The sequence below is a fragment of the Mesocricetus auratus genome, unplaced genomic scaffold (genome assembly GCF_017639785.1).
Source record: "Mesocricetus auratus isolate SY011 unplaced genomic scaffold, BCM_Maur_2.0 Super-Scaffold_100014, whole genome shotgun sequence".
NCBI lineage: Eukaryota > Metazoa > Chordata > Mammalia > Rodentia > Cricetidae > Mesocricetus > Mesocricetus auratus.
In genome coordinates this window covers 25,946,240-26,090,418 of record NW_024429197.1, presented here as the reverse complement: position 1 = coordinate 26,090,418, position 144,179 = coordinate 25,946,240, and the positions used below count along the sequence as shown (strand labels likewise).

General features: G+C 42.1%; 4 protein-coding genes, 2 long non-coding RNA genes and 1 pseudogene across 6 annotated transcripts in view; 3 read left to right on the top strand and 4 right to left on the bottom strand.

Moving 5' to 3' along the window:
- LOC101822933 (cytochrome P450 4B1) overlaps positions 1 to 10,900 on the bottom strand; it is a 15,465-nt gene extending 4,565 nt beyond the window's left edge. Inside the window, 8 exon segments of the mRNA XM_005072087.4 lie at positions 164 to 220; positions 222 to 271; positions 409 to 560; positions 783 to 907; positions 4,087 to 4,214; positions 5,374 to 5,418; positions 5,603 to 5,744; positions 10,678 to 10,900. Coding sequence (XP_005072144.1) covers positions 164 to 220; positions 222 to 271; positions 409 to 560; positions 783 to 907; positions 4,087 to 4,214; positions 5,374 to 5,418; positions 5,603 to 5,744; positions 10,678 to 10,857 — 879 coding nt within the window. The 5' untranslated portion in view covers positions 10,858 to 10,900.
- Positions 10,901 to 41,029: 30,129 nt separating this feature from the next.
- On the top strand, positions 41,030 to 48,198 carry LOC121143988. The gene is made up of 4 exons (XR_005881310.1): positions 41,030 to 41,209; positions 44,015 to 44,125; positions 44,884 to 45,140; positions 47,335 to 48,198. It is a non-coding gene; the product is annotated as an uncharacterized LOC121143988 (long non-coding RNA).
- A 4,730-nt stretch (positions 48,199 to 52,928) lies between these two features.
- LOC101832190 lies at positions 52,929 to 55,121 on the bottom strand (annotated as a pseudogene).
- A 13,843-nt stretch (positions 55,122 to 68,964) lies between these two features.
- On the top strand, positions 68,965 to 111,678 carry Efcab14 (EF-hand calcium binding domain 14). Its single transcript, XM_013114961.3, has 11 exons — positions 68,965 to 69,273; positions 69,601 to 70,056; positions 71,548 to 71,696; positions 77,159 to 77,304; positions 84,443 to 84,541; positions 87,966 to 88,076; positions 90,032 to 90,118; positions 91,257 to 91,448; positions 95,541 to 95,652; positions 96,942 to 97,061; positions 108,261 to 111,678. The coding sequence occupies exons 2-11, from the start codon at positions 69,872 to 69,874 to the stop codon at positions 108,434 to 108,436; spliced, it is 1,377 nt and encodes a 458-aa protein (XP_012970415.1). The 5' UTR covers positions 68,965 to 69,273; positions 69,601 to 69,871; the 3' UTR covers positions 108,437 to 111,678.
- Positions 111,679 to 113,933: 2,255 nt separating this feature from the next.
- Tex38 (testis expressed 38) lies at positions 113,934 to 115,157 on the bottom strand. Its single transcript, XM_005072081.3, has 2 exons — positions 115,047 to 115,157; positions 113,934 to 114,673 (listed from the first exon to the last, which is right to left on the bottom strand). The coding sequence occupies exons 1-2, from the start codon at positions 115,081 to 115,083 to the stop codon at positions 114,075 to 114,077; spliced, it is 636 nt and encodes a 211-aa protein (XP_005072138.1). The 5' UTR covers positions 115,084 to 115,157; the 3' UTR covers positions 113,934 to 114,074.
- A 1,162-nt stretch (positions 115,158 to 116,319) lies between these two features.
- On the bottom strand, positions 116,320 to 118,402 carry LOC121143987. The gene is made up of 2 exons (XR_005881309.1): positions 116,978 to 118,402; positions 116,320 to 116,572 (listed from the first exon to the last, which is right to left on the bottom strand). It is a non-coding gene; the product is annotated as an uncharacterized LOC121143987 (long non-coding RNA).
- Positions 118,403 to 118,964: 562 nt separating this feature from the next.
- Positions 118,965 to 137,601, top strand: Atpaf1 (ATP synthase mitochondrial F1 complex assembly factor 1). Its single transcript, XM_040756934.1, has 9 exons — positions 118,965 to 119,290; positions 120,893 to 121,001; positions 123,491 to 123,541; positions 124,132 to 124,194; positions 128,358 to 128,408; positions 129,719 to 129,766; positions 131,601 to 131,696; positions 134,051 to 134,152; positions 136,746 to 137,601. The coding sequence occupies exons 1-9, from the start codon at positions 118,965 to 118,967 to the stop codon at positions 136,938 to 136,940; spliced, it is 1,041 nt and encodes a 346-aa protein (XP_040612868.1). The 3' UTR covers positions 136,941 to 137,601.
- Positions 137,602 to 144,179: the final 6,578 nt, after the last annotated feature.

Genomic DNA, 144,179 nt, shown 5'->3' with positions numbered 1-144,179 from the left:
GCCCAACCACACACAAGCTGCATATTTTTACCTTTGTTGATTTGTGCCATGGGCAAAAATCATGGGCAGTAGATTATGTTTGCTGAGCAAGGAGCCTGCTTTAGGAGACTCTAAAGACCTTCCTGAGACCAGCTGTCAGATAGGGTGGTCTGCATGCACTTACCCGAGCACCCAGGAGAATGTCCAGGAAGTCCAGATGCCTCCGCTGCTGGATCTTTTTTTTGCTCCTTCTCATCCTGCAGGGCTGCCTTCCGCTGCCTGATGACCTGATCTGGACCAAGAGTGTAGGTGTCACTGCCTACTTTGGCCCTGGATCAGGATGGGTGCAAAGGATCCCAGAGGAAAAACCAAAGTTTCCTAGTTGGCATGAGGTGGCAGGGGGAGAGGGGGTTTGAAGGAAAGGCCCACCTGTATGGTCATGGGCTGTCTGGCAGGCCCGTAGGAAGCGGCGGCCATGTGGAGTGCGCCAGTAAATGAAGTCATTATGGTACTGGAAGGATTCAATGCGCTGCTGTGTCAGCAATGTGAGCTCACTGACTGCCAGGTAATAGCTGCTGTCTCTATACAGAAGAAGGTAGAGGGAGGGGAAGAGGCCTGAGGCTTTCTTTTAAAAGTCCCACCCAAAATACTTCCTGTTGCTCTTCTTGTCTCCTTAAGCCTCCTCACTAACACCTCATGTATCTTCCACCACAAGTAGGGTCTGGGCAAATCAAGGCAGGACTTCTCCAGCCAGAGATCAGGCACCCTTCCAGCTCCCTTATCTGGGTAGAGGTGTCACTGACCTGTGGCCTAGGCCACTGTCTCCTTTGCCAAAGGTGCACTTCATGAGAGTGTCCAGCGCCATGTGGCCTACGTCACAGAAGATGTCGAAGCTTTTATTTTCACTAGCCTTTTTCTCCCACTTGTCCTGGAATTCAGAGAGAGAGAGAGAGAGAGAGAGGAGGTAATGTGAGAAAGAGCTGGGCTTCCTGGAAGCAGTTAGGCTAACTACAGATCTTCACTTTCCCTCCTCCTCTCTAAATCCATACCCCCAGACTCATCCCCAGCTCTGTAGCAAACAACCTGCTGTGGCCTCCCCTATTCCCCCCACCCCCCACACCACCCACCCCCACACCCCCACACCCAACCCGGCATTCTCCAGAGGATCACACAAATCTCTTCCAAACTTCTCTCACCCAACTCATGGCTTTATTCTAGTCCCCAGCTCTAGCAGGCACTCCCAGGGAACCTGCCAGTGAAGTATGTAGGCCAAAGAAGGTACATGAGCTTCAGGTCTTCACTCTCACACCTCTCCTCCAAATCCAATACACCAGTCTCATCCCCAGAATTGTAGCAGACTCCCTGTTGGTACCTCTCCTCACTCTTGGCCATATTCCCAGGGGACTAAAACACATCCTGGTGGAACACCCTGGTTTCCTCCCTCCTGTGGACCCCTCACTCCTCCCAGGTGTTCTCCATTCCTTAGCTCCCAATACCTAGAAACACATTTTATCCATGGCAACACCTATCAGGATCTGAGAAGAATTCCCTACCAGATAACACACAGGCATCACACCTTTCTGAGAACCAGAGAGGGCAACAGAAACCAAGGAACAAAGCATCCACCCAACAAAGACAAAACCAGATATCAGCACTTGGAATTACAATCTTCCCAAATGCAGATTTCTAGAAGCCAGAGTGAAAACACAATCAATAACATCCACGACAATATGTTTCCACTAGAGCCCAGCAACCCTATCACAGCAAGCCCTGAGAATTGCAACATAGCTGAAGCACAAGATAAAGACCATAAAATAGCATTTTTGAATATGATAGAAGTCCTTAAAGAGGAAATTAATAAATCCCTTAACAAAATCTATGAAAGCATAAGCAAACAGTGGGAAAAATGAACAAAACCATTCAAGACCTGAAAGTAGAAATAGAATGAATAAAGAAAATCCAAACTATGGGAAATCTGGAAATGAAAAATTTAGGAATTCCAACAGTAACCTTAGAGGCAAGAGTTACCAACAGAATACAAGAGATAGAAGAGAGAATCTCAGCCATTTGAGACAAGATAGAAGAAATAAATACCTCAGACAAATAAAATATTTTTAAAACTCCTAGCACAAAACATCCAAGAAATCTGGTACACTATGAAAAGTCTAAACTTAAGAATGATAGGAATAAAAGAAGGAGAAGAATCTCAACTCAAAGGCACAGAAAACATTCTCAAGTCATAGAAGAAAATTTCCCTAACCTTAAAAAGGAGATGCCTATGAAGATACAAGAAGCTTACAGAACACCAAATAGATTGGACCCGAAATGAAATTTCCCTCAGCGCATAATAATCAAAACACTAAACATACAGAAGAAAGAAAAATATTAGAAGCTGCAAGAGGAAAAGGTCAAGTAATATATAAAGGCAGACCTATGAGAATTACACCTGACTTCTCAGTGAAGACTCTAAAAGCCAGAACGATCTGGATAGATGTTTTAAGAACTCTAAAGACCATAGATATCGCCTCTGAATACTATATCCAGCAAAACTTTCAATCACACTAGGTAGAGAAAACAAGACATTGTGTGATAAACCAAATTTAAGCAATGTCTATTTACAAATCTAGGCCCACAGAAGGTACACAAGGAAAACTTCAGTCTCAAGAGGTGTATCACACCTGGAAAAACACAAGGAGTAAATAATCCCAATAATCAAATCTAAAGAGGGAGAACACACACACACACACACACACACACACACACCCCACAAGAAAATAACAGGAATCAACAAACACTGCTCATTGACAACTCCCAACATCCATGTTCTCAATTCTCCAACAAAAAGACACACACACTAGCAGAACAGATGCAAAAACAGAGCCCATCCTTCTGCCCCATACAAGAAACACACCACAACATCGAGGATAGACATTACCTCAGGGTAAAGGGTTGGAAAAATATATCCCAAACAAATGGACATAAGAAACAAACAGGTGAAGCCATTTTAATATTTGAAAAAAATAGACTTCAAAGCGAAACCAACCAGAAGAGACAGAGAAAGGCATTCTATACCCATCAGAGAAAAAATACACTAACAGGACCTTTCAATTCTTAGCATTATGCACCAAACATAAGGGCACTCACGTTTGTAAAAGAAACACTACTACAGCTTAAATCACATATTGACCCTCATATCCTGATAGTAGGAGGCTTCAATACCCCACTCTCACTAACATACAGGTGATCCAGACAAAAACAAAACAGAGAAATGCTGGAGCTAACTGTAGTTATAAAGCAAATGGACCTAACAGACATTTACAGAACATTTTACCCAAAACAAAAGAATGGACCTTTTTCTCAGCACCTCATAGACCATTCTCTAAAATAACACATACTCAGACACAAAGCAATTCTCAACAAATACAAAAAAAATTGAGTAACCCCCCCGCATCCTATCAGACCACCACAGACTAAAGCTGAATATCAACAAAAGAAAGTTTATAAACTCATAGAAACAGAACAACACACTACTGAAAGAACATACCAGAACTTTTGGGAGCAATGAAGGCAGTTTTAAGAGGCAAGTTCATAACACTAACTGCTTACATTAAAAAAATTGGAGAGATTCCATGCTAATAACTTAAAAGCACACATGAAAAGCTCTAGGACAAAATGAAGAAATCCACCAAAAAGTATAGAAGGCAAGAAATAATCAAACTCAGGAATGAAGTGAATAAAATACAAACAAAATATACAAGAAATCAATGAAGCAAAGAGTTGGTTCTTTGAAAAAAATCAAGGTTGACAAATCCTTATCCCAGTGGTTCTCAACTTATCCAAAATAACCAAAAGGCAGAGAGAGAATATCCAAATTAACAAAATTAGAGCTGAAGGGGGCATAACAATAGACACCAAGAAAATACAGAGGATCATGAGAATATACTTTAATTTTTGGCACATTGTAGCAGGCATAACGAGGACAGGGCTTCAGGGACCCTCTCCAAGGGAGAGCACCACTTGCCTTCATCTAAGGCAGATGGGGATGGGTACAGAAGGCTGATCCAACAGCCCACAGTTCCAGGAGCCTGCCACAGGGAGGGTACTTACCAGCATGATACGTGTGGATTCAGCAAATAAGGCCACATAAGGCTTCAGCACATCATAATGGAAGCCAGGTGTGAGCAGCTTGCGGTGCTGGAACCATTTGGGCCCATCGAGAACCAGTAAGCCTTTCCCTGAGAAGAGAAGGAAGATGGAGGCTGTGGAGTCTATGCAATCCCTGCTCTACCCATGATATCTGGGACCAATCTCAGCCTCTGCCACTTCCAAACCTGGAACACCCTGTGGGAAGGTACTACAAAATTAGTATAGACCTCTGGTCCCCACTTGTCAGGGCCTGCCAACATGGAGAAATATCAGATATTAACTAATTCAATAGTCTAGACTGTTACCTTCCTGCCAACCAGCCCTTTCTTAGCTCCCAGAAGGCTTCCAAGGGTAAATATATAAATGAACTTTGGATTAGCATATGGCCTTGGATCAAGAAGACTTAGTGGAAGCTGGAGAGATGGGTCATTGATCTTACAGAACACCTGGGGTCACTTCCCAGAACACGTATGACAGCTCACAACTACATATAATTCCAGTTCTAGGGGATCCAACATAGGTACAAGTGGCATATATCTACACAAACAAACATAGAGATAAATAAAGGTAAAACTAAGAATAAGGCAAGGTGTAGTAGTGTACACCATTAACTCCAGCACTCATTTGGAAGTAAGAGGCAGGCAGATCTGAGTTCAAAGCCAGCCTTGTCTACACAGAGAGCTCTAGGCCAACTAAGGCAACATAGTGAGACCCTGTCTCAAAATCAATTAATTAATCAACTAATTAATTAATTAAAAGAAGCATTTGACCCAGTGGCTCCCTTCAATTTGAACACCAGTCCATATACTGACAGCCAACATTGGCACATCTTCCCTTACTAGCCTCATCTACTAATGAAAATCTGCCTTTCAGCCATTCAGACATCTTACAGCTGCCACAGTCCTATGACTATTACACCTTTTCTCAGACCCTTCTTCCAGAAAACACATCATTATAATATCCTATAGGATCAACTTTAGGGTTGCTTCCTTTAAGAAGTTTATTCTTCAAGCACACATTGCTTTGCCTCTGCTTGGGAGGGAGGGAAGATGAATGTCCAGCAAGGGAAAGTTTCTAACTCCTGCAACAGGCTCCCCTGCTTCCCCACAGAGATGCTAAGCTTAGGGCAGGCACTCAGGAGCCAGGCAGTTCACTGGAGAGATAACCAGCTGAGTGTGATAGGGAAGATTCTGGTCACTTAGCACAAGGAAAGGAAGGGAACTTACAGAAAGATAGATGCTCACTTACCAAGCCACTGGAGGAGGAAGTCATACACATCTGGAGCCTTTGGGTCTGTAGAACAAATGGATGTCAATCAAGGTGAAACAGGCTATTCCAAGATGGGGTATAGCGATGAATGAGGTAAGGACTTGGTTATTCTCATCTCAGATTTTATACACAGGCCTTGATCTTCCCCAACTTGGTCCCTGAGCCCATTAGTCCCAGGAAATCCCACCCTCTCTCCAGAGAACCTCACCCCCACGACTGTATACAGCTTTGGCATAGTCAGGATCATAGATGTTCAAGAACCCAACGAATTGTCCAAGCCAGAGAGGATGGGCATAAGGGAACTGTTGGGACCAGGATACCACCGTGTCCAGGCTCCCTAACTTCTGGATCTGAAACAATAACAGAAGACAAGGACCACTCAGGAAACCAGTGTGGCCAGCAGATGCTGCCCAGACAGACCCTAGGACCCCCATCCCTCCTCCTGTATCTTGTCTCCTGCACACTTCTAATGCCCTCTCCAGTCCCAGAGCCGCTGTTCTAATTCCAGGAACATTTGTTACACGCAAGTCACTCCTTTCAGAGACCCTGGAGATTATCCTACTTCATTTCCAACCATGGCTACACTGTCTCTGCCGTTCTGGCTCCCAGCCACATGTCGTCTCTGGTATAATCTCCCTATAGAGCTATCTTTATGAATCCTGAATTCAACCCAAAATGTTGCCTTAAAAGTGCAAAGTTAGGGAGCAAAGATTATTTAAAAAATCATCTTTACCTATAATTACAGGGACATTTGTGGTGCCCCTCCTCCTTTCTAGCTGGAAATCCCTGGACTTCTCCCTTCTGTTGTGTCTCTCCTCTTTTCTGCCTGCCCTTGACGTCACTAAGGTAACAGCATCTTGTCCTGACTCCATTTTGTATCCACTTAGATAATTTTCAAGGCTCTATCCTCCCAATAGCTGTGTCTGTTTTGGCAAAACATTCAGGATTTCCATGATTTGGACCATGGTCCAGGTGTATTAATGAAAATAATTATTGTTTAAGGAAAATATAATTGTCATGTTATGTCTAAATAACTACTATGCTCAGATGAAACAAATGATGCAAGTTTACTCTGACCCTCATCTAGCACTGATGTCATTGGGCTTTTGTCTTTAAAAATGCTGTACCCCAGGCAGGCTTGGTGGTGCACGCCTTTAATCCCAGCACTGGGGAGACAGAGGCAGGCAGATCTCTGAGTTTAAGGCCAGCCTGGTCTACAAAGCGAGTTCCAGGCCAGGCTCCAAAGCAATACAGAGAAACCCTGTCTCAAAAGTAAAAATGCTTACCCTTGAGCTTCAGCACCAAGAGAGCTCTGCAGCATTAGCCCACTCATGGTTGATGGTCAGAATTAAAGAACTCTGATACTCTTAATTGTCTTAATCTGTGTGGTTGTCTGCATCGTTCTTGAGTGGATTATTTCCCCCAGATGTGGTTTCCTTACATTCTGCTCCCTATAGTTCACAACTCCAGGGAGTCGTGCCTGTGCCCTTCTGCAGCATCCCAACCACAGACACGAGACCTTGGCCTCAGTCACAGATTGTCATGTCCTTCCTGGAGACAGCCTTCTCTTATGCACCCTGAGAGTCCCCAGGAGCCCAGTGAGAGTGAGGGCAGCTCACAGCGTCTGGCCCCACTTTTGCAGCTTCAATCCTTCAAAATGGTTCCTGAGACATTGTGCTTCTAAGAGCCATGCGACCGCTGGCAAACTTCTCTGAGTTACACAACAGATGCCTCAGATTTATCCTCAGATGCCCTAAGCCTGGACACTTCCTATCAAATATAGGACAGCTTGTTTTGTTCCAAAGGAAGGAAGCAGGGGAAAAAAAACAGGATGTGGATACAAGTCACTGCACCCAGCTCTCCAACAACCTGCCTCATCCATTCTTTTGCACCAGTGTTGACCCCGGCATCAGTGAACAATAGGAAGTTCTTGCTCTCCAAGAGTCAGAGTAAGTTAGACTCCAAGAATCAAATGAGAAAGGGGCATTAATGAAGTGTAGTTGAACTGTGACCTCTTCGTAGGTGGGAGCAGTACATTCTAAGGCCAGCAGGACTGTCTCACATGACACAACAGACCAGGGATCATGACTGAGCTTGTCCTGTCCTTTGTGTCAACAAATCTGCCATTCGCTAAGGGACCTAAAGATCAGTTGGCTGGAGTCCAAGAACAAGCTCCCGGTTTCACCAGTCTGCTGCAGCCACAGCTCTCTTAGAGACTGCTTGAGGACAATATTAAGCTGTTTGGGGAGATGGCCCAGTAGGATAAGCACTTGCTTCCCATGCCTGAAGACCTGAATTTGAACCCTAGCCCCTTACTTAAAAGCCAGATACTGTGGCTGACATCTGTAACCTCAGAGTAAGAAAAAAATTATCATGGACTTGACAGTCTTTCCAAAATAGGGAGGACTCCAGGCTTAATAAGAGAACTTGTCTCCAAAAGTGAGATGGAAGGGCCTATAGATATGGCTCAGAAGATATGGTTCTTGAAAAAGACCCAAGTTCTGTTCCCAGCATCCATGTGGGACTGCCCAAAACCTCCTGTAAATCTAGCTCCTGGAAATTTGACACCATTTTCTGGATTGTGTCAGCATCTTCACTCACACGTACACATTCCCACACTATACACACACACACACACTATACACACACACACACACACACACACACACACACACACACACACGCAAGCATGCACTTATGTAAGTTTAATTCTTAAACATCTTTTCAAAGAGGCTGGAGATATGGCTCAGCAGTTAAGAATACTGGCTGTTCTTCCAGACAACCTGGGTTTAGTTCCTAGTACCCACATGGTGGCTCACAACCATCTGTAATTGCAGTTCCAGGGGTTCTGACACCCTCCTCTGGCCTCTATGAGCACCAGGCACACATGTGATACACAGACGTACATACAGACAAAATACCCAGATACATAGAATAAACTGAAGCAAGTTTTTCAAATCTCAAAAAAAATAAATAAGGTGGAGAGCCATAGGAGACATCCAGCATCAGCCTCTGATCTTCACATGCAAGGGGAACATACATCACACACACACACACACACACACACACACACCACTGCACACAGGTTAGATATGTCAGCTCCCCCTAGCTCCTCAAACTTAGACCCACAGGGAATATCTATTATATACAAAGCACCCCCTGTGTTCCTCAGGAAAAGGACGACCCCTGCCTCAAAGGGACACATTCTGAGATCTGAATAGGATGAAAGATAGACGCTACCAATGCCTCCAGACTATAACTGGAAACCAAGAATGGAGAAAGTAACCCTGGTAGAAACTTCTACACCCGAGGCCCTTCACCCACCTACTGCCTTCCTTTCCTTCCCACGCCTGTCCAAACTGCTTCGGAATCGATTTTCAGTTGCTTGGCTTTTTTGTTTGTTGGTTTGTTTGGCTAGATTTTTGTTTGCTTTTTTGATTCACTGTGTTCAGCCTTGATTTGAATCATGAGCCATTATATAATATGTCCTTAAGTGAACACCTTGTCCCCTTTGAATCTCAGCTTCCTCATCTTGGCTCACACTAGGGAAACAAATCCACACCCTGCCCTTCACGTGTCTCAGCTTTAGGTATGAATCCAACCCACAGCAGAGGTGCCAAGCCCTAGAGGAATGCAATGATGCTGAGCCTGTGATGGTTTCTCGGGGGAACATATATAGCGCTCACGAACAGCCACCACTTCAATCCCGGCATGCCCTTCCTGGTGTCAATCCAAAGCCCTCCAGATAGTGGTATTGAAATCAAGAAGCTGAAGCTAGGCTGTGTTCCAGGATCTCTGTACACTTTCAAGTTTGGGTGGAGAATCTGGAAAGAAGTGGACAGCCAGCTCTGGCATGGAGTTGTAAGAGGTATATACTATGGAAGTCCACTGATTGGAGGCCCTCCCCAACTCTGAAGAAGGCAGTAAGGACAAAGTGGGGGGAGCACAGAGGAAAGGGGCCAAAAGCCTTCCCAAGTGCCTCTCATGCCCTGAAGGCACTCCCAGAGTTAGCAGAGACCCACCCAAGTCTTCCTGATCCCTCCTCTCCTTCCCCACCATTCTGTCCTCTGCAGACTCCTCTCACTACAATCTTGCCTTTTATGTTCATTCATTCAGCCATGCCTAGTCTGTGTCAACTTTTTGCTGTACCTTGAGGGCACAGGAATAAATCAGACCAGATCTCCATTCTCCAGAAATCTCAGACTAGTAGGAAAGATGAAAGGTGCTAAAATGAAAAGAATGGAACAGAAGTGAACCCTGGGAAGGTCCACCCTCCTGGGAGCAGGGAAGGCTCTAGTGTCTGTTTTCTCTCACCCAAACCATCCTTTAAAAAAAATGCTGGCCGGGCATTGGTGGCACAGGCCTTTAATCCCAACACACGGGAGACAGAGGCTGGTGGATCTCTGTGAGTTCGAGGTCAGCCTGGTCTACAGAGTGAGTTTCAGGACAACCTCCAAAACAATACAGAGAAACCCTGTCTCGAAAAAAAAATGCTGGATGCTCAGTGGTACGGGGAAGTTCATAGGCTACCCCCAACAGGTTATCTGTAGAGAGCAAGAATAGGATTAGAGATCAAGTTCATTTCCAGTGTCAACTCCAAAAGAGAGGTAATTCCCCCAGATGGAGGAATAAGGAACTAGAAAGCCCTTTCTGCTGCTTTATCCCTGGCATCCATGCCTAGACTCCCAAACATATCTGCCTGTGCTCAAAATACTCGGGAAGACTTTTAATCTCAGGTTCCTAGTTCCAACCTGACATATTAGGATCTCTCACTTGATTCCAAACCCCCTGAAGGTCCAGATCCCCATGACAGGAGGAGTTCCTGAGACTGGTGCTGAGGTAGATCCCTACTGTGCTGCCTTCACAGGAGAACCAACCAGCATCTGAGCCTGAGAAAACGCCATAATTCCTCAGCCACATGAAGCAGACACAGAAGGTACCTCCTGGCTCTGCGGATACCAACCTTTCAGACATGCTGGGAGGTCTCAAGAGGCAGCTCTTATCTCTGCCTTTAATTTCCTCATTGGTACTAGAAATCTTTACACTGCGCAGAGCAGTAAGCTTAAGTAATCTAAATAGGACTGTCTAGTTGTTGGATGGCATTTTGAGGATTTAGTCTCTCCCCTGTGTGATCCATCAACAAGACTCCCAACTTGCACTTTGGGCCTCGAAATAGTGGGAAAGCATCCGGGCCTTCTTAAGCTCCCCCTGCTCACACTGATGGCCTCCCTTACCAGCCTCTAGGGGATTAGCCCTGATTCTCCCATCCCCATCCCCACATACCTCCAGGGCATGACCAAAAAGCCAGTGGGTGGGGGGTCCTGGGAAGCTGTCCATAGCCCTGGCCAGCTTCTGCCTCCGCAACAGCAGGGTGAAGAGCTTGAGGGCGCTTACGATCAGGATCACTACAGATGCCCACAGCCCCAGGCGGGACAGGTTTGGGGAGAGGAGGCTGAGCACCATGGCTAAACTTGCAAGGCCCAGGCTTCCAACTACCTCCAGCTGCCCGTGGCTTGCCTTATAGTCTAGACACAGGCACCCTGCCAAGTCCCAGCCTCTTGACACACCCGACAGCCAACAGCAGCCCAAACTAGGCTGAGTGCCATAGGGTGGAGATAGACGCCTCAAAGCTCATAGGTACCAGAGAGAGCCTGACTGACTTCTATGAAAACACAGCTTAACAGAGACCAGCCCATGAGTACCCCACCTTGGCTTCTTGGAGAAGAGAACAGAGGGCAGTTCTTGGTGTGATTGTTGCAGCTGCCTTTCTATGTACAAGTACTTTGTATGCTTAAGAGACTTCACACACACTATCTCACTTATCTCACTTAGTGCACACAAAGAGGTCATAGGTACTCGTTCTTTGTGTTTGTTTCCCAGATAAGATCATCTGTGCTTCACTGTCCCCTTCATGTGGATTCACACTTTCGCCTGTTTCATAATGCTAAGTTCCTTTTTGTGAGATGACTCTAGGGACTATGTCACAGCTGCAGAAGGATGAACTACTACCCAAAAAAACCATAGTACAAACTGGATGGGAATACAGAATATGCTTTCAAGATGATGAAGATGAATCATCAAATCTTTCTTGAATAGATGGAGACGCTCAGACCCAGTGATCAGTAGAGAAATGCCCAGTTTCCCAGAAAGATCGTGGCTTCTCTGAGTGCCACAGTCAAGACTTCTGCTGAAGGACAGTATTAGCTGAAGCACCTGCCTTGGCAGGGAGTACCTGCTGTTTTCCTTCTAATGTAGAATTGTATCATTCTGAGAAAACACAGAACACAGAATTCACTACCAGTATTAATGTGAGGGTCCTTTCTGGAGGGTAGATAAGATTTTAAAGCATCAGAAAAGATCTGGCATGCATCCATAAATTAGCAACAGGAACACCACCAGCACTCTTGCATGAAGGAACAAGAATGGTGTTCCCACAAATCGGGTGGATCTGCCTTTGTTAGACACAATGCTGGCACAAGGAACTGTGTCCCAACCCCTCCTTTTCCACTTTTCAACCTCCTACTGATGTTCCCCATCCGTCAACCAAATCAGGAGATAGCAAGGGCATAAAGGAAGGTCAATCTGTGGAAGCCAGATTTTCAGTAGGAATAGAAAAAAACAAATACTGAGTGGGGTGCAGAGGTGACAGGGCAAAACCAGGGCACAGGTGAACTTGGAACTCCAACAGAATGTCCTGACTCATGTAATGATGAGTCATCAACATGGATTTCTTGTCCTTTCTGGCAGAGGAGACCAAGTCTCCTCCCTTGGAGAGATAACATAGGCAGACCTACCCACAGGTGGAGAAGCAAGAAATAATGTGATGAAAGGAACTCCAAAAGTTTCTTCTCTATTGGTCTATCCCACTTCTGAAAATTCATATCCAAGTTTCACTTTATCCCAATGAAAATGCAGTTCACCCAGGTCAGAGTAGTAGCAGACATGCTGAGCCATTTGCTGACTTTCCCATTTTATAGTGAATTTGTATGTCAGCATGTCCCACCAGGCAGTATGATAAAGGATGTGTTTGAGGAAGGACCTAAGGGAGCGCCAAGATGCTGAAGAAGCCATAGTCCTTGCCAAGGACCATATGAAGTTCACCTAGAAGTGAAAAGGGCTAGCCTAGAAAGTTTCTAGTGGTTAAAGTATATTTTGGCTGAATTAATCCCCAGTATCATTTTCCTGAACCCCTTTTCTACCCAGTGCCATTAATTTAATATCTTGGGGGTATATTGAGATTGATTCTGTGTTATATAACAGAATTTATAATCTGTTTGTCATGCCTTGCCATCTACTTCCTGCTACAATGTAGCAACAAGCTACCCTTCTAGGGCAAAAGGCAGGTCATCCTGTGATGACCAAAGTCATGCCTAGGCAACAACCAACTCCAAGGTCCCAAACCTACCTATGCCTGGCCATTTGGTAGTATAAGTAAAGACATTTGTGTTTACTCACTTTATCCATAGTGATTCATTATTTCCAGAATAAATGCGGAACCAATGTCATCCAACCAAAACTAATAAAACTTGCCTACTAGTCCTAAATTAAGGAGTCTGGAGTGTGTGTGTGTGTGTGTGTGTGTGTGTGTGTGTTTCATTGGATTTGATCTGGAAGAATATAATCTCATGTGCTATTAATAGGGAAAGAGCTGAACAAGAATGTACTCAACCTAAGAGAATTGAGAAATGCACTGAAACAAATCCATCTATTTTTCCATTACTATAAAAAATATATATACCTAAGGCTATAATTTGTGGAAAGATTGCTTCACTAACAGTTTGGGAGGTTCAAAGGCATAGCACTGCCATCAGCTTGGTTCTGAGAAGGACCTCCTCATGTCAGATGGCATTATGGCAAATGCATTCAATAGATGGGAATAATATTGCAAGAAAGTAAGCCCCAAAGTGATTCAGAAGCCTGGCATTGTCTTATAACAAGCATCTTTCAAGAACTAACCAGGAATCACACAAGACTACATCAATTCTTTGTGGAGTATCACACTTAATTACCTATAACTTCTTACTAGAGCCCACTTTTAAAGGCCCCACTACCTCTTACGAGAACCACCTTGGTAGCTTCTAACACTTAAACCCATAGTAAACTCATTCAGATCATAGCCACCAATTACATTGTTTGAACTCCTAGATCAAACTTCAACAATAGTTCCAAATAACTTTACCCCCATTTACTTATATGAGCCAATAAATTCCTTTATTGCTTAAACTCAGGTTAAGTTTTCCATTGCTTGGAACCTTGGGAATCACATATGATATACCAGAGAAAACTCAGGAAATTGGCAAAGGTCTTGTTAAATGGTGTTAAAACTCATTTAGAGCATTAGCCTAAGACACACTGAATGAAATTAACCTAAGAAGAAACACGATTAGCCTAGTGCCTTCTGAGCAGCACTGAAGGGGAGTCATAAATGAGTTGTGAGACTGACCCAGGAAAGCCTCCCATAAAAGGAGCACAAAATCAAGGGTGGTCAGAAGGTGGTTTCAGGAAGATCACCTGTGTGTGTGTGTGTGTGTGTGTGTGTGTGTGTGTGTGTGTGTGTGTGTGTGTGTGTGTGTTTACTCTGGAAGGTAGGAGGTAGTGCCTGCTAAACACTTAGAGGGGAGACAAAGCAACCAATGCACTGTTCCTTTTAGGAGATGGCAAGCCTGGGTAGGGAAGTAAAAGGAAGCATGATTCTGACCTGGTATTCTGGGAGGGGCCTGAGGTTCAGCCATGGTTGGCAAACTAGGAGACAAAGTTAGAAAGAGAACATCACTGGTAGTCTCAGAGATTCTGCCTATCTTCTCATTCTAGAAACAAGGTCCAGTAATCAAGATGAATCTATCACACTGACTCCCCACTGTAGGGTAAAAATGATCAGTGAAAGAAAACCCTGGCCCTGAGAACAGAGGCAAAGAAACACACCCTGCCCCTAACCAATTCAGGAATTGAAATCCAGCCAATCCCTGAGCATGAAAACCAACCAATCTCAGAGCTTCCGAGATCAGGAATTAAGATCCTACCAATCCCCACCTGAAAACCTCCACCTTGGAAAGCTCTGTCCCTAAGAAATCCTGTGTAAGCCCTGCACCTGTTCAGTTTGGGACTGCCCTTCTTCTACCCTGGCAGAGGCAGCCATTTTCTTGGATTCTTCCCTCCCAATAAATCTCTTAAGTGAGGGTTATGGTAACAAGTTTCTCTCACCAAAGTGGAGGGGGCTGAGGAAACTACTCCTTGATGGAGCAAAGTGTTACACTCCATGGAAGCTGAGAAGAGCTGAAACATTTCTCCTGAACAGAGCAGAGCTGTGACACCTCTCTGGGGAAATCCTTCCCTTTTGGAGCAGAGTTGTTATACTTGCATTAGGGAAACCTTTCCCAGAGCAAGTACTGTAACAATTTGCTGAGTAAACTGTCCCCCACCAGAACAGAGCTGTAACACTTCTGTTGGGATACCTTTGCCTTCTGATCTGTAAGGTAATCCTTGACTTTCGGCTGCCAGGATTCCTTTGCCTTCTGAGCTGTAACACTTACAGGGTTTCCCTGGCTTCTGACCGCCAGAATATCTTCCCCTTCCAAGCTATAACACTTACACTCACTCCCTAGCTAAATCTTGCAACCACCCATACTTCTAAGGCAAAAGACAAGTAACCACATGACCAGAGTCAAAGGCTGAATAACAGCTAATTCCTGGTTCTGCCCTAAAAGGTACCTACACTTTACCACATGAATAGTGATCCTTGAAAGCCATATAAACACTTCTCTAAAGTGACCAACCACTGCTCTTGGCCTAGCTTTCAAGAGCACCATAGAAAACAGTTGCTGTGAAAAGAGACTTGGAGATAAGTCACAGTCCAGGAGTGTGATGTAACAGGCTGAAGCTAGGACTCAGAAGCAGATTTGCATCACTTCTCAACTTTAGGTTCAACGACATCACACAAGCAGCTTGAAATTGATCACTGCAGGGACATTAAACACTGCAGAGATCATGAAACTTACCAAGGCTTTCTCTTCCAGGAAGCCAGCTGTTAAACATTTCCCAACATGCCATTGGCCCAACCCCAAAGCTTAAATCCTTTATCCTATGGCACTTGGCTAAGAATCCACATGATGCAAGACTGTGGGAAGACCGGGAGGCTGCTTTTTAACGCCTCAAAAAGGACATTTGCAAATCTAGAATTACTACTTGTCAGAGGAAGACTTGGCTATAGATGCAGGGAAGGGAAGACACTAGAGAGAAGGGTGCTGCCTTTACCCAGAAGCTTTTCTCCTCCAGGAAGACCCCCACCAATGCCTTTCTCTCCAAAAGAAAAAGAAAAAAAAAACACCAACTCAAACCTTTATCTACACTCCTCATAAATGTGTGTGCCTTCTCCCTGGCAGCCATTTAAGTGTGTGTCTTATTCTTCAAATCCTTCCAACTGGCTGCACTCCAGAGACCAAATCAGCCTTTCCCTTGATGTGCATGGAACATAAAGGCACTCAGTTGAACCAGAACCGTATTTGTAAAACAACCTCAAAAGTTGTAATGTGATGCGGAAGTGGAGAAAGCAAGGCCAGCATCCACTCACAGGCACCGCTCTTACCCACAGCTCTCTAAAATTCGATTGACACTCAAGGTTCTCTGTGGAGGCGGGTAAACTGAGGGAGGGAGTCATGAGCATAGGTTTTTAGATTCATTCGTTTTTGTTTGTGTGAATGTTTTGCCTGCATGTACATGTGTGTGCCACATGTGTGCCTAGTGCCACTGAGGTCAAAAGAGGGCATCAGATCCCCTGGAACTGAAGTTGCAGATGGTTGTAAACCACCATGTGGATGCTGGAAATCAAACCTGGGTCCTCTGCTAGAACAAAAAGTGCTCTTAACCACTGAGTCATCTCCCCAGCCCTGAGTATAGATTTTTAATGGAGGCAGCAGGGATACCAGCAATATTCATAGAAAAAGATGTGCTGGAGCAGCATTCTCCACTGTGAAACTGAAACACTCAGGGAGTTTTTAAATACCAGACACCATTCACGAATACCTGTACTCTGTACTGATCCATCACATTCTGGTCATCCAACCCTCTTCACTGCTTCTTACAAGGAACTTGTGATCCTGGCAACACCCTACACACACTGGAAAGCGACTGTGATACATGAGATGTGATCATTAGTGTAATGAGTGGGTGAAATGATGGGGAGATCTCTTTCTCATCCCGGAATCTGTAATTTTCTAGTCTTTGGGTTCTACCAAGGTCTTTCCCTTCCACCCAGATGATATTTGCACAGGGACAGTCTCAGCCAGCTTTGGATAAGTACCTTGGTCATGAAAGTGTAAAGGGAGAAGGGGGATAGTGGAGCTGGTGAGGGCAAGAGAGCAGTCAAGAATGTGAGGCAGCTGGACTGGACCTAGTCAATTATTCTACAGGCTCAGTCCAGAGTTGAGGCTCCAAAGAATACAAGACTTCTTCCAAAATGTTCCAGTGCACCCTCCCCCAGTCTCACACACACACACACACACACACACACACACACACACACACACACACACACGCCACAAGGGTGCCTTTGCCATGTCCTCAGAAGACTACAGCATGACAGAGAAAACACATACTCCGAAACCCTGCTTCACAAGAACTCTCTGCCCTTCTGTGTAGGATGGTGTGATCATGTTTTCTGTATGGTGTCTGTGTGTGTATACAGGTTTGTAGAGGTACATAGAGGACAGGGGTTAATGTTCCTTGTCTTCTTCCATTGCTTCCCATCTTTTTTTTTCAGACAAGTTCTCTCCCTGAACCTGGAGCTCACCTGCTCTGATAGATTTCCTATTCAGCAAACCCAGGGATTATCCTGTCTCTGCTCCCCAGAACTGGGATTACAATCATGCACCATCAATCCTGGATTATTTTACATGGGTACTGGGAATATAAAAAGTTTTAAGAAAAAAACATTTTATGGATACACATTTTTAGGTTGCAAATCAAATCTACAATTTTCCAAGATTGCTGCTTTTCATAAAATTGCCATAAGCCTGAATTTTAGTATTGAGAATTATTGCCCATTGTAACATAACTACTTTAAATTCCACCTGAATTCATATTTCCAATAGCGATATTGACTTAAAGTATGGGCCCAAATAAGAAAAAAAACGATGACAGAACAGAGTGGGCACGAATTAGCACAGAGAACTGGAACTAGAGATTCAGTAGGCTGCTGCTGTTGCTGCCAGTTTACGCTGCTTGCCCTGCTGGAGGGAGATGAGCATGGGCTGAGATGTAGCCCTTTGGCTACAAACACGATAGTCATGCCTGGAGTACTGGCAGGGCAGCCAGTGCCAAGGGCTCGATGCCCAACCACACAATCACCCTTGATGCTGATCAACAAGATACCAGAGATGAAGAATGGTTTGTTTTCTGGGCTAAGCCTCCTTGAAAGACTTTGGTAATCCCTGCTGCCTCTGGAAACCATGTTGATGTCCAAGATCCATGCTGTTGCTGGAAACCATGTTGATGTCCATTGATGGGAGATGTCATTCTGTAAACGTGTCTGTTTTGTTGGTTGACGAATAAAGCATTGTTTGCCAATAAGGAAGCAAGATAGGAGGATTCTGGGAAATGTAGGCAAGAGTAGGAGTCACCATGTGATCCCAGGGAAGAGGGGACACGTCAGGATGCTGTCCCCGGAAAGATAAGTCTGTATAGAAATATGTATTAATAGTCATGGGTTACTACTTAAGACAGAACTAGCCAATAAGAAGCCCTGGACATTGGCTGACAGCATTGTAACTAATAGAGTCTCTGTGTGTTATTTGCAGTTGATGTGGCTCTGGGACCAGGCTGGCAGGAAGAATACTTGTTACATATGGCGCCCAACATTGGTTGCAAGAATTTCCATGTAGAATGACAAAAGCTTAAAAGGGATTGTAGGAACAGAAGAACAGAGAGACGCATGGCTTCTTGGTAGCAGCATTTTCTCAGGTGGGCTCTGTTTTGCTAGAGACAAGCAGAGACTTGCCTGGCCAGTGCTGGAGGTAAATTTAGGCATGCCATCTTGGAAAGACAGCAGTTAAAGCAGCCACTTTGATTTTAGCAATGTTGTTTAGCAGATAACAGACATGTGGCCAGAAAAACATAAAGATTTACAGTAAAGTCAGATTTAGATGATGTAAAACCTCTAAAAGGTTTATAGTGTGTTTAAAAAATATACATAGGCTTGGAAGAGAAAAAGAAACAGGAAAATGGCTGGGTGTGGTGGCACAAGCCTTTAATCCCAGCACTCCAGAGGCAGAGGCTGGCAAATTTTCACAGAGAAACCCTGTCTCAGAGAAAAAAATGAATAAATAAAAGTAAAAGAAATAGAGTAATAAAAAAAACCATGTAAAGATGGAAAGTACAAAGAGAGTCTGGATACTGTATGCTATTGTGTTGTCTTTGAATTGTTTGCCTGTTAAGGAAACAGCAACTGCTAAAAGAAATGCTACTGAATTAATCCAACTTCTATATTTTAAAAATGCTTTGACTTCTAAATTTAAATATAAGGGCAGGTTACTTGGGAAAAGAGTTTTTACTTGTGTTTCCACAGAAAATGAGAAACTATGGATTCCTTCCAGACTTCTATGGTTTGATGAAGCAAGACCCCCTGAAGGAATGTCCCAGGCAGTCCAGCATCTGAAACAGTTGGGACGATGCAGACTACAAAAACAAGAACCTAGCTAGGTTTCTGTGTTCTGTCATGATCCCCATGGTATGGACAGCAGCCCCAACAAGCAGGAAGCAATTTGGAATTAACAACTCCCAAATTCCCAAATATTGTTTATAAATTTTTGTTTTCATTAAATGGGGTTGCTTATAAATGGTGAATGATCACAACCAATTTCTTTTTAAAGGTAAAAGAGGATTATGATATAGAAATTAATACTTTGTCTTGGAATGGACTTTCATTTATTGAAACAAATTTAAGGTCAGTTTTGTGATATGTATATTTCTCATCTTGTTTAAGTATTCTGTTTATACTGATCTTTTAAAATGTAATACATAATTACAGATCATAGATAGTTACCTATAATAGTCAAAACTTATAGTTATGTTAGTTAGGTTTTATAGATATACAGAGATGTATTTGGGATGGACAGATACTCTTCAAAGCTTTCAAAGACCTTCATAAAATGGCATTTAAAATGACTTAGGGTTTTTCTTGATAATGAGAAATGTCTGCTCCTGACAGCACCAATCTATGCCAGAGAAGATGATGGGCATCAAAGAAACTCATTATAGAGTTTACCTTCAACATGGCGAAACTAGCCTTTTGGACAAGAAACTGCTCTTGCCTGGACTGTTTGTTGCTGTATAATATGGACATGCAGGACCCACAGGAAAGTGACTGTTAAATTTGCAAAACAAGATGAATAGTTACAAAGGGTTCCCACTTCATGGAAGAGTCTGCTGGACTTTCTGCAGGACACAGAAAAATGACTGACAAACTGCCAATGTAGGTGGACAGTTTAAATTTTCCTGCTTTGCTGAGAAGTCTGCCAGACACACTGTGACCTATGTGCTGAAGATGGATGCCCCAACGTTACAGAGGAACTTTGGATAACTGTCCAGGTATCGAGATGTCTCTGTCAATTCTAATGTTTATATATTATCCTTCTGTGGTCTTCGATGGAGTTGAAGACAGGTAGTTATAATTATAGTTTTCCTTAGTTAAAACAAAAGAAAAGCTATATATTTAGACTCACATGGATAGGATATATGATAAAATGCTTCTTTAAATGTTACTAAATGTTGATGGACTAAATATTGCAACTATGGTTCTTATTTGATAAATGTTCTATTATATTTAATTTGATTGTGTTAAAGTTAAAATCTTTCTTTTTATTTAGACAGAAAAGAGGAGATGATGGGAGATGTCATTCTGTAAATATATCTGTCTTATTGGTTGATGAATAAAGCACTGTTGGCCAATAGGGAAGCAAGATAGGTGGGACTAGGAGTTGAGGAGGATTCTGGGAAATGTAGTCAAGAGTAGGAGTCTCCATGTGATCTCAAGAGGAGAGGACACATCAGGATGGCATCCTCAGAAAGATAAGTCCTTATAAAGGTATATATTAGTAATTATGGGTTAATAATTAAGTCAGAATTAGCCAATGAGAAACCATAGCAAATGGCCCACAGTTTCATAATTAATATAGTGTCTCGTGTGTTATTTGGGGGTCTAAAGTGGCGATGGGCTAAAGTCCATGATTCATGCTGTTGCTGGAAACCATGTTGATGTCCATGATCCATGCTGCCTCTGGAAACCATGTTGATATTCATGATCCATGCTGCCTCTGGAAACCATGTTGATATCCATGATCCATGCTTCCTCTGGAAACCATGTTGATGTCCATGATCTGTGCTGCCATTGGAAATGATATTGATGTCCATGATCTGTGCTGCCATTGGAAATGATATTGATGTCCATGATCTGTGCTGCCATTGGAAATGATATTGATGTCCATGATCTGTGCTGTCATTGGAAACCATATTGATGTCCATGATCTGTGCTGCCATTAGAAACAATATTGATGTCCATGATCTGTGCTGCTACTGGCTGCTGTGGGCAAGGAAGCTCTTTTACAGTGATATCAATGACTGTAGACTCATAACTGAGAATGACAGACACTGAAGGCTTCTGGGCAAATCTTTCTGTCACAATCTTTATCCAAAAAAAATAGTACAGATATGAAGCTATTGAAGAGAGTCTTTTAAAATTGTGATCATGATGAAATGCTGACGGGTAACTCTTCACAGCTGATGGCTTCTGTAGGGTACAGAGGACTCAATTATCTTTAAGGAGTTGGCCACTGGGAGTTTCACCATGCTTCAATGAATATATGGACAACACAAATTGAACTTAGTGGTATGGGGGGGCTGTTTGGGGAGGGCACAAGGATGGGAGGGTGGGCCTGGAAGGAATGAGAAGCAAGTGTGATCAGGGTACATTGTATGAAATTCACAAGTAATAAAAATACTATGTTGGGGAATAAAAAATATGTCCAGTAAAATCAGTATACTTTATTGCTTCATCAGATAGTTCTTTTTTGGTAAAACAATAAGATTAATTTGCTATTCACATTAGTTTGTAAAACTACATTATAAAACTAAGAAAATGCAAGCTCAGGTCTGAAAAGATGACAGTAGTTAAGAGTACTTGTTGCTCTTCCAGAGGACCTGGGTTTGATTCTCAGCACTCACATGTTGGCTCACAACCATCTGTAACTCAATTTTCAGGGATTTGACACCTTATCTGATCTCCACAGGAACCCGCACACACATATGTGCAGTCAAACATTCAAACCACAAAAATAAAATAAATATAAAATAAACAAAAGAAAATCGATTCTTATGGTGAAGCCTACTATTCCCTAAGGTAGGTGTGTGTGTGTGTGTGTGTGTGTGTGTGTGTGTGTGCATGTGCCACCTGAACATGTGAGCTTCAGCTGTATAAGAAAGGTAGTTGAAAGGTCCCATTACTGAAGACAGTACTGTACAACTCATCAAAAAATGGAGATGTAGAGCTGGTGCCTACATAAGAGTTTTCACCCCTGTGTTCCAGCATCGTTGGTACAGGAAGGTATTCTGAACTCTATCAGAGGAGAAACATAAACACCAAGCCAACCACAAACCCTTTATCTACAGTTACATACTACCTGCAAGATATTCTAGGGCTATGGTGGCACAAAGCTTGTTAGAGTAACCAACCAATAACTGATTTGACTTAAGGCCCACTCCATGAGATGGGCCTTCCCTCAGATTGTTTGAGTGACCAAGAACCTGAGACTGGATAGCTCAAGAACCTAGGGTAAAACCAAATAATACTGATAGAAAAAAAGAAAAAATACAGTAATGAAATGATTTCAAATGATATTCTGTTTTACTCAGTGCCATGTTCAGCCTTCATCAGAAAAGCTTCCTCCTGCAGCTGATGGGACCAAGGACAGAGGCCACAGCCAGACACTGTGCAGAGAGTGAGAGACCTTGGAACACTCAGCCCTAAATGGATTGTTTCCATCAAATCCCTCCCCTCAAAGCTCAGGGAAACCTGTGGAAAAGGAGGCAGAAAGAATGTTAGAGCCAGAGGGGACAGAGTACAGCAAGAAAACAAGCCCCATGAAAACAACATGAGCAAAGCTCATAGGAGCTCATGGAGACTGAAGCACACACAGGGCCTACATGGATCTGCACCAGGTCCTCTGGATATATATTATGACTTCCAGTTGAGTGTTTTTATAGGATTCCTAAGTGGGTTTCTGATTTTTGTGCCTTCTCTTGGGTCCCTTTTCTTCTGTTGGTTTGTCTCATCTGACTTCCTTGTGATAATTTTTGTTTTATTTTATTTTTGTTACATTTTTGAATGAATGAATGAAAACCTAACCACTAGGGTCAAGGCTAACAATTGAACTGTCATTTATTCCTGCTGGGAGAGGAAAAATAAGTTTTCTCCAAAGCAGTGACACTAGGTTCATCAATCACTCCAGGTCAGGTCTCACGTTCAGAAGTAGTTGATTAACATATAATGTACTCCACAGTTTTTGTGTACTTTTATTGGGTAATAGTTTGGTGTTTGAGGGGTTTTTTTGCTGGGTGTTGTTTTATTTTATTTTGTTGGTTTTGGTGGGGGCTTGTAGCTGTATTGAGTTTTTGTTTGTTCTTTGAGAAAGAATTTAAAGTTGGTTGGGTAGGGAGGAGGAGAAAGGCTCTGAAAGGAGTTGTTAGAGAGGAATAATATGGTCAAAATAAATTTTAAAATTGTTTTAAATAATGAAAACTATAATAAATAACAAAGAAAATGTAAAAAGAATTTTTTTTGGTTTTACGAGACAGGGTTTCTCTGTATTGTTTTGGAGGCTGTCGGTCCAGCCCGGCCTCGAACTCACAGAGATCTGCCTGCCTCTGCCTCCCGAGTGCTGGGATTAAAGGCGTGCGCCACCAATGCCTGACAAAAAATTTTTTGCTGTAATGAAGAACTGAAACCTCTGAAATTTTTCCTATACAGTTCTATTTTTAATTAGTACTCTGATGCTATGAATTTTCAATTTTTGAGCATCATGAATTAAAATAATTTCTTTTTAATTTTAAATAGCTTGTTTTACATGTCAATCCCAGTTCCCTATCCCTCCTCTCCTCCCGCACCCCCATCCCCCCAGCCTCCCACCCTATTGCCAATTCCTTCCACATAGGGGATATCTAGAGTCTGTCATTTCACTCAGGTTAGGGTCCAGGCACTCCCCTAAGAGTCCAGGCTGAGAGAGCATCCCTCTTTGTGCTATGGGCACATCATGTCTGTTTGTATTCCAGGGATAAACACTGATCCACTGCTCAGGGCCCCATAGGTTGCCCAGGCCTCCTCACTGACACTCACATTCGGGGGTCCGGATCAGTCCCATGCTGGCCTCCCAGCTGTCGGCCTGGGGTCCAAGAGCTCTCCCCTATTCAGATCAGCTGTCTCTGCTGGTTTTGCCAGCCCATTCTTTGCCAATTTGCTCATCGCTCCTCTCTCTCTGTCACTGGGTTCCTTGGGTTCAGTTCAGTGCTTAACTGTGGGTGTTTGCCTCTGCTTCCATCAGTCACTGGATGAAGGCTCCCGGATGGTTATAGACATCAAGTTCATTATCAGGAATGGGCATTCGAGGTGGTCTCTCCACTATTGCTTAGCTTGCCAATTGGTGTCATCCCTTTAGATCACTAGAGGTCACAATGGTGCCTGATCTGTCTTCTAACCTATGATTCCCTCTTCCCCTTATTCTACCCCCCCACTCAACCTTCCTGTTCCCCCATGACCTACTCTCTCTTCCTCTTCTCCCCCTCTCTTCTTCCCAGCTCCCACTCCCCCCACCCCTCGCCGTGTTCCCCATCTGTTCAAAGGATCTTGCCTCATTCCTCTTCTCTTGGGTACTATGCATATCTTTTAGGTTCTTTCCTGTTTCCCAGACTCTTTATCAGTGGAAGTGCAGACTGGCACTATCCTGATCCATGTCTAAAATCCATATATGAGTGAGTACATACCATGTTTGTCTTTTTGCGACTGGGATACCTCACTCAGGATGGCTTCCTCCAGTGCCATCCATTTACCTGCGAATTTCAAGATTTCATTGTTTTTTTCTGCTGAGTAATACTCCATTGTGTAAATGTACCACATTTTCTCTATCCACTCTTCAGTTGATGGGCATCTAGGTTGCTTCCAGGTTCTGGCTATTATACACAAATCCTCTTCAGAATATTACAGGGGCTATGCAAGCATCTATACTCTCTGTTTTCTTTTTTCACTGCAGAAAATCAAGGTATCTTTTCTGCCAATCAATGTGAAATGTGCCTTTTATACCAAGACTGAGCTAAAAATTACCAGCTCCTCTTTATTTTTGTCACGTTCCCTGAAGCAAAACCCAGCACCAGGTAGATGAAACATCACTGGACAAAGATGTGTGTTACTCTCCAGCCTGGCAGGCGGGTGTCCCCACAGGAAGGGGCTGGAGGAATGCTTAGAGCCTTGAAAACTTAATAGTTTGGACCTTTGATCCCCGTGGTGTATTCCTTCTCATAACAGGGATAAGACTGAGTGTGTCACGCTCCACATTCTTATCTCCATATGAAACAGCATTTTAGGATATTCTGAACAAGTCTCTCAAGATACCTTAATGTTCCCAGAAAGGTGTTTACACGAGATGGCACAGTACAGAGGAAAGGCACATAAAAGGTTGGGGAGCTTGCTCAGCCCTTTACCAGCAGGTGACACATGGTATCAGGACACAAAGGCTCAGGGAGTCACAGCTGTTCTCACTCCTTCCTTCTGGGCAACTAACCTATTAGCCTTCTTAGACACACCACAGTCTTCTGGAAGTATTTTCTCAGAGTCGGCACATAGAAGCTGTGGTCCAGAATGGAGCAAGGCTGTGTCTTAAAGGGCAGCAGAACTTGGTAACATGTAAGACCCTCTCACATGTTGCTGGTTTTGGCGGCAGGCATATACGTATGTGTAATTAAATAATAAAAATATTTTAATACATATTTTAGTGTATTTTATGTTCCATTTTTATAAAGCACAATTTTCTTTTTAAAAGTGTTTCTTGTTCTTCTTTTTCTCTTCCTGAAATAGTATTCTTTTTTACATGCCCTATTTTTAAAAATAAGAATTTCAAGAAATATATTTATTTATAACAAATGTAGCTTGTGCCAAAATCCCAGTCTTGTACCTCTGCTTCTGGTGAGGTACCTTGGTTATGGTGTTTGGTCAACTCTGATAAGCCCATAATAAATGTTGTTGCTATTAGAAGTTAGTCATTGTTATACAATTTGTTTAAAAAGAGTCAACCCACAGAGACTGAAATGATACAGTTCAAACTGAGGAATGCCTGGGACCACTAAGAGTTGAAAGAGGGATATGGAGCCTATTGTCTCCTCCTAGCTTCTACGAGTACTCAAGCCTGATGGTGCCTTGATTTCAGATTCTGACCTCCAGAACTTCAAAGAAATAAATGTCAAGAAGAGGGAGGGATAAGGGAGGAGAGAGGGGGAAAGGAGGAGAGGGAAGAGGAGGAGAGGGGATATAAGGGAAGAGAAGGGGAGGAGAGGGGAGGGAAGGAGAGGAGTCAAAGTCTTTGGAGATCTCAAATTAATATTATAGGAGTTGCCATTAGAGCTCAGAGGCTAGAGGGTTGGCATCACTAACACCAGCTTGGTAAAGTCTTTTAGCAAACATTGTATCTTAGCTTATGTACAAAAGGATTAAATATAATTCTTAAAAGTCAACAATAAGCAGCATCACTGGACAGAAGAACAACACTGAAGCCTTTTAAATAGCAAGTCGAGAGATTTTCTACACAAGTCTAGTGACCTAGGTTCTATCCCCAGAAAACAGGTAAAAGCGGCAGGAGAGAACCAACTCCACAAAATTATCCTCTGGCCTTCACATGTACCATGCCACATCTTTGCACACATGCATGAGCACATTGGAACATGCATGCACATACAAATATAACAACAATAAAGTCAGCTTCTGGTTTTTAAAGATTTTGTGTGTACATGTGGGCACGCACACACGTGGAAAATGCTGTAAAGATGCCCATGGAGGCCAAAAACCGGCATTAGATCCCCTGGGCTAGAGTCACAGACAGCTATAAGCTGTCCAAGGTGGATGCTGGGAACCAAAACCAGGTCCTCTGGAAGAGCAGGAAGCACCCTTAATCACTAAGCCAACTCTCCAGTCCCCAGCTTCTACTCTTGATTCTTTGGTTCAACAGGACAACAGCCCTGATAGAGGCACAATGATAAGGGCACAGCAAATTACATAAGAACACTTTGTACTTTATTCTGTAGGAAGAGATCTACGTGTACATATTGCCTTAACCTTTAATCTGGAAAGCATCCAAATGACTGGCCTTGGTGTTTGTGAACCTCCCCCTGCTCTGGAGAGATGATAAAGAGAAACACCAACACAAATCTCAGAGACAAGCCTGGCCAGCAGACCACAGAAGTGACAAAACTCTGGAATGATTGATTGAGTGCTTCTGTTTCCCCTTCCTATAAAATCTGTTGGCTAAAGATGAGATGGGGGAAACAGATCTTTAGGACACTGACCCATTATCTATTCAGATCCTGTTCCTCTGGATAAAATACCACTTAAAGATTCAACTTCTGATTTATACATGTGATGGGCAGAATAGGCTGCCACTTACATGTCTAAACACTGACACAATCACAAGTTTAGACTTCTTACCAGGAATAGCACAAGTAACAACAAACTGACTCATTTTCTGATATGATGAAAGCGTATCTCATCTATACAATAACAAAATATTTACTTTGTCAAGGAACAATTATGTAAATCACAGTTTTAAAGGGCAGGGCTGCATAAATGGCAGGATGGTTGAGGTTTCTTTTATTTCCGTTTGTTTGTTTTGGCTGAGTGGTACAGATTAAAAATAAAAGAAATGTCAATAGATTTCAACAGTCATTTTACATTGATGGATTTTCGTATGTTGAACCATCACTGCATCCCTGGGATGAAACCTACTTGATCGTGGTGAATGATGGTTTTGATGTGTTCTTGGATCCGGTTTGTCAGTATTTTATTGAGTATTTTTGTATCAATGTTCATGAGGGATATTGGTCTTAAGTTCTCTTTCTTAGTTATGTCTTTGTGTGGCTTGGATATCAAGGTTATTGGAGCCTCGTAGAAAGAGTTTGGCAAAGATCCTTCTTCTTCTATTGTGTGGAATACTTTGAGAAGAATTGGTATAAGCTGTTCTTTGAGTTTCTGAGGCCATCTGAACCTGGGCTTTTTTTGGTTGGGAGACTTTTGATGACTGCTTCTATTTCCATAGGGGTTATAGGTCTATTTAAATTGCTTATCTGTTCTTGATTTAATTTTGGCAAGTGATAGCTATCCAGAAAATTGTTCATTTCCTTTACATTTTCAAATTTTGTGGAGTACAGGTTTTCAAAGTTGACCTGATGATTCTCTGAATTTCCTCAGAGTCTGTTGTTATGTCCCCCTTTTCATTTCTGATTTTGTTAATTTGTATGTTCACACTCTGCTGTTTGGTAAGTTTGGACAAAGGTTTGTCTATCTTATTGATTTTCTCAAAGAATCAACTCTTCGTTAAAGCATGGTGGTCTGATAAGATGCATGGAGTTATTCCAGTTTATTTGTACCTGCTGAGGTTTGATGTGTTGCCAAGTATGTGGTCCATTTTTGAGAAGGTTCCATGTGGTGTTGAGAAGAAGGTATATTCTTTTGTGTTGGGATGGAATGTTCTATAGATGTCTGCTAATCCCAGTTGGGTCATAACTTTTATTAGTTCCTTTGTTTCTTTGTTAAGTTTCTGTCTGGTATTCCTGTCTAGTGGTGAGAGTGGGATGTTGAAGTCTCCCACTATAAGTGTGTGGGGCTTTATATGTGATTTGAGTTTTAGTAATGTTTCTTTTACAAACGTGGATGCCTTTGTATTTGGGGCATAGATGTTCAGAATTGAAACTTCATCTTGGTGGATTTCTTCTATGATGAGTATGTAATGACCTCCTTCATCTCTTTTGATTGATTTTATTTTAAAGTCTAATTTGTTAGATATTAGGATTTCTACCCCTGCTTGTTTCTTGGGTCCATTTGATTGGAAAATCTTTGCCCAACCTTTAACTCTGAGGTAATGTCTGTCTTTGAGGCAGAAGGATGAGTTCTGTCTTCAAATCCATTCTGTTAACCTATGTCTTTTCATAAGCAAGTTAAAACCATTGAGGGATATTAATGATCATTGATTGCTCATTCTTCTTTGATTTGGAATGGTTAGTGGAATTATATCCCTTTTTTCTTTTGGCTGTTGGTAAGGTGGGATTATCTAATGCCTATGTTTTTCTGGTTGTAGTTAACTTCCTTGGGTTGGAGTTTTCCTTCCAGAACTTTCTGTAGGGCTGGGCTAGTGGATATGTATTGCTTGAATCTAGTCTTGTCATGGAATATCTTGTTTTCTCCATCTATAGTGATTGAAAGCTTTGCTGGGTATAGTAGTCTGGGCTAGTTTTGTATTTTAAGTTAACCTATTGCAAAATAGTTTAGAATTTTTCTGAGAATCTAACAAAAGTGTATTTTAATAATGTAATCATTGTATATCATAAGATTTAATTATCTCTCTTGTAAATGCTGTAGCAAGATTTTTTCTCCACCCCAGTTTCTACCTATGGGCATAGGTACACTTCTCCACTTATTCCTCTTTTTTTCATGAACCTCTTTTCCCATTGATAGTTTGTACCTAGGAACTGAAGGAAATATCAACAGATTTGAATGGTATCCTTTGTTATGTCCTGTTACAATTGGTGGTGAGACATATGGACTCCAGTCTCCTTGAGTTGAGACCATGGCATTCCTTCTTCCTTATTTTGCTACTTCAGACCTACATGTCTTAGGCCACTTCTTCATGTGTACTTACGTCTCCTGCTACCCATGCTAACCTAACTCAATGTCTTTTATCCGCAAGGAATGGCTACATTTGTTCAATGTTTTCTGAGTGTCTCGACTGCCGTGTGCTTGTTACATTTGCTATGATGGACTAAGGAGGTATACCAGACCTCCATAGTGGGTTCTTTAGATTTGACACACTATTTACATGCTCTATCTACTGGGTTCTAGGAGACTTAGAGTTTCCCCAGCCATGTGCTTCCTATGCTAACCAGACATCAAGGGAGCTAACCCTCTGAGATGGCTAGACCTGAGAGGCTCACACAAATTCAAGGCAGCACAGGGCCAAGACATAGAGAAGCACTGATTCCTACCAAAACCTGGAGCAGCAAAGTGAGGAGTGTTGAATAAGCTGTTACCAATGGGAAGGTGACCACAGCAAGTGTTGCTTTGGGAGCACATAAAGGAACTGGAAAAGAGAAGGCCTTTCGTGCCATTTTGTCTCACCTGAGCAGAGGGTCAACAGGAATCAGACAGATCTGTGATCCTCTGTGTTGACAGGCATTCAAGTCCCTTAGAAAACAACATACTAAAAATCAGTTAATTCTGAGGTTGAAGAGACGGCTCAGCAGTTAAGCACTTACCACTCTTGCAGGAGACCCAGGCAGGGTTCCCAAAACTCATATGGCAGGATACAACCACCTGCAACTCCAAATCCAGGGGATCCACCATTCTCTGACCTATACAGTCTCCTTCACACATGTGATACACACACACACACATATATATATGTATATATATACATATATATATAAAACAATCTGTCATAAAATATTTTTCAAATAGTTAACCCTGATTTAATACTTCAGCAGCCTGTTGTGCTTCCACACAGAAAAGCAACTGCCTAGGGCCCATGTACATTAAGGAAGTTCCAGAACGCTCCATTTTATCCAGGGACACAAGAGCCAACCATGACAAGCCACTCTATCCATTCTCTTTCCTTTCAGAAGTATCTCCAGCTCTGACAAAACAGAAAAGAAGAAATCCTGTACTCAGATTTGTCCCCCACCGCCCCCCACCATATGGCCATCAGTCACAGGCACAGAAAACAATCCAAAAAGGAAAGGTGTTACACATTTATACAAATGCTTCAAATCCTGCCTTTGTCCTCCAAGGAAGAGTTCCTTGGACAGGAAGAAAGTAGAGACCTTTTTTTTCTTCTCTTCAGAAGGCAGAGCACCAAAGCAAGAAGCTTACAGGCCTATGACAAGACAAAATGCTGTTTTCTGGACATATTCCAGCAGTTATACTCATGACCTCACAGTACCTTTGGTAACTATCAGAGCAAGCAGTCAGCATTTCAAAATGGATGAGATAGGAGCTTATGAGGTCCCACCCTTAGGTGAAGAGGCTCTGGCTGTGGCTGTGGCTGTTGGGAGAAATCAATTTTCTTCAGGAATGTGGCTACTGATAGGTAGTCCGTGCTCCATCCAATGGCCCCACACCCATATTAATAGTACTCAATGAGTTATAAAACAAAAGAGAGGAAACAGGAAAGTGAAAGGGAGACATGGGGAGATCTGGGGAAGGGGGGAGTGAAGTATACAATCAAAATAGCCGGGCGTTGGTGGCGCACGCCTTTAATCCCAGCACTCGGGAGGCAGAGGCAGGCGGATCTCTGTGAGTTCGAGGCCAGCCTGGTCTACTGAGTGAGTTCCAGGACAGCCTCCAAAACAATACAGAGAAACCCTGTCTCGAAAAACCAAAAAAAAAAAAAAGATACACCAAACACACATATGAAACTGTCAATGAATAAAATTTTAAAACCTGTAATGACAGGACATAATATCATCATTTGTAGTTTCGCTAAAACTCTCAGTATCAGCTGTATTTTCATCATTTCAGAAAGTCTACCCATCCTCCTGGGTAAGGTGGCTGATTACAAGTTTCCTGCATGCAACTCCCTGAATGAGAAGCCATGATAGATAAGAAGAGTTCATAGTCCAAGGAAAGGAAGAGAAGGACATCAGGAGCCAAGAAAGAGATGACAAGACAGCTACAAAACACAAAGAAACAGAACACAATGATGAGGAATGCAGGAGACAGTCTGCAACCCCCACTGCAGCTTCCTGAGGGTCAGCAACCTGGAGCTACAACCACAAGGTGAACCGAACAGGGCCAGAGTCCTGGGGAGAACGGACTAGCAGTTAAGTGAGGTAGGCATCCTTAAAGACAAACTCTTACATTAACACACATTTTCTTTAATTCCTTTGATTTCATCTAAAACCCCTGTGGAAACAGAAGCTGAACAAGACCAGAAGCTTTCTTTCAAAAAAAGCTATGTGCTCCCCCAAAATACTTCTGCCATCTTTATGTTGCAGACTAAGCATGTTCAAAAGTGTCCCTCTTAATCATCTAATTCTCTTAAACACTGTGTCCATCATCCTTCTTTCCTGAGCTGTGATCTTAACCTGAGAATGCTGGGTAAAATGAATGTGCTTGGGAATGTGCCCACCCCAAGTACTTTGCTGTGTAAACATGTATTTGTTCTCAGAGTAAAAGTCGTGTATCTATGTTGTCAAGGAACACATGGTTTAGGGGATGACCCCATTACCTGCTTGCAGGGAATGAACTTTTCTCCATTCTTTCATTGTCTGGTTGTGTTTATTTACTTTGTACTCACCAAGGGAAGAATCCACTGTGTTCAGCTACATGAGCCATAGACAACCCCCAGAGATCCAGAACATTTCTCATTCAAACAATCACACAGGCTATAAGACTTCTATTTAAAAGTCTAAAGTCTAGAGTCCCCCTTCTAGGACTCAGGCATTCTCTTAACAGTAGTCCACTGTAAGATTAAAAATGCAAATTATATACTTCCAATGTATAATGACACATAATATATTTACCATCCCATAGGGTTGTGTATAGTGAGGAAATACTGACCTAAAGCATGACTAAAACCCATCGGGGAAAACACTAAATCCTGTATCTCCATGGCTCTGTGCCTCTAACTTTACTGCCTGTAGCATCTATCTATCTATGCCTCTGCTCTCTCTCTCTCTCTCTCTCTCTCTCTCTCTCTCTCTCTCTCTCTCTCTCTCTCTCTCTCTCCAGATGGTCCCACTCCCTGTGTGAAGTTCTCTAACTTTTTAAGTCTCCACTACAGTCCAGGTTTCACTTTCACAGCTTTGTGCAATGGCCTCTCACAGACTCTTGCACTTTCGGGGCCTTCACACAGGGGCTACTCTGCCACACATTGCTTGGCCTCTGAAACTGTGGAGAAAAAGTCCACAGCCCCTTCATTCTTCATCCTTCATGCCTCGAAAGCCAGCACCACCTGGACAATGCTGTCAAGTTTGGCTGACATATTGGAATGGACCTTAACCCCACTGAATCACATTCACACCAACTTTTGTGTGTGGTTGCTTTTTTAGAAATAGAAAATGTAGGTTCTCTTTCACAAGTTGGAAACTTATCTAGGTTAGATCTTGCCCTGAAGGCACCCTTCTTCATTCTAGTGAAGAGCACATTAATCGTGTCAATATCATTAACAATATAGCTTCTTATTCAGGATATGCCTTGACTATAACATTAAGATTTCTACTGCTCTTTTTCTCCAAACTGTCCATTCTATAAATCATTCTTCCCCACTTGCAATTTTCATTGTAGACCTACATAAACATCATCAACAATAACCATACAACATACTCAATATCATGTGGTCTTAAAATTTCCTCCACCAAAGATATTAGTCTATTACTTTATAATTTCCCTCAGGCAAGGTCTCAGGACAAGGGCAGAAGGTAGCCAGATTCTTGGCTGAACATATCATAGGAATAATCTGTAGCCCAGTTGCTAATATTGCTCCCTTCTGAAACCTATTGTGCTGGGCCTCCATATTCCACATTGCTCCCAGTACAACTGCTTTCCATGTTCCTACTGGAACAGCCTCTTGAGCTCTGCATATAGTATTCATTTATTTTTCTAGTCTAAAGTTCCTCAAAAAATTGCATAGTTTCTTCACAGTAATGGCCTACTTTATGCTACCAACTCATGTATTGATTTTGTTTTGTTTTGTTTTGTTTCTATTCCTGTGATAAGACACCATGGTCAAAGCAACTTATAGAATAAAGAATATACTTGGGCCTACAGTTCCAGAGGAATAAAAGTCTACCATGGCAGGGAGAACTTAAAGCAAATATCATGTATAGTGGCAAAAGCAAGAAGATGAGAGATCGCATCATTTAGCAGAAGCAGGAAGCAGAGAGCTTTGGGGATTTTTAACTTATTTGTCTTTATTTGATTTTTATTGTTGCTTTTATATCTATTTTTAACATATTTTACACCTAAACTTTTCGTTCCCGTTCTTACCTTCATCTAATTTTATTTATGAACTCTTTATTTCATACTTGGAGATTTACATATCTTGCTGTACTTCTTCCTTGTATTATATTATTTTTCTATTTTCTTTTATTTAATCATATTTCTTTTACTTTTACTTTTATCCACCTCATCATTTACTTCACTTTTTATTACTACTTCTATCTTTATTAATTTTTAATTTCATGATTTATGTTATATCACCACTTTTTTCATTGTTATTAGTAGTGTGGTAGTTGTCTTTCATTCATTTCCATTATATTTCTATAGCTAATGTTTTTTTGGTGTTTTTGCTGTTGTGGCAGTTTTTCTACTTTTTAAGAAGTATTAGGAATTGAGCTTGGAAGGGAAGTCTGATCACTAGAAAGAACCTGTATAAAATAGAAGAGATATAAACCCAACAGGTGTGCAAATTGCAACATAGAAATAAGAAAAAGCCTGGACTGGTAGCACATACTCTGTAATTCCAGCATTAAGGAGGCTAAGGTAGGCAAATCATGAGTTTGGACCCAACCTTGTCTAATTGAAAAACTATATTTCAAAACAAACAAGAAAAATCTGTAGGAAATGTAAAAAAAAACAAGGAGATACAGATCCTCCAAAAGTTCATAACACTCCAATAGCTACATATAGAGACACTAATATCTAGCATTATTAGAATGCTACATAGAGAATTAAAATGTTATGTTAAAATAATTAATAACATCAATGTGTATCCAAATAAACATGTGAATGAGAAAGTAAAATGAAAGTTTGGACAAGAAAATCAACAACTTATACCAAAAATTAGGCAAAAATACAGAGATTTTGAGACAAAAAGCAGAAATCTAAAAGGAAGTAGAGTTGTCATTAGTTCCCTGGTCAATCACTGCCAATATTTGGCAATTTTCTATAGCATACAATTTAAATTTGCAATTGTATGTTCCTATAAGTCAGGTTAACTTTCTTCTACTTAAGCATTAGAGATCAAGTTAGTCACACTTATGAAAGACATATTTGAAAGAGTGCTACCTTGGAAGAACAGACATCACTATTACAGGAGACTTCTTTGACCTTTCTGCCCAGGTCACCATTGCAGGTAATTGTGTTAAAATGGCTGAAAATGGTCCAGTTTTAAATGTGGTAGGAGTTTATATCTCTAATGGCTCAGGGCTGTGAGGGGAAGCTTTCTTACATTTTAAGCATCTATCTGTCTATCTATTATATATTTTTAAAAAAAGAGTGCTACCTTTCCAGAAGAAAAGAATCCATCCACTTATTTGTTCACCTACCCTTCACATCTACAGCTTCCATTACACCACACTTCTACATCTTGACTCAACTCCGAGCTTGCAACCTGACTCAGTGACAGCAGCAACAGTATCTCTAGCTTGTGTCCATTAACTTACTCCTATGTAGACTCTCTTCATTCCTGTCAGTTTCTGCTCTTGGTATCTTAGAAACTAAATATTCATGTAGTAGGTGATCCATGAATCCATGAATCCATCCAGGGCTCCTATAGCTCCTCCCTCTTGCTCTTTCTAGCTATCTCTTCAGTGGGAACATGACCACCTCCACCACCCAGGACTGCCTGGAACTTGGATTAAGAATGTCATGTTGGTCAAGAGTAGTACAGCTGGATCTTGCTGTAGATCAATTCAGAGCTTTCTGAGGAACCACAATACTGATTTCCATAGTGGTTGTACAAGTTTGCACTCCCACTAGCAATGGATGAATGTTCCCCTTACTCTATATCTTCACCAACATGAGCTGCCACTTGTTTTGTTGATCTTATCAATTCTGATGGGGGTAAGATGACATTACCAAATAATCCAATTAAAAATTGGGTAGAAATCTTAAACAGTGAATTCTCAACAGAAGAATCTCAAATGGCTGAAAGGCATTTAAGGAATTTCTCAATATCCTTAATCATCAGGTAAATGTAAATCAAAATGACTCTGAGATACCATCTTACACCTGTCAGAATGGCCAAGATAAAAAAACAGATGACAACGTATACTGGAGAGGATGTGGTGTAAGGGAAACACTCCTCCATTGCTGGTGGTAGTACAAACTTGTATAGCTACTTTGGAAATCAGTACAGCAGTTTCTCAGACCCAGTGATACCTTTCTTTGGTATATACCCAAAGGATGTTCAATCATACCACAAGTACACTTGCTCAACAATGTTTCATAGTAGCATCACTCGTAATAGCCAGAACCTGAAAACAACCTAGATGTCCTCAACCCAATAATGGATTTTTAAAAAGTGGTACATTTACATAATGGAGTATTACTTAGTGGTAAAAAAAACAATGACATCATGAAATTTGCAGGCAAATAAACTGAACTAAAAAAAAAAATCATCCTGAGTGAGGTAACCTAGAACCAGAAAGACAAACACCGCATGTACTCACTCACAAGTGGATATTAAATGTAAATCAAAGGATAAGGTAAAATCCACAGCCCCAGCAAAGCTAGGTGAAAGGAAGGCTCTATGAGGGATGCATGGATGGCCCTAGAAAGGGGAAACAGATGAGATCTCCTGAGTTAACTGGGGGAGTAGAGGAGAGGGGTTGGGGGATGAGGTTTCAAGATGGTTGAGTTGGGAGAAGAATGGAGAGGGAGAGAAATGAAAGAGATATCTTGATAGAGGGGGTCATTATAGGGTTAGGGAGAAACCTGGTGCTAGAGAAACTCCCAGGAATTCCCACAAGGATGATCCCAGCTAAGACTCTAGCAATAGTAGAGAGGGTGCCTGAACTGGCCTTCTCCTATAATCATATTAGTAACTACCCTAATTGTCATCATAATAACTAATGAAAGCAAATGCAGAGATCCTCAGCCAAGCACTGGGCTGAGTTCCAGGAGTCCAGTGGAAGAGAAGGAGGAGGGATTATATGAGCAATGGGAGTCAAGATCATGACAGGGAAACCCTTCTCTTCTACCTCTTTTCTTTCTTTTGTTTGTTTGTTTTTGTTTTTTAACTATTTTTATTTAAATTAGAAGCATGTATGCTTCAAATGTCAATCCCAGCTCCACCCCCTTGTCCCTCCACCAGCCCCACCCCCACCCTCCCACCCCCCAGCCCAATCCCTACATCATTCCCTAGGGAGGGTGAGGCCCTCCTTGGGGGGATCTCCAGAGTCTGTCATTTCATCCAGGGCAGGACCTAGGCCCTTCCCCATGTGTCCAGGCTGAGAGAGCATCCCTCCATGTGGAATGGGCTCCCAAAGTTCATTTGTATGTCATGGTGAACACTAATCTACTACCCAAGGCCCCGGAGATTTCTGAGGCCTCCTCACTGACACTACATTCATGGAGCCTGGATCAGTCTCCTGTTGGCCTCTTAGTCATCAGTCTGGGGTTCAAGAGCTCCCCCTTGTCCAGTCATCTGTCTTTGTGGGTTTCACCTGCATGGTCTTGACCCCTTTGCTAATCACTCCTCCATTTCTGTCACTGGGTTCCAGGGGGTCAATTCAGTGTTTATCTGTATCTGTCTCTGTTTCCATCAGTCACTGAATGAAGGTTCTACGAAATCATATAAGGAACACCAAATAGAGTGGACTACAAAAAAAGTCCCCTCGCCACATAGTAATCAAGACCCGAAGCATACAGAATAAAGAAAGAATACTTAGAGCAGCTAAGGAAAAAGGTCAAATAACATATAAAGGCAAACCTATAAGAATTACACCTGACTTCTCCATGGAAACTCTGAAAGCCAGAAGGTCCTGGATAGATATTCTATCAACACTAAGAGACCATGGATGCCAGCCCAGACTACTATACCCAGCAAAGCTTTCAATCACTATAGATGGAGAAAACAAGATATTCTATGACAAAACCAGATTTAAACAATACATATCCACTAACCCAGCCCTACAGAAAGTTCTGGAAGGAAAACTCCAGTCCAAGGAAGTTAACTACAACCAGAAAAAAGGAGATAATCCCACTTTACCAACACCCAAAAGAGAAAGGGGATAGAAATATACATACAATTCCACCAAGAACAACCATTCTAAAACAAAAGAGAACGAGCAATCAAAGGTCATTAATATCCCTCAACATTAATGGTCTTAACTCACCCATAAAAAGGCACAGGCTAACAGAATGGATTTGAAGACAGAACCCATCTTTCTGCTGCATGCAAGAAACACACTTCAGTCTCAAAGACAGATATTTCCTCAGAGTCAAGGGTTGGGAAAAGATTTTCCAATCAAATGGTCCCAAGAAACAAGCATGTGTAGCAATCCTAATATCTAACAAACTAGACTTTAAACTTAAAGCAATCAAAAGAGATAAAGGAGGTCATTTTATATTCATCACAGGAAAAATCTACCAAGATGAAGTCTCAATTCTGAACATCTATGACCCAAATACAAAGGCATCCACATTCGTAAAAGAAACATTACTAAAACTCAAGCCACACATAAAACCCTGCCTCTCTTCTTATGCCACTTGCAGTCCATGGGGTCCTCTCCATTTCCAAGGCTTTAGTCATGCACAGGCTGATGACCCTTGAAAAAGACATCCCTGCCTCTTCCTGAGAAGTTTCCATTCCTTGTCTCCCATCTTTCTGTGTACACATTTCCTTCTCTGATTGGATGTAATCTTGTTGCAATTAAAAGCAATATATTATCAACGTGCTCATCTTCCCCAGATGAAGGGATGATATGTGACTGGTGGATAACCTGGCAGTGTGTAGTAAAGAAGATGACTAATAATATACTACCTAGAAGTCACTTGCATTCAGAGTCAGTTGCTCTGATCCAGTGCCTCGGGGGATTCAGTAGTCAGTTTCTTAAGTTAAAGAGCACACTGTGAATCATGCTGTGACTTCTTTCTCATAGAATCTAATTTTCATCCATCATTTTGTAACACAAAATATTCTTCTGTGAAGTTCCTCCCCAGCCCAGGTGCACGGTTTTGTTCATTTCCCAAAAAGCCAGGTGCCTTTCCATTTTTAAGCAACTAATGAGCATCCCAGGGAACACAGGGTCCCTGTTAGGCATTCCATTCCATTCCCAGTGCCAACCACACTCCTGTGTATCCTATCTTCAGATCATTTAAACACATATTGCTTGGTCCTAAATCACATCAAATGGGGCAAGAAGGCACATCAACTTGAGTAAGGCACAACTCTTACAGCCACACTTTTATGGAGGGATGGATTATCCTCTCTAGATCTAAAGAAAGGGAGAAAGGAGATTGATTCAGTGAGAGACAGGATAGCTTCATCTCTTGGCTGTTATCCTCTGTCATTTTCTTCCTCTTTTCTACTTTTGAATATTTTCCAAGATTAACAAATGAATTTGGGGTACCCACACCCAATATATTGCACCTCTCTGAGCTCAAGCAGGACCCACCAGGCTGCTAAGCTGCTGTATGTTCAGTCCCCTGTGAGTCCTGACCCTGACCTCTGGCTGCTGGGTGCATGAGCAATACTTAGGCTTAGCAAAGTTTCCAAAAGCTTCAAGAACTTTCTGAGTATCTATGTTTCTTTGCTTCATCGACAGCTCTGTCCTGACTCCAATCTGCTGAAACTTTTAAAAAGTAAAAGACAATAAATAAAATCTGGGGCTGGAGAGGTGGCTCAGTGGTTAAGAGCACTTGCTGCTCCTTCAGGGGACCTGGGTTTAGTTCCCGGTACCTCACACCACCACCACCACCACCCCCAGGCAGTAATTGCAGCTTCAGGGAATATGAAATCTCTTCAGACCTCCGCAGCCTCCTGCACCCTGGCACACGCATGCACTCAGGCACATGCATATACATAAATAAGATGTGTATTTTAAATAATAATAATTAATAAATCCTGGAAGGAACAATTAGATGAAAGGATCCGAACATACATGTGGCATATGAGCTGCAGTGCAACACTGGCTATGTCCAGGTGAAGTAGGGGTGTGAGAGCTCAGTAGAGATAAAGCATGTTCTGAGGGGGCCAGTGATGACACTGGAAACTTCTCTGAGAAGGTGACAGGCCTTGAGCAGTGGGGGAGATGTACTGATAAAAGACATGAATGAGAAACGGTGGGCAACCTAGAAGCCATCACAGATGGCATGGAGTAACCAGGAACTGAGACAACAATTTAGAGCCAATCAAAGGCCTCTGGGCTCTATTGTAGAAAACCAAGGCTCTATAGAAGAGGAGGAGCTTGTCAAGACCACACAGCCTATCAGGATTGGTGCTAGGTTAGGTCTCAGGTCATCTGACTCTGAGACAGAACCCAAGCCTTTAGAAGCTAGAATGAAGCTTATGTCCCTCCCAGAGTCCACACCTTCATTTGTAACTATCTAATTGTATACATACTAATCTTATTACATTCTGCATGTCCTGAACCTTGAGTTGGAAATCCACTTCAGAGCCCAGGGACTACCAACTCCACCCACCTGCTCACAGCAAACAAGCCAAGGAGGAACTTAACCACCATCCCTGGCAGATCTGGTTTAGGGATTAAGCCTTCAGTTCAAAGGTCAGCCTGGAAACACTAGAAACAGGAGAAACATGCATGGAAGTACAAACAGATAGAATGCTGTGGTTCAGCCTCTGGATTTGGTTTGGAGAGATAGCTACAGACTCGAAACCTGCAAGATAGAGTGAGACAGCCAGAGGGGGCAAGCAAGAGAAAGAGGCCCCTTCCAAGCAAGGATAAAGGCTCAGAGGTAGAAGAGAGAAGAAAGTATTCAGAAGCCTGCAAGTTTGGGGTGGTTGTACTGAAAGTGCAGAGCAACACAGGGGCAGAGGGAGAGGACACTGAATGCTAGGCTGAGCAAAGCCAGAAATCCTTCCCACAGAAGGAAGAATGGTAGGCACTTCAAGTGAGGGAACCCGGTAAATTACCCAGCCTAGACTTTCTGATGGGCTCACACCTCTTTCCCTTGGGATAAGAGCCAAACCCTTTGCTTCTCAGGCCTGCCACTTGCTGATTCCTAAGGGCTGACTTGGTGCCCTCTTTTCCTGTACCCCGTAAATCCTTCTCACCTGGAGAAGGCCCAGGACAGCCTGAGACTAGAACACTGACTCCAGCTAAGACAGCAGTCCCATCGAGAAGCCTTCTACAGTCTGTGCTGGTAACCGGTCTCTCTCCAGTCCCTCTTCTAACATTCCTAAGGACTGTGTACACCTTGGTTCTGATTGCATAGCTTTGTAAGTGCATATAGCAGGAAGAAGAATGCTGTTTTTCTGCAGCCTTGTCCAGTTGGCCCAGGAAGACTGTGGACCTGTTCTTAGGATGAGAGCATTCTTTCAGTTAGAGAACAAAATAAGAGAAGAATCTTGAGATGGAATTACCTTGGCCAAGCAAACAGTGGTGTTTACTTCCCTCTTCCCGTCCCATCCCCTTCTCAGAAGCTGGTCCTGCAGGTCTTTGCAATCAAAGTGAAGTTTTTGATTTGAGGATTCAAAAGCCCAAGCCTGAAGATTTGAAGCATAAGCCCAAGTATCAGATTTGGAGGAATACAGTGAAGCCGCTTTCCCACGGTTAAGACAGAACAGAACATAATGCCCAGCAGAGGAGAGGAAAAAGAAGGAAGAGATGAAAACCAGTAAGTTGAAAGGAAGCATTCCTTATCTCACCCCTACATGGAACTCGGGAGGGAAAGACGGCATGCAGCCATGGCTTGAAAGGTATAACCAATGAATGATGGATGCATGGCTAAATAGGCTGTTTTAGGGGTAGAACCTAGGTTAGGAAGGGAGCACTGGGGGCATGCCTTTGGACGTACATGTTCCCTGTCTCTTTATTCTGTTCTCCTCTCTCTGCCACTTTCCTCCGACATGCTCTGCTGTCACCATGTTCTTGTCTCACAACAAGTCTGAAAGCAATAGAGGTCACTGACCAGAGACTAAGTCCTCTGAAACTATGAGCCAGCATAAGCCTCTCCTCAGTTAGGTTGTGTCCTCAGATATTTTGTTACAGCAGCAAAAAGCTGACTATCACACATATGTGTTTCTTTGCAATGGGAAAGTGTCATGGAGCTGTATGGTGCTTATAGACTCCTGGGTCTTAGAAACCCAGAAGTCACTGTGTGCTCGGTGCTGAGAGACAGACAGACCTGGAGAGTCCTTGTGCTTGGAACTGAGCGATGAAGCAACAGGCACCTCCCTGAACTGACAGCAAAGGATGAAATAGAGCCCTGCACAGTCTAATGATCCCTAACAGACACTTGAGCCCCAGAGTCAGTGTTGAGACTCTTAGAAGTTGACTTGGATAATTATAGCTTACTGTTTCTGTTTTCCAAATTCATAGATTGAAACCTTGTCAACAGTGTGGTTGTATTCAGATTTGGGGCTTTGGGGTGGGATCATGACACAGGAGTCTTCATAAAAGGATTAGTGCCCCTATAAGAGAAACCTCAGAGAGCTCCTTCACCGTGTAAGAACTCACCAGATACTGAAACTGATAATGTCTTGATCTCACCATCTTGAATGGAGCTATGAAAAATAAATTTCTGTTCTTTAGAAATCACCTAGTCTGGGGATTGAGGGTATAGCTCAGTTGGCAGGGAGCTTACTTAGCATTCACAAAGCCCTAGGTTCCCTACCCAGAACCACATAAATCAGGCGTGATTGTGCATCTCTGGAGTCTTAAATAAGAGATTGTGGCAGGAGGATTGGAAGCTCAAGAGTATCCTTGGCTATATGATAAATTGGAGGCCAGCATGGGATACCTGAGATCCTATATCAAAAAGAAAGAAAGAAGACCCCATTCCATGGTACCAAATCCCCATACTGCTGACCACAAACTTACTTAGTGTTAGAAAGGCTTTGCCAGACTAAGGAGAACAATAAATTCCTCCTCCTTCTCCACCACCTCCTCTCTCTCTCTCTCTCTCTCTCTCTCTCTCTCTCTCTCTCTCTCTCTCTCTCTCTCTCTCTCTCTCTCTCTCTCTCTCTCTCTGTGTGTGTGTGTGTGTGTGTGTGTGTTGCTGAGCAGCAGCAGAGGAAGACAGCAGTCCCAGACTGTAGAGAAATGGCAGTTAGATGGCGGCTGGGAATAGAGTCCCCTGGAAGGCTTGCTCACTCATACACCACTGTATGCACGTCCCCCTGAAACCTCTGCTGCAGGAGGACCTATACCTGCCTTCTCTGGGTTTTTTTTGGCCAACAGTGCTTTATTATTTAACCAATGAGACAACATATACACAAAAGGCCTTCCCCATCATCTCCTCTTTTCTGTCTAAATAAAAAGAAAGGTTTTAACTTTAACATAGTCAAATTATATATAACAAAACAGTTATCAAGTAAGAACTACAGTTACAATATTTTGTGCATTAACATTTAGTAAAATTTAAAGAAAGCATGTTATCATCTATCCTATCCGTGTGAGTCTAAAGTCTTATGTGTAGCTTATCTTTTGTCATTACTAAGAAAAACTATAACTATAACTATCTGTCATCAACTCCATCAAAGACCACAGAAGAATAAAATATAAACACTAAAATTGACAGAGACATCTTGCTACCTGGACAGTCACCCGAAGTTCCTCTGTAATGTTGGGGTGCCTTCTCTGTTTGAGCTAGCCTTCCTCATCATATGGCAGCTAGACTAAAAAACCAAGTATGCAATAAAAGAGACCCTAATAGAGACGGTAGCATAGTCTCCCAAACAAACATCATCATCTGGGCTTTCCTTGTGTTTATTGCAAATCCCAAAAAGCATCTCATACCCAAGGAGGTATGGAACTGAATTCAGCCCTTTTTTCAATATTTATTTTTTGTATATGCATGTGCACTGTATGAATGTGTGGTGCCCATGGAGGCCAAAAGATGACATCAGATTCCCTGGAACTGGAGTTCCAGATGGCTTGTGAGCCACCATATGGATGCTGGAACTGAAGCCAGGTCTTCTGGAAGCATAGCCAGTGCTCTAAAGCTCTAAGCCATCGCTCTAGCCCTGAACCTCAACTCTTGGTAGGAAGAGTGCTGAAAAAGATAGAAGTGAGATGAGTGGTGTTGGTTTTCCCTCACCATGCACTGAAACAGATCCCAGGTGACTGTCTTTGAGAACCAAAGGGTACAGTAACCCTTGAGGAAACCCTTCCATGTATGTCAGTTTGCTTGTTTGATACCATTTAGACAATGACTTTCTTCCCTAGTGTCATGAATGACTACCCCACAGTATCTAACTCAACTCTGCAGGCTTTGGTTTCCACTGGTGCATACATATTTGCTCTAGATCTGCAAACATGTAGATACTCCAGAGTTCATCCCTGCAGGAACAGGCAGGCAACTTGCAGACTTAGAATGTCTCTAGAACTGACTTGTAAACTCATTGGAGCTCTGCCAGACATCCAGGGTGAGTAATGGTTTCTCCAATGATCAAAATTCCTGAACTGTTTTTTCTTTTAGTGTCTCCTAGGCGATTTGCCATGTCAGGATAAGATGAATATCTCCTTCCCAGCCACCAGCCATCAGAAACACATTGGAGTGGATGATGAAAAGCAAACCTTGCATTTTTCTGTAAGAAGTGCTGATTCTCTGGTTGAAGAATGATAGGGTTGTGTGGTCTAAATCAGTGGGAAGGACAAACAAGGCTTTCCCATGAAGCGGGGTGTCTTGACTCACAGCAGAGAGAGCCTGCTGTTGAATAAGGAGATTTTTTGTTGTAGACCAAGGAGACTAGAAAGAGGATGCACAAGTTTGTTCCTGGATGCATGATGGATGTCAGTTTTAGTGTTCTTAACTTGATGTGTGTTGTTAAAATGTCTAGGTTTACCCAGTAACGAGACACAAACCATAACTCAACGATCCCACGTGGAGTTTTATTGGTGGACAGGAAAGGAAAGGGGGGGGTGAGAGGTAACCAACCCATGCAGAGCTGGGGGGGCGAAAGAGAGAGAGAGAGAGAGAGAGAGAGAGAGAGAGGATGAGAGTAAGACAAGAGGAGTTAAAAGAGTAAGAGGAGTTAAAAGAGTAAGAGAGAGCATAAGAGGGCAGGGGTCAGTCCTTTAAAGGGGTCCTTTGCACCTGCGTGTAGTAGACTGGTTCTCACAGAACTCTGGGCTAGCCAGAGAACGGCCTGAGTGCATACTGCCAGGTAACAGGGCAGGCCAGCGTAATGTCTGAGCCTTTCAATGTGTGTGTGTGTGTGTGTGTGTGTGTGTGTGTGTGTGTGTGTGTTTTATATACATATATATTCTCTTAAAATATATACATATATATATACTATCCTTTTCTCATATATACATGGGGTGACAGCTACTACTGTGTCTCAGCAGTTGGAGATCAAAAGAGCAAGCAGAATCCTAATCTTTTCAACCTCTCTAAAGAAGATGATGTCCGCCAATATGTTCACAGAAAGCTTTAAACAAAGAAGGTGAGAAGTCCAGTACCAAAGTCCCCAAGATCCAGAATCTTGTGACTCCACATGTTCTACAACACAAACACTAGCGTGTCCTCCACAAGAGCTTCTACATCCAAGCCTGGGTCCAGTCAAGAATAAGTCTCTAAGAGTGAGAGCCTTTGGAGCACTCAGGTAAGTGGGATGTCTTCATCAACCCTCCTCTAAAGGCTCAGGAATCTATGCAGAAGAGGAGGAAAAATTATAAGAGCCAGAGATGGTGGATGACTCCTGGAAACAGTGCTTTCCCGACACAACACAATTGACACACATGTGAATTCGTAGATACTGTGACAGCACACATGGGACCTGCACAAGTGCAGGCCAGATAGGGTCCCAACAAAGAGTGAAAATGGATTAGATCCCAAGTCTAGCCAGGCAGATATCTGTAACTGATACTCAACGGCAAAGGAAAAAAATCAGTTTTCTCCAGGGGAGTCTCATTGGGTATATTAACCACTTCAGAGTAGGTCTCATGTCCAGACAAATTCAATAGTATCTTTGTAGACTTTTTCTCTCATTTTGTTTTCTTTGAACAGTTTTTTTATCTTATTGATTTTTGGCTTGTATATTTTGGTTTCTGTTTTTAAATTTTTGTGATGGAGGGGTGTTGTGCTTCTTATTCTTATTTGGCTGCTTTTGTTAATTTTTTAAAGGGGGTCAGGGGATGAGGAGGATCTGAGAGGAGTTGGGGGAGGGGAAAAGCATGATCATAATGCATGAAAATTTTTTCAGTAAAAAGTAAGTTTTTTAAAGTAGTAAATGAATGATCAGATCTAAAAACAAAGATAAAGCAAAACAAAATTCCGAACTATGATGCTCTAAACCAGGTCAAAGCCTCGTGGCTGGGGAGGTCATAGTGGGAAAGCAATGGCCATTGTTTTGTTAAATGAACAGGATGTGCATATCAAATTCACTTCTACATAACTATGTTTATGTCTGTGGAGGAATGCTGCTGTCAGTTTTGGTCAGGGACCTTCCTTTTGTATTCATCAGTGGTGATGAAGCGACTCATAACTAGCCAAAACACAGATTTTTTTAATTTATTTATTTCTATTTTATGTGCATTTGGTGTTTGCCTGCATATATGTCTGGGTGAGGGTGTCAGATCTTGGAGTTACAAACAGTTGAGAGCTGCCATGTGGGTGCTGGGAATTGAACCCAGGTTCTCTGGAAGATCAGTCAGTACCCTTAACCACTGAACAATTTCTCCAGCCACCCAGATAACAAATTTCTATTGAGTGAATACTGAGCCGTGAATGAAACATCTCTACCAATCTCCCACCCCACCCAAAGATCCGTCAACAAGGCAGAAGAAAAATATAATAGATAAAGAATCAATGTGGAACACTGAGTTCTGGTCCTAACCTCACAGCAGCTATGATCGCCTTCCCAACATCTGCATATGATTAGGCCTATCAACACATTGTTTTAGAAGGGAAAAGGGTTCATGGTGTTCCATCCCTCACTGAGGATTTGTGTGTAATTAGTAACTGATGGGGGAGAATTTTCTTCAGCCATTGCTAAGGTATCCTTGCTCCCGTAAGCAATCCTTTAGCCACGGTCCTGTGATAACTCTCATTGGGTCACGAAATTTTTAAAAATTAAAGATGTGAAAGAATGACAATTTTTGTTCTAAGAAAATAAAGGTTACAGGTCTCAGGCTTAAGGCATGCTCTGCGCCATGGAGTCACTTAATCAGCATTTTTTTGGGGAGGGGGCCTTCTTACAGACAGAAACAATCCTTCAGAACCAGAAAACCTAACTCAAATCCCAGGCAAATCATATACTAACTCCTAGGCCACAGGCAACTGACAATCTCTGAAACACCCTGTCAGGCAGACTTGTTTAAGGTTGAAAGTGACACGTGTAATTATGACTAGGCTACACTGTGTTTCGATAAATATCTGTCGCTTACTATCTGCCTAAAACTCTGCGGAAGTTCGGATCACAGCCAGTAAGGAGGAACCTGAACCAAGCTAAACTAGATGTCTCTACGTATCAGTGCTTCCATCTGCTGGCCAAAATGAGAAGGCTCCACTAGGGAGAGAGTAGCAAGATGCTAAAAACCCAGGCATCTCTCTGCTGGCTACCCAAATCCCCCAAGGAAACAGATGTGATGTAGCACGTATAGCCCCAGCTACCCAGCAGCCGGATAAAGCTGCATGCAACCCTTTGCCTCTCTGAGCCTGTCTGCTTATCAGTAAGATGGAGTAACAACCCCAGAGATGCTGTGAATCCCAAATGATGATGCCTCTGGGACAGGGACACTTTGGAAACCCTAAGCTAACCTCAAATACAAGCAGTCTTGATACTCTTTCTCCTACAGTTCTGGGCACTGTGAAACTTCAGGAAGATCTGACAAGTTGGCCCTGCACTTGAGTAGTTCTAATCCAGTGGAAGAGAGAGCCAAACTTCAGGAAGGTACTTGGGCAGAACGGAGACTGTGTGTGCCCAGAGAAGTCAGGGAAGGCTCTTCTGTTTACTAGCCGGCTTCAAGGCTCCCAGTTTTTCAGCCCTTCCTGGGCAAAGGCCACATCCAGAAAGACCTGCAGGTGCACAATCATTGTACCTCTTATCATAATTCTTCTTTCTGCTCCTCAAGCGCATCACTTCCAAAAAGCACACAAAGTTCAAATCCAAATCTGTAGCTGGGGTCTGTGGTGAGAATATGACCCCTGGGGGATCAGAGCTGTCTGTCACTCCTAAAACCAGGAAAAGTCTTAACTCACACCTCCCAAGTTGCCTGAAATGGTAAGGCTTTCCTAGGACTGCACTTTCTGTGGTCGACAGCTAGACTCTGAATCCCTGGCATAGTACTGTCCTCAAAGACACATTGCAAAATGGGACCCACCATGTTGCCATGGAGACTAGTAGGACTTCCTGAGATACCCAGAACTGGTAACCTTGTACGCAGATCTCTGTGGAAATAAGAGACACAGGAGATCTTCCTGAAGCTCTTAGAGACTGAAGGAGGTGGCCCAATACTTCCATCTATCCACTCATTAACTCACCAGGGGAGCAGTGACAAATAGTGAATGAACTCATTTAAATATGAATGTCCCCAGGTTGTGGTGGTGCACACCAGTAGGATTTGCTGAAGGAGGCAGAGGCAGGCAGATCTCTGTGAGTTCGAGGCCAACCTGGTCTTCAGAGTGAGTGCCAGGACAGCCAGGATAGGTTCCAAAGCTACACAGAGAAACCCTGTCTCAAAAAAAAAAAAGAAAAAGAAAAAGAAAAAAAAAGAATGTCCCCTACAAGCTCTTGTGTTTGAACACTTGGTCCCCACTTGGCCACTTGGTGGTGCTGTTTGAGAGGACAAGGATAAGGAGGAAGACATCACTGAGGTTGGTTTGGGGGATGGTTATAGCCTCGCCCCATTTCCTGCTTGTTATTGCTGCTGCCTTTCTACAGTTGAAGATGTTATCTCTCTGCTTCCTGCTCTGGCCATGACTTCCTAGCCTTATAGACTCTCCCTCTGGAACCTTAAGATAAAACAGTTTCTTTTGTAAGCTGCTTTTGATCGTGGTATTTCATAACAGCAAGAGAAAAGTCATTAATACAGAGTCATTAATAATATTAAAGATTAAGTCTGAGTTCAAATCCAACCTCTGCTTCTTCCTGGCTACACAGCCTTTGGTAAATTGTTTACTTGGTTTGCTTTTAAAAAGGAAACAATGGTTACACATATCTTATGTTAAGAAGAGAATAAAATGTAATATCCTATGTAAAGTGCACAGCCCAGTGCTCGATGGGTACTTACTATTATTGTCAAACATTCACTCTAGGCCAAGTCTTACTGCATACCATAGACTTAGAGGCAGTTAGTCTATGTTTTCAAAGAATTCATGGGCTAGTAAAGAAGACTGACAAGTCATCAGACAAAAACAATACAATATCAGCAGTGCTAAGGGCTTAAAAAGTGTAAGGACTTAAAAGCACAACATAGAAATTTTAGCTCTAATGAGTAAAGAAATGTTCAGAAATAAATTATTGGGATGGAAAAATTAAGCTGTAAGTTTGTTCACACAATGTTTGCTTACACAAAGGGAAACAAAACAAAACCTACATAAAGATTATTAGAATTATTAGCATAGTATAGTAATGTAATTAGATATAAGGTTAATAGACCAATGTCATTGAATTTCTGTTTATCAACAAGATCTTACTGTTGAAAACAATGTGTAACTCAGGTATTGTGTCAAAGCCTGTAATCCCTGTGCTGGGGAGACTAAGGCAGAGCAATATGAGCTCCAGGACAGTTGAAATAAAGAAAGGAGGAGGGGTAGGAGGCTGGCAGGGAGGAAAACTTATTTCCTCCGGTTCTGTGTGCTGTCTCCTCACTCAGTTGTTTCCTTTACCATACAAAGCTTTTCAATTTCTCACATCCAATTTGCCAAACCTCGATATTATTTCCTGAACTACTGGAAACCTTATTCAAAAAAGTCTTTGCCTGGGCCGATATCTAGGAGTATTTTCCTCTTTGTTTTCCTTTAACTGTTTTGAAGTTTGGGGTCTCAAGCCATTTCGAATTAATTTTGATTCAAGGTGAAAGGTAGAAATACTTCATTTTTCCTCAGTGTATGTTTTTTTGATGTCTTTGTCAAAAAATTCATATGGCTAAAACATCCAGACTAGATGGGGTGGGGTGATCTCCAAGACACACCTCTAACTGGGAGCTCTTGACAATTGCTGTCTTCTTGGGAGACAGTGTCATTCTGTTTTCTTTTTTTTTTTTAAGTGTGTGCCACTGTCAGATTTCTCATGCTCCAATGGATGGCCCCACAAACACACCCAAACAAATATGTTTAGCACTAACTGGGCTTAGCAGATAACTTAAAAACAAAAAACAGCAAGAAGTTAGGAGGACCCTGTGTTAGGGGATTTGAGGAAAGTTGGAGGGGAAAACAAGAAGGTGGATATAGTCATTTGTGTTATAGATATGTATGTATTATATATGTATATATATGTATATATTCTTGAAAATAAATAAAAATTAATATTTTTAAAGTATTTATCAATAGCTGTGTGAAATTAATTTTAGGGTCTTCTATTCCATTGATCTATAAACCTGTTTTTGAAACACTATCATGCTGGTTTTGTAACTATGGCTTTGGAATATAGTTTGAAATCAGTTATTATGATGCCTCCAGTCAGCACTGTTCATGTTTTCTCTGAATTGCTTGGGCTATTCAGAATCTTTTGTGATTCTATATGAATTCTGGATTTTTTCTATTTTTCACAGAATGTCATCAGAACTTTGATGAGGATTTAAGATTAATATCTTGAGTGTTATAAACAACTAAAAAAGACAACTCAATGGATAAAGAAGTTATGGCCAACAGACAAAAAAAAGTTCAATTCCCTTAGCAATCAGGGAAAGGCAAATTAAAACTACGTTAAAGTACCTTCTCATCTCAGTCAGAGTCATTTAAAAAACAAACAAACACTGGCAAGAATGTGGGGGAAAGCAACCCTTTACACTGCTGATGGGAGTATAAGTGTTTCTGCCACTATGGAAATCAAAAACTAGAAACAGAACTACCATGTGACCCAGCTATACCACTGCTGGTATATGCTCTAAAGACTATAAGACAGCATACTATAGAGACCAGCATGTCTATGTTTATTGCAGAACCATTCCCAATAGCTAAAATACGAAATCCACCTGCATGTCCATCAGCAGATGAGTGGATATATGAACAAATATACAATGGCATGTTATTCAGCCATGAAGAAGAATGAAATTATGTCATTTGCTGAAACATGAAATTAGCTAGAGATCATATTAAGCAAATTAGATTCATTACAAAAAGGCAGATAATGTCTTCCTCGTGTGTGTGTGTGTGTGTGTGTGTGTGTGTGTGTGTGTGTGTGTGTGTGTGGCATGAATGAATTTTTGAGATAAATGGTTGGAACTGGAAAAAATATACTTAGTGAGGCAATCTAGACCCAGAAAAACACCATATATGCAAATCCTAGAGTCAATTGTATGTGTGTGTGTCTGTCTGTCTGTCTGTGTCTGTGTGTGTGTGTTTAACTAGAAAGGGGCCTTGGTGGGATATCTTAAGGAAGGGGAAATGGGAAATAAGGAGGGAGATTTAAGTGGAGAGAGAGATGGGAGAATAGAGACTAGAAGGGATAATTAACAGTAATGAAGCGCCATATGAAAACTTATTTTATAAACTTCATAAAATACGTCTACAGACATTCATTCATTGTTGGTTTGTTTGTTTATAAGAGAGTTTAATTGGAGTTACCCTACATATGGGGATAATGGTCCTCCAGAAGTCATAGGTTGACAAATTAAGAAGCCCAATGCCAGGTACGAAATAAATCCCCTTGAGTTATTGATCAGGGATGTCCTAGAGACTCCCAAAACAATATAGGCTATCGCCATTGTTCCTGATTGCCCACCCGAACTAGATAATAAAAATTTACCCCTAAAGACACCACACACTTTGGTCACAGCACTTGGAGAAATCACAGTGGCACTGTTCAGGAAGCTGGCTAACTTTCATAGTATCAGAAGGTGCTATGTAGGCTGCAGTGAGAGAAAGGTCACCAACATTTTTACCCAGCTGTAAACTCTGAGTGCTACAATAACAACTGGCCTGGCAAGACATGCTCACAGATGCAATAATAGCATGAATATTATAGTAGTAACCAACTACTCTCTGTTTGGATTTAAAGCTCACTCCCCAAGAGAGAATGACTGCCTGGTACTGTAAACATGACCAAGAATATATATGACTTGGAAGCTCATAGACCCCAGGGGTGAACCTGCTGTTTATTTGCTAAGTGGACATTGTTTCATGTTCTGATTTGTATCTCCATACCCACAGATTAGTACAGTTTTCAGACAGCACCAGAGAAGCTTCTGCAGTGGATGCTGGTTAGTGTAGGAATGCAACAACAACAACAACAACAAAAGGACAGGAATAAGTACCTGTGGCATGCTCAGACACAAGTAGGACAACTGTATCACATTCTCTACCACCAGCATTCAGGAAACATCATAGAAAACAGGGCAGAACTAGTGTACAAATGGACTTTGACAGCCCATTCTCCTTAGAGAGATATTCTATCAGCCTAGATGGGGAGGGTCCCCCTACTCCACCCCAGGCCCTGCCCCAAAGGATATGACAGACTTTGATGAAGCCCCATGGAAGGCTGCACCTTCCCTGGGGAGCAGAGGGGGGATGGGGTGGGGGGGTCAGTAGGGGGAATGGGAGGATAGGAAGGAGAAAGAACTGGGATTGATATATAAAATAAAAATTGTTTCTAATTTAAATTTAAAACAAATACTTGAGGGCAGAGAGAAAAAGAAAAGAAAAGTGGGAATAAAGATGCAAAAACCAGAGATCAAGAATAACTAGGATTAAACAATATTTAGAGACAAAACAAGACCAATACCCTCATTAACTCACAAAAGCTGTGGTTGCCTGTATAAGCCCTGTACAAGATCAAGATCAAGTCAGTCAGCATTCCAGCATGGAGGTGGGGAGGTTCATGAACCCTGACTCCTACTAAGGAACTAAGGAACTATCGGTGGTTGATGGTTGCTCCACATTCATGTATGTGAAGCAGAAGAATTTTTTAAGTTGCCATGAAGTTGAGAGGCAGGTAGATGATAAGAGATGAATCTAGGAGGAGTTAGAGCAAAGGATGGAAGGTGAATATGATCAAAATACATTGTATGTGCATATAAATTCTGAAGAATTAATAAAATAATACATTTTTGAAACTGCATTTTCCTTATTTTCACATACTTTAAATTTCAGAACAAAACAAAACAAAACAAACAAAAAAAACACAATGCACAATACCCAACCCTGCTCTTCTGTGGAAGGGGATTTTCCTACCTTAAGGCACAAGGACAGAATAAAAGAGATCCTCTAGCATGAGCAGAGAACCAGTAGGTCAGGGCCAGCCAAGGCTTCTGGGGAGGGAGGGGCACAGGGAAACTATACAGAGGACATGGTCTTCCCAGGGGATCTCTAATCTACTTCTTCCATACTCATAACCTTCAAGTGGGGGAATCTCATCAGGAACAGCAGCACTGGGCTCCTCTGCTGTCACCTCATCTTCATCATTATCCAGGCCTAGTTTGATCATGCGATAGATTCAGTTGAAGTGGGTTTGGGGATCCTCAAGTGAGAAACCAGGGGAGAGAAGAGCAGCCTCAAACAGCAGCACCACCAGGTCCTTGACAGCTTTGCCATTTTTAACCTACCTCAGCCTTCTGCCTCAGGGTCTCCACGATGGGGTGGTCAGGGTTGATCTCTAGGTGGTTTTTGGCCATCATGTAACCCATTGTAGAGTTGTCTCGGAGTGCCTGGGCAGTCATGATCAGCTCCATGTTGGCTGTCCAGCCATAGTTGCCTTTAAAAATGCAGCTGGCTGAAGACACAGGCCTATTGGAGATTGTCACCCTCTCAACTTTCTTATCCAAGATCTCTTTCATGAGCTTGCAAAGATTCTCAAATTTGCCTTGCTCTCCTCCATTTCTTCTTCTCTTCTTCATCTTCTGGTAGCTCCGGGCCTTCCTTAGTCACTGAGACCAGGCTCTTTCCATTAAACTCCTTGAGGTGCTGCACACAGTACTAGTCAATAGGCTCAGTCAGGTACACCACTTCAAAGCCCCACTTCCTCACACGCTCCACAATGGCAGAGTTGGTGCCCTGCTCTTTGCTTTCACCAGTGATACAATAGATAGACTTCTGTGTCTCCTTCATGCGAAACACATACTCTGACAGGGAAGTCATCTCATATCCAGACTGAGAGGTATGATAGCGCAGCAGCTCAGAGAGGCACCGACAGTTAATGGCATCTTCATGGATTCCAAGCTTTAAATTCTTGGAGAAAGCCTCATAGAATTTCTTGTAGTTCTCTTTGTCTTCAGCCAGCTCAGAGAAGAGCTCAAGTCACTTCTTCACAATATTTTTGTTGATGACTTTCAGGATCTTGCTCTGTTGGAGCATTTCTTGGGAGATGTTCAGGGGCAAGTCCTCAGAGTCAACCACACCATGGATAAAGTTGAGGTACTCAGTTCATCACAGCTGTCCATGATGAACACACGATGGACATAGTTTGATGTTGGTCTTCTTATTGTTCTCAAAAAAGTCAAAGGGAGCTCGCCAAAGACTGAAGAGCAATGCTTTGAATTCCAACTACAGAGAAGTGCTTGACTGCCAAGTGGCCCTTCCAATCATTGGTGGGGCTCTTACAAAATCCACCATATTCCTCTTGAGTGATGTCATCAGGGTTTCTGGTCCAAATGGGCTTAGTCTTATCCAACTCTTTATGATCAATATATTTCTCCTTAATCTTCTTCATTTTCTTTTTCTTATCTTTGTCACTGTCATCTTCTTCATCTGATCCCACATCTTCAATCTCTGGCTTCTGTTCATCATCCTTATCTTCTTCCTCTTTCTCACCCTTCTCTTCCTCTGCCTTATCATCACTGATCTCCTTCTCTCATTCCTTCTCCAAATAAAGGGTGATGGGATAGCCTACGAACTGTAAGTGTTTCTTCACCCCTTCCTTGACTGTCCTCTCCTCTAAGTACTCTGTCTGGTCTTCTTTGAGATGAAGGATGACTTTGGTTCCCTGGCCAATAGGTTCACCGTGGTCTGCACGAACTGTGAAGGATCCACCAGCAGAGGACTCCCAGGCCTACTGCTCATCATCACTGTGCTTTGTGATCACAACCACTTTCTCTGCCATGAGATAGGCTGAGTAGAATCCAACACCAAACTGCCCAATCATGGAGATGTCTACACCAGCCTGGAAAGCCTCCATGAAAGCCTTTGTGCCAGACTTAGCAATGGTTCCCAAGTTATCTATGAGATCAGCTTTTGTCATGCCAATGCCTATGTCCACCAATGTCAGCATACCCTTCTGAGTGTTGGGGATGATGTCAGCTCTTTGCCACTGTCCAACTTGGAAGGGTCTGTAGGGCGCTCATAGCAAATCTTGTGCAAGGCATCAGAAGCATTGGAGATCAACTCTCAAAGGAAAATTTCCTTGTTTAAGTAGAAAGTATTGATGATTAAGGACATGAGCTGGGCAATTCTTCACCTCTTCCTTGCCATAGTGCACTTCCTCAGGCATCTTGACAGAAAGGTCGAGTAGCTGTACAAGGCAGGGTGGGCACGGAGCGCATCCGACTCAAACGTAGAGCCTAAACTGCACAGGGGTGACTCCAAAATAATACATTTTTAAAAGATGTATTTATTTATTATGTATACAGTGTTCTACCTTTAAGTATGCCTGAAGGTCAGAAGAGGGCACCAGATCTCATTACCATGTGGTTGCTGGGAATTGAACTCAGGACCTTTGGAAGTGCAGGCAGTGCTCTTAACCACTGAGCCATCTCTCCAGCCCCAAAATAATACATTTAAAGGATATGTATACCAAGGAACCTGTACAATCATACTTTAGCTGATCTACTTATAGTAGCAACATAGTGATGACAACATTGATGAATGTCCACTGACATGAAAATAGTGATATATTTATACAAAAGAATATTTTCTGCATATCAGAAAAAGTGAGTGAATATAACAACTTAACCAGCATTGGTAGCATTTTGAAATAAAAATGCAAATCACAGAATACTACATACAACAAGATATCCTTAATAAACGTCAGTAGCATCTAAAATGAAAAAATGCTAGGTGTATATTATTCTAAATGAAATAAATTGCTGTAAGATGGTGTTTGCCATGGGGAAAGGTACTAAATGCTCATAAATTTGGTTAGTTGATATTAATTGTTGGGTTGGGTTGAAGTACTCTGTGTGTGTGTGTGTGTGTGTGTGTGTGTGTGTGTGTGTGTTTGAGGGTAGAGAGAAGGAAAGGGAAAAGAAGAGAAGATACAAGAGAAAGGAAGGAGAGGAGAGGGAGGGAGGTGAGAGGAAGAGATCTATGTAAGGACCAGTGGAGACAACTTCAGAAACCAAGACTGCAGATTAGGTATTTTTGTTCATAGTATCTGTTGTAATTCTTAAAAAGTGGCACCAGAGAGAAAGATGCCATGCTACATAGTTCAAGTGCAGGGTTTTTTTTTTAATTAGGGAAATGGATCATTGTTGTGGTCCAGTCTGTATTAGCCCCATGCTACAGGGGCTATCTGTTCAGGACTGATGTCTTTAGGGCTGCGATCTTGACCAAACAAACCCAGGCCCAACCCTGAGTGAAGGAGTGTGGATGAGGGAAGGCCTACCTACCCAATGGTATTAAAGACAAGACAGAGACATCTAGTCATAACAGGAAGGCTCCCAGTAAATATCGAAGCATCATTTTAAGTAACCATCCAAAAGTGGGGGCAATGGCAGAAGACATCTATTATCATGTATAAAGGGCTGATAGGAAATATTTCCTTTAATTCTAGAGACACTCCTAAGTAGCACATACTTAAACCCTCAGGCACACCACACCAGCATGCCTCACTAGCCTTCAGGGTAGGTGTAGACTTGTTCTGGCCCAATTCTTTTGTTATACAGAATAGGAGCCATTCCCCACCAACATCTAAAAGACAATAGAAGTTCTGAGCTCTTAGAACTCATGGCTGGGTGGAACATATTTCTAAAATATTATCACACACACACACACACACACACACAGATCATAAAAGGGAGAAAGGAAAGGAAGAGACCAGCCTCCAGGGACAGAAGCAGTGGGAGAGAAGAAAAAAAGGCCGAGGGTGGGGGAAGGTGGAAGAGGATAGGAGGTAGGCAGAGCCCTTTTAAAGGGGAATATAGTGAATGTGTACAAGTGGTACTTTTAGTGGCAGCAGATGAGGGCATACCTTGTCAGAATCCCAAGTACAGGCCAATACAGATGTCTGAATGCTAACAGTATCAATTAGCAAAAGAAAAAAAGACACCCAATCAACCTTGCAGGGTATAAGGAAGGTATTCCAGAAATGTGTGCTAGGTTTTAGTCTTATGAAGACACTATAAAGAGACTTTTCAGGAAAAGCTCACAAAAATGTCAGACTGAGCCTATGGGTGGCTGAGAATCGCTACTGATCTGAATGAGAACTAAGTACCAGGAGAAACAAGACTAAGTAGCTAGCCATAGTAATAGTTGGAGCCTAGGAAAGTGACTATGTCTGAGCCCCACAGTTCCTTTCTCAGTTTGACTAGCTGGAGTCCATCCAAACAACTATGTCCTGGGGGGTATGCATAGAAGTGAGGCCACTACTAATCCCCCTAGTCTCTAAACCACGTTACCAGGTCCTAAAGTCTCTGAGCAACACATCACCGGTAGGTGATGTTAAACTTGTTGGTTGTTTACCAGTCCTGAGATCTGAGACACTACTGCAGGTTTAGGGCTTACACCTCAGCACCATGGATAGATCCCTCTGCTTTGACTCTGGAGGAGCCCTGGGAATAGGGGAAATTCCAGATTACCTTACCTAACCTAGTATATACTTCCTTTTGCTTCTTCCTTGACCTCCAGACCTGTCTGCAGGCTCTCCATACTCTAATCTCTACTACACTCCATGTTGACAAAGTAACCCTTCTAAATTGTCAATCTGACCACAATTTTATCATTAGAAACTCAACCACAATGCCCCTCGTGTGGTAGCTGTGGTGGTTTGAAAGAAAATGGCCCCCAAAGGGAATGGCACTATTAGGACGTATGACTTTGTTGGAGTAAGTGTGTCAATTATAGGGGTGGGTTTTGAGGTCTCCTTTGCTCAAGCTTCACTCAGCATGACACTCAGACCATTTCCTGTTGCCTGCAAGATGTAAAACACTTGGCTGCTTCTCCAGCACCACATATGTCTGCACTGCCATGCTCCCCACCATGACAATAATGGACTGAACCTCTGAAACTATAAGCTGACACCTCAATTAAATGTTTTCCTTTATATGAGTTGCTGTGGTCCTTTGTATGGTGGTGTCTCAGAAAATTGGGAATCAATCTACCTTAACACCCAGCTTATACCCAAAGGATGCACACTCACACCACAAGGACATTTGCTCAACTATGTTCATAGAAGCATTACTCATAACAGCCAGAACCTGGAAACAGCCTAGATGCCTCTCAACCAAAGAATGGATAAAGAAAATGTGGTACATTTATACAGTGGAATACTATTCAGCAGTAAAAAAATAATGACATCTTGAAATTTGCAGGGAAATGGATAGAACTAGAAAAAAACATCCTGAGTGAACTAACCCAGACCCAGGAAAACAACACAGTATATACTCACTCATAAGTGGATATTAGCTATGAAGCAAAGGATAACCAACCTACAGTCTACAACCCCAGAGAAGCTAGGTAACAAGGAGGACCCTAAGAGAGACATGCATGCATTCCCCCTGGGAAGGAGAAATAGACAAGATCTCCTGAGTAAATCAGGAGTGTGGGGAAGCAGGGAGAGGAGAAGCGGAGGGGAGGGGGAGGAGAACTTGAGAAATGGGGTGATCAAGTTGAGGGGAAGGACAGAGATGGAGAGCAAGGAAAGAGATATCTTGATAGAGGGGGCCATTATGGGGTTATCCAGAAACCTGGCATTAGGGAAATTCCCAGGAATCCACAAGGATGACTCCAGCTAAGACTCTAAGCAATAGTGGAGAAGGTGCCTGTACTGGTCTTCCTCTGTAATCAGATTGACAACTACCTTAATTGTCATCACAGAACCTTCATCCAATAACCAATAAAAGCAGATGCAGAGATCCACAAATAAATACTGGGCCGAGCTCCCAGAGTCCAGCTGAAGAGACGGAGGAACAATAATATGAGCAAAGGAGTCAAGGCCATGATGGGGAAACCCACAGAATCAGCTGTCACAAAATAGTGGGAGTTCACTGACTCCAGACTGACAGCTTGGGAACCTGAATAGGACCAACCTGGGCCCTCTGCATGTGGGTGACAGTCATGTGGCTTGGGAAGCCTATAGGGCCACTGGCAGTGGTACCAGGATTTATCCATAGTTCATGAACTGGCTTTTTGAAGCCCATTCCCTATGGAGGGATACTTTGCTCAGCCTAGTTATAATTGAGGAGGGAGCCTTGGTCCTGCCTCAATGTGACAGACTTTGTTGACTCCCCATAGGAGGCCTTACTCTCTCTGAGGAGTAGGTGGGAGGAGGTGGGGAGAACAGGAGGAGGGGAGGGAGGGGGAACTGGGATTGATATGTAAAATTCAAAAAAAGTTTTTTTTTTTTTTTGGTTTTACGAGACAGGGTTTCTCTGTGTTGTTTTGGAGGCTGTCGGTCCAGCCCGGCCTCGAACTCACAGAGATCCACCTGCCTCTGACTCCCAAGTGCTGGGATTAAAGGTGTGCGCCACCACCGCCCGGCTCCAAAAAGATTGTTTTAAAAGTAAAAAAGACTTGCCATGGTCATGGTGTCTCTTCACAGCAATAGCAGTCCTAGGACAGAAATCAAGACCCATTAGGACACCCCCTCACATATTTCCTGCATTATGGATAGCTTCTGTTCCTACATAGTTTTGTTCAGGGCAAAGCTTTGTGGTCTACCTCTCTAATGAATTCCCCTCTCCCTCTCCCCTCTCTCCTTCCCCCTCTCCCCCTCCCCTTTCCCCTTCCCACCCAGTTCCCAAGCTGAGGATTGGAGGATTCTCAGAGCTCAGTTCTTAAATTTTTGTTCTTTTATTTCCACCCATTACATCAGTGATAATATCTTATCCTGTGGTTCAAATGTGTCTTGAACTTAAATGTCTGCCCTGAACTTCAAACTTTCACCTTTAACCACTTGATAGATCCACTTGGAGGCTTAATAGTTACCTCAAAATTAACACATCGGTAACACACTGATTTCTTTTTGCTTTTGTCCTATGATAATGATTAGGAATTTGGTACCGTTTCAAATGGGAGCAGTGAGAACAGACATCCTTGGTTTCTCCCTAACCTAAAAGAAAAGTATTCTTTCAGCATCCAGTATGCTATCTAGCTATAGGTTCTGTATACCCATCCTTTGCGACACTGGGGAACTTCTTCATGTTTATCAACTGCTTTTTTTCTTTCTTTCTTTTTTTTAGCATATAGTAGAATGGTTATATTGTTTTCCTACACACAATATAATGAGTAGTTTTGATTTTCAAACCTCAAGCCCATCTTTCATTTCTAAAATTAGCCTCATTTGGTTCTGATATGCCCTTTTATATAGTGCTTTGTGTCTTTTTCATAAGAGAACATGGAGTCTAGTTTTCTTCTTTTGGGATGTCTTTGTCTGATCTTAATATCAAGTTAATATTGACCTAAAAAATGGGCTTGGAATATAGCCCAGCAACTAAGTGCTTGCTTAACATGTGTGAGGTCTCCTAAGTTCAATTCCTAGCACACAATCACAAAATTTGGGAAATTATTTTCTTGTTTTTTGTTCTTTGTTTTATTGTTTGTTTAAGGGGGTTGGAGACTTTGAGAGTTGGGGAAAGAAAATGGGTCTATTAAGTCCACCAAAGGGGCAGCTAGCTGGACAATAGCGAGGGTACTTCTCACCTGTTTGGATCTTATTTTTCATTATTATTTGGGGAAGTGAGAATTTTGATAACAGTCTTAATTAATAGTAGAGTGCTATTGAAGTTACCCATCCCAGTTCCCAGAAGTTTTAGTAGTCTGTGCTGATCAAATAATTCGACCATTTCAGCTGGGAGGCCAGCATGGGACTGATCCTGATCCCCTGAGTGTGAGAGTCAGTGAAGAGGCCTGGGCAACCTATGGAGCCCTGAGCAGTGGATCAGTGTTTATCCCTGGCATACAAACGGACTGTGTGTGTCCACAACACAAAGAGGGATGCTCTCTCAGCCTGGACTCTTAGGGGAGTGCCTGGACCCTGCCCTGAGTGAAATGACAGACTCTAGATATCCCCTATGTGAAAGGAAGTAGGGATAGGGTGGGAGCCTGGGGAGGATGGTGGGGAGTGCGGGAGGGGGGGAGGGAGAGGGAACTGGGATTGACATGTGAAGCAAGCTATTTAAAATTAAAGTAAAAGAGAATAATTTGACCATTTCATCTCTAAGCTATTAGATACATTGGCATTAAGTTTTCCAAGAATTTTTTTCTGCCCTTTGCATTTCTGAAGCCTCGATTATAAATGTATTAGAATATTGTGTACTGTCCTGCAGGTTCTGAACCTCTGTTTTGCGATCATTGCTGCTGCCACTGTTTCTGTACTGCAGATTGGATGTTTTCAGTTCTGTGTCTTCTGATAATCTGCATACTGCATTTTTGGTTCAAGTACTACAGTGTTAACCATTGCTTCCTTTGCCATGCTCATGTTTTCATTCAAATCCTCTAATGTGTATCTAGAATCCTGGATTCTAAACCTGTGTCTTTTAAGTCTATCATTTCTGTCACCCTAGGTCATGTGGCAGTGTGTGCGTCTCTCTGTGTGTGGTGCACTGCATGTGTGCAGGTGTAAGTGCCCATGTGGAATCCAGGGGTCAACACCAGATGTCTTCTTCTATTGCTTTCCACATTACCTTTACAGAGAGGGCATCTAACCAAACCAGGTGATCCCCAGTTGTCTGGACTCGCTGCCCAGTGAGCTGCAGAAGCCTGCCTGTCACTAGCCTGCCTGCTGCCATCCCGTCCAGCTATTTGCATGGATGCTGGAGATCTGAACTCAGTTCCTCCTCATACTTGTATGGGAAGCACTTTAGTCTTGGTCTCTAGTTCTGTGATTTTTCTCAGGACTGTAGGTTATGTTTTTCACCATTTAAAGGCACATTGCTAGTTCCAACTCATGGATGAGGTAACATGTTACCACTTTATTGTGAATGTGCAGAGACTTCTTAGCTCCATGTTTGCTGTATGCTGGGTATCACGTTCCTCTGCTAACTAATAGCCAATGTCCAGATGGCTTTTTTGTATACTTTCCCAGTTTATAGTTATATTTGCAGGTGGAAGCCCTGTACCTGTTGTTCAATAGTGTCAGAAGCTAAACTTCCTCTCCTTTGGATCATTATTCAAATGCTACCTCAAGCTGTTCAGTCTTCCCAGCAATACTCACCATCCGTTTCTGCTTCATTTCTCTCTAATTCTCATCATCTATCACGTGTGTATCCGTCTCATTTAATAATCATTTTTCTTTGTTAGAATGCATGCACCACATAGGCGAGGATCTTGTGTGATTATTTTTCTTTTGTAGATCAGAAAAAAAAGATTAGAGCTGGGAATATATTAAGTGATAAATGAATTAAGAATAAATGTTACCATTTGAAAAATTTCCTCATGCTATCTATCCCTATCTTTTCTGCATTTTGTATCAAAGTATTGACTATACTTCTGTTGCTGGTGAACATGTCTCTCTTTCACCCACACACACCACCACCATCACCACTACCCTACACCAGGAACGCTTAAGCAGAAGGAGCCTTGTTCCTGAGAGTTTTCCTTGTATGAGAATGAGAATTATTTCTCTCAGGGAAGTGCAGTTGCCTAGGAAAGCAGCAGAGGGCAGCAGAGGGCCGCCATTCCTGCCTCCCTGCCTCCCTGCTGCCAATCTCAATAGAGGATTTGATAGGTAATGGGACCTTAGACCAGCAAAGCCAATGTGGTTCCCTCGGAAATAATTCAGAGGGCCCAGGAGCCCCCCATAACCAGTGTCTCCCACCATTCATTGGCACCCACAAACATCATTCATGCTGCACACACACACACACACACACACACACACACACACACGTACGCACATGTATGCATGCGCACACAGTGCCAGGCCCTTCCTCAGTTAAAAAATCCCTCCCTTTCTGACCTACTCCCCTTTTCTCTAGCTTATGCCAAGTTCAAATGAGATTCCCCAGAAATCCATCTCCCTCCTTCCCAACTCATTAACTGTAGCTAGCAAACACCTTGGGGCCCTCTAATGCCAACCACTTCAATGAAATTCTTGCCACGGGCACTGCCAGGAAAGGCACATTGCTAGTTCCAACTCATGGATGAGGTAGCAGGCTCTAAGAGGAAGAGGAATGTGCCTAAGGTCACAGAGATGAACACCCAGTGCTACTTGCCATCCGTAGTCCCAAGTCCCAAGTCCCAGAGGACAAGCCAGGTGTAAAGGCCAGGCAGGTTGGATGGATGCCTTGATACAGGTTCTTTCCTTCCTGAATTATTATTCTCACCCGAAAGTGAGCTTAGCCACGACAAGCTTGCTACACACACACACACACAGCCTTTCTGTGACACGTACCCTGAGGTTGTGAGGTTGAGCCTTACCTGCTTCCTGTGTACCAGTGCAGGACACAAGACCTTGCAAACAAGGAGCAGTTCACTTGGAACAATATGTGTGGGTGCACAGGCAGATGGGACCTTAAGGTCAGCAGCAACACCTGTGCAATTGCTAATCTGATCTACTCCACTTCCTTCAGCAAACAGCCCCGAGACTCTCCCACTGGACTTGGCTCTAGATGCCAAAGACACAGGTAACAGATGGGGAAACCACAGTTAATGCTGAGCAGAGGCACGGAAGCTCATAGCAATTCAAAGAAGACTGTACCTAGAATAGGAGCATCCTCCTGGGCAGTCCTCATCCCCGCCCACAATAATGCTGGGAACCAGCTGCTGCTTCCAGCTGCCACGGGTTCATGGGAGAAGCCATTGTTTAGGTTGGTGCTTGGTCACTTCACTACCATTCAGTCCTTCCCCTTCCCATTGTCCTTAAGCCCATCATCTGGGTAGAGGATGCAGCTGTTGGCAGGAGAAAAAAGGTGGGAGGGGCTGGGGAGCCAAGAAGCCATCCTGGGGACGACAAGAGGCTTCAGCAGCTGGTATCTTTCCAGATGAGCTGCAGACGAAGGTGCCAGGCAACAATCTCCACTGTGCCAGGTGTAAAAAGTCAGGCTTTGGAGGCAGACAACCACTGATTTGTTGTGTGTCCCTGAGCAGGTCTTTTTCCATTTTTGAGCATCAATTTGCATCATAGTTAGATCAAAGATAAGATGCTAATGAGGACTGATACTTACTGCCATGAGGACTGATACATAAGTATTTAAACATATTCATCTCTATTGCTTCCTTCCACTACAACCATAGCAAAGGATCAGGAAAGATAGTGTCAAACAAGGATTTCTGCAGCAAATGGAAGCTCCCATTTCTGTTAGGTAAACAGAGATGTATCCCCACAATGGAAGTGTCATCAAAAAACACATTTGATGAATGGACAATATATTTAATAATTTATAATCACATTAATGGAGCAGCTGATGTTTGTGGGCAGTTATAATGTATCCAGCACATGACTTCGGCACAGCTACCCTGTGGGCTAGGTACAGTCAAAACCAGTTCGATGAGTTTATGACCACATAGGCACACAGAGAACCTTACATTTAGGGCTTATTGTTCTGTTTTGGCCATCCAGAGATTAGGAATTATTGTGCCCCTGAGTGTGTTTTATGTGTGCATAGGGTTATATAAAAGCCTCAGCTCACACAAAGAGCTGCCTCTCACCCCTCTAAACTTATACCTCGAGATAGATTCCTGGGTGCCTGCCTCGTCCCTGCTCCCCAGACACTCCCGCCTTCTGCTCCCGTGGGGCCTCAATGCAAGAAGAGGGAGAGAAAGGGAAGTGTCTGCCCGGGCACAGAACAGGGTGTTCTAGGTATCCACACTGTACTCATGTCATACCACCAGGACAACAGCACTAAACAGAGAGCAATAAACAGCACACGGCCGGAGAAAATCACAGGAAGAGTAAAGTTTGTCTCTCTTTAAAAAAAAAAAGACCAAAAATGAAAATGCTTTATTCCTCATAAATTATGTAGCCAATCGTGAGTGCTTGACAGAAATAGATATTGAAGTTGACAGAGGCTGGGAGATTTGTTTAAGATCACACAACTGCCAAGTGGCAGCATGCAGATGAAGACTTGGGTCCTTGGAAGAGGATACTGTTAGGGTCTGAGAGAAGCCTCCAAGAAAAGATCAACAGCCACGTATGTAATAAACAAGAGCACTTTATTTATCCAACATTGGGGTGGCAAATGGTGACCCCCAAAGAAGGTTGCAAGCTCCTTTTAAGTGGAGTTAGGGGAATTTCAGGGAAGAGGGATTAACCTGGGACTGACTGGTACAGGAAAGATTGGTCTGGGGGATGATTGGTGGGAGGCCCTAGTGGTTAGGGACCTTCCAGAGGCAGGATATAGAAAGCTATCTTTAGCTAGCAGAAGGCTAGGGGGTACTTGCTCAGCCAGCAAAGGGACTTTAGGAGTCTGCTGAGCCAGCTGAGGGGGTTAAGGGGTGCCCACTGAGCTTGCAGAAGGCTGTGGGGTGCCTGCTGATTGGTTGCCCCTAAGTTGTGGTTCGGCCCAAGAACTGTTTGCTCGGCTCCAGCCACCTCCTGTAAACTGAAACTAAGACCTGGTCCCTGGCAGGAGCCATTAGAAACCTGTCGTGGCTCTGTCTGGCTCCCTGGTCCTCTCAGATGCTAAGATCTTGAAGAATTTTAGCACAGGAATTAGGACACCTGCATCCAACTTGTGACCAGAATCCTGGGCACTTTGCCCAGTCTCATCTTTCCCAGATGTGAAAGATCCCCTTTGGAGAGTCTTCTAAGGCAACACAACTCTCAGGTGTGGATTTATCACTTTACACAGGCTGTGATTCTTGACTGCAATGATCCTGTCCCTTCTTCCCCCATCCCAGAACTTCCAGAGATGTGACAGAGAAGTCACCCAAACTACAGGACACATCATGGCATATAGAGCGTTTTTATTCCGCTCCCTCATCAAGACACCACTGGTTTGAAGACTGGGAAAGAAATATTAGTATTCCCATTTAACAGACAAGAATGTTGAGGCCTCAGAACGTCAGTGGCACCATCACCACCACATACTCACATTGCTTTTCAGAGGAGTTTTAAATAGATTAACAGGGATCCAGAGGATCGAGGAACAAAATGAGCATCCCCAAAGGAGAAGCAGCCACCTCCTTGGAAAGTCCTAGTGAAGTAGGGCAGCATGGGCCCCTCAAGACAGGAGCCCTGGTTCTGAGAGTGTTGGCTTGATACCTGAACATGAGGGTCCCATCTCTGAGGAAAGTGACCAGAGAAGTCGCCAAGTAGGTATGCAGTATTTAGAGGGTGACTCAGCATCCAGGGGGATGTTTGCCCAACACAAAGGTGTGGTCTCCAGAACAGAGATAGACAGAAGAGCAAACAGACAGAGAAACCAAAAGCAGAAGCAGCAGAAGGAAGAGCTTCACCAGCAGCGAGGGTGGAGGGTGGTGCCTCTTTGGCCCTGTCCCATTGCCCTGAGATCCTCAGCCACAGTTCCCTTGGTAAGGATGTAGCTTCTACAACAGAAGCACCTCCCACCCTGAATAGGTACCTCGCTTACCTCTGGTGACCATGGACAGGATGTGTCTATGAAACGGTTCATGAAGTTGGTAAGCTCATCTGTCCATTTCCAGTCCATCAGGGAGGCAGAAATGACCAATGAAACTATTCATGACAGTAGAACGAGATGAGCCTGTGCTTCCCTATAGCCACTAGCCACATGTGGCTACATTTTCGCTTTGTTTCAGCAGAGCTAAACTGTGTATTTGGCATATTTGGATAGTAGCTACTATAAGTGGCCAGAGCAACCCTAGAAACAATAAAAATGGAGCACCTGTACCGCAAAAGCATCACCACCCTCACCGTCTCTTGCCATCTACTCTGTCAAGTAGATGCTTATTTCAGGTAGTGTGGAGAAACAACCCAGGAAAGTCAAGCAGCCCCCATCTGGACAGACCTGGTATGACAGGAAGAATTTAACAACAGATCTCATGATCCCAGAGGTCTGCCCCTACCTCTGTGCAACACTGTTCACTTACATAAACATGTCATCTCATATCTATTGGGTGGTTTTGGTTAGGTGTGGGGACACCAGACCTTGAGCAGAGACCCACTTCCCCATCAGCTTGGGAGTAGGCAGCTGTAAAACAATGTTTACTAAAAACAATACAATGCCCGGGGCAATAAGTTCCTGAAAAGGGCTGGCCCACGGGAACCACCCTGACCTCGACCTTGTCCAAAGACTAACCGCCTCTTCTGATACACCCAAATCAGTTTCTGGTGTCAGAGCAGAGCCAGCCAGGAATAGAGAGAGAGAGCAGAAGCTTTTCTGGAGGGAGGCCTTTCTTGGGAAGTTTTCTTGAGCCTTTTTGGGGCCTGCTTAAAGTTTTCTTTACACCGTTGAACGAGTCTCTGTGTTGTCAATCCCCGACACCCTCCGCACATTCCCGGACACAGGCTTCGCAGCGGACGCAATTGGGTGCTTATCTCTGGGTTAAACGCCTAAAGACAAATCAAGACACACACCTAAACTGTAAGTGGGAATCCTCAGGCAAAGGTAGTACAATGTGGGGGGTTTAAATTAATTTGATTTTCTTCCAGGTAACTCAAAGCGCTATGTTATAAATATCACTGATGCCTGATGAGTTTCCAGTTTATATTTCAGGCCACAGTTCCTACCCAGAATTCCTTATGGAAACATCAAGCAGTCTACTGAAGGTCAAATGTGGATGTCAAATTGGCTTCCTGAGCTTGTCCCAAATCTTCTCCTTCTCAATAAATGACAAGGCCATTCCAAGCTTCCAGAGTCATCCATGGTTCCCCCATCCATTTTTTATCCCTTTAATCTAATCCACCAACAAATATCCTTAGCTCTGTCTCCAAGAAACAGAATGCTACCCGTCCCCACTGTTGCCACCCCATCTAACCTCTTCATCTCCATCCAGGCCAGAGGAATTCCTGGGTCCTTCTCTTCTTCTTCCTCTTTCTCTTTCTCCTCCTCCTCCTCCTCCTCCTCCTCCCCCTCCTCCTCCTCCTCCTTCTTTTTTCCTCACAGTAACCAGAGTCATCTTTTATAAACTGAAAAATCAGGGTATGTCTCTCAGTGATTTCTCAAATCCTGCAAGATCTAGCCCCTGACATCTCTCTAACTTCATTTCCTATCAGTGTTTTTGCCAAACCAAATCTTTCTGATCACTCCTTTCAGAAACCACTATTTTGCTCACCCCCTCACTTCCTAAGACCTCTGCCCAAAGATCCCTTTATCAAAGAAAAAGCACTCCTTCCCTATCTTGTTTCAGATTCTCTCACAACAGCCATTGACGTTAACTGGTAATAAGTGTGCCTGCTTCAGGCAGATAAAATAGAGGAAGACCTGTTGAACTTGAATTTCAGATAAACAAGTAAATCTTGTACTTACTATTATTGTTGTTATTTTTTCCAGACAGGGTTTCTCTACATTAACCCTGGCTGTCCTGGAACTTACTCTGTAGACCAAGCTGGCCTCAAACTCAGAGATCCACCTGCCTCTGCCTCCCAAGTGTTGGAATTAAAGCCCAGTGCCACCACCACCCAGCACAATTATTTTTCAGTATGAGGTTGCCGTTGATGTTAAAAAAAAAAAGCTAAACCAGGCATGGCAATGCACAGCTTTAATCCCAGCACTCAAGAGGCAGAGGCAGGAATATCTCTGCAAGTTCAAGGCAGACCTGATCTACATAGCTAGTTCTAGGACAGCTCAGACTACATGGAAAGCCTCTGTCAAAAAAAAAAATCGCTGTTTATCTGGTATTCTAACTTTACTAGTGCTCTGTGTTTTATTTGCCAAATCTGGCAATTGTATACGGGAAGGCAAAGGCATTGGTTATTGTGTTTGTTGCAGCATCCCCAGAGCTAGAACAGTCTTGGAATATATCCATCAATAAATATTTATTGGATGGACGCATGCATGTATGGATGCATGAATTATTCAGCTGGGTCATTAAAACGACAAGCCTAAGAATAAGGGAATGGAGTCTTCTGAAGAACTTTTTACCTCCAGGGGGCGGGGCCTATCTAACCTGACACCAGATCCTACCCTGGTCAGAGCCGCGGCCCCTTTAACTCTCCACCTCCCCAGAACCGCTTTCGCCCTCCTGAGTGACGTCACCCAGGAGCGCCCAATGGGGGCGCGGCTTACTGGCAGGCTGTGCCCGGGGCCGCTGCCAAAGGGGAAGTGAGCTGGGGCTGGAGCGATGGCCCGGGTGTGGAGCCTGCGGCCGCCGCCGCCGCCACCGCCAGCGCGTCCTGAGCAGCCGCGGCCGGAGCAGGGGGTGCGGCTGGACTGGCCGCGGCGCGTGTGAGTTGCGGAAGTCTACGGTGGCGGAGCACCCCACACTCGGAGCACTTCAGGCTGGCCGAGCGGTGGTCGCCCCTCATCACCGCGCCCCCCGAGGCCCCGACAGCAGGGCTTGGTTTTCCCCAGGGTCCGGCTCTTCTCTCGCCGGTCTTTCAAACTCAGGACAGAAGCCACAGAAAGGTGAGCACCCCTAATCCCAGCCGGCTTCCTGGCCTGGGCGTTTTCTAGCCGCCCAGGCTGTGTCAGTGCCCTCCCCTGTCGCCACCTCTCCAGACAAGGATTAGCGAGTACCCACTGCCTGCTCTGCACAGTCTCCTGCCCTCCCATTCGAGAACAAGTTTATTTTTCCTCTGCATTGGCAATCTTGTCCCAGAGGTCCAAAGTACCTTACTTTTACGTATCTTTTCCAGACTTCTGGAGCTCTCCTAGAAATACTGACTGCCTACAGGGCTAAGAATCTTGTTCTTGACTTAGCAGGTTGTTTTGTTTTATTTTTTCTTTGGGCAGGTAATAGTTGTTCCAGGAATTTATTCGTTTGGATCACCGGTTCCTTGGCCATCTCTATGTAACTTACCCTCATCCGAGTCCAGTTTCCTCTGGGCTCCATTCTCCACCCCCAGTAGATCTGGTCAGTCCCACCTCTGGGTGGGAGTGACCAGGGGGCTCTGGCCCAGGATTTCCAACCCTGGAAGGCAGTTCCAAGGCAGCGAGAGAGCTGGGCGTCGGGTACGAACCTGGCAGCTCAGGAGTGGGTGCTCCACTCACCCCCCACAAAAAGATGAAAACACGCAAAGAGCTTAATGCGTTGATCGGCCTGGCTGGTGACAGTCGGAGAAAGAAGCCCAAGAAAGGCCCAAGCAGCCACCGCCTGCTTCGCACTGAACCTCCTGACTCAGACTCAGAGTCCAGCTCAGAGGAAGAAGAGGAATTTGGAGCAATTGGAAATCGCTCTCGTTTTGTCAAGTGAGTGAAGCAGCGGTGAGAGCTAAAATAGGCAAAAGGCGCCTTGCACTAAGCTGGGCAAATAGCTGAGGAGAGGGGAGTCCTTAGGAAAAAGGAAGCAGAGAGAGGAAGGGTGTTGGAGAAAACAAATCCTGAATGAAGAGTAAGAGGTCACTCTATTGTCTACCAAGATCTCAAAATCCAGGGTGGGAGTGTGAACTTGAGGAATGGGCCCATAGCCCAAGAAGGAGTAAAAGGGTTACTAATGGAGACAAAGAAGAGAGGCTGTGGAGGCTAGGCATTTTTAAAGAGTGGGCCAAGGAACCGTAAGACCTATAGCAGCTCTGTGTTTTCTCAATGAGCTTGGTATTGGTGATGGAAGAATAGAGTGAGGGGAATACTGTAGAAAATATGAACCCTGCAAGTATGGAAAGTGAGGGTACATAATAATATTAATAATAATAGTAAGAGCAGTCTTTCCCCAAACCAACCACTAAGCAAAACAAACTTTGAGGATTTGGGGGTTAAGAGATTAGTTTGTGAACCAGCTAAAGGAAACCTTAGCATTTAGGCCTTGGGCTCTGTCAGAGACCAAACTAAAGGAAAAGGCAATTCCGTTGGAACGTGGAAACAAGGGTTAGGCAGAGGACCTGGGTGCCAAAGAAGTTCTGATCTTTTAGTGTGCTCATAATCTCTGTGTTTTTGTTAAGACTTTGGCTTCTTTACCATTTCAAGTTTGTTTCGTGAGGGTGTCTGATAGCCTGCTTGGTTAGTTCAGGCCTAAAGGCTGGTGAAGTTTGGTGTGAAATCTAGCATGTTTCTATTTCGGTCCTCCTAAGGCAGTAGGTTAAAAAATATCAGGTATCCACTTAAACCAACAGGTCTTGTTTTCTTCGTTCCATTTGCAGTAAAACTTGGTCAAAAGTTTATGAAGTTTCATTAAATGAAACAAGGTTTCCTGGGGTAAGTGAGCATATATTTGAGAGAAAAAGAGATGGGTAAATCACCATGCAGGGATAGAATTACATAGGACCACTCATTTTTGCCCTTCTCTCCATCCTTTCTTTTTTTTTCTTTCGTAGAACTATTAAGGATTGAGCTAGGTTCTCATGCATGGTAGAAAAGCACCTTCTCTTCCACCACTGTTTCGTGAAGCAGGATTTTATTTGCTTGCTCAAGTTGATATAGAGCTTGCGAGCCTTCTACCTCAGCCTCCCAAGCACTTAGATTACAGGCATGCGCCGTTATGCCTGTCTTGTCTTTCAGCTCCAAAGACCTCCCTGTTTCCTGTGAGGTTTGAAACCTTTGTACCCAATAGAACTTTTCATAGGTCATGCTATTCAGTCATTTTTAACCTCCTGCTAGTAGATATAGATACATTGTCCTGTGTCCCCTGGTAAATCCACTGGTTATTCATTAGAGAAGATAATCGAATGGCAACACATACTATTGCTGATGAAGCCGTCCTGAAAGCTACTTTCTCACTCACAGTTGAATGTATTCTTCCGATAGGGGAGACTACTTACGATGCTGCAAGATCTGTTATCCCCTCTGTGCTTTCGTCATCCTCGCTGCCTGTGTTGTGGCCTGCGTTGGCTTGGTGTGGATGCAAGTGGCCCTCAAGGAGGATCTGGATGCCCTCAAGGAAAAATTTAGAACAAGTAAGTGGTCAAGTTTTTTTCAAGTTTTACAAAAAAAAAAATTGGTCCATGCTGAGTTAGGAATTTGCCCATTCTGATAGGCAATTACACATTTTGTTCTATATACTTTCTCAACTGTCAACTTGACTGTAATAGCACTTATTGTTTTTCAACCCATAAACAAATTCAGTACTCATGTGCCACCAGGAGTAGCTTCTGGAATTGTGACATCGAAGTCAACTCAGTGCAAAGGGGAAGAACTGTAGACCAGGAACCCAGAACCTTGATTAAACTCCACCTACAGCCCAAGCTCCCAATTATAAAGTGGCTGATGAAGCACCATGCTGCTTCCCTTACCTCACAGTACCGGTTGATTAAAAGTGTGCAGGCATCTGTCAGATGATTGCCTCTTTCCAAACCCTGTGTAAGAACATAGGAATGGACAAGTCATTGTAAGAGCCACATTTGTGGACTGTCCATTTGTGCCAACAAAGTCATCCTCCCTCCCTCCCTCTCTCTCTCTCTCTCTCTCTCTCTCTCTCTCTCTCTCTCTCTCTCTCTCTGTCTCTGTCTCTCTCTCTCTCTCTCTCTCTCTAGTGTGTGTGTGTGTTTATAGTGTTCAAGGACAAAGCAAGAATTAATAGGTAGCCCGTTGGCATCTTTCCATAGGACATCTGTTTCAAGGGAGGGAAAACTTCAAAAACCATGAATGTCACCATCTTAAACTTTTAGGAAAGTCTTTTGATCCTTTGAAGTACATTACACATCCATGAAAAAGTACAGTAATCTTAACAGTCCTTACCTTAAACACAATACAGCTCATAGAGATATTTGTCTCATAGGGGAGGTTTTTGGTTTAAGAGACTTCTCAAGTTAGAAAATGTCATATGTTCTAATTACAAAGTTCAATTTTATACATACAAACAAACTACTTTTTCCTGAAAGGTGTGTTTGTATATTGATTTCAGCCAGATTTAACTTAACAGATTTTCTCCTTTTAACAACAGTATAATTTTTGGCTCTAGATTTCAAGAGTGGATTTTCTAAGCTAAAGAACCAGTTTCAACTTAACCACAGACCTCAATAGTGATAGCACACCAGGAAACTGATCACAAGTTCCTCAAAGACCTCTGGCTCCAGAACCGGGTTTTGGGCCCTTACTTTGCCTCCTAAGCCAGAGAGATCCGTATTAAGCCTAGAAAATCTCAACCTTCTGCTTTCCTTCACCCAGCTTCTCTTGACCTACATCCACTCAAGCTTTGGACTTGACCTAGGGACTACTACTCCTCAGAGTGTTAAAAAATGTTTTAGTATCACCTTGGTTTTCTTCTGACTTTCTGCTTCAGGGATGGGATTTGCTAGGCCCACAATTCTTTGCCAGAATCATCCTGACCTATATGGTTGAATGAAAGTACACATACACACACACACACACACACACACACACACACACACACACACGAAAAAAAGAATGTATATATACTGTAGAGTTTCTGTGTAATTCTTGTTTTTGCAATATTGCAAATGTTTTTAAGCTTGCATTTTTTGTATGTATGTAATAATCGTAACTTGGAAGCAATGCTGAACTGTATGTGACCGCTGAGCACACCTTTATGTCAGATGAATTCTCCATAATTAGTTGACATTCCTAGGCTTGTGCCACACCTTGTTTTGATCACACGCAGTGATTATATGTTTATGTATTTCATACATTGCTCGGTTCTCCCTTCTAAAGATTCCTTTCTGCAGCTTTTCTGTGTTTGTATTACAGGATACCAAGGCCATTTATACCTTAGCTGGGCTTGCCATGGATCTCTTTGTTTAAAAATGTAAGGCATGTACTAGGCCTGACAGTCAGTCGATAAATATTTGTTAAGCCTTTGTTAATGCCAGTCCCTAAAAACATTATATTCAGGAGATGCGACTCCACACACCTGAGCTGTTGGGAGGTCAGCTTCCTACCATGAGGAAGATTTTTCTGGAACCCAAACTGCATTTGTTATCCAGTTGAGTAAAGCAGGCTTGGAATTGTCAATCCAATTGTTTTGTTGGCTTTGATTTGCCACAATGGCAATGCCAGTGGTCACTGAGATTGCTTAGTGGGTAAGGGTGCTTACTACCAAGCCTAATGACCTGAGTTCAATCTCTGGAGCCCCTGTGTTGTAGGAGAGAACCATTCTGGTGAGATGTCCACTAACCGCCACATGCGTGCTACGGCATAGGAGCACCAACACACACACACACACACACACACACACACACACACACACACAGGCACACCCCACGGGGGGGGGGGGGAGTAAAAATAAGCAAGGACTTCCTGAGAGAGGGAAGACTGGGGTCTGGCATACTCATGCTATAAGCTGGGCATCTATGGACTGACTGATTGCTTACTAGCTTACTAGGGGTGTTTGAGACCAGGCTGGTCTCAAACTCACAGAGATCCGCCTGCCTCTGCCTCCCGAGTGCTGGGATTAAAGGCGTTCACCACCACCACCTGGCTCATCCCTGACATCTTAAGCATACCAGAAATAGTATTGGTCCTGCGAACATGTGGTTTGACTGTTTGCTTCTCATTACTCACTATAAAATTAGAACAATCACATATTCTTTCTGAGCCTATATTTTCTTACCTGTGACTCATGAAGATGTATTTTTTGCCACCAAAGCTCTTTGGTCATTACTCTGTTACCACACCTGTCACCATTTATAATAATTCTCTCTTCACTCTAGACTGAGAACTTCAGTGTCTTTTGTATAAGATGATGTCAAGTACAGGGCTGGCACACAGTAGAGGCTCAGTAACATGTCATTTGATGATAATTACATAAAAATTTATTGCAAGTTATAAGGGTATTGTATGAATACAAAACATTACTACTAACATTATACATGTTGTGTTTGAAGGGTGTGTAGAAATTTCTATTTCCTAATCATAAAAATGAAAAAATAAAAACTAAGTAAATTCTTATGAGAGTCTATATATTACATTTTAAATGAGCTGCTTTCCATGGTGAAAGAACATGAATAAGTAATCATAAGTTGTTTGCCATACTTCCATTTATATAACAAAAGTGCCTCAACTTGGCTTGTCTCTCCTGAAAAGCCCACATCAGATAATGGTTATGGTCCCCTCTTGGCTCATAGACTCCTCAGGATCCAGAGTGACCTAGGGACTTGTCTGCTTTAGGTGTTCGTTAGTTAATAGTTATAACTCAGCTTATATATGTCTTTGTCTTATTTCTTCCACCTCTAAGTCCTATTTATTGCATATGGATTTTAGGAAAGAGAGACTCTCCCTCCTGAGGGCATTTTACTGCCTGACTATGAAAGTCATTCTCAGGATGGGCTTTGCTTTACAACCCAGATGAAACTGTATAAGCAATTCAGTGACACACAGTTGCATTGGTTAGAATGAGTAATGAAATTTTCCTACTGCCTGAGATGGATGTATTCCGCAAACCGTGTAAATCAAATGCTACACTAAAAGCACTTAGGGAAGTCTATTATTTAGAATGCAATCCTTTGGCAGCTACTTCTAAAAAATAAATGAAAATACCTAATTTCATTATTCTGAGTTGTTCCATAGTGAGCTTGCTTACAGAGATATTATCACTGCCCCCAGTTTCCATGGGGCTTTGTTATTGTTAACTGTGCCTGCTGTCTGGGTGTTTTACTTTTTGTGTTTTCTTTGTTGGATTGAAAAGGAGGATAAAGTACTGAGAAATGTGGTTGAGAGGTCAGCAAAGACCAGGCTTATTTAGGTAACAAGTATTTACTGAGTGCCTAATATTATATTCTGAGTGCAGACCATACAGAAATGAACAAAGCAAAGTCATGGAGCTCTTGTTTTAGTAAAGTATGGCCCTATATGCCAGTTTTCTTGTTTTAAAATATATATATATATAACCTTTAATCCCAACACTCGGGAGGCAGAGACAGGCAGATCTCTGTGAGTTTGAGACCAGACTGGTCTATAAAAGCTAGTCCCAGGATAACCTCAAAAGCCACAGAGAAACCCAAGAAGTCTGTGACCTGAAGAAAAATGATGTAGGTTTTATTCTGGAGGAACAGCCATTATCAATATTTTATTTTCCATTAAGAGGAAAAATGCTTTCTAAAGAAAGAAGAGAGCCCACTTTCGGCCTCTGCCTCAGGCTTTGAATCCCTTAACCACACAGGAATTGTTATTTCACAGAGTCCTAATGTCCCCTTGCGCTTCACCTAACATGTTTATCTTCCTTTTCATCTTGAGCTTTGGGTTGGTTTAAGAAAACACTGCCATTTATGAATTAAAATAAAAATCTTAGCCCTCATATAGGTATTTGAATACCACCTCCCAGTCAGCCAACTTAAAGTAGAAGAAAAAAATATCTAAAGATATAGTTTGTGGCCGGGCGGTGGTGGCTCACGCCTTTAATCCCAGCACTCAGGAGGCAGAGGTAAGCGAATCTCTGTGAGTTCGAGGCCAGGCTGGACAGCCTCCAAAACAATACAGAGAAACCCTGTCTCGTAAAAACCAAAAAAAAAAAAAAAAAAAAAAAAAAAAAGATGTAGTTTGTAATGGCACCTGGAGCATCCATGGAGTAGGAGTCTTATTAATTGACTAATCTTAAAACTGACCAGACTTAACATTTATCTCCTACTGTATGCCTGGCCAGCTGTTCTCTCTCTTCATTCTAACATTCTTGGGAAGTGACTCTTACACACTTTTCCAGACTAAATAAAAAAAAACAAAAACAAAACTGAGATCAAATTGAATAATTTACTAAAAATTATTGTAAACTATAGAGGCGAAATCATCTGATCCTTTCTGCTCATGGTTTTTGTTACAGTGTTTAGTCACATGTCTGTAAAGAGAAGCCTTCCCGCCAGCCTCTTTCCAGAGCCGTATCAGTCCCAAATAAACACACAGGAGGCTATATTAATTATGAAGCTGTTGGCCTTGCTTGTTTCTTACTGGCTAGCTCTGACTTAAGTATTTACCCCATAGTTGTTAATCTAAGTATTTCTCTTACCGGAGCAAAGTTCCCGGGCTTCCTACCCCATGGCGGGTTACATTTTGACTCCGTGTGTTTCTCCTACCCAGAGTCCTCCTCGACTCCTAGTCCCTCCTGTCTTGCTTCCCTATTGGCCAACACCTGTCTTCATTGTCCTTGTTGTTGTGTGGTAATGGAGATAGAACCCAGGGCCTTGCAAGTGCCAAGAAGAGTTCTGTTATTGAGCCAAGTCACCTAACTTAAAGTTTAGTATTTAAAGTGTTAAGAATACACATTTACATAAATAGTAGAGTAGCCCTGCCCTCCCTTTTCTGTTTTCAGTGTAGCTAGGTAACTGCGAATTAAGTCATTATCATCCCAGAATTTACATTCACTAATCTCACTAATCTCTCCTTTCCTACCCTGTGATCCCCTCCCTCCCTTTTATTCTTCTTGGGACCAGAATGTGATATATATTTACAATTGTTCTTATTTTTCTTTCAGTGGAATCTAATCAGAAAAGCTCATTCCAGGAAATCCCCAAACTTAATGAGGAACTTCTCAGCAAACAAAAGCAACTTGAGAAGATTGAATCTGGGGAGCTGGGCTTGAGCAGAGTCTGGATCAACATCACAGAAATGAATAAGCAGGTAGCAAAAGTGTGACTTTATGCCTATATAAACTGCGGAAATGAATCTACATTGGTTCTTTGGCATTTAGTATAAGTTTATAAATTCAGGTTTTGTCTTTTTAAGTTGGAGTTTAAATGCTATGATCCAGTCATGTTAAAATAGTAGTTATTCTCCAAAATTTGAAATGCATTTACCAAGTATTTAAAGTGTTAACCCTTTCTGCATATGCAGAGTCCACAGGTAGAAAAGCATTAGAGAGGCAGTTGTAAATACTTGAGCCAGCTTTTTCTACAGAGTAATATAGGTATCAAATAAGGAGTGCCATCTGATTCCCAAAGAAAGGGGCTGGCATACTGTTAGTGAGTGAGTTTTGTTTTGTTTCAGAAAGCTTACACTTAGAGTTTTAGCACTGGAGTGTAGTGTTGTAGGTGGGAAGTCAGAGCTACAACAGCCACACAGCTCACCATCAGCTCGAATAGCCTAGGAGCAGGCAGTAGAGTCAGGTAAATGCTTTGGCCAGACAAGCAAGTCTAGACAAATTTGTTCAGTCTCAGAGTTGTGCAGAGCTCAGTAGGCATTGCTTCCAAAAGAAGGGATCTACCAAAGAAGCAGTGTTTAGTCTAAGGATGTTGACCAAGTTTCTCACAGGTGTAAACAGGCATAGTTACCACTGGAATCTATAGCCCCATTCTCAGATCTGGGTTTTGGGTTAACCTGTTTGTTGCTGTTTTATTTTGACTTTTTGATTTTGTTTTCAGTTTGGTTGGGAAAAGAAGTGATCATTGAGAAGAAAACTCAAATGCCAAATGAATAATGCACATGCAAAATGCTTTCAATTAGGTTTGTCATCTTTGTTGAGATGAAGAGAACACTCTTTTCAGGGTGGAATCCAGAGTCCTATAATGAGCCAGTAGGAAGCCCTGTTAGAAGAAAGGACTTGTAGATATTTATAAAGTTACACCTTTTGGCCACATTTTGAGAGAAGCATAGTTCAGTGTTTAAGACTGAAACTCAATGGTCTAGGAACTCAAAGTAAAAATGTCTACATTCCCCAGTAGACATGCATGGCAATATGTTATGGTTTGAATGTGTCTCCCAGCCCATGTGTCAAGTGTACATGGACGTGGAGCCTTTGGGGATTAGTTAGCATTTACCCCAAAATGGTACTAGAAGAGAAAGAGAAGGCGTGCTGGCACACTTGTTCACTCTTATCACATGCATGTGATGCCCTCCACTGTGTTGTGATGAAGCAAAAATACCTCATCACATGCAGTTACATGTTCTTAAATGGGCTAAAATAAGTCACCCACTCTATGGCATTTGGCAGTGGCCATAGGAAGTAGACTAAGACACCATAAGTAGCTAAAATGAAATTTTCTGAAAACAGTAGCTCACCTGGAAAATGTTCAGTGCCTTATGGCTTTGTATTCCCTATTCATTCCTATTTAGGGGTTTTGTTTTATTTTGGTTTTGATTTTGAGACAGTTTCATTATGTACCCCATGCTGGCCTGAGTGCTAAGATTATATGAGCCACTGCCCCTGGCTCCATTTTATTTTGTTTTTAATCACACAGAAAATAATTGATGAGTGATAGCAAGTAGTATTTCCTAGTTAGCATTTATTCTTAGACTCTCAGGAATTCAAGAAAAGCAGATACTCATTCCTTTCGTACACAAAGACTAGAATCAACTGCAGCCCTGCAGTCACACAGCAGATGAGCAGTGTAGACAGAGATGACAGCAGGGGCAAGTAGCACAGAAGCCCCGAGAGCACATTTCTCCTGGACAGTCTGTGGCTTCCATTTGGCAGAATAGAGACAGAAATAGGAGAGCAACTCTGTTTCCCATCTCCTCATACGTTGGCATTCTAGGACTGCTCAAGGAGAGAACTGGCACTTAGTGTGGTGGAAGAAGTCCTAGGTGTGTGCAACTGGAGAAGGTCAGACTGAAACTCTTTGCGGATGAGTAGCACCATGCTTTGCGAGATGCCAGACTGATTTATAAAGTCAGCCTAATACAGAGAATGCTAACATAGACCCAGAGGATGGATGGGGGTAAGGTAGAGCTAATGTTGTTTCCTAAGGGAGCTTAGCAGTCTGGGTGGTTTTCTAAAGTTAACGCTATACATCTGGTGCTCTATTCATCTGAGGTAAAATAGGAATAAAAGTAAAAATAATATTTAATCATGTTTCTATATCTAATGGAAATTATCAATTCAGATCTTCTAGTGGCATTTTTAAACAACAAGAAAATATATTCTGTCACTTAACAAGAACTCTTCCTACTACCAAGTAAGCTGAAGTTAATTTGTACTGGGAAAAGAAGGTCACCTGGCTGAGAAAGTTAAATTCCAACTTTACCTTGAAAATCTTCAAGCTAGTACGTGAAATGTCATTTACACTTTGTTTTATGCCTGAAACCTCGGATGTTGTACCCGCTCCCTATTGACGATTACAAGGGCCTTCCTTTCTGTAGAGAACAAATATTTACTGAGCTGCTTTTATGGCGTTAAGCCTTTGCCTCTGTCTTAGTCTATTCAGACCACTCTAATTAAATGCTTTAGACTAGGTAACTTACAAACAATAGGAATTGATTACAGTTCGAGAGGCCCTAGAGTCCAGGACCAGGGTGCCAACGGGTTTGGTCTCTGGTAAAGACTCATTGTCTGCTTCATTCGTGTGTCTTCTTGTTATATCTTCATTAGCATAAGAGGAAAAGTAGCATCATTGAGCTGTTGATGAGGGTAGAGCCTTCCCCTGTTGTGCCTGTAGGGCCCCACCTCTTACTGCTACCACATTGGAGATTTTGAACATGGGTCTTTTAGGGGAGCACCAACATTCAGACTATGGTAGATTTAGAACCAAAAAAGGTGCAATTCCTTACCCCAGTGGACAAACAAAAGATAGGAAAGTAAACAGCTTGACATGAAACATATAGTTCAAATGCTGAAGCCATATTTAAATAAATGAATATCCAGCCCAGATTGGGATCAGCTTTCCCAGGAACATTGGGCTAAGTCCTGAAGTGGAAATGGACCAGATGGAGAAAGAGAGGAGGTTACACTCAGTAGGACAGTATAGCTGACCCTCATATTTTTATCTACTTGCTAAAATCTGTTTGTTAACCACAAAAACTGTAAGTATGAGGCTTTTTCAGTCATCCACTGATGTATGCACAGTTACCCACAGACACTGACAGCTGGAATAGAGCGAAATAGAACCCTACTTCGTGTTCCGTTCTCATGCTGGAAACAAGTGGGACTCTGTGGTATATTTCATGTCACCTTTCACATTGTTGTGCCCTTTGTTGATAATTTCACTGTTAGGTAGGCTTCCTTCAGGCATCACTTGCAGTGCTGGTGGCTGTGTGGTCAGTGTTAATAAGTCAGCAGATCATTAAATAAGATGTTTAAACTGGAACACATGTAAAACAAGGTTATATATTATATTGATAAATTACTGAAAACGTGACCAAGGGGCTCACAGGCACTTAGCCCCTACACCTAGGAACAGTGGTTTAGCATTCACTAATTCAAACTTTGCTGTAGCTTTTCAGAAGATAACTACCCAATAATATTTGAAAAAAGGATAAGTGAAAAGACTTTGTATTAAGGAAATTTTAGTCCTTCCTTATAGCCCTATTTGGGCACAGAAAAAAGCCAGAGATAAAGTAATTCAACAAGCATTGTTGTCAAGGACTGTAGGTGCCCTTCTTAGTTCCTGCTGCTCTCTTTTAAACACTTGTATGATGGTCGTTTGTAAATCAATCTAATTGCATTCATTAGGAGATTGTATACTGTTTTCAGCCTCAGGCATGGTTATGAAAATCTGGGTGGTAATGGTGATAACTGGTATACATTAAAGGTTTTCTTTGTGCAGGCCACTCTGTTGGCTGTACTGCATGTATGATCTCCTCTTTCTATGTCCTTAATCACATGAAGTAAGAAGTGGTACCCCCAGTTTGCAGATAAGAAATTTGAGTTTTCCTGGGCGGTGGTGGTGCATCCCAGCAATCAGGAGGCAGAGGCAGAGTTCAAGGCCAACCTGGTCTACCGAGTGAGTTCCAGAGCAGCTAGAGCTGTTACACAGAGAAACCCTGTCTGGTGTGGTGGGCAAGGACAAAAAGAAAATTGAGACTCAAAAGTGGCAAAAGAACTTACCCGAGGTCACAGCTATCTAGCAGTCTACCATTGAAATTCTTAAGTCATGGGAACCTGTTTTTCTTTCATTTTTATATGATTAAGTAGGGCCATGTGCACATCTTTAATTTCAGCACTTTGGAGACACAGGCAAGAGACTCTCTAGACTTTATTTAAGGTCAGCCTAGTCTACATAGTGAGTTCTAGGACAGTCACGACTATGTAGGAAGTCCCTACTCATAATCATTCATCATTTGTGATTATCTGTTTTCTCAACTGTTTCCTCAGTATTTAAAGAACAGTAAGTTAAACCCTAAAGAAAAAATAGAATTCCTGCTTTTGAAGTATAAAATTTATATTAAGTAAATAGTCACAGTGGCTATTTTTACTTTTGCTGATTTAAAAAAATACAATATGCATAGTAGTCATAACTCATCTTTTGACTAGAATGTGATTTTTTTTCCTTAATGGTTTTTATTTAACTCAGTTTTTAGTGTCTTCAGATTGTAAAATGTGATGTTTTAGTAAATTCTGTAATGCTTGAATCCAATCTCACATTCTAGAATGCCTGTTTGAAGTCAGAGATAATGGGAGAGAACACCCTTGTCTCTCCAGTCCCGTTAAACATGTACATTTACTGTAGTTTCCCACACAGTTTGGCTCTGCTGAAGAGGGGAGGTCTGGGGTATATAACTGAGATGGTGACCAGTTTGTGATCCAGGTCCTTTAGATAAGAAAGACGCTGTGTGACCAGTAACTGCAGAGTTGATGGTCAGCTCTCCAGAACACATTCTCAGGGATGCCACTGACACTCCAGAGTCTAGACCTACTGTGTTTGTGACACAGAAAAAAATTGACCTAACCTAGTCCTCCTGTGTTGGCTTTTATTGCTTCCCTAGTTTTAAGTGAAATGTCAGCTTCTAGCAGCATGCTGGCCTTCTCTGAGGCCATAATGTTCCTAAGACACTCCTGACTAGCTCTGCCATAGCCTCAAGATGTTGACAGGATAGTTTCTGCCCAGATCACCCAAAACGCAGTGTGTTATTATCACTTTAGGGTCTGACCAATTGCAGTGAAAGGAGTTTATTCATGAGTGTCTGAAAGATACTGCATAATAGGGCATGTAGAATGATTGTAAAACATACCTGGGAAAGGAGTCCCTTCTCTTCACATTTGTACATAGTTGTGCACCTCCTATTAGTAAAGCTATCATAGCTTTTAATATGTATCAGCATATGGGCTATACCAAGTATATGTAAATAAATGGAGACATTGAGTATGTGGTGTACTACAGTGTCCTTTGTTCACTGAATATATGTACACATCTAGTGATAGGCATTTAAATTATTCCAGTGTTTTGTTGGTACAAATAAGAAAGACTTGTTGTGGATATTTTTTTGTGCCTGTGAGCAAGTAATCTTCAGGATGGGTTTCTTTAAATGAAGTTGCTGAACAAAGGATATAAACATTTCCGGTTTTGAGGGCTATTCCTTCAAAACAATCCCTTTCCAGTTCACATTCCCATAACAATGCACGAGAATGTCTGTTTCTTTAGGTTCTTTGAAGCCTCAGTGTTATCCATAGCTTCTTAAAGGAATGGCACAAAAACGAAACCTTCTTGATGTAATTGCTACTCTTCAAGGTTTATTATAGCTTTTTTAAAGTATTTCTCATTGTGGGCTGAGGTGTCTCACCTTTCTGTTTTGAAATGGGTAGAGTTAGAACATTAGTGAATGGTCTGCATGTTTGAGAACACTTAAGGAGCATGGCATGTGTAAAAACTCATTCAATTTCACTTCTAAAGAACTGCCACTGGTTTAATCATTTTTACTGTGCTGAGCTTTAGTCACATGTGTCATTTAATTCTTGTAACCTATATTAATCATTTGTTGCTAGGTTACATTTAATCTCCAAATTTAGTGGCTCATACAACAATCCTTCATTATCTCACACTCTCTGTGTGCCAGGAATTGTGAAGCAGCTTAGCAGAATGTTCTGGTTGAATCCCTATGGTTGCAACTAAGGTGTCAGCACAAAGAAAATGCCAAATACTTGTTGGAAGAATCTGGTCCTGCTGTGTCTCACACCTTCTGGTGCCTGCCACAGCTTGGCTGGTAGCAAATGCCCAGAAAGTTGGATGTTTGTCAGGCCGCTCTTGTTACAATTTATTGGTAGACCTTTATTCGCATCCTAAAATTTAGAATAGCAAAGCAGTGTGACACCAAGACTCTTTGAAAAGTGTTTTGAGTCACACTGCAGGACTTGTTAGAATGTGAACTCGGAGCCTGAAATTGCATGTTATAGAGGTTCCCCCAGCCCCCATTCAGATAGGAGTCCAGCTACTTAGATCCTACCCCTAAGTAGTAGAAAGGAAGCCACATTTTATTTTGATTCAATTCCTGTTTTAATACATTCATTGCATCCTTCAGTGAGTCAGTGGGTATTTATTGAGCTCCTTCAGGGTACAAAGTAATGCTTTGGTTGAGCTATTGAGTTTGAAATATTAATCACATTATTAAACCAAAACCAAGTCCCTGAGTAGTTGAAAGTGCTGTTCAAGTTGTCAGGATACAGTTCCTGTGGACTATATTTTGTGATGATGGGCTTTTACTTTATAATTTATGTTCCCACTCGGACAGGAACAAAAGTTCAGTTAAATAGGTGTTCTATTTTACCAAAGTGAAGTTTTGAGGTGGCCCTTCATCATCAGTTCTTTTCCTGTTCAACTATTGAAGGATTGTGTGGTAATCACTGCATCTTTTGAGTAATTTAAGAGTTTTGGGCCTTGCAGCCCTAGACTAAAGTAAAGAATGACACTCTGCCTCCTTGGCATCAGTTTAAATTGGGCAAGGAAAGTGGGGGGTTATTGCTGCTTCCTGATTCTCAGCTCTTTCCAGAACACTACAGTTCCTCTGTTCCTGAGAGCTGACAGGCACCTTGACATTGTGAGCTGTAGAGTTTGTGAAGGAAGCACATACTCTACAAATTCTGTTTTCTTTGTTTCTTGATCTTTTTCAGATTTCTCTGTTGAGTTCTGCAGTAAGTCACCTGAAAGCCAATGTCAAGTCGGCTGCAGACTTACTTGGCCTGCCTAGCACTGTGGAGGGACTTCAGAAGGTAAGTGCTATGTTTGAGCACTATGGTTAGCCTAATGCTAAATTCTTAAGAGTTCACTTTGAAAACCTGGCATCTGAAATCAGCTGCTTCAGAAGAGCAGTGTGAAATATGCTGTTGTGTTCTGTGGAGTTCACAACAACTTTGATAGTTGGGCCTTTAATTTTCAGCAGGTTACTTTATGGTTTACACTGTTTCTCATTTGTCTGTCTGTGCTCCAGAGTTGCTCTGCTGGGACCGCTGTGTTAGCAGGTAACAGTTTACTTTTCAGTTTGTCATTACACATCTTCATGAGCCCAGACCAGTTGTGGATGAGAGTGCTGTACACCTCTACTTTTCCATGATTGGAAAGGAGTTGAGTTATTTGTTTTGTTTTGCTGTTTAAAGATGATCTAAGATAAAATGCAGAAATTAAAAGTTAAGGAGCAGTTGTGTGACAAAGGGTACATTTAAACACTCTCCGGTAGAAATTGAAAAAAAATACTTTGGAAACAATTTGTTATTATTTTCTAAAGGTGTCTGTATAAATTCTAAACAATTTCTTGTAGGTACATAATAGACCTCAGGGCCTGTGCAAATAGCAGTTTATAATTTCTGTTTATTTGACCCCTGGTGTGTAGAGTTAACAGCAGACAAGTAGAAGCCAGAAGGACAAGACTCAGGAATGCCTAGAGCTGGGTGGGGACATTGAAGAGAGGTGAAAGGGAAAACAAGGTTTCTGATTGAACACAGAGAGCATGACCCCCATAACAAAAAATGAAAGAACCATTCTAGAAATTAAGAGCTCCTTGCACGGTGAATTTTAACTAGGATCCTTGACTTTTAAAAGTTAGCTTGTGATGTTTGATTCAATTATATCCCGGGCTCTGTCCCTAAATATCTAAATTGTTACACAAAGTGAGAAATTGCTAAACCACAAACAAAAAAAACTTGGTGTTTTACAACCAAGCATTGTGTTCATTCCCAGTAAATTGCTGCTTGTCCAGTATGGTCATCTGCTCTCAACATTTAAATTTAAAAGGCTCAGGCAATTTTAATGAAGCAGATTCTTGCCATCGTTTCCAAGAATCAAGTTGAAAAAGGCAGGCCTCTGTAGCCTTACAGAAGCAATTTTGGCAGTCTTACATTTAAAAAGGGGAACCGGCTTGTTCTTGCGCTCATTAATTCAACAAGCATTTGTGGGGCTTCCTCCAGTGTGTACCAGGCACACTGCAGTTGGTGGGAATACTAGTTCAGAGTTTCATTCTAGGATTTACATGATCTGTCAGCTGCTTTCCTAAAAAACAACCGCCAAACAAGAGCTCACTATCTTCCTGTGTCCTGACGGGCTCAGCCAGCCAGCCAGTGAGGATTCTCTAACAGTTGGTGTCTTTGAGTGTCTGGTGGCTGTTTGCAACAACAGTAGCTTATAGACTACTCCAAATGTTATCTCTTTGCAAATCCTGCTGGGCACTGCTTTTATTGTAAATGATGATGCAGTTTTGAAACAGTAATTCATCTCTAAAACCTAGCTAGCTTTCATGAAAATGTTACCATCTCCTGGTCTCTTTAATTCTTGTTTCAGTGTAATTTTAAAACATTGCCTTGGAGGCTGGGATGCAGCTCTGCTAGTAGAGTGCTTGGCTAGCATGGGCAAAGCCCCAGATGCCCAGCACCACATAAAAACAGTTGTGGAAATGCAGGTCTATAATCCCAGCATGTGAAAGGCAGGAAGATCAGAAGTTCAGAGTCATCCTTGGCTATGTGGCAAGCCTGGGATACATAAGACCACCTCAAAACAATAAAATAACTTTGGTTAAAAATACTGTTGTCACACGATAAATTTTAGTCAGTATATCTTAATAAAAAGATAAAACCCACCAAGTAATAACATTCTTTCAGATTTTTGTTTTTTAAAAAGTAATGGAGGCTGAAGAGATGGACTATTGGTTAAGAGCACATACTGCCCTTGCCAAGGACTGGAGTTTGGTTCCTATAACTCCAGCTTCACGGGATGCAATGACATCTTTTGGACTCCACAGGCACTTGCATTCACATGCACATACCCACACATACACTCATACAAATATGCCTAATTTCTTCATTTTTTAAAGATGACTTCTGAATCATGCCCTCTTTATACTAGGGTTCTTTAAGACTACGAAGAGCAAAGTAAGTTGTTACTTAATTATACTCATTACTGCTGGGCGGTGGTGGCACACGCCTTTAATCCCAGCACTTGGGAGACAGAGGCAGGCCAATCTCTGTGAGTTCGAGGCTGGGCTGGACCAACAGCCTCCAAAACAATACAGAGAAACCCTGTCTCGTAAAAACAACAACAACAACAAAAAACTATACTCATTGCTGACAAAAGTCTACCACTAGCTGGGTTTCCTAGAGCCAGAAATCATACCCACTCAATATTGCTCAAAAGCCATCACTTAATACTCCTGACTGTTGACACTCAACAGCATCAACTCTAGCCATCTACTTGCCTATAGGGTATTTAACACACATAGTTTAAAGGTAGGCATCTTATCTGTGAGTCCCAGATTTATTATTTTTTTCAGAATATAACTTACAAATAATTTTTTAGGAACATAGATTTTATTTAGGAAAGATTGTAGTTTTCCTTAATTGAGAAAATAGCTTGAGTTTTATATTATGAGAAACTATTCATAGAATGAATGTTTATGTTTTTTGCTAATTGTTCTCTATAAGTTACATGGAATTCATAGTTTGAACACAGTTGAAATAATTAAAATATTGATCTGTATTTAGTTAGTGCTTTAGTCTAAATTAAAATCACAGCATACCACAACACTGCCATTAGAATGGGTAATTTTTTAAAATTAACAGCACCTATATTTGTAACTTATGGAGTAATAGGAGCCCTCTAAATACCATTGATGGAACTGTAAAATGCTTGCAAGTTTTTTAAGAAGTGAAGCATAAGTCCACCATATGGTCAGCTGTTCATCTATGTATTGTGATGAGAAGTATGAAGGGAGATGATGGCACAAGTCCACATGAATGTTTATGGCAGCTTCATTTATAATAGTCAGATACTGAAAATAACCTGAATGTCCATTAACTGGTGAATAAGCAGGTTGATAAAACCGCACCAATGGCATGTAACATACTGAACAGCTTAGACATAACTGAATCTCAATTGCACTTAGTAAAAGACGACATACAGAAGAAAAAGTTTTAGAAAGTATATATTCATTGGTCTGATACATAGTGACAGAAAGTGAATAAATGGTTGTCTTGGGAAGTTACAGAGAGGCATGAAGAAATTGGGCTGGGGGTAATACTATTGCTTCTATTACGGAAATGGTTTCACATATTATTATTCATTTTGAATATATGTATGTATTGCATATCAGTTATACTTAGTAAAGCTTTTAAAAGGGGAAACTAATGTTCCTATATTGTTTCTATTCAGAGTGTAGCTTCCATTGGCAATACTTTAAACAGTGTCCATCTAGCTGTGGAGGCAATACAGAAAACTGTGGATGAACATAAGAAAACCTTGGAATTACTGCAGAGCGATATGGTAAGATCTGTAAACACTACAGAAAGGCAGCATGCTCCTGATCACCATTTCCTATATCAGTCATAATTCCAAAAACAATTGAACAAGCAATAAGGTAGATAGGATTGAAAGGTATCTTTTATAAACATGGTTTTGGGAGCTGGAGAGATGGCTCAGGGGTCAAGTGCACTGGCTGCTCTGTCATAGATCCTGAGTTCAATTCCTAGCAACCACATGATGGCTCACAGCCATCTGTAATGAAATCTGGCTGGTGCCATCTTCTGTAGTGCAGGCATACATGCAGGCAGAATGCTGTATATATAATAAATAAATATTTTTTTTAAAATGGTATTGGAGATGCTCATAACACATTTTCCAAAGATGGAACAAGTAGGGTAGGAAAAAGAAGATCAGAAAGGTATCAGAAAAAGGGACAGGGACAGTAGAAAATTATCTTATTTATTGCTGCAAAGCAAACTACTCCAGCAAGTTACTGTTTTTCACTCTAATGAGCACCAGAGATTTGAGCAGGGTTTTTACACCCCTGTTGCTCAGAGACCAGGGGAAGAGATGATCTAGAAGAAAAGTCATCTGGATGTTCCAGCTCCCACTAGGTGTCAGTGGAATGTAGCCATATGTATCACCTCACAGAAGACTACATAGAATTGTCCTCTGCCATCGCCTGAATGGAACTCAGTAAAGCCACAGAACAGTAAGAAATAAAGCATTTTTGTTGTTTCAACCCCAAAATCTGAAGATGATTTGTAATGAAACAACAAATAGCTAAGAAGGAAGCAAAGCTTGCTATTTTTAGACATCTTAGTCTCCTACTGCAGCTGCACACACAAGCTCTCCACAGTCATCCTGGCAATAACCACTTTGTAACAGCTCCCTGCAGGATCTATAAAGGTAGAGAAAAGGATGGCGCAACCCTTGCTATCCTGATGGAGAAACAAGTTGACTTCAGTTTGTACCAAGGAACCTGAGCTGCATCCGAGAGTTTCAGAAAGGAGGGTTTTTCATTTGAACTAGTACTTGCTGTAATTTACTTGGTCACTGTTTGTTAGTTAGTGGGGCTAACCTTAAAGGAAAAGTTTCAACAGAGGTGTCCAAACATCTTGCTTCTAATTCCATCTGCCACGGAGGACCTCTGTACCCCATACTAATAAAGATATAACTCACCAATTCCTTTGTCTTGTGCATGCTCTCAAGTAATGAGCCATTTCCTAAAATACTTTTTCCTAACTGAATATCTTCTGCTTCCTAAAACCACAGGTGTTACATCTTTTTTCTTTTTAATTTTACCTTCAATTTTTGTGAAAGCAAGGTTGATAAATGTCTAGGATTTCAGATTTTAAGGAGAACTGTTTTGCCAATTACACTGTTGTAATTGAATTGGCATCTTTTAACCTTTGGTGGCTGTTGATAGTAACCCTCCTACTATCACATTGTACTAAACTTTAGCTGTGGGCTGTAAAGGAATCAGCTATTTAGTTTTTCCCAGTAAAGGATGAAAATGTATCTAAGCATATTATGTTTAAGTGTCTGCAAAGAGGACTGGAGCAGTGGGGAGGAAAGGGAGGAGAAGAGTCGACCTCTGATGTAGATATCAGCGTGTACTAAGGGAAAACCAATCATGTGCATGTTCACTGGCATGAGGGAGAGGAGAGAGGAGTTTGTACAGAATTCATTCCATTGAGAAACTGAGACACATACTAGGAGGTGCTCAGATTCCTGGGGTAACCTGGGTGCTGCTGTCCATTCTCTGCTTCATGCTGGGTACCCTCAAAAGTCCATGATACTCTTTATACCTTTCAGATGGTTCATAAGTTTTGGGGGACTCCTGTAGATTAATCCATGGTCAGCTACATCCTAGAGAGGAAAGAGTGTTCTAGGACCATCTGAGATGGTTAAGTAACCTAGTAGTTAGTTGTTGCTTATGTTCTAACTTCCATTTGTGTTAACATTTCTTAAAGGGGACTGATGGAAGCAACAAAATAATGACATCACCCTCAGTGACGTCAGAGCTTGATAATAAAACCAATAGTGAAAGTTCAAAACAGGTACTTTTTGCTTGGGACTATGGTGGGCTATAGAAGCAGTCTGAGGAATGTGGGCTTAACATACATGGGAAACTTTACCCTCTCTGAGGAATGAATGGCAGGTGGGGTGGGGAAGGCGGGAGTAGCAGGAGGAGGGGAGGGAGTGGGAACTGGGATTGGTATGTAAAATGAGAAAAGATTGTTTTTAAAATTAAAAAAAAATACAGTACCACAGTCGGGGCCTCAGCAGGTACATCGTACATCACCCTCCTATCTGAGAACTGAGTAGAAAGGGTGTGTGTTGGTACTTGGGAATCCTGTCTCTGCTGTGGTACTCTGCTTTCTTCCTAGTATGTCAACCAGTGAAGTAAATTCCTTTTCACATCTTGAAAGACATAGAATGATCAGATTATCCTGAAACTCTATGGCAAATAGCAATCTGGGCAAATGAAAGATGGATGCAAAATCCAAAGTAATGGCTGTTTTGAGCCACAGAAACCTCTAAAAACACTGAGAAACATATCCTTGAAATTTGGTGTTTTCTAAAGTCTAAAGACAAAGGGCAGGAGGGGAGGAATGCTAGGTTCAGAATCACATTAAAGAGAATAAAGGAAATCTTCTCTAAGAAGAATTTCTGTCCTGAGTTTAATGCCCTTTAAAACCTATGGTCATTTTTCCTTTTTAAGTAGCAATCAGTACTAGAAGATGTCAATAAAAATAATTGAATCTTGTACTAAATAATGCACTACTTGCTGTGCTTTTGTTACACAAGCCAATTCAGTAATTGGTATTGTTCTTAAGGTAGTTTTGTTCTGACCAATTAAGTTAATGGGACTTCAGTTAATATCCCAATGTGCTCTCCTGCCAGCAAGTGAGGTAAACATGGGAAAATTAATTCCCAAACTCATCACTTTGAATAGGAGCTTGCCGACAGTTCTCTTCTTTACCCTCCTGTCTAGCTGAGTCCAAACAATCCAAGAGAGGGCAAATTGAGACCATTTAGAGAAGGAAGAGCAAAGCAGATCTAGGCAGTTGGGGACCACCACCAAGAAAAATACCTTACCTTGTCGACACAATAATGGTTGCTGTATTGCTCCTATCCTACTTGTCTAGTTTCAGTATTTAGGTGGATGCCACAACCCATTTGTTTCCATTCTAGGATATCCTGTACCTTCACAACTCCTTAGAGGAGGTCAACAGTACTGTAGTGGGATACCAGAGACAGAGTGACTTTAAATTTGAGGGGATGAACGAGACACTCAGTAACCTGACACAGAGACTCAGCCTGATAGAAAGTGATGTGGCTACACTGAACAAGGCAGACAAAAGAGCAAACCTGACCTCCAGCACGGTAAGCCTTTTCAGATCTGCTGTGGCATGCTCTGTGTCGGAGTGTTGTCTGTACATAGATGTAATCCCCCTCTTCATGTGAACAGTATAGTCTGGCATACTTAAGAGGCCACACATTTGTTTTGTGCTTAACTTACTCCTGCTTAAATCCATATAGCAGCTCTCTGAAGTGCACAGGGTATGTGTGTTTGAAAGGGTGTGAAATCAAGGGTCAGTTTAAACATGTCAACTCACTACAACTTGTTGGCAGGAATGGCACGTCTCTTACAATGTTGCCAGTGGTCCATCAGGTAGGGAAACTTGAGCATGTTTTTCTAAAAGAGGTCTTTTTTCCCCTTTTCTTTTCCTTTCATTTCCTTTCTTTTCTTTTCCCCCCTTAAGGTATTAGAAGTGGTAAGAGTAGCAGATACAACAGTCTTGTGCCATTTTTTAACCCTGAACTTGGCTTTGAGATTCATCCTGCTCCTCTCTGCATATTAGAGGAACCCTTTTGCATATGATGTTAGGAAAACCATCTAAAACAGATGAAGTTGCTTCTATAAACAAACCCTAGTGAGACCAATAGGGTCACACAGAATTTGAAAGAAAGGGGTTGCAATAGGAAGGAGGAAATAGCAGGAGTAGGAAGAATGCAGAAGGGTTAATGGGAGATTGGGTGAAGGGGCTTATGATAAATATATATGTACATGGATAAAAATATAATGAAACCTACTATGATGTATAGCTAATATTTTCTAACAAAAGCATCTGTAAAAAGATGAAGGTGGTGGTGATGGTGCATACTTGCTGGCTCTGAGGGTCACTGGTTTCATGATCTCATGAATAGAGTCTACTTGTTCTTAACCATATTTCATCTGTGCATCCTGGTGGGATTCATGTGGATCATTCCATTAACAGTGATAAGCCTCACTTTTAAAGGTTCAATAGAGCAAAGATATGGTACCGTTTATGATGGAAACCACATTGTAAATTCAAGTAAAAGCTGGAAGCTAACCCACGCATAAAATCAAACCCTGACACATAGTTAGGAATACTTGGGCTGGCTCTGCCACGGTGAACTTTTGGCAAGTTGCCTAAATTTGGCTTTGAAAGGTGGGGTAAAAAGACCTGTCCCCCTCTGCCTGGCCCTCCTGCTTTACAAGAGTGTGTAATTTACTACAAAGCTGTGAAGATTAAAGGAGCCCTAGTTTTTAAAGCCCTTTTGAACTCAGCTAAGCTAAGTAGGAGCTGAGAATGTTGAATGATTTGATGAATAATGTGCCTTGAAGGGTTTTCAAGGCTTATTGTGAAAACTTATCACCCCAAACCCCTTGCTGTCTCTGCCATCCCCTTCTTATTTTTATCCAGCAAAGATAATTGGTAATGGTATCCATCTGTCCTACTGTTTCTTCCAATAGCATCAGACTTAGCCTGGATCTGGGTAGAAGTTCTATTGCCTTTTATACTTCAGTTTTAAAGTTTGTAACTAAAACATTTAGAAGCCTCTATTTCCACTTTGTTTCCTTGTGCCCATCTCCATTCTCTCTCTCTCCCACTCCTTTGCCATTTGTATTTAAATGTTCAGATCCTTTCAATAAATTTAACCAATTTGTTTAAGAAGTATTAACTGTCAGTATTGGAGAATGGCTCAGTTAGTAAAGTGTCTGCCACACAAGCATGAAGACTTGCATTCAGATCCCCAGCACCCACATAAAAGCTGGACACAGTGGCCTGAAGCTCCAGGTTTGTCATTCAAGTCTTAATGTTTCTCCTTAACATTTTCCTGTTTTCTTTACCATCTAAGATGGGTAATAGGACTTCCACTCTGAAAAGAGAGTCTCTGGTTAACAACAGAGCTATCACTATAAAGGCCCAGAGCATAATGGTAAACAGGAAGCTTCTGTAAAGTAAACAAATGCATCAGCATCTCCATGCTGTTCCCTGTAAGAGGAACACTTTGATCTCTTGTGATAAACTCCAAGACAGAGCAATTAGTAAGTTAGGGTACTAGTGAGTGAGTGAAGTGAATATCACATGGCACCTACCTTGTGCTCAGCACTTTACCAGGTGCTGGGATGGCCACAGTGAATGACACAGATACATGACCCCTATTGTGGTATAGCTCAGATTCTTAATCACAAGTCTGGTAAGTACTACAGTGGGAAAGCATAGGGATCAGGTGGGCTTTCCTAAGGACAGTTTTTAAGCTAAGACAGTTATTGTCGTAGTCTGCCTTTGTTGCTGTGACCATGACCAAAAGCAACACAGGGAGGAAGGTTTATTACATCATATATGGGTATGGGTTACATCCATTATCAAGGGAAGCCAAAGCAAGAGCTTGAAGCAAAAACTATGGAGGAATGCTACTTACTGGCTATTTCCTCTGGCTTTCTTAGCTTCTTATATGACTCAGGCCCACCTGCCTAGGGATTTCACCACCCTCAGTGGGCTAGACTGTCTCTCCTACATCAGTTAGCAATTAAGAAAATGGCTCATATACATGTCCACAGAGCAGACTAATGGAGGTAGTTCCTCACCTGAGGTTCCTTATCCCCAGGTAACTCTAGTTTGTGTCCAGCTGACAAAAATTAATTAGCACAGATATCTAAACTAATGATGGAGGACTGGGGCATAATCTCAAAATGGTGTCCTGCTTAAAAATCATTTTGCATTTAGATTACATTCTCAAGGCTTTCATAGTCCTTTTTAAGTCCTGCTGAGATAAAGGGAAAGCCAGGAAGAGGTGACAGAGTGACTACAGCCTCATCTGAGGTGCACTCAGTGTTGAGTTCAGAGGATATGAAGTTCATAGGAGATGAACTTGGCTGAAACCATAGTATAGAGGCTTTTGATGTTATCTTTACTTGTTCATCCTTAGCAATTTTAGTTTAGCAATTTTACCCTTACCAGTTGTCTAGATAAAGTCATGTATACTTAAGATTTTGATGCATTATAAGCTGGACTTTTATTGATTTTTTTAAAACTGCTTGTGTACATTTTTCAAACCTCAGATAATGACAAGAAAATTGTAAGAACCAGATTTAAATGTTGTGTACACACACACACACACACACACACACACACACACACACACACACACATAGCAGACGGTTACTATTAGAAAGCTGTAGTGATTTCAACAGTAATTCACATTTTAACGGTCAGATCATAACACAGTACCACATCCCTTGTGTTTTATAACTTCATGCCAGCTGATCAGTCTCTTCATGTTATCTCATCAAAGCATCCCAGCCAGATTCATTTTCTCCTGGCAGCAAACATTTGGTATCTAGTTTCATTCATATGTCCATATTGGTTCTCCCTAAATAAACTAAGTATCCACTGTACAGTAGCTGTTAGGGTAGGAGTAAAGATAGAAAGGGGATGTGTAAACTCACTGGGCATGAGAAATGAGATGCAGTGGTACTCCTTTTCATACAATAAGCAGATACAGGAGAAGTGGGGCTTCGTTCTTTACAATTATATCTATTTTCTGTATGCCATCCTAGATTAAGCTGGAAAGAAGGCAGTGGGGTGGAGTGGGGAAATCATTAAACTCAAGTAACAGTTTAAATTAAAAATACTGCAACTCCTATTTTGTGTCTTTGATAGTTCCTGCCACCAGTTGAATCATTATAGTAGGGACATTGGGGCGGAAAGGGAATACTTACGGTTCCTCTGCCTTTTTTTTTTTTTTTTAACTTTTGCTTCAGATGTCACGGTCACAAGATGATATCTGAAGCAGTTTTTAGTTAGTGTAAAATGGCTCCAGAAAACAGTGTCCCCCATCATCTAGGAAGCAGGTGCCACACAGGCACCTGAATAAGGGCATTTTCTTTACTGCTGACACATGTGTGCCTTCACCTATCAGTGGAATGTTCACAGTGAAACAGATCATGGAGAACAATGTTCCCTTAATGGTCTAGCCTTAAATCCAGCTACACCCTCATCAGTACTGCCCCAAAGACAGCCTAGTATTTGTCCATCCCTTCATTGACTTCAGAGGGGCCCTGGTAAAGATCAGACTCTACATGTGAGATGTGCTGTGGGAATACAGAGTTTCCAGTTAGATTCCACTTCTACCTTAAACCTGTCTGATCTGTGTTTTGGGCAGAAAGAAGATAATTCAATTTCTCAGGTATCGAAGCTTCGAGAAAAACTGCAGCTGATCAGTGCTCTCACAAACAAACCTGAAAGCAACAGGCCTCCAGAGACCGCAGAGGAAGGTGAGCAGCAAGCTGCCATCTGAATATTTCACGCAGGCTTGGGCAGCCTGCCTCCCACACAGGGAGTAGGGACGGTGTCGCCAGGACTGATGAAACCGAGTGAGTGATGCCTGAGCGCACCGAGACGAGGCTGATGCACTCCGCTTTCATTTAGCAAAAGCCCATTTTGTACTTGATTTGTACTCTAGTCTATTAAGGGGAGAATGGGTAATGTTTAGCTGGAAATAGACTTCTCCATGCTGCCTGCATCCAATTATAGGCAAAAATGTTACTGTCATAGCTTATATTAAACCATTCCTAAATGTTATGTTTCTGTTATTGTGAGTGCATAAAATTTACTTAAAAATAAATATTAGTCCTCCTGAAAGCCATTAACATGTAATGATGAAATTATTCAATTTTCAGGCCACTTGACTCTAGATAAGAACACACCTAATCAATATTATTAGATACATTAATTAACATCTACTATTTAGACCTTGTGAGAATAGAACAAGGTCCTAGACAGGATTGTCTTTGACCTCCCTGCGTCAAGCATTCTTCAGCTGTGGAGATGTAGGATAGCTTCCCTGAGATTCTCTCCTGAGAGAAACAGAACTACATTGAAGGCCTTCCCCTAACATTATCTTATGATAGCATTCTTTTGGTAACATGGCTGGTGGCTCATACCCCCAGACCAGACTTAACAGCCTATTTCCCAAGAAGTCAAAAGACTTACCCAACTAAAGCCTTAGCATCTAAACGTAAATGATGGTAACTGTCCTATAACTTGAGTATTCTTTATTCAAAACATGTGGAACCCAAAATATTGTCAATTTGGAATTCTTTCATTTTTTTGAGTATTCTCAATTTATCTTTGAGTTGGTATTCAAGTCTAAATAAAAAATTAACTCATGTTTCATATATACATTATCCATATGTGTATGACCTGGTGTTAATTTTATTTGGTATTTTTAAGTTACCTTTATTTGACTGTGACCCATCACATGAAGTCACATGTGGAATTTTTCACCTGTGTCTGTACTCTAAAAGCTTTTGATTTGGGGCATTTAAGATTAAGGCTACTCAACCTGTGCAAGGGTTCTGTGTCAAACCTTAATGTAATACTGATTCCCCCTCACCTGTCCACCAACATCCCTCAGTTCATGCCATTAGCTTCACAGTTACTGTGCTATTTAACTCTCAGCTACTCCTCTTAAGTTAAATATGTATGCTGCTGTCCTAAAAGGTGACCTTCAATTAATATGTGTTAGCATTGATTGTAATAAAGGTGTATGTGTTTGCTACAGAGCAAGTACAGAACTTCACATCAGAACCATCAACATTGCCAAAATTTTCACACTTTCTTGAAAACCAAATGGAGACCCAGCTAAAGCCTATCTCCCTGCCAGGGATTTCTAGCATCAAAGGTAAGGTTAATGATGGAAATGTTCAACATTGTAACTGTTATAACTTTTTAATGTTTTCTTGTTTAAAAACAAAGCCTATCTAATGGACTGGAGAGATGGCTCAGATGGTAGACTTGAGTTCAATCCCCAGAACACATGTAAAAAAACAAAACAAAACAAAAAACCCAGTTGTGGTGGCATATAGTCTAATAATTCCAGCACTGGGGATATGGAGGCAGACGGATCCTAAGGGCTCAGTGTCCAACCAGCCCAACTTACTTGTTGAGTTCCAAGCTAGTGAGAAACGCTTTCTCAAAAACAAAAAGGTCAACAGGGCCAGAAAGATGGCTCAGTGGGTAGCAGCACTTACAGCCTGATGACCTAAGTTCAATTCCCAGAACAAAATAAGGTGAAAGAAGAGAGTTGACTCTATGAAGTTACCCTTTGACCTTCACACATGATATGTATACACCCACACATAATAATTACTAATTTTTAACTGAGGTTACCCTCTGGCCTCCACATGCCTGCAAACACACAGGGACACATTACTCACATAATTTGTATTCAACATTATTGGGCCAGCTAAGTCTGAAGAGCAGATAATTGGTTGAGACAGAATTCAAACTGAGGCTGACTGTGAAGCTTCCATACCGTCTTTCGGCATTTTTTAAAGGTCTTTGGTCAAAGGATGGGAATACACTGTAAGTTACAGTCTCAGCCAGGAACAGTGGCATATGCCTCTAATCCCAGCGCTCGGAAGGGTAAGGCACAAAGATAAAGAAATTAAGGCCAGCCTGTGCTATATATAGTGAGATCATGTCTCCAAAGAAAGTCTTTCTTTCCTTGAGGATATTTTGTCTAATACAGAGGACAGAAAAAACAAAAACAATTCTGTGAGATTAGCAAAACAAGTCAAAGTTGACTGTTTTCAGAGCCCCCTGGGATCCTGACAATGAGCAAAATAAATACCCATAGAAAGACTGTATTTCATAGGATGATGTTTGCCTTGTGCCCAGTAATGTCCTCTATTCTTCATTGTGATGTTGAGGCCTCCTTGTGTTCTTTTGCTGTCTTAAAAATCACCCTGTTCTGGTCACATATCCATAGGCTCTTCACTTTGTCTTAGATGCCTTTGTACGTTATCTCCCAGGCCTGGAGTATGTGCTTCCTGTACATTATGATTTGTTTTATTTGCCCCTGTTGAGTATGCTACTGCGTTAAAATTTTCTGGGGAGAAACAAAGTTTAGCTTCCATGAATAAAGTCTCAGTCCTGTTCACTTCCTAGCCTACATCCCAGAGCCTGAAGACATGGGTGTGTAACTGAATGAGTGAATTGCTTGCATGCTGCATTTAATAAGGCTTAAATTCTCTTCTTTTCCTCTGCCTCTGCTGGTTTCCCTTTGTTTTACGGAGAGGAAGGAGAGTCATTGTATCTACTGTACTAAAAAGAATTTCTGGGGCAGATTGTCGTGGAGCTGGGGCTGCAGGCACTTGTGAGCCACCCGACAAGGATGCTGGGAACTGAATTCTCATCCTCTGGAAGTGTAGTACACTCCTCACCACTGAGCCATCTCTCTAAACCCCTTTTGGATTTTTTGTTTGTAGGTTGGTTGGTTTGTGTTCGTTTGAACTTTTGGGGGCTTTGTTTGTTTGTTTGTTTTGAGACAGAGTTCCACGTAGCCCAGTTTGACCTCAACACTCTATACCTAAGGGTGGTCTTGAACTCTGGGTTACAGGCATACACCATACAACTGGGTCAAATCCTTTTTAAATGTTAAAGGCTTTTGTTGAAAACTTTCTAATCCCATTTCTGAAATAATATCTTAGTTATTTTTAATGCAGATTAACTAGTGCCATTAACCACCAAAAGATAAATACACAGAGGCAGACAGAGTCCTATGGTTCTTTTTTAATTGAGGTATAATTCATATTCCATGTCACCCTTTTAAACTGTATACGTGTGTGGGCCTTAGTATATTCTCGAGGCTATGCAGCCATCACCATTGTCTAATTCCATAGCATTTTCATCACCCCAGGATGAAGCGTCATACTCAGTTGCTCAGGGGGCTTGCCAGCAATCAAGCCTGACAACCTGAGTGGATCCATAAATGGAAGAAGAAACCACTTCCACAAGTTTGTCCTGTGATCTCCACATGTTCTTTGACATATACACATGTCCATATTCACACATATACACATTAAACAAGTAGGAGAAAATTTTAAGTTGCTCCCCAGTTCCCCCATTCTGGTTTCTGGCAACCACTGTCTCTATGAATTTATGTATTCAGGATGTTTCATTTGTAGAAATGGAACCACACAGTATGTGGCCTTATGTATGCTCTTTTATCATAGTGCTCTTTACATATTGTGGCATGAAGCAGTGCTTCCTTTCTATGGCTGAGTAGTAAGTAGTTCACTGTATGGTATGTTCACATTTGGTTCATCCATCCATATAATTAGGTTGTTTCTACTTTTGTGCAGTTAATAATGCTGCTGTGAACATGAGTGCATAGATTTTCATAGAAACATGTTTTTCTCTTGACTCAAAGCCTAGGAATAAAATTGGTACGTCATATAATTCCTGAACTGCCAAACCATGTTCAGCATGTGTCTATCAGTTTACATTCTCATTAGCCATACATAGGGATTCAATCCACTTTGCCCACCTGCTTCTTGGTGGTGGCTGTCCTAGTGGTCATAAAGTAGTATGTGATCTTGTGTCTCTCCCCTTTTTTAATTTCTCTTATTTTTGAAGTTATAACATAAACTCCCCCTCCCTTTCCTCCCTCCAAACCCTCCCATAAACCCCTCCTTGCTTTCTTTCAACTTCATGGCCTCTTTCTTCATTAATTGTTATCGCATCCATGCATATATACAAATGTATATATGCATCTCCTGCTCAGTCTCTATAATGTTACTCATATGGATGTTTTCAGGGCTGACCATTTGGTATTAGATAAGCAATTGGTGTGCTCTTCTTTAGAGAAGCTATTTCTCCTACTCTCTGCATTCCATTGTTGCCTATAGTTCTTTATGTAGGGTTGAAGCCTCATGGGCTTTCTCCATCCACTTTAGCATGTCTATCATTGTTATCTTTGTTCTGTTCATATTTTAGTCAGTCATACTGGTGAGACTTGATGGGTATATCTTCTGACATTCCTAAGAGACAAAATCTCAGCAAACTCCTTGACTCTCTGGCTCTTAAAATCTTTCCGTCCTGTCTTCTGCAGTGTTCTCTGAGTCTTAGATGCAGAAGCTGTGTTGTAGATGTATCCATTGGGACTGGGCTCCACAGCTCTGCATTTTGACTAGTTGTGGTTTTCTTTTTTTTCCCCCTTTTTTAAATTAGAAACAAGCTTCTAATCAAATCCCAGTTCCCTCTCCCTCCCCTCCTCCCCTGCCCCCACCAAACCCCTATCCTATCCCCTTTCTGCTCCCCAGGAGGGTGAAGCCTTCCATGGGGGATCTTCAAAGTCTGTCATATCATTTGGAGCAGGACCTAGACCCTCCCCCATGTGTCTAAGCTGAGAGTATCCCTCTATGTGGAGTGGGATCTCAAAGTCCATTCGTGTGCTAGGAATAAATACTGATCCACTACCAGAGGCCCCATAGATTAACCAGACTTCCAAACTGACATCCTCGTTCAGGGGGTCTGGAACAGTCCTATACTGGTTTCCCAGCTGTCAGTCTGGGGTCCATGACCAACCCCTTGTTCAGGTCAGCTGTTTTTGTGGGTTTCTCTAGCCTGGTCTTGACCCCTTTGCTCATCATTCCTCCCTCTCTGCAACTGAATTCCAGAGTTCAGCTCAGTGTTTAGCTGCGAGTATTTGATTCTGCTTCCATCAGCTACAGGAGGTAGGCTCTAGGATGGCATATAAGGTAGTCATCAATCTCATTATTGGGGAAGAGCATTTAAGGTAGCCTCTCCACTATTGCTTAGATTATTAATTGAGGTCAACCTTGTAAATTTCTGGACATTTCCCTAGTGCCAGATTTCTCTTTAAACCTATAATGGCTCCCTCTATTATGGTATCCTTTTCTTGCTCTCCTCTATTCTTCCCCTGACTCGATCTTCCTGCTCTCTCCTCTCTTCCTCCCCCCCCCCTCTTCTCCCCTTTTCTTTCTTCTAACTCCTTTTCTTCCCCCCCTATGCTCCCAATTAGCTCAGGAGATCTTGTCCCATTCCCCATCTCAGGGGACCAGGTATGTTTGTCTCTCTTAGGGTCCTCTTTGTTTCCTAACTTCTCTGGCAGTATGGATTGTAGGCTGGTACTCCTTTGCGCTATTTCTAAAATCCATGTATGAGTGAGTTCATACCATGTTTGTCTTTTTGTGACTGGGTTACCTGACTCAGGATGGTTTCTTCTAGTGCCATCCATTTGCCTGCAAATTTCAAGATTCCATTGGTTTTTTTCCTCTGAGTAGTAGTACTCCATTTTGTAAATGTTCCACATTTTCTCTATCCATTCTTCAGTTGAGGGGGCATCTGTGTTGCCTCCAGGTTCTGGCTATTACGAATAATGCTGCTATGAACATGGTTAAACAGATGTCCTTGTATGAATGTGCATCTTTTGGGTATATGCCTAAGAGTGGAATTGCTGGATCCTGTGGTAGACTGATTCCCATTTTCCTGAGAAACCACCATACTGATTTCCAAAGTGACTGTACCGAGTTTGCACTCCCACCAGCAGTGGAGAAGTATTCCCCTTTTTCCACATCCTCTCCAGCATAAACTGTCATTGGTGTTTTTGATTTTAGCCATTCTGACAAGAGTAAGATGGTATCTCAGAGTTGTCTTGATTTGCATTTCCCTGATGGCTAGGGATGTTGAGCACTTTTCTTAAGTGTCTCTCAGCCATTTTAGATTCCTCTATTGAGAATTCTCTATTTAGTTCTGTGCCCCACTTTTTAATTGTATTATTTGGTGTTTTGGTGACTAGCTTCTTGAGTTCCTTGTATATTTTGGAAATCAGCCCTCTGTCAGATGTGGGGTTAGTGAATATCCTTTCCCATTCTATGGTTGTATTTTTGTCTTGTTGACTGTGTCTTTTGCCTTACAGAATCTTCTCAGTTTCAGGAAGTCCCATTTATTAATTATGGATTTCAGTGTCTGTGCTACTGGTGTTAAGTTCAGGAAGCTGTCTCCTGTACCAATTCACTCAATTCACCTCCCACTTTCTCTTCTAAGAGGTTCATTGTGGCTGGATTTATGTTGAGGTCTTTGATCCATTTGGACTTAAGTTTTGTGCATGGCCATAGACATGGGTCTATCTGCAGTCTTCTACATGTCAGCATCCAATTATGCTAGCACCATTTGTGAAGAAGTTTTCTTTTTTCCATTGTATAATTTTAGCTTCTTTGTCAAAAATCAAGTGTTTGTAGGTGTGTAGGTTAATATCAGGGTGTTTAGTACAATTCCATTGGTCAGCCTGTTCTATTTTTGTGCCAATACCAATCTGTTTTCAAGACTATAGCTCTGTAATAGAGCTTGAAGTCAGGGATGGTGGTGCCTCCAGACATTCCTTTATTGTACAGGGTTGTTTTTCCATATGAAGTTGAGAATTGTTCTTTCAAGGTCTGTGAAGAATTGTGCTGGGATTTTTGATAAGGATTGCATTGAATCTGTATATTTTGGCAAGATTGCCATTTTTACTGTTGATCCTACTTATCCAAGAGCATGGGAGATCTTTCCATTTTCAGGTATCTTCTTTAATTTCTTTCTTTAAAGACTCAAAGTTCTTGCTATACAGGTCTTCCACTTGTTTAGTTAACATTACCCCAAGGTATTTTATGTTGTTTATAGCAATTGTAAAGGGTGATGTTTCTCTGATTTCTTTCTCAGCCCTTTTATCATCTTTATATAGTATAGCTAACGGATTTTTTTTTGAGTTGATTTTGTATCTTGCCACTTTGCTGAAGGTGTTTATCAGCTATAGGAGTTCCCTGGTAGACTTTTTTGGGTCACTTGTGTAAACTACCATATCATCTGCAAATAGTGAAAGTGTGACTTATTTTCTAATTTGTATCCCCTTGGTCTCATTTTGTTGTCTTATTGCTCTAGCTAGAACTTCAAGTACAGTACTGAAGAGTGTGGAGAGAGGGGACAGCCTTGTCTTGTTCCTGATTTTAGGGAAATCGTGTTGAGTTTCTCTCTCCATTTATTTTTATGTTGGCTGTTGGTTTGCTGTATATTGCTTTTATTATGTTTAGGTATGTTCCTGTTATCCCGGATCTCTCCAATACCTTTACCATGAAGGGGTCTTGGATTTTTCAGCATCTAGCAAAATGATCATGTGATTTTTGTTTCTCAGCTTGTTTATATGGTGGATTACATTGATGTATGTTGAACCATGTCTGCATCCCTGGGATGAAGCCTACTTGACCATGGTGGATGATTTTTCTGATGTGTTCTTGGATTCCATTTGCCTGTATTTTATGGAGTATTTTTGCATCAATGTTCATGAGGGATATTGGTCTGAAGTCCTCTTTCTTAGTTGTGTCTTTGTGTAGCTTGGGTATCAAGGTTTATTGAAGTCTCATAAAGAGAGTTTGACAATGACCCTTCTGCTTCTATTGTGTGGAATACTTTGAGGAGAATTGGTATTAGCTGTTCATTGAATTTCTGGTAGAATTCTGGCCCTGGACTTTGGTTGGAAGACTTTTGGTGACTGCTTCTATTTCCTTAGGGGTTATAGGCCTATTTAAATTGCTTATATGGTCTTGATTCAGTTTTTGTAAGTGATATCTACCTTGTGTTTTGATGGAATGTTCTATAGATGTCTGTTAAACCCAATTGGGTCATAACTTCTCTGTCTGGTGGTCCTGTCTAGTGGTGAAAGCGGGGTATTGAAGTCTCCCACTATAAGTGTGTGAGGTTTTATGTGTGATTTGAGTTTTAGTAATGTTTCTTTTATGAACATGAATGCCTCTGTATTTGGGGCATAGATGTTCAGAATTGAGACTTCATCTTGGTGGATTTCTCCTGTGATGAGTATGAAATGACCTCCTTCATCTCTTTTGATTGATTTTAGTTTAAAGTCTAATTTGTTAGTTATTGGGATTGCTACATCCACTTTTTTCTTGGGTCCATTTGATTGGAAAATCTTTTCCCAACCCTTAACTCTGAGGTAACATCTGTCTTTGAAACTGAGGTGTTTTTCTTGTATGCAGCAGAAGATTGGATTCTGTCTTCGAATCCATTCTATTAGCCTGTGTCTTTTTATGGGCTACTTAAGTCTGTTAAAATTGAGGGGTATTAATGACCATTGATTGTTCATTCTTGTTTGTTTTGAATTTGGTGGTGGTGATGGAATTCTGTGTGGATTTCCACCCCTCTTTTGGCTGTTGGTAAAGTGGGATTATCTATTACCTATATTTTTCTGGTTGTAATTAACTTCCTTGGGTTGAAGTTTTCCTTCCAGAATTTTCTGTAGGGCTGGATTAGTGGATATGTATTGTTTAAATCTGGTTTTGTCATGGAATATCTTGTTTTCTCCATCTATAGTGACTGAAAGATTTGCTGGTTATAGTAGTCTGGGCTGGCATCTGTGGTCTCTTAGTGTTGGTAGGATATCTATCCAGGACCTTCTGACTTTCAGAGTTTCCATGGAAGTCAGGTGTAATTCTGATAGGTTTGCCTTTATATGTTACTTGACCTTTATCCTTAGCTGCTCTTAATATTCTTTCTTATTCTGTATGTTTGGGGTTTTGATTATTATGTGGCAAGGGGACTTTTTTGTGGTCCACTCTATTTGGTATTCTGTAAGCTTCTTGTACTTTCATTGGCATGTCTTTGTTTAGGTTGGGAAAGTTTTCTTCTATGATTTTGTTGAATATGTTTTCTGCTCCTTTGATGTGGGTCTTTTCAAGGTGTTCCCATATTTCTTGGATATTTTGTGTTAGGGATTTGTTGGATTCAAGATTTTCTTTGGTCGATGAATCTATTTCTCCTAGTGTATCATTAACGCCTGAGATTCTCTCTTCCATCTCTTCTATTCTGTTGGTTATGCTTGCATCTGTAGTACCTGACCATTTACCCAGATTTTCTATTTCCAGCATTCCCTCAGCCTGTTTTTTTTTAATTGTCTCTAAGCTTTCAACCCTTGCACTGTTTGAATTGTTTCTTGAAATTTTTGCTTTGTCTTTTCCTCCATTTCTTGAATTTTTTGGTTTGTTTTTTCTTCCATTTCTGTAAGGGATTTTCTCATATTCTCCTCGAGGGTGTCTATCATTTTCATGAAGTTGTTTTTAAGGTCATTCTCTTCTGCTTCATCTGCTTTGGGATGTTCAGTTCTTGCTGGTGTAGAGTCTCTAGACTCTGATGGTGTCATATTGGTTTTTCTGTTGCTGAGTGTATTTTTATATTGTCTCCTTCCCATCCCTTCTTTTAGTGGGTACAGAAGGAGCTCTTCCTCTCCTGGTGGGTACGGGACCAAGGTTCCCTTCTGGTGAGTGCAAGCAGGTCCAATGCTCTGGTGGTTCTCCTCTTCCCATAGATGGAGGCAATCCAAGTACTGGGGCCTTAGCAGTTTCAGGGTGGGCTGGACCCCATCAGGATGGGATCCACAGTACACAGTCCCCAAGCCTCAGCTGGTTCCAAGCAGGGCACTGGAAGGCAGGCCAGAAAACCTTGTTGTGGTTTTCTATAATGGTTTCTGTTTGTTGCAAAGAGAACTTTCCTTGATAAAGAAATTTTCTGCTACCCTTAGCTATGGACATAAGGACAAATTTTTAGTGTTTTAGGATTTATGCTGGTTTTAGATTCTCCAAGATCCATGACTTTACTAGGCCTGTGTAACTGGCTAAGATTCCAGTACTAAGCATAATTTCCTCTTAACTTAAGCAGGTCTTAAATCCAATTATTGATCCAACAGTTACTACTAAGGTATGCATGCTACTACTGCAGTCTTGGAGTTAATGTGCCATGCTGGTCCTGATTGTGTTTCATAGGCATCATAGCAGGGCAGCGCTCTTGGTTGCTTCCCTTCTTTGGAAGCTTGATTGGCACCTTCTGGTACCAAAAAAGCTGGTCCTTAGGGTGGAGGTTTTCAGATCAGTTCCAGCTCAGGGGCCTCTGGACTCTGTGTCTGAAACCCATGGTGTCTTCAGCAATAGCAACTACCTTCCAACTCTGGGGGTAGGGGAAGGCAACCAAGGGCAATAGTAATAGCCTTTGTGTTTTAGGGAGATGACCAACAAAAAGAGTACATCTCCTGCCTGATATTGAGGTTTTTCTTAGGTGGCCTTTGGCTCTTAGAGAGAGCATTATCAACCCAGATGAGAAAAGTTCATTTAAACTGTATCTGTATATTTATACACAGACTTATATGTATTATAGGGTGAGTTTTTTGTTTGTTTAGGTAAATAGTTAACAGTATGATTCCTTTTGACTTACTTATTTCACCCCCTTCCCTCTTTTTGTGTTTATCTCCTTCCCAAGTTCCTGATTCTTGAGTTTCTAGATCCAGAAAGACAACATTACATAATAGAAAGAGCCATACTAGGTAATATGAAAATTTGTAGCCAACAATGTTTGATACACTTCCATGTTTTTCAAAGTTGGTTGATCTTTGTATTTTATAATCAGCAGTACTGAGAATGCCACCTCACATAAATATGTAGTACAATATAGCAAAAGCATCTTTAGGACCATTTCAGAAATTGGAAACTCAAGTCAGCAGCACAAATAGCAATTTTAAAAAATCAAACATTCTAACACAATACAATCAAAAAATGTACTGATTTGATACATGCTAAGGAATCATGGCAAGAAAATATTAAAAGTCTGTTTTCTATGAGCCATTATGTTTCTATAAGAAGAAAAACTTGATATGTACAATAAAAAACACTGCAGTTCACACCATACAATAGTCTCAAATCCAAAGCAAAGTGCCTCAAGCAGCATTTGGTAATGTGTGGCATGAGGACATATGCACTGTAGTATACATGTTATGTGTTAGTACAATTATGTAGTGTAGGCTAACACTCCCAGAAACACCTCAGACTTGTTAAGCATATGACTTTTATTTAACATTGGTTTTTTATTGTTGCCAAACTTTTCATGACCCCCCACATTCAGGTTCATAAGCCCTATGGGTAAACTATGCTGTATAGTATTCCTCTCATTCTTTTTTTTTTTTTTTTTTTTGGTTTTTCAAGACAGGGTTTCCCTGTGGCTTTGGAGGCTGTCCTGGAACTCGCTTGGTAGACCAGGCTGGTCTCGAACTCACAGTGATCCGCCTGCCTCTGCCTCCCGAGTGCTGGGATTAAAGGCGTGCGCCACCAACGCCCGGCTTCCTCTCATTCTTAAAGGGTCAAAATTGTCTCTCTCATGTTTTTCATGTCTTTGTGTGTATATGTGTATGTGTGTGTTGTGAATGTGTCTAAATAATGTTTACATGTGTGGGTGTTATGTATGTATGTGCATGTTTACACGTGTGGTCTTGTACACATATGTGTGTGCACATATATTCAGAGGTCTCAATTTGATGTCAGGAATCATCTCCATTGCTATTCTTGCCTCACTGAAGCATAGGCTTTCAGTCAAACCTAGAACTGGCCGGTAGAGCCAGTGTCAATAGCCAGCTTGCTCTGGGGATCCTATCATCACTTTCTGAGGCTGGATTACAGAAAGGCCATCATGCCTTCATAGTACTTGCATGTAATCTGGGGATCCAAACTCTAGTCCTCTCTCTTGCATGAGGATAAGCACTTTAACCGCTGATTTAATGAGATCTTAAATGTTGTCTTTTAGAGTCAAAATCTCAACTAATGCTAGGGTGGGTGGGGGAGAAGAGGAAGGAAATTGACTGCTAGGTATCAGAGGGGGTACCCTTGGAGGCTAAAAGAGGGCATCTGACCCCCCTGACCTGATGGGAGAGTTAACTCTGAGCCATCTCTCCAGCCCCAAAGATAACATTTTTTTTGAAGCAAAGTTGGGAGAGATGTTTTGTTTTGCAGGGAAGAGGTTTGTTTGCATGGCGATAAGATCTCATCTAATATAGCCTTGGCTGGCCTGAAACTTACTGTATAGGCTATTCTCAAATCCAAAGAGATCTGCCCACCTCTACCTACGCAGTCACAAATGCTGAGATTAAAGATACTCGACACCACACCTGCAAATTAACTTTTCTTTTAATGCTTTGAAGTCAGTTGAAGCTAGTTTTAACTGTGTGCATAAGCATCTAAATGTCTGCTTTTTAATTCCTGTTTAACAGATCTTCAGGATTTATTCCACAAGGCTGGTCAAGATATGGATGGGATGCTGACCTACCAGGAAATCTGGAATTCCCTAGGTTCTGCCATGCCAAGAGCAGAGAGCTTGAGAGCCTTTGATTCCAATGGAGATGGGAGATACTCCTTCCGAGAGCTAAGAGTAGCATTAGGTATCTAGTATTGTCAAGCATATTTTGAAGTGGATGTGTACCCTGGACTACCTAAAATCTACTTACCTTAAAAAAAAAAAAACCAACTTTTGACTTAACCCATCAATTCTCCAGCCCTTCACACAACTGTAGCAGACTTATTGCCACCTTTTAACACTTGTTTGAAAATGCTATCCAAAAAATTATTTTTTTAAAAAAATTACTTATAATATGATATTGTTTGGAAATCTATGATTTCCCAAAGCCAGTAAGATCTTGTAACTTAAAAGTTGCCAGGAGAAAAATAATAAAGCCCTCTATCTCTTTCCTGTTTTGAGGGGAAGAGAACTTATCTTTTGAAGCTGGAAAATATGTATATAGAGATAATAAGTCACTGTTTAAATTTCATATGAATTTGCCTTAAATTAGCTGCACTTTATAGAGCCTCAGAATATGTCTTTCTTTGAAATATGAGTCTTTTCTGTTTGTAAATATATAAAATGAACAATTGTGCATATTGTGTAGAAAGTCAGGAGAGTGGCTTTGAACAGGATGAACCAGTGACTTGTGAGTAGTTGACAGACTGCTCTGGGTGGCAGCTGGAACTGTCAGCATCTCTTTAAGGCAACCCTTAAAGCCATGGGGTTTGTTTGCCTGGGATCTGGGGCATCAGGTCAGGAAGTGGATGCTGTGCAGAGGGTCCAACTCCAGGCTCAGGAAAGTCAGATTCAGGGTCATTGCTCCAAATCCTAACATTAAAAACCAGAGAAGTCTCATTGTGATTTCCCTCATTTTTAATTATCTTTCAAGGTTTGAGCATTAAAGTTATTCAGTGGGGAATTATGTTTTCCCTTCAAGCAAACTAGATTGTCTTTTCTACCCACCCACTGGAGACTACCTTAAAGTCATGACTGCCTACCTTGGCACCATCTCCAGTCTGGAATGAGAAGGCTCATGTCCTTGGTCACTGTGTCAAATTAGTTGTCCAGAGCATTAGAGAAAAGCTCTGAGTTTTGACTCTTTGGGATTTTTACCTCTGGACTAACCAAGAACTTGTTTAATTTCTTGGCAGAAGGCTGAAGCCAAAATGTGGTCAAATGAAAGGTGAAATCATACTCTTTCCACACAATTGTCCACTCAGAAGTAGCTATAGGTTTTCTGTCCAGAGGATGCCACAGTGAGCAGGCAGGGGCCTTCCAGTGATGGTGGCAGTTTTTCTAGACCTAAAAAGTAAGTACAGTGCTTCCCCCTTTATGTACTTTGTAGGCAAGCCATGAAAGGCTAGAAGGAGATCACCAATGTCACTGCATGTTGAGAACACTTCCAGTATTGTTCTTAGGCGTCTCTGGGCAACATGAGCGGAAGACCACACAGAACCTCACTTCACCAAGCCAGTCAGGGAAACACTGGAGAAGCTTCTTTAGTGCAGATCATTCCTGTTTAATTTTGTTCAAGTTGCCCTGTCAGCTGTGGATAGTCTAGTACCCTTAAACCTTTAAAGATGTTTGGGTTTTGATTTGTTTTGTTTTTGTGTTTTATTTCCTTTATATGACATTCAGCTTGGTGTTAGCTTTTTTTTTCTAGACATATTAAAACTCAGTGAAGGCAAGCTAAAGTTCTCCTGTGCGTGTGTCTTATCTCATGGTTCTCCCTCTGTAAGTTTTTTGCCTTAACGTTTGCCTTGCCCACTTCCTTGGAAAGGTTGAAAACACACTTCAACATTATTCTGGCACTTTAGGTAACTTGAAGATAACTCTTGTTCTTCTGGCTGCCTTCCGTATTCCCCCTCTTTTTAATATATAGATATATACCCATACAGATTTTGTAACAACCAAATAAAGTTCTAGCAATAAATTGAATTATTCTGCTATATTTGTATATATTGTACCATAAATAGTATGTCTGTACCGGGAAGGTATTTTTTCTTTTTTGAGAACTGATTTATATGAAATATACTGAGGGTAATGTAGCTTGTCCTTTTTAGTTTCAAGTTTTTATTTGTAGGCAGGTACTTTCATGACACCTTAACTCTTTGTGGTATATGCTTTTCATTGGGGAAGCAGGGTTTATTTCTTGGTCTTTCTTCTGTTCTTTCCCCTTCAAGCTTGTCTGCCAGCATCCCCCCCCCAGCCATGTATTGTCCCCTCCCCTACCAAGTTGATCACAGGTATCCATAAGTGTCCTCTGACCTATGACCCTCTTCTCATCCTGCCTGAGGCATTACCAGACCTCCTGGGCAGAGGTAGGTATCTTAGCCTCCTTTGCTAAAAATGACAGACTGACTGGCTGAGAAGCCACAAAAGCCTGTGGCTCAGTGCAGATTGGAATTTTCATTTGTACATTGTCTTAACTTGTACATCCAGTGCCTTGTGTTAGTCAGGCTTCACCAGCCACAGACCACCTGTGAGAAGAATTGGATGCTGGTGGGGAGCTTGGCTTTGGGTTTAAATCCTTTGGCCTTGTCAGTCAGCAGCTCTCGAGTGCTTCCCACCTTAGTTTCTTAAAGCATTGCTCCCTGGCCCTTTGCTTAAATGCTGTGTACCATATAGCATAGTATATACTGAATAACCTTCCTCAAGCTAGTCATGGTAGTAGTACATACCTACAATCCAGCTCTTGAGAGGCTGATGCAGGAAAATAATGAGTTCTAGTCCGGGCTACATAGTGAAATCTTGTCTCAGAAAAAGTACCTAGCTTAAAGATGACTTCAGTGGCAGTTAAGGATCAGAACAATGCTCGCACTAAAGAATGAGTCAAATGCAAAAGAGCTAAGGAGTGGGCAGTCTTGTTTCACTGCCGGCTCCTTTCCCTTCCATTGCACTTCTCTTCTCTCTTTGCTGTTGCTGGACACAGCCCGTCAGCCCCCCTCTCTGGTCCCAGCGTCACAGTTGAAGATTTTGACTATGATAGGCTCACACTCATAATGGCCTATTGAGTTGTTTTTAGTGACAGCTGTTGTTTGCTACACACCTCATTGGCTTGCTTACCAGCCTCTAGATATGGTCCCTTCTCTCACATTCAAGCCAGAATACATTGGGGTATTCCTGAGACTTGAAAGAGCGTGTATTGTTTGTTATATGAACCTAACCTACCTTGTTGTTTTTCTCATATTAAGAAATGTAAATCTACTTTATATTAATGGCGCTATTTTGGTAATGTAAAAGCAATTTTGGTTCTGTTTAGGGAGTGGATTCAAGGTTTCCATGACTTCATTTGAGCTTTACTGATTTCCTATTTTAACTTATCTAAATAAAACATTTCCTTTCTCTCATTGTGTCTGACTGAAATCTTCCCTGCTTTCCCTAATTACTAAAGGGGAGAACTTGCTTTAGTCCATGTTTTTGTGGACTGCTTGCTACCTCCTCTTAAAATGAAAGGCTATTAGCGTCACCAAACAGTATTCAAGAATCTACCTTAGGAAAACAATGTTTTGTCAAGGAGGCTCCTGAAGCTAAACAAAAAAACAAAACCTCACAAGAACTGTCTCTGCTGTTAGTTGCCTGGCAGAAGACCCCTTTGTTAGATCCACCTATAACAATCCTTTGCTGAAAACAACACACACTCTGTTCACAGGACAGAAATCAAGCAGGAGCTGGGCAGGAAGCTTCCTAATAGACAGCCCTCATAATGCATGAAGGTGCTCTCCAGGCTGCTAGAGGAGAAAAGTCATCAACAGTCAGCTGTGGACCCTGTGTGCCATACTACTGACCAGCCAGGCAAGATACGCCCACTGGAACAATAGTAGCAACTCTATTACAGGAATACCCAGCCATTTTGTTTGAACTTGAGCCCCACTCCATAACAGGGAATTCATAATCTAGTATCATAAGCTCAATTAAAAGCCTGTAGCTAGACAGGTCATAGACCTTACTTACTTACTTACTTACTTACTTACTTACTTACTTACTTACAAAGACTCATAACCACCCAAGTAAGGGTTGAATGTCCATCCATAAGTGAGACATTTGTATAGCCCCTCCAGATTCAGCGCTCATCATAGAATGGGAAAACAAGGAACTGGAGGAAGTAGCGGGATGGTGTAGAACACTGACATTGAGCATGATGTGGCTGTTGTACTCTCAGACCCACCGTACACATGAAAGACTGAGCATGGCATCATTCCATCGTGGGTCAGGAAGGAGCTCAAGGGCCCCACCCCTCCCTGAGGACTCCTAATGAAATTCATTGTTCATTTTTTGCTTCTTGTTTGTTTGTTTGTTTTTCAAAAAAGACATGAAAGAATTACAGTGTTTGACCTGAGTGGTGAAGGCTGCAGAGCTCAGGCTTTAGGCATATCCAGGGGGAGAGCAAGGAATGAGGCTGCTTTGGTGTCCATTAGAAACTCCACTCAGGCCTGTTTTATGTTTTCAGACTCTATTTAAAGAGCATGTTTTTTTTTTAATTCCATTGACTTTGGTGGGGGAGGAAAAAAAGCTTAAAATCTATTTACTATTACTATAGAGAGTTTGTATGAACAGGACTGGCTTTTCTATACACACGAAAAAATTCACAACATATTTACCAAGTTCTGGGAATCTCCATGTCTCTCCCTTACCATACATTCACAAAATCTGAGTGACCCTTCCACTCAGGGAAGTTTATACATAAAGCTTACAAACTGTTTTGGCTCATTTTCCTAGTGAAAGGAGGTCTGGGAATATATAAATGGTAGAGCACTTGCCAAGGATTGTACAAAATCCTGTGTTCAATCCCCAGCGCTGGGTGGGCAGGGTACACACACACACCACCACCACCACCACCACCACCAAGGGATGAGGTTCCTATTCTATGGCTGAGCCACTCCTTCTCATCTTAAAACGGGACTGAATAGGTAGTGTTAGTCTTTGTCAGTCTTTTAAGGACTGTTCTTCAGGAGATATTAACATTCCCATGTAATAGATCTTAATTTTTGAGGAGTTATGTATATCTTTAGGAAAGATACAACAATGCTGGAGAGATGACTCAGTAGTTAAGAGCACTGATTGCTTTTCCAGAGGACCCAGATTCAATTTCCAGCACCCACATAGAGGTTCACAATTGTCTATAACTCCAGTTCTGGGGATTCTAATGCCCTCTTCTGGCTTCCACAAGCACAGACATACATGAAGGCGCAAAACTCTAAAATTAAAATTAAAATTAAAAATTTAAAGAAAGATATAAGCAATAAAGTCAAGTACAGGGATACAAACCTGGAATCCAGCACTCAGAAGACTGAGGCAGAAGGATCAGGCGTTTAAGAGTAGCCTAACATACACAAGTTCTTAGCCAGCCTGTAATACAGTGAGCCCCCATCTCAAAAAAGGAAGAAAGAAAGAAAGAGAGAGGGGGAAGAAAGACAGGAAGGAAGGAAGAAAGAAAGAAAGAAAGAAAGAAAGAAAGAAAGAAAGAAAGAAAGAAAGAAAGAAAGAAAGGAAAGGAAAGGGAGAAAACATGCAATGGTGAAATCCGTGACCAGATTGATTGAAATGCTGCAGTCACATGCTAAAGACATTGCTCTTCTAGGAACAAATGAGACAGGGGAGAGACTTGGATTTTTAAAAAAATCTTTCTTGATGTGATGTCCAAAATACCCTAACCTCCTTGTCAATACCACTCCTTGAGGTTATCTCTGTTTTCTACCAAAAGGAGCCTTTGGTACCTGCAGCTCCCACTGTCACTGAGAGGAAACTACAGTTCTGAAGCAAAGGGCTTGGCATTAAAGCCGTTTGTCCCATGGGCCAGTATGGGAAGGGAACAGAAATGAACACTCCTTTCAGGGCAGTTGGCCAAAGGGTAGGAGACAGAGTGGTTCAGCATGGGAGGTAGGTTGCAGAGGGACAAAGCAAAGGGCACCTCCTGGAAAATGGGGAGTGGGTGTGGGGAGTCAGTCCGAGGCTGTGGCATTGTTGAAGATGGGGGCTGCTTTGGGACCACCAGGACATGTTGCAAGGGACCGGAGGCTTCACCCGTGGGACTACTGTCTTGCACTGCATAGTTCCCCCCTTCAGAGATATCCAGCTCCCACAAAGTATCTGGATTCTGAACTTCAGTCTTGGCGACAGCAGGGGAAGGGCCAGTGTTGATGGCTGCATTCATGCCATAGTGACGCTGCTTGTTTATCCAGTACAACAGTGGGCTGTAGGTGAACATGGCAGCTCTCATCACTTCCACCCACTGCTGGGCATCTTCTTCTCTCTGCAAGTTCTTCTTCCAGTGCAGAAAGAGAATGCAGCTGCCTATTAGCGAGGAACACAGCCCCAGGAATCCAACGCACAAAGAGATCCACACTAAGGCAGTGAGAAAGAAATCTGATGCGCTCGTGTAAGGTCTGAGCTGTTCCTCATTCCCCTCCCTGGCCTCGTCCCCATTACTCTTTCAATTCCTTCCTCCCTCCTCATTCTCTTGCTCAACACTAGACGTCCAAGTCACGTAAGGGATCATTTTAGCTATTTACAGATAAAGAAACACTAGGTCTAGAAATGGTAAGAGCTAAGTCAGCCTTCCAGGAATCCTTATGTTTCTGGGAAAGATTATCATCTAATTGCTTAGCACTCCAAGAGACCACCACCCTCCATCCATGCAAAATATTTTCCCAAACTATTTGTTCCCCATGCCCAAGAGCACAAAGTGAGGGGCAGGGACTAGAGGTGGTGCACTTACTGCCAGGGAGTCTCAGGTTCTCCTTTAGGGAATCCATAAATATCAGCCTTGGCACCCAGCCTATCGCTCTGGTGAGAGGACATTCATATCTCTCCACCAATAGGAGTCCTCAGAAGGCCCAGGCCTCATTGTTCTCTAAAGGAAGGGTCACCGGGTTCTGTCCACCAGGCATTCCAGGGGCCATGTTTGTGGAGTAGTCAGTCTTATTAATGAAAGGGAGGTACCCATCCAGTGGCATCTCATAGACGATTACCTACTGCTTCTACCAGAGACTGAGCCACCAGGAGAGTTGTCTGCCCTCATCCTTGCAGTGAAGCAGTAGAGCAAGCCCCCAGGGAAGGGCCCTGGCACTCTCAAGGAGCTAACCATGTGGTTAGTGATCAAGGAAACTCCACTGGGTGCCTTCCCCAGTGCCGATTGGGACAGGCAGCACACAGAGCACTGGGCATGCCTGCCTTCAACAAATCTTGGACCAAGCTATCAGAAGAAAACTGGCTCAGGGGAACCAAGCAGTCAGCACACCCTTGGGCTCCTACAATATCTTTTATTTGTTTCATTTCCTCCCTTCGACAAGTGCTGGCAAGTGTTCTTGGGCCCTGTGGGAGCTCTCCAATATCTGGTCCTGCCATTCTTTTCCTCATCTCCCTCCTCATCCTTAACACTCATTCCCTTCTGGCCAGCTCAACACCCTCCCCCCACCATGCCCCTACCTCCCTACACACACACACACACACACACACACACACACACGCACGCACGCACGCACGCACGCACGCACGCACGCACACATGCACATGCCATGCCCCCTGCCTCCCTACACACACACCAGTCACCTTGGGAACTGTCTTATTATGCTGCTTCCTGCCTCCAGAACGCTGCATCTTACCACTGAGCACTTTCTAGGCTCAGCCTAATCCCTGCTGTGTAACAAATAGTCCTTTCAGTTCTCTACCCAGGTGAGATTTAGAGTTGTGTGGTCCAACTCCCTTCAGATGCCTGAGCCCATGGTGGCAGACCTACCCAGCGACCAATCCCCCAGGATTTATTGAAGCCAGGGCCTTGTTTATTACTTCTTAAGGCGGCTTAATCCATTTATGGATAGCTCAGTTAGAAAGTCCTTGGGAGTTGAGCCTAAATTAACTCCTGGGAGAATATACCAACAGGTCCTAACTTACCATTTAGTTTTTCTCCCTTTTATAGTCTCCCATTGTGCCTTGAGGCACTCCTGGTTACTTTTGCATTTCTGTGACCTAGATACCAGACAGAAACAATGTAAAGAGAGTAGGTTTTATTTAGCTCCTGGTTCAGAAGGTTCACTCCATAGTTGCTTGGTCCCATGTGGGTGGGCAGAACATCACAGCCTCGGAGGAACATGACAGAAGATCTTCACTCACATTGCAGCCAACAGGAAGCTGGGTACAGGGCCAGAGGCAAGGTCTGAGCCACAGCCTTCAAAGTCGTGCCCCTTGTGCCCTCTTCTGCCCAGCCTCTTCAGTTTCCACAGCCTCCTAAAATGGTGCCACCAGCTGGGGACCAAGGTTCAAAACGTGAGCTTGTTGAGGACATTTCAGGTTCAAACCAGAGCAGGCACTATTTACAGATTTCTTTCCTAGAATGCCTTTCCCCGGGCCTCTACTTTACTGCCCGCTGCTTCTCCTCCTCTGTTGTTTTCCTCTTTCTCCTGGTCTCTAGGTGTTAGCATGCTCCAGGGTTCAGTCCCTAGCATTCTATCTATTCCCTCCTCAGTGGACATACCCACATTTATCACATTAGAGAACACAAATACACTGATGATTCATAAATTCAAACCTGCAGCCTGGAACACACTCCAGAACTTCAGATTCACATACCCAACAATCTAGTTGACACCCTTCCTTGCCTGTCTATTAAGTTATACTTAAGCTTGGGTTTAAGGGAGGAAAATTACTCACCTTTGGAAGTTTTCATATTTGCTCCACATACTGGAAAATTCCAGCAGTCAGGATGGTCCTTTGAAGAGTAGGCCATATTACTCCTCTGCTCAAAGCCTATGGCAATTTCCCATCTCACTCAGATAAAAACCAGTTCTTAACCACAGCCTCCAAAGCCCTGAGCCATTTAACCACCCAACTCAGTGTTGTCATGTCTACCTCTGTCCCCTCACCCACTGGGATAACCTCTTGCCATTTCAGAAAAGTATAATCATGTTTCACATTTGCTGTTCCCCTTAGCTAGTCTGTTCCTGCAGTCCCCATATAAACCAGTCCCCTCATTTCACTCAGATCTCTTGCTTGGGCAATCCCCCTATACTTGTGTCCCTCATCTTCCTTTGATTTTTCTACATACAAGCATTGTCATTTACCTTGTCCCACTAAAATATAAACTCCATGGATTTATGTAAACATGGTGCTTGCATTAGTTACTTTTCTATTGCTGTGGTAAAAAAATACCATGGGTGAGGTGATTTATAGAACAAGGATCTTTTTTGGCCGACAGTTCCAGAAAGAGGGTCTGTAATGCGAGGAGGCATGGCAGCAGGTGAATGGAGAGTTCACACGCTATCCACACGCAGGAAGCAGAAAGCAATATAGCTGGAAGCGGGCAAGCCTACACACTCTCAAAGCCTGCCCCCTGTGGTATACGCCCACCAGCACGGCTCCACCTCCTAACGGTTCACAGCCTGAGTCTACAGGGGACATTTCTCACTGAAACCACCACAGATAGGGATAACTTCTGTAAAAAGTAGAGCGCTAACAGGGTGAAGTAGAGTAAAATTAGACTCTAAAAGGGGCTGGGGGTGATGTGGCTCTGCCGGTTAAAGATACTTGCCATGTGAGCCTGGCGACCTGTGTTGGATCCCTGGAACCCATGGAAAGGAGGAAGGAGAGAACCCACTCCACAAAACGGTCTTCTGCCACACAATTGCCTCTCCCAACCCCAACACACAATAGTTTTTGAATGGTGGGGAGGTTCATCCAGAGAGGTCTCTCTGAGTTCTAGATGAGTATTCCAGCAGAGGGAACAACAGTGCCAGAAGCCTGAACCAGGAATCCTGAGCCAGGTACAGGCCAGCAGAGTGAGACTTTCATAATCACCCACTGCGGCGTCCCAGCATTGGGAGCCTCATGTCTAATGACAGGTTGCATCGAACAGTTTAGAGATTTCTGTTCCTGCCTCAGGAGAGGCTCCTATCAACCGAGGCTTCCATGTGACTACCCTCACATAGGGTACACTCGTGCCGGCAGCAAGTGTGACAGAGATGATGTCGTCATTGTCCCTAAATTCCCATCTGGTTAATCAGGTGAAGAAGGTGGTGGCATTTTAGTTGGGGGGGGGGGGACCGACACATTCTAAGGATGAAAAAAAGAGCCTGAATAAAGATTTGTCAAGGACAATTCCTAGTGTCTCCGAGAGTAGTTCAATTACATGCCAGGAACAGAAGGAACCCAGACTTCAGAGGCACTGCGTTTTAAAAAGAGCTCAGCTCCTAGGTAGACCTTGCTACCTCAATGATTTGCAGCCAGTTTAACTTCCCCATCTGTAAAATGAGGGTAATACCTACTTCATAGGGTATGAGGCCAATGGGACCTTCTGCAAATAGAAACCAAAAAAGAGAGGCTTCAGCTGTGATGTTCAAACATCCTTTGCTGCTAAAGGAATTGTTACAGCTAGAGTCAAGTAAATTTAGAAAAGGGGCAAGCCCAGTGAGAACCTGAAGATCCAAGCCAGCTTTCCAAAAGAAGCTTGGTGCGCAGAGGCTGCTGGTCCCGGGAGGGAGGACGTGAATCCCGGCAGACTCCCAGGAGGAGAAGCACCACTACAGAGCAGGTGGGCAGAGAGCCACCAGGCCTTAGCGTCGCTGCCCCGTCTCCAGCGCCCGGAACCTTGCGCGTGCGGAACCTCGGTGGCGGAACACCGGCGACGCGGACCTTGAGGGCGATGGAGCAGGCGCGCGGGCCGGGGGCCGAAGCTGACGCTCCGGAGGAGGAGGAGGGGGAGGCGCGGGCGGCCATGGCGGCCGTGGTGTCTGCTGCGGGTGGAGCGTGCCCCGCAGTTCTGCAGGTGGCCGGCCTCTACCGGGGCCTATGTGCAGTGCGCAGCCGCGCCCTAGGGTTGGGGATCGTGTCACCAGCACAGCTGCGCGTGTTCCCGGTACGCCGGGGCTCCGGCCCGCCCTCCGGGGGAGCAGCTGGCAGCGGGGTCAGCGAGCTGGAAGCTAACCCCTTCTACGACCGCTACCGGGACAAGATCCAGCAGCTGCGCAGGTGCGGTCCTGACCCGCTGGGGGGTGGGGGTGGGGACTCGAGGCGCGCGGGCAGAGCTTCCGGTATATACTACAATACTACCATGCTTGGTGGGCTTGTACTGTCCCGACTGTACCAGCAGTTTGTTTCCCAGTTCAGAGAGGCCAAGTCACTTGCCTAAGGTCACTTGGCTGGTCTCTGTAGAACCTTTGGATCTTCCCACAGTAGTCTTTGTGCTCGGATCTCAGAACGCCAGGGTGAGCTCTTTAAAGCCCTGTGAGGAAGACAGCTCCTATGTAGAAATGTGAAAATGAAGGCACTTGATTTGCTCAAGGTCACATGTTGAATCAGCGGGTGCCTGACCAAGAGATTAGGTTCCCAGACTCCCAGCAAAGACTAATGGGTTACATTTGGATTGCCCATTAAGATAATATTGGTGGAGGATCACTTGCGCACAGGGCCTTGAGCCCCATCCCCAGCCCTAAGGGGGATAAGTGGGGTAGGATCGTGGCTGTTAAGGTAGGTATAGTGGGTGCCTAGTTCCTGGTGGAAGAGTTGAAGGTCAAAAATGGAAAGGGGGTTTGAGAGAGTTTGGTGGTATAAGAAAGCAATTAAGAAAGGAAACAGACATTGAGGGCTGTAAATTCTCTGCATTTTGTCTCATTTTAATTCCACTCCCTTAATTTTTTTTCTTCATCTTCCTCTAACTAGTGCCCACCACTTCTAGTGTTGGGACCCCCCACCTGTCCACTTTAACATGTACATGATTGTTCACACTTTTTGAAGCAGTGATGGAACAAATGAATGGCAACTTTTGATCTCCTTCAAACAATAGATATTCTTCAAATAGTAATGAAAAGAGTGATACTTGGCATCGCATCCAAATGGAATGGGGCACCCTTTAATGTTTTGATTATGAAGGTCTACTAAAGGGTTAAACAAGATGTCTTGTCTCCTCACCCATGGTGTTGTGTGTCTTCTAGCCAAGTAGCTGGGATCATATTTTCATCTCAGCATACAAAGGTAAACATCTCATGGTCAGCCACACATTCTGAAGTATTCCTAATAATGATGGCAGCCCCAGTCTGGCCTTCAAGCCAGAAGAGCATCCCCATTTTAAGATAAATTCTGATGTTATATCTGCAGGTTCTTTGGAGAATAAGTTAGGGAGATACTCAGGTATTAACTTTTCTCCCAAAGCATCTACTTGGAGCCCAGGATCTGAGAATGGGGATAGAGGGAGACACCAAAAATTAGATAATTCATGCAAAAGCTTAACACCTAGTAGGTGTGCTATCGTATTCCTGCCTGCAGAGCTGAACCAGAAATATGACTTCAAAGAATTCTTTCTATCTGGAATAGTCTAAGTACCTACAATGTTGAAGTACCTGAGAAACTAAGCCCTGCGTTACCTGGGAATAACCTGCCAGAGAAAAAAGTGTACTGGCTTTGCTTTCTACTTTCTTGACTTCCAGGCTTATACCTAGTTCTTAACAACTGAGAGCAAACTCTAAATCCTCATAATGCCCGTGTCCTTTCTTTGTGGACGTGGCCTATGATGCTTTGTTATTTCAAAATCCAGAAAGGCCTAGATGCTTTACCCTTTGATTTTCCTTTGATCAGGTCTGACCCAGCCGCCTTTGAGTCCCGCCTGGAGAAGCGCAGTGAGTTTCGGAAGCAACCAGTGGGGCACTCCAAACAAAGTGATTTTATCAAATGTGTGGAGCAGAAGGTAAGGCCTACCTGGTCCTTTGTGTGTGTGTTTTAAGTTTACCAGCATTCCTCCCAGTCCTTACCCTTGGAGGGATCTCACTGATGGATGGTGGTAAACTGAACATCTGATCTTTACTCCTTCTCCCTCAATAAATGTATATCCTATTCTTTCTGGGCAAGATCCTGTAGTCATGATGGAATGTAGAGAACTGAAAGGATGGTCCCTTTCCAAGGAATGCAGTCTAGTGATCAAATCAAGGTACACATGGCGCTGGGCTATAGGGAGCCGGGAAATGTTTACAGTGGAAGTATGGGGTTCAAACACAGGGTCTCACTGTCTATCACTGGCTGGCTTGGGACTTGCCATGTAGACAAGGTTGGCTTTGAACTCAGATAGATTTCTCTTGTCTCTGTTTTCTGGGAGGTGGGATTAAAGTTGTGTACCACTACACCCAGAAAGATTTTTTAAATAATTTTTGTTATGTATAGGTGTGTATGCATGTGAGTATGTATACATGATTGCAGAGGCAATTGAGTTTAAGAAGTAGAAGTAAGATGATGGGCGAAGTCCTTCTGTGTATATGTTGTCTTATTAGTTGATTAAATAAAGCACTGTTGACCAATAGGGAAGCAAGATAGGTGGAACTAGGAGTCAAGGAGGATTCTGGGAAACAGAGGCACAGTCAGTCACAATGTAGGACGCAGGAGAAGAGGTCTGGACCCCTTTCTCCGGTAAGAGAAGACCACATGGAAATACTCAGATTAGCAGTTATGGGTTAATAATTAAGTCAGAGCTAGCCGATAAGAAACCAAGCAAACAGCCAACAGCTTCATAATTAATATAGTGTCCTGTGTGTTCATTTGGGACTGATGTGGCCCTGGAACTAGGCTGGCGGGAAGAGTACATGTTACAGTAAAGTAACTTAACTGCTGAGAAAACAGGCCCTGGAACCACATGCCAGGGACTGAACCATAGCTTTCAGCTACCAGCTAGGTAATTATGGGTAAATTATATAACTTCTCCGTGCACCCGTGTTACCTATTTGTGAATTAGAAATAATAATAATACCTACCTTGCAGAATCATGCTAAAGACTTAATGAACTAGTATCATCAGAACTCTTCAGTTCAGTTCCTGGCACATAAAAAGGACTTAATGTATCATTAGTCATTGTAATCCTCGAGCAGTCAAAGCTGGAGAAAGCATGTGGATAGCTGTGTGTATAATAACCTAGGACAAGACTTTCCAAACTCTTTACCATAACCCACAGTAGGAAATAGATTTACATTGCTACTTAGGATACACGTATATGTTATAACAAACACATTTTTATGGAACAGTGCTCTTGAGATATGTAATACATTCCTTTTCTGTTTTGAGACTGGTTCTCACGCTGTAAGCCAGTCTCTTCGGGAACTTAATAGGTAACCTCTTGAGCCCTTGGTAGTCCTCCTACCTCAACCTCCCACGTGTGCGGGTTGCAGGTGGGAGCCATCCTGCCTGGGGAGTGCATTCTTAATATTTCATTTTCTAAAAAATTCTGACGACAATCCACCGAATTGATTTCACAACATATAATTTGGAAACTTCTAAGCTGGGAGATGGATGGAATGTATTCATGAGAGACTTCAGCCAGGTTGGGGCACTTTGTTGTTTCTGACCCTTTTAAAGAGGAAGTGTATTTGTTAACAGAAATACCTTAATGAAGAAAGGTTGATTTGGCACATGGAACATCATGTTAAATGGGGTGAGCTCAGGAATCAGAGACAGGGGACTATAAAAAAGACTAGGAAAGATGGAGCCCTAAGGACATGCCCCTAGTGACATATTTCTTCCCGATAAACCCCACATCCTGCCTTTCTTCACTTCCCAGTACCATAATAGTGTGAATCCAGCAAAAGATTAATCCATTCATTAGGCCAGAGCCCTCATGACTAATCACCATGGGAAGCACTATCACAGACTTACCTGGAGGTATACTTTACAAATCCTGCAGACACCTTTCAATCTAATCAGTGTAACAAGGAATATTAACCATCACAAGAAGTTTAATTAATAGAGGAACTGAGAACTTGGACACCTACCACTAGAAATGCTATCAGAAATAATCAGTTTTAGAAAATACATCTCTCCGTTACTCACCTGACCTGTGGCTGGTGTTGATAGGTCAGAGGGCCAAGCACAGAAAGCCCAAAAAGAACAAATTGGGAAGGAATTTGTCATGTTCCTTCACACTCCTTCATGGTGACGGGTGTAGAATGATCTTCCTGTACTGACATTCAGTGATCACTAACAAACCCTTTCTCACCTTTGCATCTCAGAATCTTAGCAGAAGGAAAATTGTCCATAAACAATAACTCTTAGAATAGTATAAGAGTGTTGTAAGAGTGGATAGAATTGAGTTCTTGGGTACAGAATTACTTAGCAAGATTGGCTACTTCAGTGACTTGGTTTTCTTTTTTAATGAGGAAAGTATAGTTTAATAGCCTGTCTCATCATGTATTTCAGACACATGCCTCAGGGAAACAGCCTGTGAGCAAAGGATTTACTAAGGACAAGGTAGGTTTCTAACTAAATACAAAATCCAAGTCTAAAGTCATATGGGACATCTATAATAAGAGGCTGCAAATTTGAACATATTTATTGTGCTCTGTGATTTTTTTGTGTAGGGTGATTTTTTTTTCCAACAGTAGAGATGAGAAATATTTCTCTAGATTTCTGTGTCCTTCACATGACCCCTGGCTTAAGTATGGGTTCAAGGATGCTACAAGAAATTTGAAGGAAATGAAGTGCACTCCTTTCTATAGAAGCACCACATAGCCTTTCTATCAAAGCACCATATGTAGCCTGTACTTTATTGTGCAAATAAGGAACTCTGGTAGAACAGCAGCCAGGGTTTCTCCTTTTTTACCAGCTGCAAAGTGCTGCAGGACTCACTGGTGAGACTTTTTGGGGAGTACTTGATGACCTAATAGATACTCCCCAGGAATAGCGCTGTGAAGGTCTGTGTGGGAGTGTTGAATGCTTATTCTGTACCTACCAAGCTCTGCTTCACTGTGCTGACATTCCTTTCTACAAGGCTTTAGACAGAATAAAACTAGGGTGGTTGTTGTTGACTGTAAATGTTAATTGCTATTTCTTCTTTCAAGACTCTCAGTTCAATCTTTAACATTGAGATGGTGAAAGACAAAACTGCAGAGGAAATAAAACAGGTAATGAATGTACACTCTCTGAAAGTATCTGCTCTGTGAAACAAGTCTGACAACAGAAAAGGCCATATATTAAATCCTAGCTCTGCCACTTATTTGATTAGACAAGTCAATTTTTTCAGGGCCTGAGTTTCCCCACTGTAAAGTGATAGCAACTATACATCTACTTCATGAGCTATTTGAGAATTAAATGAGTTAACATTTGTGAAACACTCAGAATAAACCCTGCACAGGCTAAGTGCTATAACTCTGTTTTAAAATAAATGAAAAAATACCATGTTGGGAACTTGTTTGTAGATTTCCACAGACAACCCCTCCCCTAACCCTGTATTCACTTCCTTAGCATTGTGACCTGAGTAAGGACCATCTATAGAAGCTTCCTGAACATCTCCCTTGAAAGCATTCGTTATCTCTCCTGCCTGTTTGGTCATTCTGTGTACCTTGATTTGCATGGTTCATTTTTGTTTGGTTGATTGGTTTTGGTTTTTCAAAACAGTGTTTCTCTGTGTAGCGCTGGCTGTCCTGGAACTCACTTTGTAGACCAGGCAGGTCTCAAACCCAGAGTCGACCTTCCTCTTCTTCCCCAGTGCTGGAATTAAAGGCATGCGCCAACACCACCTGCTGTTCATTACATTTTTACACCTATAATTCTTTTCTCTCATGTAGCACAAATTCTAGTTGGTCTTAATACTAAAAGAGAGACAGATATTGAGGTTAAAGCTGAAGATCAGAGAAGGAAAGTGGCCAGCCATTAGGAAGTTCTCACCTCTACCAATGCTCAAACCGAAGGGGCAATCCTGTCCTAAGACTGCATCTCCAGACTGCACCTGTCCCCACCAAAACTCAGACTGCACTGAACTCCTGTCTCCTCCTGTCTTATATTCCACTCTAGTGCTGAGATTAAAGGCGTGGGATCCCAAGTACTGAGATCACCTTTGTGTGGGCTCTGTTTCTCTTTTAGACTGTATCAATTTCATATAACTCAGGGTGGCCTTGAATTAACAGGAGATCTGTCTGCCTCTGTCTCCCGAGTTCTGGGATTAAAGGTGTGCACCACCACTGCCTGGCCTCTGTGGCTAACCAGGGTGGCTAGCTTTGCACTCTGAGCTTCAGGCAAGCTTTATTTGTTAGATCATAAAGTATCACTGCACTTTCTAGCTTGTATGAAACTATTTGAGCATTCTTTATATTTCTGTGAGTTATATTTTAGGTATATATGCTAATTAACAACATACTAATAAAAGGAATAATAAAAACAGGCAGGCATTATGCTTGTTGCTTCATAGGTTTTTCTTCGTTAAATTCTGATGTCCACCCTAGGAAGTGGATGCTGTTATTCCTAATTTAAAGACACAGGATTAAAAAATAAGTATGTGTTCTCAACATTGGCAGTTATAAATTTTAAAAAATCTGGAAAATATTGACGATTCTTTATATCTTACTATATCAAATTCCAGCCAAGATTTAGTTCTTTGTTTAAAAATAAGCACATCCCTCTCAATAGTATGCAAATTCACTTTTGTCTTTAATAAATGATAAAATTATGTATGTGAAAGAATCATTTTGAATATTTATCATTTATTGTCAGTAAATGTTTGATTTATGTGCCTATTTTATATTGCACATACCCATATTCAGAGTTCTCAGGCAAAAAGGAAGTCACAAGTTGGAAAACTTTCGTTTGTTTGTTTGTTTTTTCTTTTGTTTTTCAAAACAGAGTTTCCCTGTGTAATAATCCTGACTGTAGACCAAGCTGACCTCAAACTCACTGAGATCCCCCTGCCTCTGCCTCCCGAGTGCTAGGATTAAAAGCATACACCACCACTGTCTAGCTCACAAGTGGAAAAACTTTAAAGACACCCTAGTACAAGCCAAATTCCCTCAGCTTACAATGCTCCTCCCTTCCATCCCTCAGCAGTACTAGGAACTGAACCAAGACCACATTCCTGCCAAGCAAGTGGTCTGCCACCAAGCTATCCCCCAGCATCACAGTCATCTGATGCTGTTGGATTGCAGGACATTGGTGACAGCACAAGCAAATCCTGCCTGCAGAGGGCTTGCAAACTAGTGAAAGAGATGCATTCAGACACGAATGACCATATTATAGACTAGCATATCTGTCTTAGTTTTCTGTTGCTGCAGTAAGACACCATCACCAAAAGCATCTAGGCGTGAAACTAGCCAGCACAATCTTTAGAAAGGTATGAAGTGAAAAGACATTTCACAGGAAACCTTCTGACTGAAATGATGAAGGAAACTACATGGGGAAAAAGCATATAAACTTGGCCTTGGATGTTAGGAAGAAATGGTGGAGAAGGAAATCAGAGATGGGGAAAAGAAAGCTTTCCAGTAAAAACCAATAACATGAAAAGCCATGGGAGACAATTAAAATAATTGAAGTAAAAAGTACAAACACAAAACATGCGTATGATGTGCGAAGTGATAATATTGCATGTGTACTATATATAATATAGTGTAAAAATATATTCCTTAGAAAGACACCAAAATAATTCTTTTAGCTTATTAAAACTGGATTTTCCCCCCTTTTCCCTGTTTTCTAATTTTATACTGTGTAAGCCTACTCACTACTTTTGGGTATTTGCATCATGAAAGTCAACCGTACCCTCTGTGTTCTTTGATGCCAGGCAGAGAGATGGGTCTTGTAACTGCTCTGTACCCCAGTCAGACCCAGCAGGCTCTATCTGCTCCTGATATGTAGGACTTTCTGGAAGCAGAGTTTTAAGACCTGCCTAGAATATAGCAATAAAAGCTAAGATAATTTTTAGTGTCTATTCTGCCAGTCTCAGAGTTGTATTAGTTCAGTTAGTCTTTATAACAATCTTGTGATGTCAGTGTCACTGCTGTTTTATTGATGTTATTTGAGTTTCAGTCATTTGCCCAAACTAGTGAATGATTGGGGCTAGGATTTGCATCCCAGGCCGTTGAGTCCAGACTTTAAACTCTGAATGTCTAGTATCCTTGCTCTCTGAGAAGGTTCATAGTTGGCTGGGGAGGACTGAGTTTGGAGAGGGATAAAGAACCTGTGAAAAACCTATCACCAACAAGATAGATCCTGAGAACAATTACTTCAGAGGTCATAGAAACAATTTCTTTGACAGTGTTATTGTTTAATTTTTTTAATGGGTATAGGTGTTTTGCCATCATATGTGTCTGTGTGCCATCTGCATGCAATACCTGTGGAGGCGAAAAGATTGTCAGATCCCCTGGAACTGAAGTTACAGATGATTGTGAGCTGCCATATGGGCAGTAGGAATTGAACCTGGGTCCTCTGCAAGAGCAGACAATGCCCTCAACTACTGAGCCATCTCTCCAGCCCTTTATATTATTTTCAGTTGTCTGTTTGTACGGGGTTATGTGCACATGAGCACGGGAGCCTGCAGGGGCATGGATCCCACTGATCTCCTAGCACTGGAGTTATGGGCAGTCATGAGCTGCCTGATGGATGCTAAGAATCAAACTCAGGTTCTTTTCCAAAGCAGTAGATGCTGTTTACCACTGAGCCATCTCTCCAACCGCCAGAGTTTATTATTAAGAGATACAGTTTGGGGCTTGGAGAGATGACTCAAAAGTGAAGAACACTTTCTGCTCTTCCAGAGGATCTGTGTTCAATTTCGAGGACCCACATCAAGTGACTCACAACTGCTTTTAGCTCTAGCTTCAGGGGATCCAACATCCCTTCTGTCTTCCAAGAGCATCTTAACAATGCTATATGCAGGTATACATGTTAAAAAATAAATCTTGCCAGGTGGTGGTGGTGCACACTTTTAATTCCAGCACTTGAGAGGCAGAGGCAGGCGGATCTCTGTGAGTTGGAGGCCAGCCTGGTCTACAAAGTGAGTTCCAGAACAGCCAGGGCTACACAGAGAACCCTGTCTTTGAAAACCGAAAAATGAATAAAGAAAACAGAATGAATCTTATAAAATTTTAAAGAATTATAGTTTAATCATTCAGAAGATCATGTTATTAAATTCTTTATAATCATATTTGTAAAAACATTGCAGTGGAGTTTTCCTCCCTGTTATCAGAATAATACTCTAAGGATGAAAGCTATCACTATTTGTTGGCATACTTGAAAAGATTACCCACATGTCACAGACACTTAATTTATTTATTTGTTTGTTTATTTACTTATTTATTTATTGCAGATTTGGCAGCAGTATTTTTCAGCAAAAGACACAGTCTACGCAGTTATTCCTGTAAGTGATTTGGAGGGGAAGTGGAAGTGTTGCAGCGTGAAGGTCAGCCCTTACTTTCCCTGTGCTTATGACATCTTGAGAACTACACTTTACAGCTCTGAGAGTCTTTATTGTGCCCTAAGTACCAGAGATTGGAAGCTTCATGTGGTGTATTTATGGCTTTTCTTTCCCCCTTTCTGGTCTAGAAATGTTTCCAAGTCTCTAACCAGGGAGGCTAGTGTAAGTTCATGTTTCTGAGTGATTTCCTGGTGCATTTTATTTCCTTTTCATTTTCCAGCCAAACTGCTGGGATTGAGGACACTGCCTCCAGCATAGTTTTCTTCCCTTCTTGTCTGTAAATGGCAGGTACCTGAGCTGACCTGGAGCTCCCTCTTGGCCCTTCTACGACTTTTCCCTTAGCAAGAGGCATTTTCTTGGTTCTACCTTCTTGACCTTGTCTTAGAGGTGATCACTGGCCATTGCCTTACCATTAAAGTCTATAACTAAGAAAGGATACAGCTGTCTTCTCTAATTAAGATATATCTTGCCGGCGGTGGTGGCGCACGCCTTTAATTCCAGCACTCGGGAGATAGAGGCAGGTGGATCTCTGTGAGTTCAAGACTAAGCCTGGTCTACCGAGCAAGTTCCAGGACAGGCTCCAAAACAATACAGAGAAACTCTGTCTCGGGGGAAAAAAAAGATTATATCTTACTCTAGATCAGGCATAGTGGCAAACAGCCTTTATCCCAGTGCTTAAGGGGTAGAAGCACAGGCAGACAGGTCTCTCTGAGTTCGAGGCCAGCCTTGTCTATATAGCAAGTGAAAAAAAGAAAAAGATTATATTTTACCTTAAAGTACATGGAAGAACAGTCTTATTCTCAACTTATATAAGATTAAGGAGGAAGACGCATACAGAAGGAAAAGCCAGGCCTTTTGATTTTAAAGAAATCCTTATCCTTGTTTTTTAACCTCTTATACATATATACTCCTTACCTTCATGAACTCCACAGTCTAAACAGTCTGTATTTGTCATTATGTTTTAGATCATTCATACCAACGTTTAAACAGGCCTTCTCAAGTCTCCCTTGGATTCACAGGGTTCCTTGGAGACTGTGAAGCATTGGAGCACTTCATCTTCACACATAATTTGTAGCAATGAGCAGCAAAGCATCTGGTTTATCCTGTCTTTTTATCATAAGAATGATTTGTAAATGATGGAATAATTAAAAGCCTGTTTCAGCCATAATATAGTTCTAGAATTCAGTCTTGGAAAATTCAGTTGATTGTGTTTTCTTATTTGTGAGTTAACTTTATTCTTTTCTAATTTGAAGAAAGAGAAGTTTGATTTGATCTCGAACCGGGCTCAGTCCTGCCCAACAGTAAGTCTTTGGTAACCATCTAGAATTGTTTATAAATGCTACCAAATAGTTGATTTCAAACCAGTCCTTCTCATGATATAATGTTCTATTAACAAAGGTGCTCACATGTTAATTGTACTAATAAGTGCTATTTTCATCCTTTTTTTATTTTTTTTATTTTTAAGTTTAAATTTAGATTAGAAACATGGTTGGTTCACAAGTCAGTTCCAGATCCCTCTCCCTTTCCCTCCCCTCCTCCCGTGCCCTCCCCCCAACTCCCCCATTATCCCCTCATTTCCCCAGGGAGGGTGAGGCCCTCCATGGAGGTGTCCATAGACTGTCATTTCATCCAGGGCAGAGCCTAGACCCTCCCCCCAAGAGTCAGAGTGAGAGTGCACCTCACATTGTTGGATGGGAGTCCAAAGTCCATGTGTATACTCGGGATGAATACTTATCTACTGCCCAAGGCTCAATAGATTACCTAGGCCTCCTCACTGACACCCCCATTCAGGGGGTCTTGATCTGTCCCATGTTGGATTCCCAGGCATCAGCCTGGGATTCAAGAGTTAACCCTTGTCAGGTCAGCTGTTTCTGGGGTTAAACCAGCCCAGTCTTAACCCCTTTGGTCATCAGTCCTCCCAGCTATTTTCATCCTTATAAATGGTGTTTTATAATGGCTCTCTACCACAGGGTAGGCCTTTCTGATAATGGGTCTTAATCTATCAGTGTATATGTATACAAATAGACACCTAAGAGTTCAGTGCAGTAATGCATACCTTTAATTCCATTAAGCCTGGTCTATATAGCAAGTTTCAGGCTAGCCAGAACTACATAGAGATGCCATGCCTCAATAAATTAAAGAATGTAATGGAAGGCACCTAAGACCTTAATCTTTGCAACCTTCTTAAGGTTCCTGTAGTAGAATTTTCTTTACAGTTTTGTCCATACTATTCTGATATGTGCCAAATTAAATTCTTCTTTTGTTGCTGAAGTAGTGAACCACCCAGAAGGCTCTAGGGAAAGGGAATGGATAGCTGATGTGACAACCAACTTGTCAGCAGTAGTTGCTAGAGTTTTTCTCAAACATTGCTTGCAGAAAATAAAGAATACCTAAGTAAATTGGAGACATATATCATGTTTGTGTGTTGGATGGCAATATTGCTAAATGTCAGCTCTTCTCCAATTTCATCTCTGATGCTTTCCTTCTTAGATGGGTTGAGAAATGTGTGGGTGTTTGTTAAGCTATCATATAATTAATTTCATAATTTAAAAAATGTTTTTAGCCGGGTGTTGGTGGCGCACGCCTTTAATCCCAGCACTCGGGAGGCAGAGGCAGGTGGATCTCTGTGAGTTCGAGGCCAGCCTGGTCTACAGAGCTAGTTCCAGGACAGCCTCCAAAACAATACAGAGAAACCCTGTCTGGAAAAACCAAAAAAAAAAAAAATGTTTTTAAAGCCAAGCATTATGGAATGAGGATATAAGTCAGTTAGTGGGTTACTTCACCTAGCATGCACAAAATCCCAGGTTCAATCCCCAGCACCCTGTAGACTGGGTGTGGTGGCACATGCTTAACCCAAGACTTGAGAGATAGAGGCGGGAAAATCAGAAGTCAGGTCATGTTTGGCAGTACCTGGGTTTAAGGCCAGCCTGGGATACATGAAACACTGTCTTTTACAAAAAAAAAAAAAAAAAAAAAGGGAGGCAGAGAAAAGAAGGAAAGAAGGAAGGAAGGAAGGAGGGGAAAGGAAGAGAAATTAAAAAGACAAACATTGAAGAATTAGAGTGGTGTAAGTGATTAGACATTGAAAACTGCCTCATTTATTCATCTGTCTGCCTGTTCTTCTGTTTCCCACAGTTTCTTTGTGCACTACCAAGAAGAGATGGTTATGAGTTCTTTGTAGGACAGTGGACAGATACTGAACTCCACTTCACTGCACTTATAAATATTCAGGTAGGTAACATATGCCCTACAAACCACGGGGTAGAAAAAGGAAATGTGTCCTTTGGTGATGTTAGAAACCTTTCTGGGGTCTGGGATACAGTATCTACTGACTCCAGCAGTACTTGCTGTGGCACTGATGAATTGTCATACATTGACAATTTAGGCTAGTTTTCTAGGCCTTGCTTAATACCAGAAGTTTGAAATCAGAATACTTTCACTGGCTTTCTTTTGTCCTCTCCCTAGACCTCTATGACATCTATTTCATGTGCCTACTTAATAGACGTGGATAAGTCAATATGTTATTTTCTTTTTTTTCTGTTTTATATCTTTCTTTTTCATAAATTATTATTTTAATTGTTTTGTTCCCAAACTTAGACATATAAAGTTACATACTACAACAGTAATAATGAAAACATTTCAAACAAAATGTGCTATTATGAATTAACAACATGCATTTTTCAGGTAGTCTCATTCTATTCTCATTTTTCTAATGGAATATGTAATTACCTGTGAAATACTAATGACAAATTAAATGCAACTCAAGGTGCTTTGCTCATTTACTCTCACTCAACTATTAATAGCATATTGTTAATGTTTATATATATATGCATATATATAATGTGTTTTTATTCTAAGATGTTATTTTCTTAACTGAAGCTATAAGCCCATTGAGTAAGGCTCCATGTCTCACCTGTGTTTTAGTAACCAAGATAGCCTGCCTCTTCCCCACTGGTAGATGAATAGTTTTCATTTGATGAATATTAATTTATTTGCTTTCTTTTCTTTCTCTGTTTTAGTCTCAAAATATTTATTAGAGTAAAAAATATAGCTCAAAATATACTTGAAGCTCTTTTAAAAAGAAGTCAGTATTTTAGTTCACAATAACTAGAATTAACATTCTATATTTGGAGCTCACGTCTGATTAAAAAATCATGTATTGTTTTGACATTGAGGCAGATGGCATAAAACAGAATAAGGAGCAAGTTTTTCATTGTTGTTTGGTAATTTGTTGAGTATATGCTGTGCTAACATTTGATAGATATTATACAATGGGTGTTTATACTTATCATTTAATCTTCTCAAATGAAGTAGCTACTATTATTATTTCTATTTATAGAGAGGTAAGTTTGTTTGTATTACTAAGTAATAAACTATTTCAAGTTTAGGTTATCTGACTCCAAAGTCTATAAACTTAGATATTTACCACTGTCTTGAGAACTCTGCTAGGTCCTATAGATGTGTGAGAAAAGGAAAGAAGGAAGGAAGGAGTTCATAGAGAAGTATATGAGAACGTATATGATTGATAGAGTTCGTAGCTAACTATAAGAGAAAGAGCCAAATACAGAATGGATGTTAACTCTAAATGTCTTTGTTTGCTTTCTGTTGCTGTGATAAAACACCATTCCAGAAGCAACTTAAGAAAGACAGGGTTTATTTGGGCTTAGAGTTCCAGTGGGAGGATTCATGATGGCCAGGAGGCATGATAGCAAGTGACCAGAGCCAGAAGCTGAGAGGTCACTCTTCAATCACAAACATAAAGCACAGAGCAAACTAGAAATGGGTGGAGCTATAAACTCTCACAGCCTCCCTCTGCTGCCAAGATGCACCTCCTCCAGCAAAGCTCCACCTCCTAAAGGTTCCCTAACTTTCCCCAAATAGTGCCACCATCTGGGGAGCAAGTGTTCAAATACCTGAGCCTTTGGGGGACAGTCTTCCTTTCAACCCCTACAGTCTCTAATGCTTTCTTTCTTACATGGGCTAGAAGTATACTCTGTTTGTGATATTATCATGTATGAATTTCATAACTTAAACTCCCAGAAAATCTTTCAGAAACATAATGATCAAAATAAGTAGTATATATTAGGATTGTGGCCAGAATGTTAGTGTATTAAAAGTGTATATGAGGGAACTAAGAAGGTGAACTGGTAAGAGTCCCTTAGCAATAGTTAGCTACAATAATTAAAGGATGCTTGCTAAAGCTTTAGAAATGAATGCACTAGTTCGTAGAAGTGGCAATTACACGGGCACATCGCTTCCTTTAGAACTTGACTTGGTAGCTGCCTGTACCATTTTGTTTTTAAATGTATGGCCACAATGAAGGATTCACTGCCTCCGTAAACATTCTCTGGGAAAAAAGCCAGATCTTTCCCAATTGAAGATACAAATAACACCATGAAAACTGTCAGTTCACCATACCTTTGCAGGCCTGACCTTGCCCCTACATACCAGTCCTCTAAGTCACTAGCTACCCAAAGGGCTATTAAGAGCTAGAATTTCCTCCAGACTCTGTTGCTTTGCAATTGCAGTTTGTCGTGTTGGTACCTTATTGAACTTTGATAAGTGTTCCTCCATGCAGACCCGAGGGGGATGCTGCAGCCAGCCAGTTGATTTTATATCACTATCCTGAACTTAAGGAAGAAAAAGGCATAGTACTGATGACAGCAGAAATGGATTCCACATTTCTGGTAAGAATCTACATTTGCCTTTAGGTTTACCTAGTAGTCCTGCAAGTGTTAACTCTTGTCAATGTCTCATATCTAGATTAGGGAAAGATACCTTTGTGTATTTTGTTTCTCATGGTTGAAAATAATTTTGTCATGCTTACATGCATCTAAGTTGAAGTACAGTTATCGACAGATAAGTGGATGGTTTTGTTGTCGGTGCTGGTTTGTTTCTTTTTACTTTTTTTTTTTTTTTTTTTTTTTTTGGTTTTACGAGACAGGGTTTCTCTGTATTGTTTTGGAGGCTGTCGTTCCAGCTCAGCCTCGAACTCACAGAGATCCGCCTGCCTCTGCCTCCCGAGTGCTGAGATTAAAGGCGTGCGCCACCACCGCCCGGCTTTTCTTTTTACTTTTTAAGTGTGTGTGTAGGTATGAATATGTATGTATGAGTACAAGTTCCCTCAGAGGCCAGAGGCATTGGATATCAACATGGATGCTGAAACTAGAACTCAAGTCCTCTGGAAAAGTGATACATGCTCTTAACCACTGAGCCACCTCTCCAGCCCCAATTTAAAAAATAAAAGGCTTAAATGAATGCTTTATAGAATGCAGTACAGCATACAGAGACAAGAAGCACACACAACCTACGTTATTTATAAATTCATCTGCATCATTCTATAGCTGGACATAGTATTATTTTTTTTTTTTGCTTCCTGTGTTAAGAATTGAAACTTAGAACTTGCATTTGTTAAGGCAAGTGCCCTAGACTGAATTAAGTCCAAGTCGACATAGGCAGTCATTTTTAAGTGATTTTTTTCCCATGTTTGATGGGGGTGCTTTTGTCTGTATAAACACAGTAATAATAGATAAATATTTCTGGCCAGCTAGAACTATAGAATATGTAGAGAAAAAAATGGTTATTTCAGTTAATTGTTTTTTTCTTCTATTTAATTTACTATTATTGTATGTGTATGATGGAGAGAGGTTGTAATCACAGCACATGTGTGTGAAGATCAGAGAACAACTCTGTGGAGTCATTTCCCTCCATCCATCTTTATTTGGGCTCCAGGGATCAAGCTCAGGTCTGAGGCAAGGGCATTACCAAACAAGATGTCACCAGCGCTCAGTTAATTCTTCTAAGGATGCTGCCCATTCATTCCCCTGTATAACCACCTGTCACATAATATGGTCCCCATTCCCTGACGTGCACTTTCTGTACCTTGGAGTTGATTGTAAATGGTCACATACAAATTGTCCCATGGTTATGGGATGAGAACTCAGAAGCAGCTTAGCTGGGTGATCCTGGTTTTCAGCCTCATGAGGTTTCTGTCAAGATGTTGCTAGAACTGCAGTCATCTGAAGATTGACTGGGCTTAAGGATCCACTGTTTTCCTGACACACTGACTTTTCTGTAGGGCTACTTGGATGTCTTTTTAATATGACAGCTTTCCCCAGAACAAGTGATTCAAGACATATTCTTTTATGTCCCAATTGTTAGAAGAACAAGTGATTCAAGACATATTCTTTTATGTCCCAATTGTTAGAAGAACAAGTGATTCAAGACATAGTCTTTTATGTCCCAATTGTTAGAAGCAACTCACTAAGTCCAGCCTCACACTAGGAATGGAGGTTGGTGTTGATGGATTCTTTCCCACCTTTTGTTTTTGTTTTTTTGTTTAATTAAAAACTGTTTGGCCAATTGCTTAGGCATGTTACTAGTTAGCTCTCTCTTAATTATTAACCCATAACTATTAATCTATGTATTACCACAAGGCTGTGGCTTACCCGTAATCCAGCACTTACTCCTTCAGCAGCTACATGGCATTCCTTTGTGGCTCCTCTCTGCATCCTCTCCCCAGAATTCTCCTCATCTCGTAGCCTCACCTATACTTCCTGCCTGGCTACTAGCCAATCAGTGTTTTATTTATCAACCAATAAGGAAACCTATATACTGAAGGACATCCCCCATCAGGTTGGACTCTTCCAAAGAAGGGAGGACCATAAGAATGTGTACATTTTATAACCATCACAATTGGCTTTGGCACTGTTTTCCTGACTGGGGTGCTATCAATAACAGGTTATATTCAAGAATGTCTAATTAGTCAAAAACTTAGTACTTGCAAACTGGTTCTTAAAACTGAATAACTCTTGTCCTTCTCCCTCCTATGGATATAATGGTTATTTAAGAACTAAATGAAAAAAAGAAATTGTGATCATATGAACTAACTTACCTAGCAAACATCATGCCACTATGTAAAGGAACATACAAATAAGTCATGATGTCTATGTCTTTGAGGAATTTATATTAGAGAATACATATCAAAATGACAAATATAAGAGAAAGTGATGACAGTGGTAAACATACAAGTAAGTCATGATGTCTATGTCTTTGAGGAATTTATATTAGAGAATACATATCAAAAATGACAAATATAAGAGAAAGTGATGACAGCGGTAACTAGGATGCCTTGGTTACATGAAGGAGGAAATCTAACCAAGACTCGAGAAGTCAGGGAGTCATAGAAGCTTTCTAGGAACAGTGCCTGCCCTATAGAACTCAGACACAGAGCTTTGGGCCTGCGCAGGAAAGTATCTCACTACTGCCGTTGCCTTGCAGAATGTTGCTGAGGCACAGTGCATCGCCAATCAGGTTCAACTCTTCTACGCCACTGATCGGAAGGAGGTCTTTGGGCTAGTAGAGACCTTTAACTTCAGACCAAATGAGTTCAAATATATGTCTGTCATCGCTGAATTGGAGCAAAGTGGACTTGGAACAGAACTGAAATGTGTTCAGAACCAGGATAAGACTTAGAGACATCTTGATTGACCCTTCACAGAGTTGGCTCAGTCCTGGATAGCCTCAAGCCCACCCACACCCTTGACCTCCAGAGCTCAACATCTGCAACAAGCAGTCTGAAAAGAGTTATTGTGTATGCTTATTACAAGAAGTGATTATGGGCATGAGCCCTAATACTTGATATTCAGGAACAAAGGTATACAAATATTCTGATAATTACCTCTCAGCCTACGGGTTCCTTTTATGTGTTTCTGGGCATTTGAAAAAGGAATTATTCAGGGATCTACAAGACTATTGGCTGGGTTTTATTAGGTGTAACAGTGAGGTTGACTGCAAAGCTCCCAGTTCTATGTCTTCATAAACCTGTAGCAATAAGCTTGAGATCTTAGAGATGTCAGCTTTGCATATTCTTTCCATGTACCAGTGAGCTGGCTAAAAATATAACCCAAAAATCCTGGCCACACTCAGTACAACCAGCTATGTTCCTCAAAAGGAAGACTTCTAGAATCTCCTCCAGAGTTGCCTTCAGTGTAACTTGGGCTTTCAGGTATAGTTAAATAAACAGATACAATGCCTGCATACTGTTAAACCAACACTTATGGCCCCACTCTCTGAACTCTGCCTGTGAGAAGCTGATTAATTAGTTCAGTGTAAATAAAACCTTTTTGTAAGATCATTCCAGATTTGCATGATTTTTTAAAAAAGCATTATATGAAAATGTGGGCAGAAGCAAATGTTCCCAGATTGAGTGTGGAAAATGTAGCAATAAAGTCTGGTTTTCAGCCTTTGTAACACAAAATAGTGGCACCAGTGCTGTGGGCTAATTTTATCAGAACTCATCTTGGGGCTCAGTGATTTCTTGAAGTGCCACAAATAAGCAAGTTATTCACCACCAGAAACACATGTATTATTCTGTAGCTCCAAGTTCACATGTGAAAAGAATAGTGGTCCATACCCGCCTCATTAACTCAAAGTCCCAGGTCCCCCAGCATCATTGCTGGTCCCTGTACCATACCTCTCATTTAATCTAATGTGCTCCACCTCCATCTGCCACCGTAGTCTGATGTTAAATGCCACCAAAAATGAATAGGAATTTAAGTAGTGTTTTCAGTTTCTGTGTGTGTGTTTTTATTACAGATTTGTTTGTAGGTTAGGTGTGGTGGTTTGAATAACAATGGTCACCATAGGCCCAAGGGGTAGAACCATTTGAAAGGATTAGAAAGATTAGGAGGTGTGGCCCTGTTGGAGGAAGTGTGTCACTGAGGATGGGCTTTAAGGTTTTAAAAGCCCATGCCAGGCCCATAGTGTGTCTCCCTCTTTCTTGCCTACCTTCCCTCCCTCCCCCCCTTCTCTACCTCCCCCTTTTCCTCCCCTCCCCCCTCTCTGCATGCAGGTGAGGATGTTGCTCTCAGCTGCTTCTATAGTATCATTCCTGCCTGCTGCCATGCTATCTGCCATGATGATAATGGACTGAGCCTCTGAAACTGTAAGCAAGCCACCAATTAAATGATTTGTTACAAAAGTTGTCTTGGTCATGGTGTCTCTTCACAACAATAGAACAGTAACTAAGACAGTAGGGTTGGCCATCCCATTGTTTTCTAGACAGAGAAACAGTGTTTATTTGAACAGAAGCTGTGCTGTGCTTTCAGTTTCTCTAAAGGTTGAGTTGTTTTCTGATGCACCTTCTAGACCCTCCATGGGCCCAATAGGGCACATTTGAGAACCCTGCAGTTCTCCTTAAATGCTTTCCATGCTTCTACGTGATATACATCTCGAGACTTGGCATTGGGTGGGGCTGCTTTTGTGGGTATCCAGCATGTTTGTTTGTTTTTCTCCAGATAGACCCAGTTCTTAGTCATAGAACATTTTTAAGACACTTACTAAAGGGTGAAAAGATGAAAAAATTTTAAAAAGAACTAGCCATTCATTTCATAGCTCCTCCCAGCTTTGCCCTCAATCCTATGTTGACAAATAAGGATGATATATCCATGGGTAATTATATCAGATGTGACTGAAGTACTCTCTGACTGTTAATATTTATTTTACCAAAGAGATCTAGCAAGTAATAAATTAAAACTATAGCAGTTAGTCTGTAAATGTCTTCCCTGATCCCAGCATGGTGTTTCTAAGGTGTACTTTGGAGCTCATTGAATTGGGTTCAGATATCAGCATTAGCTTGTTAATGATAAATTACTTAAACTCTAGTTCTTACCTTTTTTTCTAAACATGGGCATGATATCTAACTACCTCATAGGATTTTTTTTGAGACCTCAGTTAGTTTATATATAGACTACAATAGATTTTAGTACATGCTGGGCCCCTTCCTCTTCTTTGCTTCTTCATTAAAGACCAGCACAGGGGCTAGGAACAGCTCGGTGGTGGAGCTTTGTCCCTGGCACGCATCAGGCCCAGTGTTTGGTTCCCAGCACGAGACAGGAAGAAAGTTAAGTCAGCATTTCAGATGCACAGATCTTCATTTCAGCTTAAAGAACCAATTCTGTCTCACTGGTTCTCAACTTGAGATACAGTGCAATCATTTAAGGCACTTAAAGATGCACTTCCTAGGCACTGACAGACTGAACCAAAGTGTGCAGAGAACACTGACCACCTGCATCTTAGCATGCATTCTGTTAATTCTGATGTGGGTAATTAGTGAGCCTTTGTGAACCATTGCCTTATCCCTTATGAAAATGTCCACTGGATGGGTCTTTTCTCACCTACAGACATTCACATAGGATGCAGATTCCTCTGCTTTTTGTCTTCCTAGCAGTCCCTTTGTGTACTCAGATACATTGCATTATATTTATTTTTGTGTGTTTACTCCACTAGACTGTGAGCTCCTTGAGGGCCAGGATTTATCTTTATTCTCAGTGCCAAGGACATGACCTGAACCACAAAATAAACTCAGTTGTTGAACCAATAAAGGATACAGATTTTAGCCATGAATTCTTATTGACTTATGCATTTCTGTTTGAATCCTGTAATGTTGTGGTACCCTCCAGGCTCCTGTGTTCAGTCCACTGCTGGTGGCACTATTTGGGAAGGTTGTAGTACCCAGATGGCAAAGGTAGATCAGGAAGTAAGCCTTAAACATTATGCCAGGTTCTAGTTCAGGATTACTCTGTTTCCTGATCCATGGCCTCAATGTGAACAAGCCTCAGCTGCCACCCCTCCAGCTGCTGTGAACTCTGCCAAGCCTCCCCAGCCCTGATGGACTGACTACACCTGCTGAGAGCACAAACCCAGTAAATCCTTTCTTAAGCTGTCTATCAGATGTGTGGTCACAGAGACACAAAAGTGACTAGTGGTACACTTGAACCTAAGATTATCTATCCTCTCTCTCTCTCTCTCTCTCTCTCTCTCTCTCTCTCTCTCTCTCTCTCTCATACTCATTCTCACTCTCTCCCACTAGTCCCATCCCAAAGAGGGTTTTTTTATTAGTAGTATTTTTTAAAAAATTATGCTGAAGCCGGGCGTTGGTGGCACACGCCTTTAATCCCAGCACTAGGGAGGCAGAGGCAAGCGGATCTCTGTAAGTTCGAGACCAGCCTGGACTACCAAGGGAGTTCCAGGACAGCCTCCAAAGCCACAGAGAAACCCTGTCTCGAAAAAAAAAAAATCATGCTGAGCCATGATGGCAAACACCTTTAATCCCAGCACTCAGGAGGTAGAGGCAGACAGATCTCTGAGTTCGGGGCCAGCCTGGTCTACAGAGTGAGTTCTAGGATAACCAGGGCAATTACACAGAGAAAAACCCTGTCTCAAAAACCAAAAACAACAAATTAAACGTATAGGTATTTTTCCAGTATGTATGTTTGCACATCACATGTATGTGTGGTGCCTATGATGGCCAGAAGAGGGTGTTGGATCCCCTAGACCTAGAGTTCCAGGTGTTTGGGAGCTACCATGTGGGTGCTAGAAATCAAACCCAGGTCCTTTAGAAAGGAGGCCAGTGCCCTTAATAACGAAGCCATCTCTCCAGCCCCAATGTCTCTCAGATGGTTGAGGCAGGATCTCATATAGCCCAAGCCGGCTTCATTATATGTCCAAAGCTAGCCCTGATCTGCCTGCCTTCACCTCCTAAGCACTGGAATTACAGGCATGAACTACTATCCCTGGCTTCTCTTTCTTTTAGGTAGTAAGAAAGTTATTTTAGTGGTAGGAATTAAACCTTTACACATGCTAGGCAAACACTCCACCAGGGAACTATATCCCCAGCTATAGCAACTCAGCAGCTGCTCACAGAGCACCTACTGCTGGGGTCAGTGCTGCACATGGGAGGCTGGGGAAGGGTGTGACCCCTGCTCTCAAGCTTTGTATCTGCCACCTGTTTCTTGCCTCTGATTCTGAGCCTTATATCTAGAACCTGGTCTTGCTTTGCCTTATTCTCAGAATATCCATACTTGTTTTGTTTCTCTTCCAACTCATTTAGAAGGCAGAGCTATTCTAGACAAGAGTATAGTCTGAGAGAAGAGGCACAGATGCCCACTCCCCCAGGCACTTGATAAAAGTTTATTTAGGCAGTTACACTTACCAAGCACCTGTTTAGATAAGCACTTAAAGTGAGAATATAGCAGGCAACAGGACAGACAGGCTTATATTCCCATAACAGAGACAAGTAAGTCAACTAAGAATCAACTCAAATACCAGCAGCTGTAAAACATAATGTAATGGACTGTTGAGTGAAAGCAACGACTTACTAGCCAGAAACGCCATCTTCACTGTTGAATATGTGAGCTGGAAAGAGAATGCCAGGTGTGAATACCAGAAGTGAAGCAGGTTGAAATCTAACCATGGTCTTTTCTGGCCATAGGTTGAGTCCTTGCCCTTGATCAAGACACTGACATGCACAATGACAACACAAGGCAGTAACCAATGCCATCTCAGAGAAGGGCAGGGAGGGCTTGCCCCTATCTGTTGTGTCAGGAGACACAAGGCTTGCTAGAGCAGGGTACCTGCTAAGGTTGTAGGCAGCTTATAGCCTAAAAGAAATAACAGGGAAAGATTACTAAAGCCTCAAAAGATGTGTTTTATGCGTATGCACATATACATACAAGATGGAGGAAAGAGTGAGGGACTTTTCATGCAAAACATAGAAGATCCTTTGAGTCCAAGTCACAATGTGTACACAGTAACAATAGCCACTAGCATTTTCTGGGGCCTTATCATATATCAGACACTACATGGGTTTCCTTTGTCCCACCTGGAGATCACCAGGAACCTGCTGAACTGGGATAGAGATGCACTGCCTACTCTCCTTACACTCTCCTGCCCTCCCCACACCTCCAACTCAGAGGAGAGCTACTTCCAGTCCCCTCAAACTCCAGCCATAGCTGTGAGCTCAGGTCACCAGAAGGCAGGGGTACTACCAGAGCCAGTCCAAAGACACTTGTCTGCCAGCTCTCCTGGGGATAAAACAACAAAGTGAGTGTTTTGAAGGACACCCTTGTCTAACTGGCAAGAACCCTTCTGGTGCGCTGCTTGATGCTCATGGGGCATTTGGTCCTCTCCGTTCTGCTGGTATAACAATATGGCGGCATTTTTATTTCTGTCTGCTAATGGAGAGACTTCAGGCAAAGGAGAGAGGTGGCTTAAAAGCACCTGCCTGCATCAGGAACCACACCCAGAAAAGACAGGGGGGGAGGAGGAGGAGGAAGAAAAAAGAGGAGAAAGAGGAGGAGAAGGAGAGGAGGAGGAGGAGGAGGAGGAGGAGGAGGAGGAGGAGAGGAAGAGGAAGAAGAAGAAGAAGAAGAAGAAGAAGAAGAAGAAGAAGAAGAAGAAGAAGAAGAAGAAGAAGAAGAAGAAGAAGAAGAAGAAGAAGAAGAAGAAGAAGAAGAAGAAGAAAGAGAAACTTGATAACTGTAAGAAAAAAGGTTCCCAAACAAACAAGTCTTCTAGGACCCTCAGAGCATTCAAGACAAAGTCGCTTTGCTCAGCTCACAAGGGCTTCGGGATCTCGTGCCTCCTGACTTCTCCAGGTTCGCTCTCATCTTTTGCTGGGCTCCTTAACTACAGCCATTCTATTGGCAGTTCCCTGATCACTGTGCTCTGACTTCCTACCTCAGTTCTGATCTTTTTTTTTTTCTTTTTGGTCTGGTTGAAATGCCTATACCCCTGTCTTCAAATTATTTCCTGTCTTTCAAACTCTCACTAATGTGTCTCTACCTTCTTTCCCCAAGCCCTATTGTCCCCACATTGCCCCTGCATGGGTCATGTGCTGTTTCCTTAACATTTCTTGCTTAGCCTATACAAAGATGATACTCTTTAGAGACAGAATTATATTCCTGTGTTCCATCTTGCAATCCTACAGATAGATAGGAGGTCCTGAGGATTCTGAATAAATTCTCAGGTGACCACTAAACTCAAACCTGCCTGAGTCTATAAGCATCCCTGAGGTCCAGCCCTGGCAAGCATGGTGATTGTGTCCCGGCCTCAGACAGTGTCTATTTTGCTTACTCTCGAAGCTACATGTAGGAAACAAAGGCAAGGGACTGTCATAAAAACCAGCCAAGTCTAGAGCTGCTAAGCAGAAAGAACAGAAAGATGATGAGTCAGCTTTTGGAACAAGGCATTTTAAAGCAGCAGACTGGCTTGTTCAAGTCTTTGTCCTACTTCACCATGTCTCAATAGTAAAATACTCATTAGAAATTATCCTTTACAAAATTCCAAGAGGTCCTAAGAGGTAGGCAACTTGAGAGTCTGGTCCTGACCTCCAACTCACACAGAAAATTAATGTTTATTTACTACCAGGTTTAAGGACTGAGGAGATGGCTCAGTGGTTAAGAGCATTTGCTACTTTTCCAGAGGACTAAGGTTTAATTCTCAGCACTCCCATGGCAGCTCCCAACTGTTTGTAACTCCAGTTCTAGAGGACCCTCACACAGATCATATATGTATATAGTCAAAACATCAATGCACACTACTAAGTTTAAAACATTACTACCTTGTCACTCTAAACTGATGGTTCACTGTGGCCCCAGATCAATTACACTGTGACATGATCACCATCTTGCATTCTTATTTCTTCAACCATTTCTCGATGTGACCTTGTCTCTGATCAGATAGGGGATAGTAGGCATGTCTTATTTTTGCCCTGACATTAGTGTTTGCTGAGAGTTGTTTGGTGTACAAATCCCAACAGACCCTGGACATATTTGCTGCTACTACCAGATTCCTTTCATGTGATCTTTTCAGCAGTACAATAAAGGTAATCTTAGGTTCCCATTTTACAGATAAGAACACTGTGGAAACTGC

Excerpts from the sequence above, each read along its gene's own strand:
- Efcab14 (XM_013114961.3), top strand. The coding sequence starts at position 69,872 with ATGAAAACACGCAAAGAGCTTAATGCGTTGATCGGCCTGGCTGGTGAC. Across the intron at positions 90,119-91,256 it reads ATAGTGAAAGTTCAAAACAG|GATATCCTGTACCTTCACAA; the intron begins GTACTTTTTGCT and ends TTTCCATTCTAG. Across the intron at positions 97,062-108,260 it reads AGGGATTTCTAGCATCAAAG|ATCTTCAGGATTTATTCCAC; the intron begins GTAAGGTTAATG and ends CCTGTTTAACAG.
- Tex38 (XM_005072081.3), bottom strand. The coding sequence starts at position 115,083 with ATGGATTCCCTAAAGGAGAACCTGAGACTCCCTGGCA. Across the intron at positions 114,674-115,046 it reads GAACCTGAGACTCCCTGGCA|TGTGGATCTCTTTGTGCGTT; the intron begins GTAAGTGCACCA and ends TCACTGCCTTAG.
- Atpaf1 (XM_040756934.1), top strand. The coding sequence starts at position 118,965 with ATGGAGCAGGCGCGCGGGCCGGGGGCCGAAGCTGACGCTCCGGAGGAG. Across the intron at positions 128,409-129,718 it reads CAGTCTACGCAGTTATTCCT|AAAGAGAAGTTTGATTTGAT; the intron begins GTAAGTGATTTG and ends TCTAATTTGAAG. Across the intron at positions 129,767-131,600 it reads GGGCTCAGTCCTGCCCAACA|TTTCTTTGTGCACTACCAAG; the intron begins GTAAGTCTTTGG and ends TGTTTCCCACAG.